Raw genomic sequence first — 137,285 nt, 5'->3', positions numbered from 1 at the left:
AGCTGGGACCTCCCCCAATAGCCAGGACTGCTGATAAATGATGGTTAGGGGCTTGGCCAGCTCCTCTGCCAGTTCTCTCAGTACCCTTGGGTGGATCCCATCCGGCCCCATCGACTTGTGCACATTCAAGTGCCGTACCAGGTCACCAACCAGTTCTTCGTGGATAGTGAGGGCCACATCCTGCTCCCCGTCCCCTTCCACCAGTTCTGGGTACTGGGTATCCAGAGAGCAACCGGTATTGCTGCTAAAGACTGAGGCAAAGAAGGCATTCAGCACCTCCGCCTTTTCCTCATCTCTTGTAACTAAGTTTCCCCCCGCATCCAGGAAAGGATGGAGATTCTCCCTAGTCCTCCTTTTTGTGTTGATGTATTTATAAAAGCGTTTTTTGTTATCTTTAACAGCAGTAGCCAGATTGAGCTCCAGATGAGCTTTGGCCTTCCTAATCTTGTCCCTGCACAGCCTCGCTACATCCTTATAGTCCTCCCTAGTGGCCTGCCCAGTTTTCCAAAGATTATAAACCCTCTTTTTTCTCCTAAGCTCAAGCCACAATTCTCTGTTGAGCCAGGCTGGTCTTCTTCCCCGCTGGCTCATCTTTGGGCGCATGGGAATAGACTGCTCCTGTGCCATTAGGATTTGCCTCTTAAAGAGCGCCCAGCCTTTCTGGACCCCTCTGCCCTTCAGAACCGCCTCCCATGGGACTCCACCAACTAGTGTCCTGAGCAGCCCAAAGTCAGCCCTCCGAAAGTCCAGTACAGTGGTTTTACTGGTTCCCTTCCTGGCCTCGCCAAGAATAGTGAACTCCACCATTTCGTGGTCACTCTGCCCAAGACTGCTCCCGACAATCACATCCTCCACCAGTCCTTCTCTGTTTGTGAAGAGAAGGTCTAGCAGGGCACCACCGCTGGTAGGTTCACTAATCAGCTGCGTCAGGAAGCTATCTTCCACACTCTCCAGAAACCTCCTAGACTGCTTTCTCTGGGCTGTGTTGTGCTTCCAGGATATGTCAGGGAAGTTGAAGTCCCTCACGAGTACAAGCGCTGACGATTTCGCAACTTCTGTCAGCTGCCTGTAGAACTCCTCATCCGTCTCCTCATCCTGGTTCGACGGTCTATAGCAGACCCCGACCAGGACACTAGCCTTGTTGTCCCTGCCGATCCTAACCCAAAGGGACTCGACCTTGTCATTCCTAGCCTCGAGTTCTACAACATCGAAAGACTCTCTAATATAGAGAGCCACACCGCCACCCCTTCTGTGCTGCCTGTCCCTTCTGAAGAGCCTATAGCCAGGCATCGCAGCACTCCAGTCATGAGACTGGTCCCACCACGTTTCCGTGATGGCAACCAAGTCGTAGCCTGCCTGCTGCACGATGGCTTCCAGCTCCTCCTATTTGTTACCCATGCTGCGTGCATTGGTGTAGATGCACTTCAGCTGGGCCTTTACCTTATCCTCCGGCCTTGCCATTGCTCCTCCTGGCACAGCCCCAACAGTCCTTGCTTCAGCCCCATCCCCCTTCTTACCTAGTCTAAAGCCCTATCATTGAGCCCTGCCAGCTCCTGGCCCAGGATCCTTTTTCCCCTAAAGGATAGGGACCCGTCTACAGCCATCAGACCAGGTGCTGAGTAAACTGCCCCATGGTCAAAAAAACCAAGATTTCTGCGTAGGCACCAGCCCCGGAGCCACGTGTTTAACAGGTGGGCTTTCCTTGTCCTCTCCGTACCCCTCCCTGTCAACGTAGGGATGGACGAAAACACTACCTGCACTCCTGCTCCGTCCACTAACCGTCCCAGCCCCCTAAAGTCTCTTTTGATAGCCTTCAGGCTTCTGTCATCAATGTCATCACTGCCCGCCTGGACTATCAGGAGAGGATAATAATCAGAGGGGCGTACCAGGTTGGGGAGCTTCCTGGCAACGTCCCTGACCCTGGCCCCAGGGAGGCAGCAGACTTCCCTACGGGTAGGGTCAGGCCGACAAATAGGGCCCTCTGTCCCCCTAAGGATAGAGTCTCCCATGACAATCACCCTTCTTTCTTTCTTGGTGGAGGCAGTCCTGATGCGTGGAGTCGACCTCCTCGCCCTAGGCATCCTCCTGGGAACACTTTCTATCTCTTCCTCAGTTGGTGGTCTCTCAATCTCCAGGGCCTCAAACCTGTTTCGTAAGGGCACCTGGGAAGGTGGGGCCGGAAGGGGAGGGCATTGCCTGCCCTGTCGCGCAGGGACCTGTCTCCACTCCTCCTCAACTCCCAGATCCCCTCCCTCTGCCCGACGGCGACAGGGCAGGGGGTCCACCCCCGTTTGGGGTGTCTCACCCCGGTACCTCTCCTTGAGGCCCTGCAGGGAGTTGCTCCAGAAGTCTATCTCCCGCTCACACTCCCTGATGGCCCTCAGCCTCTCCACCTCCTCCTTGAGCTCTGCCACCATTTCAAAGCTGTATGTTCCGCATCAGAGATCAGTTTGGGAGCAGGAGTTTCCTTAGCTTTTTGCCGAGCACAAGACAAACAGGCTCCTAACACAGCACAAATCACACCTTTACCCTTTCTTTGACCAGTCTTTTGTGAAGCCTGACACTGCTCAATGCGCTCTACCACTTTCTCCTCATCTTTCCAAAACTTTTGGGAAAACTCCTTGTAGTGGGTTTACGTGGCAAGGTTTTGGTAGCAGGGAGCCATAGGGGTGGTTTCTGTGAGAAAGATCTAGAAGCTGCCCCATGTTTGGGAAGGGCCCCATTGTTTTCCAGATCTGAGCCAATAAGCCATGTTGTTTTGCGCCTCTGTGAGAGCATATTTAAGACAGGGAAAAAAACGCTGTGCCACACAGCAGCCGGGAGAGTCAAGGGAGTGTGAAAACAGCCTTGCAGGCGCCAAGGTCAGTGAAGAAGGAGGGGGAGAGGTGCTCCAGGCGCCGGAGAAGAAGTCCCCTGCGGCCTGTGGTGAGGACCTTGGTGAAGCAGGATGTCCCCCTGCAGCCCATGGAGCACCACGGCGGAGCAGGGTTCCACGCTGCAGCGTGTGGAGGAGACCACGGTGGAGCAGGTGGCCCTGCACCGATGGAGGCTGCCGCCTGTGGAAGACCCCTGCCGGAGCAGATTCTGGGCCACACCTGTAGCCCATGGAGAGGAGACCACGCAGGAGCAGGTGACCTGGCAGGAGCTGCTGCCCGTGGGGGAGCCAGGTTGGAGCAGTCTGCTCCTGAGGGATGGACCCCGTGCTACGGACCCATATCTGGAGCAGTTCTGGAAGAGCTGCTGCCTGTGGGAAGCCCACGCCGGATCAGTTCATCAAGGACTGTATCCCGTAGGTGGGACCCCACAGCACAGGGGACGAGAGTGACCGAGAAAGAGTGGCAGAGAAGAAGTGCTGTAGACTGACCATAACCCCCATTCCCCCGTTCCCCTGCGCCGCTCGGGGGGAGGAGGTGGAAGAGGGTGGATAGGGGGGAAGGTGCTTTTGGTTTCTTTCCTTTGTTTCTCACTTCTCTAGCTTGTTAGTAATGAGCAATAAATCTTACTATCTGTCTTCTTATGCTGAGTCTGGTTTGCCCGTTACAATAATTATTGCGTGATTTTCTCGTCCTTATCTCAATCCTTGAGCCCTTTTCACATATTTTCTCCCCATTCCTCTTTGAGGAGGGGGAGTGAGAGAGCGGCTGTGGTGGAGCTCGGCTGCCCACTCGAGCGGAACCACGACAGTCCTTCCCTGCCTGGGAAGGGGCACATTTGTATTTTTGCAGTAGTTTATCCATAGCAATCCTGCTGACTACACCAATTTTACTGTCGCGTTAAGGGGTTTAGCTGATTAACCGTTACGGGCCCGATCGGATTCAGAGTACTGAACCAGTCGGACGTTCACCAAAAACACATTAACTGTCTGGGGGTCCAGTCAGACATTCACCAAAAACGCATTAACCGTCTGGGGGTCTGGTTAGATTCAGAACACTGAACTATCACGGATAACCACCCTCACCCTAGTTGCACTTAATGAGAGCTATCACAATGCAATCAAGTACGGTTTATTACAGCAACAGATAATCAGGTTCTTTTGGATTGCCGATGATAGTGACTATCTGCAAAAGCAAGCTAGTATGCATGAAATATACAGGTATTATAGGTGTTAGAGGTGTTACAGATGTTATAGATGTTACAGGTGTTACAGGTGTTACAGGTGCGCAGCCTAGAAATAAAACTCGTTAAAAAGATCAAAGACTCTATAGAGATTTATAAGCAAGTATTCAGATCTCACCCAAAGGCGTCCCAATTGGGGGGAAGAGAGGCCCAGCCCGTCGACTGATCCCAGGAGTCAGGAGGTCCTAAGGATGTTGTATGTCCTCGGGATGGTATCTCCCCTGACGGTGGTATCTTCCCTGCCATCCCCTCTCTCTTGGGCCAATTTATATTATTTTCTATCTTTTAGGTGGAGCTTGAGTGGCTCTAGTCAAGCATATCTTAGTTATGATTGGTGTAAAGTTTTCCCATCTCTGTTTAAAGTAATAGGCTCCGAGAAATTCAAAGCGCATGCTCAGTGAAGGGTGGTCGCACCTTGGAGGCAGGTAGCTTTTGGGATGGAGGTGTGTTTTGGTATTATAATGATATTATAATGAGCAAAAAGTACACTAGGGTACAGTATTTGTCAAAACATGACAGGTCTTTGGCTTAGGGTGGCAAAAAGTGCAGCTTTGTGCACAAGAACAATCGAGGCCCCACCTGATTACAGAGCCCAGCTGTGGTGTCTCCACTCCACTCTACGCTCCGTGCTGTTCCTTAGGGCTAGCACACCAAGTTTCCCCAGCGCGATAGCATCTAAGGTTGGGAGCCTAGGGAATAATGCAGTTATGCCCTACCCTGAATGCCTCTTCAATGCTGTACCTTTTCCTTAAAAATGTGAATGTTAGTTTTATTTTCCTAGTTACTTCAGGCAATTACACCACAACACGTCAGCCCCTGTAACAGATCCATAGCCTGTCCAAAGCCACTCCAAACACTGCAAAAGGCCCTGCAGGCACTCCAGCTCCTGAAGTGGGCCCAAAGTTAAACCAACCCCTGTGGCAGGCCCTGTCACTACTCCAAAACCTGCAATAGACCCTGCAGCCATTCCAACTAATCCCAAAATCCCTGCAGACAGAACAACTCCTGTGTTGGGCCCTGCAGACACTCCTGCCCCTGCAGCCACTCCTGCCCCTGCGATGAGCTCCATGGCTGGGCCAGAGAACCAACTTGTGCCAGTATCGGTTGCCTCTTCATGCAAGAGTAAACAATGGGTGTGAAAATCAGTTTTTCTTAAGAAAGGAAAGAAACTCCTACCCAGACAAGAAAGGGGGAAGAAGAAGATGAGGAAGATTTCCTCAAAGTTGTGCCATCATGGAAGCAGGAGGACAAAGAAGCAGAGGTCATATAAGCATCAGAAACCACCAATTCCTATCCTAGGATAAGCTACAAGATATGGGGACAGATTTCATCTATCATCTCGGTGAGCACATTGTCACTTGGCTGCACCAGTGCTCCAAGAAAGGGGTCAATAGCCTGGAATTAAAGGGCAGGGAAGCAAAGCTGCTGGGATCCCCGTCTAGGGAAAGACTGGCTGACAAAACAATTGGAAAAGGGGAAAAAAGAACTTACTCCTGTTAACATTAAGGAAAGGTCTCCCTTCAAGAAAAATCTTGTCAACCAGGCAAGTGGACCACCATGCAGAGGGGTATCCGGTACCTGAGGGAATTAGCCATGCTGAAGGTGATTAGTAGAAACCTAGACAATGAGCAGCTATCCAAAGATGCAGATGAAGTCATGTGCACATGACCCATGTGGCAGAAGTTTTTACAGAGCGCACCATCATCTTGTGCTAACTTGTTGGTAGTAATGAGCTGGAAAGACCAAGAGAAACCCATGGTGGATGAATTGGCTAGACAACTCTGGCATTACAAAGAAAGTCTCTGTTCTTCCCTATGGGCCTGCATCCTGTCTAGAGAGAAACTTTCCCAAGAGGTCCAAGAACTACAAGAGAATACATCTTCCTCCCCACCTGCACGAACCAATAGCTCAGCTATTAGGTGTAAGCATCCCTCTGCTCAATAAAGTTGATATAGTGGGTGCATACTACATGTCACCCTATGGTTTTGACTGTGTGACCATGAAGAGGCCATGAGAAAACGGGATGCAAAAATCTACCCTACCTCCACCCTAGAGGCATAGATGCATGAGGCACAAGGAAAAACATTGGCAAAAAGCGGTTCTTCCGAGAAAATTGCTGCTCCAGTTTCTAGTCAGCAGTCCTCCAAACTAGAGGTTGGACTTAGAGGTTGGACTCGATGATCTTGAGGTCTCTTCCAACCTAGAAATTCTGTGTGAAATAGAATAATGAATACCATGATCTAGAAAGGCCTGACCTCAAGCCAGAAGGAAGATGGGGGCAATTGGGTGTATTGGACTTTGAGCCTGGCACATCACACCCACAGAAGAATCAGGTTCTAGTGGACAGTGTACTGTAATGCCATCAAGCTACAAAGGGCCAGAACCCATTTGCATTTCTTGAATGACAGGGGGGTCCCAAGAGTTAACTGCATTAGAGGCTGAAGTGAGTCTAACTGTGTGGAAGAAGAGTGGCAAAATCACCCCACTGAGACTGGCCCAGATGCTCTGTGAATACTTGGCCTAGACTACTTCAGGAGCGGGTATTTCAAAGATACAAAAGTTTACTGGATGGACTCCGGACATAACTGCCTTGCAGACAGAGGATATCAAACATTTGTCCACCTTGCTCACTCTCTGTCCTGGTTTTAGCTAGGATAGAGTTGGTTTTCCTCCTAGTAGCTGGTAGGGTGCTATGTTCTGGATCTAGGAGAAGAATGTTGATAACACACTGATGCTTTGGTTGTTGCAGAGCAGTGCTTACACTGAGCCAAGGACTTTCCAGCTTCTCACTCTGTCCTGCTAGCAGGCAGGCTGGGAGTGCAGCAGGAGCTGGGAGGGGACAAACCCAGGACAGCTGATCCAAGCTGGCCAAAGTGGTATTCCGTCCCACCTGATGTCATGCTGAATAATATATAAGGGGTGGCTAGCCGGGGTGGTGGGGCTGGCTGCTCGGGGTTAGGCTGGGCATCTGTGAGTGGTGCGCAACTGCATTGTGCATCACTAGTTTCGTACACAGGATTAGTAGTAGTACTATTATCATCATTATTGTTGTTGTTGTTATTATTATTATTATTATTTTCCTGTCTTAATAAACTGTCTTTACTCACAGGCTTCAGTTTTCTCGTTTCTCTCCCCCATCCCAGAGAAGGAGGGAGGAGGGTGAGCAAACAGCTGTGTGGTGTTTAGCTGCCGGCTGGTTTAAACCACAACCCCCTATTTCATCGAAGTTTGCAGACACCCATCTCAGTACACCACCTTGCTCTTATCCCAGCATTTCCATCATTTCACCAATGTCTCATCAACCCTCACCAGCTGTTCCTTGAAACTCAAAACCAGGGTCTTATCACTTACTACAAATTGGGTGAGCTCTGGCAACACAGCAGTATACTCTGAGGGACAATTCTCACTCCTTGTGGCCAGAGACAACCTTCCAAGGTGCACTTTGTAGCAGTTTTTTTTTCTCTCCTGCTCTTTCCTACTATGAAAGAAAGCTCCATCAGGGTGGAAACCACTCCTAAAGCAGGCATCGCAACCCATCAGCCTTCTTGAGGCCTGTCAGCCAACCAGACAGAAGTCGCCTCACCAGCATCGTCCAAGCCATGGGCCTGCCGCTGGCCTTGCAGCTTCTTGGCTAGACACACACAAGCCTTGTGCCTGCTGCAGTCCAGTCATGGACTCAAGCAGAGGGGTCAGGACAATCCATATGTGGGCCTTCTTTCTGTCTGGGTCCTCCTGGGTATGGAGGCAGAGAGGATCCCACAGTCAGCATGCCAGCCAGGTGCCTTCTGCTGGCCTACCAGGGCTGCTGGCAGATGTCAGCCAAAAAGTACAGATCCCAGTTAGAAGTCAAGGGTGACCTGTCAACTACTTCGGACAGAAGTGACCTTAGAGTCCCTTTCGGTGACACGTTCCTGCTGCTGCCCTATCAACTGCAGAAACAGAAGTGACATCACAGTCATTTCCATAGTCACATTCCTTCTGCTGGTGCAGGAGAGCCTAAGGCAGAGCTGAGCTCCTCAGAGCATTCCTACCCGTCTCTTCTTTGTGGTCCACAATCTGATCAGATCCATGGCCCCTCACATTCATCTTTGAATGCCATGTGACTGCACAGCAATCTCAAATTTCTGCCCTGCCCCAAACGGCCAAAGCATAAGTTGAGGGTTAGGACATGGGTTGGAAGTGAGGAGGTTAAAGCACAGGAACAGGATCTTAGGATGTTAATTATTCATGTATGCGGTTGGGTCTCACCTTTCTGGGGTAGAGATTGAGCAAATGTTTAATGGTAGGATTTGTTGTTCTGCTTGGGGTGTCAGGTCTGTGGTTAGGTTATGTAAAAGCTCTTTGCTGTAGGGTTTTGTTTAGGGTATTTCTGCCAAGCACTGTAGGTTTTAACAGAGCATTTTAATGCTAGTGTTAAGGGCAGGGATCAGGGTGAGCAAGAGCGTAAAGGTAAGGGAAAGGGGCTATCGGCTGAGTTTTGTTTCAAGGGATAGTTTGAGGTCAGGATTACAGTTGTGGAGCCCTGTCAGGGACTGGAGTAGCATTTAGGTTTAGGGATAAAGATTACACATTAAAATAGGGGAAGGGCTTCACATGACTGTTTTAAGACTGTTTTACAGCAGGATCTACTTTACCTGAACCCTCTTACCTTTTCAAAATCATTAATTTTTGCTGGCCAAGCTCCTCTTCCCTACCCCAAATCTCATCTTTCTCATGGCCAGCCTTCTCCTGAACTCCCTGTATCAGTAATCCGTTTGGGAGCAGGATTCTCATGACATTCATAATCTCAGGGTATCTGTCTCACCTCTGTTGGCTACTCTGTTCTTGAGAAAGAAGCAGCTCCTAAGCCAGCATGGAGCACTCTGCACAGCGTGCCCAGCAGGTCTGCACCACTACAAACTTATGTGTCCTGCCTACAAGTTTTGGTTCAAGAATGGCTCCTATGTTTCCAGAGTAATTTTTCCCAAGTCCTCATGTATGCTCCGGTTTCCCCCGGGCATCTTGGAGGCAGCATCCCCCTCTGTGTAGAAAACTGAAAGCAGTCCTGAAGGATGACTTTAGGCAAAAGCTGACACCTCTGTCATTACAACCCCTGTCCAAGACCTCTTCCCCTATGGGTCCTACCCAATACTTAGGAGGAGTGGATTTCACAAACTGTGTGCAAAACAGGTGCCTTCTGCTGCCCTATCATGGACCCCGGCAGATGTGAGCCTAAAGGCACTGATCCCAGCCAGGAGTCAAGGGGTGACCTGTCACCTACTTCAGAAAGAGCTCAACACACAATCCACTTTAGAGACATTGACTTAGGAACAGATGAGGAATTTCTGAGGCAATACATACCTCATAATACCATACCTTCAAAACACACCCTTTTTGGGCCAGAATCTGATCAGGTAGATATGAGCTGGTTGTGACCCTTCAAGCCCGTGGCACTGCTGCTGGACTCCCAGACCCTCTGATGCCTGTGAGCCAGTTCCATGTCAGTCCTGGGAGGTGCTAGGGCAGGAGTGACCCTTCAGAAGGGGCTTTGGGCTTCCTCAATTGTCCTGGTGCTTATTAGCACCTTCCTGGCTCCTTCCAGAACTCAGAGGGAGCCTTCTTGTCCATCATGAGTCCCTGTACTGGTTCTGGCTTGGACAGAGTTACTCACAGAATCACAGAATCACAGAATTTCTACATTGGAAGAGACCTCAAGATCATCGAGTCCAACCTCTGACCTAACGCTAACAGTCCCCAATAAACCATATCCCTCAGCTCTACATCTAAACGTCTTTTAAAGACTTCCAGGGATGGTGACTCCACCACTTCCCTGGGCAGCCTGTTCCAATGTCTAACAACCCTTTCGGTAAAGAAGTTCTTCCTAAGATCCAACCTCAAACTCCCCTGGTACAACTTAAGCCCATTCCCCCTCGTCCTGTCACCAGGCACGTGGGAGAACAGACCAACCCCCACCTCGCTACAGCCTCCTTTAAGGTATCTGTAGAGAGCAATAAGGTCGCCCCTGAGCCTCCTTTTCTCCAGGCTGAACAAGCCCAGCTCCTTCAGCTGCTCCTCGTAGGACTTGTTCTCCAGGCCCCTCACCAGCTTTGTTGCCCTTCTCTGGACTCTCTCCAGCACCTCCATATCCTTCTTGTAGCGACGGGCCCAAATTGAACAGAGTACTTGAGGTGCGGACTCACCAGAGCCGAGTACAGGGGGACAATCACTTCCCTAGTGCTGCTGGCCACACTGTTTCTGATACAAGCCAGGATGCCGTTGGCCTTCTTGGCCACCTGAGCACACTGCTGCCTCATATTCAGCCGACTGTCCACCATCACTCCCAGGTCCTTCTCTGCCTGGCAGCTCTCCAACCACTCATCTCCCAGCCTGTAGCTCTGCTTGGGGTTATTGCGCCGCAGGTGCAGGACCCGGCACTTGGCCTTGTTGAACTTCATGCAGTTGACCTCAGCCCATCGGTGCAGCCTATCCAGATCCTCCTGCAGAGCCTTCCTACCCTCGAGCAGATCGACACACGCACCTAGCTTGGTGTCATCTGCAAACTTACTGAGGGTGCACTCAATGCCCTCGTCCAGATCATTGATGAAGATATTAAAGAGGACCGGCCCCAGCACCGAGCCCTGGGGGACGCCACTAGTGACTGGGCTCCAACTGGACTTGACTCCATTCACCACGACTCTTTGGGCCCGGCTATCCAGCCAGTTTCTAACCCAACGAAGCATGCGCCAGTCCAAGCCAAGAGCAGCCAGTTTCTTGAGGAGAATGCTGTGGGAGACGGTGTCAAAAGCCTTGCTGAAGTCAAGGTAGACCACATCCACAGCCTTTCCCTCATCCACCCAGCGCGTCACTTTGTCGTAGAAGGAGATCAGGTTCGTCAAGCAGGACCTGCCTTTCATAAACCCATGCTGACTGGGCCTGATCGCCTGTTTGCCCTGCAAGTGCTGCGTGATGACTCTCAAGAGAATCTGCTCCATGAGCTTCCCTGGTACTGAAGACAAACTGAGAGGCCTGTAGTTTCCCGGATCTGCCCTCCAGCCCTTCTTGTAGATGGGCGTCATGTTTGCTAGCCGCCAGTCAACTGGGACCTCCCCCAGTAGCCAGGACTGCTGATAAATGATGGTTAGGGGCTTGGCCAGCTCCTCTGCCAGTTCTCTCAGTACCCTTGGGTGGATCCCATCCGGCCCCATCGACTTGTGCACATCCAAGTGCCGTACCAGGTCACCAACCAGTTCTTCGTGGATAGTGAGGGCCACATCCTGCTCCCTATCCCCTTCCACCAGCTCAGGGTACTGGGTATCCAGAGAACAACCGGTTTTGCTGCTAAAGACTGAGGTGAAGAAGGCATTCAGCACCTCCGCCTTTTCCTCATCTCTTGTAACTAAGTTTCCCCCCGCATCCAGGAAAGGATGGAGATTCTCCTTAGTCCTCCTTTTTGTGTTGATGTATTTATAAAAACATTTTTTGTTATCTCTAACGGCAGTAGCCAGATTGAGCTCCAGATGAGCTTTGGCCTTTCTAATTTTGTCCCTGCACATCCTTGCAACATCCTTATAGTCCTCCCTAGTGGCCTGTCCACTTTTCCAAAGATTATAAACCCTCTTTTTTCTCCTAAGCTCAAGCCACAATTCTCTTTCTCCACAATACTCTCTGCAGAGCAGCCCCTTGTGGTGCTCTGTTTTTGATAACGTAACCAGAACAATGTTGATCACCCACAACTGTTGTCACTGTTTCTGAGCAGTGCTTGCACATCTTCAAGGCCTTCTGTGGTTTGCAATTTGTGAGTTTACTTACATTTGCTATTCTTTCCCCCAATTCTTCTAGAAGAAAAGAAGCAAGTTGCTAATAGGTGTTTATTTGCTGGATGTGTTGAGTAAGGAGGTGTCCATGGTGCAGAGAAATGGAGGTCCTTGCCTATGTAGGAGCCCTGGTCTCTTGCCTGGGAGATCCCCAGGACACAGTGCCTGTGCCCCACAGGGCCAGCCCTGCTCCCCAGGCCTGGCCAAGCCTTAGCGCAGCCTTCTCCGAGGTGTCTGCACAAAGAGCTTTCTTTTTCTCTTTTACCCACCAGTGCAGGCACAGAAATGCTGCCTTGCTCTTCCCCAGGTCATTCCCTGCTCCCAGAGAGCCTTACCCAGGACAATGTGTCTGTGCTGGCCTGGCCAGCCGTTATTTCTTCCTTGTCCATGTTCCCCACAGAGCCCCGAGCTGGCAGTGCTGCTCTGTAGAACCAGGGGACTGTGGTGCCCCCGGGGTCTCTGCCCTGTCTGTGCTGCTCAGGGTGGGCAGCAGACTGAACTCCATGGGGATCTCTGCTGCTGAGCCCCTTTCCATCTGCCCTGGTGGCTCAGCAGTACTGGGCAGTGCTTGGTAGGGCCATGGGGTGTCTCTAAGGGCACAAATGGCAGACAAGTGCTGCAACAGACCTGGCCCACGAGGCTCCAAAGAGCCTCAATTACTCTATAGTCTTATGGGCCTTTGTCTGCTGGCTCTTCACCACCTCTCTTGGCATACGAAAGCCCTCCTTAGCCCAAGAACTCCTCAAATTTGCCTTTTCCTTTACAAGGCATTTATTTGGATGGTCACTCATTTGATGTTGTTCCTGGAGATCCCCTTACATCTCCTGACAGCTCCGGATTCCTCTCCAGGCTGGCATTGGCCATCCAACCCTCTGCAGGGGGTGCAGTCCCATGGAAATCAGTTGAAGACCAGTTGTTGTCTGCTTGGGCAAGTGCCACTATAAAGGGAGCTCTTGGTTGAGTCCTTGGTCTCTCACAGACCCCCCTGAGAGATTCAGTGTGTGTCCTTCGCTCCATGAAGAAGCCCAGAAAACCTGAATCCCTGAGCAGCCCCTTTTGTTACTGCCGTGGTATCAGGGAGGCCAGCTGTGACCCACGGCTGCACATTGCCTGCTGCTGCCTGCAGCCATAGGGACGCCACTGCAGAAACAACAGTACAGGAGATCTACGGTCTTACCCAAATACAAGTGCACAAGAGAACAAAATGAAAGCCAAAAGAGAGCAGCAGTGAAAAGGCCACGTCCTGCTGCTGGCCATGGCCATGGCTCCAGGGAAGCAGCAGCCCTGACCTGAAGGCAGCAGACAGGCAGAGCCCAGCAGGCAGTGAGGGGCAGCCCTGAGGGCCACTGGGGCTTCTCCTCCATGTGGCAGCTGGGCTCATGGCCCTGAGCCCCTTCTGTGTGCTGGGGCTGCTCGCCCAGCTGCAGAGGAGATGGGAAGAGATGGCAGCTGAGACCAATGAATTTCTGCTGTATTAGTTATTGTCTTTATCTACACAAAAGAGACTGGTTCTATAGGTACATGAATTAATTAGATCAGAATAAATAAATAATTAACAGGCAGGAGTTTAAGAATAACACTCAGTCAAAACATCAAAGATATGGGAAATAATAAGAAAGAAAAATAATTACAACAAATTTTCCTTACAGTTTTTTCAGATGACTTGGGAGACCTATTATGATATGGGGCCCACTATTAATGCTGAAATGTAGGTACCAAAGAGTTTCCTCAAGGCATCCTTAATGTCCTTGTTCCTAATGCTGTAGATAAGAGGGTTCACTGCTGGAGGCACCACCGAGTACAGAAATGACAACACCAGGTCCAGGGATGGCAAAAATGTGGAGAGGGGCTTCAGGTAGGCAACTGTTGCAGTGCTGACAAACAGGGAGACAATGGCCATGTGAGGGAGGCATGTGGAAAAAGCTTTGTGCCGGCCATGCTCAGAGAGCATCCTCGGCACGGCTCTGAAGATCTCCACATAAGAAACCAGAATAAAAACAAAACAACCAAATAATAAAGAAATACTAAACACAAGTGCCCCAACTTCCCTGAGGTAGGCATCTGAGCAGGAGAGCTTGAGAATCTGGGGAACTTCACAGAAGAACTGTTCCACAGCATTGCCTTGGCAGAGGGGCAAGGAAAATGTATTGGCAGTGTGCAGGACAGCATCGAGAAAGCCACTGCCCCAGGCAGCTGCTGCCATCTGGGCACAAGCTCTGCTGCCCAGGAGGCTCCCGTAGTGCAGGGGCTTGCAGATGGCAACATAGCGGTCGTAGGCCATGACGGTGAGGAGGCAATACTCTGCTCCAAACAAGAAAGCTAAAAAGAGGACTTGTGCAGCACATCCTTCATAGGAAATGGTCCTGGTGTCCCAGAGGAAATTGGCCATGGCTTTGGGCAGAGTGGTGGAGATGCAGCCCAGGTCGAGGAGGGCGAGGTTGAGGAGGAAGAAGTACATGGGGGTGTGGAGGCGGTGGTCGCAGGCTATGGCGGTGAGGATGAGGCCGTTGCCCAGGAGGGCAACCAGGTAGATGCCCAGGAAGAGCGAGAAGTGGAGGAGCTGAAGCTCCCTCGTGTCTGTGAATGCCAGCAGGAGGAACTCACTCACAGAGCTGCTGTTGGGCATTTGCTGGGTCTGGGCATGGGGTCCTGCCCAAGGATGAAAAAGGCAGAAAGATAGTACAGAATTATGTCATAACTAATTCAATTTTGGCCTCTCCAGAAGACATTGCTCAGGTCCCTTTCATGCGTTATGACAGACGTATCCTGAGAGTGTCTCTGGAAGCAGGGAATTGTAGTGGTTGTGGTCAGCGTAGTAGTCAGTCCTCACCTATAACAATAAGAAAAGGGGAACATGGTAATCCCTGATTAATTTCACTTCTGATATCAGGTGATTATCTACATTGCTGTTCCAAATTCACCCAACTGCACAGTGGGGCTGTGCGAATTTCTTTTTTGTATATTTTCATTCGTGCTGCACTCCAAGTGAAACCTTGTGGATCCTCAGAGACAAAGTGACTGTCCCTTTAACACAGAGTGTCCTTCAGAGGGGACATCCAGTCTCTTCTGCTGGCATGTCTGTGAGTTGCAGGATAATTGTACTTACTTGTTCACCCGAGAAGAACCAGGACACTGCTGAATCCAGACTAAGTGCACATCCCCAGACCATTCACCCTGTCCCTGTACTCCCCTTTCTTCCAAGCACACCAAGGCCTCACTCCATGGGCATGTGAAACCCCCATCCCCAGCCAGCCTGGAAACAAGAACAGCAGCAGCATGGCCAGGTGGAGAAGCCAGCAGGAATGCCAGTGTGTTGCTGCCAGGGGAGGCAAGGCCAGGGAGGGACAGACAGACACTCAGCAGATCCTCCTGTGCTGCAGCTCTGCCTGCAGAGGAGGCAGCTCCTGCTTGGGACACTGGGGGCTTGAGGACAGAGGCTGTGCTGGTGGGAGAGGAGAGCAGGGGGTATCCCTGGGAAGGTGCCTGCCCTGCAGGGGATGGCAGGGAGGTGCCTGAGCCCTTCCTCGCACAGCAATTCTGGCAGCAGCTCCCTATCACCGCCTGTCCTGCCCATGTCCCTGCTGTCTGCCCATGTCCCTGCTGGCAGCTGGTTCTGTGTCCTCACATCTCCTCCCTGTCCTTGCTCACACACCCCATCCCAAAAGCTGTGTGCTCAGACTCACTCAGATTCCCCTCCACTGCAAGAATCTGAAAGCACAGAATCCAAAAAAGCTTTCCTCTTCAGGTAAACCAAGACCCAGTCTTCCTCTGGAAATTCCCTTTTATAAATGCCACTGTCTACAACTTCTTCTACTCCACATTAAATGTAGAGTAAAAGTCATCCTGACAGATGCTATCAGCCGTCGGATGTGCCAGCTGTAGAAGACCCCTTTGGCAACCCCACCTGCATTGCCCTGCTGCCAGAGACTCATGATGTAAAGAGTCTGCAGGTATGTCCTGCCACTCGCTGCCCTCTGTGGCTCTCCTCACTGCCTCCAGTGCCTCTCTCCTGCTCTCTACTCCCCGTGTCACCTGTGGTCAGAGCTCCCAGCCCTGCTGCACTGTGCAGAGGAGCTGCTCCTGGACAGAGCTCTCTCTGCAGCTCTGCCCGCTTGCCACGAGCAACCCCAGCTCCCAGGAGCCCGGCCCAGCTCAGCAGCACAGCACCCGACCATGACATTGCTTGCTCTGTGCCATTGTGCTCCCTCGAGGTGTCTCCCAAGGCCTCAGGGCTGACACCTCCTGAAGGCAGCAGGGTCTCTCCTGGGGTGTGGTGCTTGAAGCAGACCAAATTCGTCACTGACTGCCTTTCTCTGAACACAGGAGAGATGACTTTTACAAGTGTGATTTGTGTTATTAGAGTGTGGTTGTCAAACATATTCTGCTTTAACCTGGCGGGCAACTCAGCACCACACAGCTGTTGGCTCACACCAACCCCCCCAGATGCTTATGTGTTGAGATAAGGGCAGTTTAAAGGACTGAAAGGTAAAAGAAATAACTATAATAGTAATTATTATTATTATTTTTGTTATGTACAAAGCAAGTTATGCACAGTGCAATTGCTCATGATTGACTGATGTCCAGCCTGGGGACATGCTGGTAGAACACTGTGGTAACCATCTGCATCTGCTCTTCTTTGACCTTCAACAACTCTGGAAATGGAATTGTCCTCCCAGAGGCTGGGCAAGGTAGACAGCTCTTTAATATCCTGTCTCCACGGCAGCTACCCCAAAACCCCACCTGTGCCTTTTGGATCTTTGAAGTAGCCTCTCGTGGGGAAGTCTATGTCAAGGTTTCACAGATCAACATTCTTCTTCCTCCTTTCATTTCTGGGTAGTAGTTCTCTGCCATTCTAAGGAGCTGGATTTTCACATCCATTGTTTTCTCCTGCATATAGAGGCAACTGATACTGGCACAGGTTGTTGCTCTGGCCTAGCAAGACCAGACCTGTGGTGTCTGGTCTAGTCTGGGATTAGACCAGACCTGTGGGGTCTGGTCTAGTCCCAGACTAGACCTGTCACAGGAGCTGGAGTGGCTGCAGGATATGCCAGAGGTGTACTCCAACACCTGCAGGGCCTGTCAGCGCTTGGAGTGGCACTGACTGAGGCTCAGTAAGCACAGACCAAGTCCCAGCATATTGAAGCGATTTGCATCCCTTTGGAATTGCCAAGGTGAAAACATCTCCTTTTCAAGCATTTCTACAGTTTTAAGGATTCCGCACTTGTTCAGGAGTGAAGTTCCAAAGCAATGTAGGTGCCCTCTGCTCTAGGTGCCTGCCCATATCCTCCCACACTCCCTGCCATTTCTACCTCTTCTGCCTTGGGGCAGGTATCTGGAGGGCATTCTTAAATAGTTGTTTATCCTTAAACAAAAGCTGAAACACATGCAAGACACATAACAATAGGACCATCTCATGGGTACTGAGAGAACTGGCAGAGGAGCTGGCCAAGCCCCTAACCATCATTTATCAGCAGTCCTGGCTACTGGGGGAGGTCCCAGTTGACTGGCGGCTAGCAAACATGACGCCCATCTACAAGAAGGGCCGGAGGGCAGATCCGGGAAACTACAGGCCTCTCAGTTTGTCTTCAGTACCAGGGAAGCTCATGGAGCAGATTCTCTTGAGAGTCATCACGCAGCACTTGCAGGGCAAACAGGCGATCAGGCCCAGTCAGCATGGGTTTATGAAAGGCAGGTCCTGCTTGACGAACCTGATCTCCTTCTACGACAAAGTGACGCACTGGGTGGATGAGGGAAAGGCTGTGGATGTGGTCTACCTTGACTTCAGCAAGGCTTTTGACACCGTCTCCCACAGCATTCTCCTCAAGAAACTGGCTGCTCTTGGCTTGGACTGGCGCACGCTTCGTTGGGTTAGAAACTGGCTGGATAGCCGGGCCCAAAGAGTCGTGGTGAATGGAGTCAAGTCCAGTTGGAGCCCAGTCACTAGTGGCGTCCCCCAGGGCTCGGTGCTGGGGCCGGTCCTCTTTAATATCTTCATCAATGATCTGGACGAGGGCATTGAGTGCACCCTCAGTAAGTTTGCAGATGACACCAAGCTAGGTGCGTGTGTCGATCTGCTCGAGGGTAGGAAGGCTCTGCAGGAGGATCTGGATAGGCTGCACCGATGGGCTGAGGTCAACTGCATGAAGTTCAACAAGGCCAAGTGCCGGGTCCTGCACCTGGGGCGCAATAACCCCAAGCAGAGCTACAGGCTGGGAGATGAGTGGTTGGAGAGCTGCCAGGCAGAGAAGGACCTGGGAGTGATGGTGGACAGTCGGCTGAATATGAGGCAGCAGTGTGCTCAGGTGGCCAAGAAGGCCAACGGCATCCTGGCTTGTATCAGAAACAGTGTGGCCAGCAGCACTAGGGAAGTGATTGTCCCCCTGTACTCGGCTCTGGTGAGTCCGCACCTCAAGTACTCTGTTCAATTTGGGCCCGTCGCTACAAGAAGGATATGGAGGTGCTGGAGAGAGTCCAGAGAAGGGCAACAAAGCTGGTGAGGGGCCTGGAGAACAAGTCCTACGAGGAGCAGCTGAAGGAGCTGGGCTTGTTCAGCCTGGAGAAAAGGAGGCTCAGGGGCGACCTTATTGCTCTCTACAGATACCTTAAAGGAGGCTGTAGCGAGGTGGGGGTTGGTCTGTTCTCCCACGTGCCTGGTGACAGGACGAGGGGGAATGGGCTTAAGTTGTACCAGGGGAGTTTGAGGTTGGATCTTAGGAAGAACTTCTTTACCGAAAGGGTTGTTAGACATTGGAACAGGCTGCCCAGGGAAGTGGTGGAGTCACCATCCCTGGAAGTCTTTAAAAGACGTTTAGATGTAGAGCTGAGGGATATGGTTTAGTGGGGACTGTTAGCGTTAGGTCAGAGGTTGGACTCGATGATCTTGAGGTCTCTTCCAATGTAGAAATTCTGTGATTCTGTGATTCTGTGAGTAACTCTGTCCAAGCCAGAACCAGTACAGGGACTCATGATGGACAAGAAGGCTCCCTCTGAGTTCTGGAAGGAGCCAGGAAGGTGCTAATAAGCACCAGGACAATTGAGGAAGCCCAAAGCCCCTTCTGAAGGGTCACTCCTGCCCTAGCACCTCCCAGGACTGACATGGAACTGGCTCACAGGCATCAGAGGGTCTGGGAGTCCAGCAGCAGTGCCACGGGCTTGAAGGGTCACAACCAGCTCATATCTACCTGATCAGATTCTGGCCCAAAAAGGGTGTGTTTTGAAGGTATGGTATTATGAGGTATGTATTGCCTCAGAAATTCCTCATCTGTTCCTAAGTCAATGTCTCTAAAGTGGATTGTGTGTTGAGCTCTTTCTGAAGTAGGTGACAGGTCACCCCTTGACTCCTGGCTGGGATCAGTGCCTTTAGGCTCACATCTGCCGGGGTCCATGATAGGGCAGCAGAAGGCACCTGTTTTGCACACAGTTTGTGAAATCCACTCCTCCTAAGTATTGGGTAGGACCCATAGGGGAAGAGGTCTTGGACAGGGGTTGTAATGACAGAGGTGTCAGCTTTTGCCTAAAGTCATCCTTCAGGACTGCTTTCAGTTTTCTACACAGAGGGGGATGCTGCCTCCAAGATGCCCGGGGGAAACCGGAGCATACATGAGGACTTGGGAAAAATTACTCTGGAAACATAGGAGCCATTCTTGAACCAAAACTTGTAGGCAGGACACATAAGTTTGTAGTGGTGCAGACCTGCTGGGCACGCTGTGCAGAGTGCTCCATGCTGGCTTAGGAGCTGCTTCTTTCTCAAGAACAGAGTAGCCAACAGAGGTGAGACAGATACCCTGAGATTATGAATGTCATGAGAATCCTGCTCCCAAACAGATTACTGATACAGGGAGTTCAGGAGAAGGCTGGCCATGAGAAAGATGAGATTTGGGGTAGGGAAGAGGAGCTTGGCCAGCAAAAATTAATGATTTTGAAAAGGTAAGAGGGTTCAGGTAAAGTAGATCCTGCTGTAAAACAGTCTTAAAACAGTCATGTGAAGCCCTTCCCCTATTTTAATGTGTAATCTTTATCCCTAAACCTAAATGCTACTCCAGTCCCTGACAGGGCTCCACAACTGTAATCCTGACCTCAAACTATCCCTTGAAACAAAACTCAGCCGATAGCCCCTTTCCCTTACCTTTACGCTCTTGCTCACCCTGATCCCTGCCCTTAACACTAGCATTAAAATGCTCTGTTAAAACCTACAGTGCTTGGCAGAAATACCCTAAACAAAACCCTACAGCAAAGAGCTTTTACATAACCTAACCACAGACCTGACACCCCAAGCAGAACCCCAAGCAGAACAACAAATCCTACCATTAAACATTTGCTTAATCTCTACCCCAGAAAGGTGAGACCCAACCGCATACATGAATAATTAACATCCTAAGATCCTGTTCCTGTGCTTTAACCTCCTCACTTCCAACCCATGTCCTAACCCTCAACTTATGCTTTGGCCGTTTGGGGCAGGGCAGAAATTTGAGATTGCTGTGCAGTCACATGGCATTCAAAGATGAATGTGAGGGGCCATGGATCTGATCACATTGTGGACCACAAAGAAGAGACGGGTAGGAATGCTCTGAGGAGCTCAGCTCTGCCTTAGGCTCTCCTGCACCAGCAGAAGGAATGTGACTATGGAAATGACTGTGAGGTCACTTCTGTTTCTGCAGTTGATAGGGCAGCAGCAGGAACGTGTCACCGAAAGGGACTCTAAGGTCACTTCTGTCCGAAGTAGTTGACAGGTCACCCTTGACTTCTAACTGGGATCTGTACTTTTTGGCTGACATCTGCCAGCAGCCCTGGTAGGCCAGCAGAAGGCACCTGGCTGGCATGCTGACTGTGGGATCCTCTCTGCCTCCATACCCAGGAGGACCCAGACAGAAAGAAGGCCCACATATGGATTGTCCTGACCCCTCTGCTTGAGTCCATGACTGGACTGCAGCAGGCACAAGGCTTGTGTGTGTCTAGCCAAGAAGCTGCAAGGCCAGCGGCAGGCCCATGGCTTGGACGATGCTGGTGAGGCGACTTCTGTCTGGTTGGCTGACAGGCCTCAAGAAGGCTGATGGGTTGCGATGCCTGCTTTAGGAGTGGTTTCCACCCTGATGGAGCTTTCTTTCATAGTAGGAAAGAGCAGGAGAGAAAAAAAAACTGCTACAAAGTGCACCTTGGAAGGTTGTCTCTGGCCACAAGGAGTGAGAATTGTCCCTCAGAGTATACTGCTGTGTTGCCAGAGCTCACCCAATTTGTAGTAAGTGATAAGACCCTGGTTTTGAGTTTCAAGGAACAGCTGGTGAGGGTTGATGAGACATTGGTGAAATGATGGAAATGCTGGGATAAGAGCAAGGTGGTGTACTGAGATGGGTGTCTGCAAACTTCGATGAAATAGGGGGTTGTGGTTTAAACCAGCCGGCAGCTAAACACCACACAGCTGTTTGCTCACCCTCCTCCCTCCTTCTCTGGGATGGGGGAGAGAAACGAGAAAACTGAAGCCTGTGAGTAAAGACAGTTTATTAAGACAGGAAAATAATAATAATAATAATAACAACAACAACAATAATGATGATAATAGTACTACTACTAATCCTGTGTACGAAACTAGTGATGCACAATGCAGTTGCGCACCACTCACAGATGCCCAGCCTAACCCCGAGCAGCCAGCCCCACCACCCCGGCTAGCCACCCCTTATATATTATTCAGCATGACATCAGGTGGGACGGAATACCACTTTGGCCAGCTTGGATCAGCTGTCCTGGGTTTGTCCCCTCCCAGCTCCTGCTGCACTCCCAGCCTGCCTGCTAGCAGGACAGAGTGAGAAGCTGGAAAGTCCTTGGCTCAGTGTAAGCACTGCTCTGCAACAACCAAAGCATCAGTGTGTTATCAACATTCTTCTCCTAGATCCAGAACATAGCACCCTACCAGCTACTAGGAGGAAAACCAACTCTATCCTAGCTAAAACCAGGACAGAGAGTGAGCAAGGTGGACAAATGTTTGATATCCTCTGTCTGCAAGGCAGTTATGTCCGGAGTCCATCCAGTAAACTTTTGTATCTTTGAAATACCCGCTCCTGAAGTAGTCTAGGCCAAGTATTCACAGAGCATCTGGGCCAGTCTCAGTGGGGTGATTTTGCCACTCTTCTTCCACACAGTTAGACTCACTTCAGCCTCTAATGCAGTTAACTCTTGGGACCCCCCTGTCATTCAAGAAATGCAAATGGGTTCTGGCCCTTTGTAGCTTGATGGCATTACAGTACACTGTCCACTAGAACCTGATTCTTCTGTGGGTGTGATGTGCCAGGCTCAAAGTCCAATACACCCAATTGCCCCCATCTTCCTTCTGGCTTGAGGTCAGGCCTTTCTAGATCATGGTATTCATTATTCTATTTCACACAGAATTTCTAGGTTGGAAGAGACCTCAAGATCATCGAGTCCAACCTCTAAGTCCAACCTCTAGTTTGGAGGACTGCTGACTAGAAACTGGAGCAGCAATTTTCTCAGAAGAACCGCTTTTTGCCAATGTTTTTCCTTGTGCCTCATGCATCTATGCCTCTAGGGTGGAGGTAGGGTAGATTTTTGCATCCCGTTTTCTCATGGCCTCTTCATGGTCACACAGTCAAAACCATAGGGTGACATGTAGTATGCACCCACTATATCAACTTTATTGAGCAGAGGGATGCTTACACCTAATAGCTGAGCTATTGGTTCGTGCAGGTGGGGAGGAAGATGTATTCTCTTGTAGTTCTTGGACCTCTTGGGAAAGTTTCTCTCTAGACAGGATGCAGGCCCATAGGGAAGAACAGAGACTTTCTTTGTAATGCCAGAGTTGTCTAGCCAATTCATCCACCATGGGTTTCTCTTGGTCTTTCCAGCTCATTACTACCAACAAGTTAGCACAAGATGATGGTGCGCTCTGTAAAAACTTCTGCCACATGGGTCATGTGCACATGACTTCATCTGCATCTTTGGATAGCTGCTCATTGTCTAGGTTTCTACTAATCACCTTCAGCATGGCTAATTCCCTCAGGTACCGGATACCCCTCTGCATGGTGGTCCACTTGCCTGGTTGACAAGATTTTTCTTGAAGGGAGACCTTTCCTTAATGTTAACAGGAGTAAGTTCTTTTTTCCCCTTTTCCAATTGTTTTGTCAGCCAGTCTTTCCCTAGACGGGGATCCCAGCAGCTTTGCTTCCCTGCCCTTTAATTCCAGGCTATTGACCCCTTTCTTGGAGCACTGGTGCAGCCAAGTGACAATGTGCTCACCGAGATGATAGATGAAATCTGTCCCCATATCTTGTAGCTTATCCTAGGATAGGAATTGGTGGTTTCTGATGCTTATATGACCTCTGCTTCTTTGTCCTCCTGCTTCCATGATGGCACAACTTTGAGGAAATCTTCCTCATCTTCTTCTTCCCCCTTTCTTGTCTGGGTAGGAGTTTCTTTCCTTTCTTAAGAAAAACTGATTTTCACACCCATTGTTTACTCTTGCATGAAGAGGCAACCGATACTGGCACAAGTTGGTTCTCTGGCCCAGCCATGGAGCTCATCGCAGGGGCAGGAGTGGCTGCAGGGGCAGGAGTGTCTGCAGGGCCCAACACAGGAGTTGTTCTGTCTGCAGGGATTTTGGGATTAGTTGGAATGGCTGCAGGGTCTATTGCAGGTTTTGGAGTAGTGACAGGGCCTGCCACAGGGGTTGGTTTAACTTTGGGCCCACTTCAGGAGCTGGAGTGCCTGCAGGGCCTTTTGCAGTGTTTGGAGTGGCTTTGGACAGGCTATGGATCTGTTACAGGGGCTGACGTGTTGTGGTGTAATTGCCTGAAGTAACTAGGAAAATAAAACTAACATTCACATTTTTAAGGAAAAGGTACAGCATTGAAGAGGCATTCAGGGTAGGGCATAACTGCATTATTCCCTAGGCTCCCAACCTTAGATGCTATCGCGCTGGGGAAACTTGGTGTGCTAGCCCTAAGGAACAGCACGGAGCGTAGAGTGGAGTGGAGACACCACAGCTGGGCTCTGTAATCAGGTGGGGCCTCGATTGTTCTTGTGCACAAAGCTGCACTTTTTGCCACCCTAAGCCAAAGACCTGTCATGTTTTGACAAATGCTGTACCCTAGTGTACTTTTTGCTCATTATAATATCATTATAATACCAAAACACACCTCCATCCCAAAAGCTACCTGCCTCCAAGGTGCGACCACCCTTCACTGAGCATGCGCTTTGAATTTCTCGGAGCCTATTACTTTAAACAGAGATGGGAAAACTTTACACCAATCATAACTAAGATATGCTTGACTAGAGCCACTCAAGCTCCACCTAAAAGATAGAAAATAATATAAATTGGCCCAAGAGAGAGGGGATGGCAGGGAAGATACCACCGTCAGGGGAGATACCATCCCGAGGACATACAACATCCTTAGGACCTCCTGACTCCTGGGATCAGTCGACGGGCTGGGCCTCTCTTCCCCCCAATTGGGACGCCTTTGGGTGAGATCTGAATACTTGCTTATAAATCTCTATAGAGTCTTTGATCTTTTTAACGAGTTTTATTTCTAGGCTGCGCACCTGTAACACCTGTAACACCTGTAACATCTATAACATCTGTAACACCTCTAACACCTATAATACCTGTATATTTCATGCATACTAGCTTGCTTTTGCAGATAGTCACTATCATCGGCAATCCAAAAGAACCTGATTATCTGTTGCTGTAATAAACCGTACTTGATTGCATTGTGATAGCTCTCATTAAGTGCAACTAGGGTGAGGGTGGTTATCCGTGATAGTTCAGTGTTCTGAATCTAACCAGACCCCCAGACGGTTAATGCGTTTTTGGTGAATGTCTGACTGGACCCCCAGACAGTTAATGTGTTTTTGGTGAACGTCCGACTGGTTCAGTACTCTGAATCCGATCGGGCCCGTAACGGTTAATCAGCTAAACCCCTTAACGCGACAGTAAAATTGGTGTAGTCAGCAGGATTGCTATGGATAAACTACTGCAAAAATACAAATGTGCCCCTTCCCAGGCAGGGAAGGACTGTCGTGGTTCCGCTCGAGTGGGCAGCCGAGCTCCACCACAGCCGCTCTCTCACTCCCCCTCCTCAAAGAGGAATGGGGAGAAAATATGTGAAAAGGGCTCAAGGATTGAGATAAGGACGAGAAAATCACGCAATAATTATTGTAACGGGCAAACCAGACTCAGCATAAGAAGACAGATAGTAAGATTTATTGCTCATTACTAACAAGCTAGAGAAGTGAGAAACAAAGGAAAGAAACCAAAAGCACCTTCCCCCCTATCCACCCTCTTCCACCTCCTCCCCCCGAGCGGCGCAGGGGAACGGGGGAATGGGGGTTATGGTCAGTCTACAGCACTTCTTCTCTGCCACTCTTTCTCGGTCACTCTCGTCCCCTGTGCTGTGGGGTCCCACCTACGGGATACAGTCCTTGATGAACTGATCCGGCGTGGGCTTCCCACAGGCAGCAGCTCTTCCAGAACTGCTCCAGATATGGGTCCGTAGCACGGGGTCCATCCCTCAGGAGCAGACTGCTCCAACCTGGCTCCCCCACGGGCAGCAGCTCCTGCCAGGTCACCTGCTCCTGCGTGGTCTCCTCTCCATGGGCTACAGGTGTGGCCCAGAATCTGCTCCGGCAGGGGTCTTCCACAGGCGGCAGCCTCCATCGGTGCAGGGCCACCTGCTCCACCGTGGTCTCCTCCACACGCTGCAGCGTGGAACCCTGCTCCGCCGTGGTGCTCCATGGGCTGCAGGGGGACATCCTGCTTCACCAAGGTCCTCACCACAGGCCGCAGGGGACTTCTTCTCCGGCGCCTGGAGCACCTCTCCCCCTCCTTCTTCACTGACCTTGGCGCCTGCAAGGCTGTTTTCACACTCCCTTGACTCTCCCGGCTGCTGTGTGGCACAGCGTTTTTTTCCCTGTCTTAAATATGCTCTCACAGAGGCGCAAAACAACATGGCTTATTGGCTCAGATCTGGAAAACAATGGGGCCCTTCCCAAACATGGGGCAGCTTCTAGATCTTTCTCACAGAAACCACCCCTATGGCTCCCTGCTACCAAAACCTTGCCACGTAAACCCACTACAAGGAGTTTTCCCAAAAGTTTTGGAAAGATGAGGAGAAAGTGGTAGAGCGCATTGAGCAGTGTCAGGCTTCACAAAAGACTGGTCAAAGAAAGGGTAAAGGTGTGATTTGTGCTGTGTTAGGAGCCTGTTTGTCTTGTGCTCGGCAAAAAGCTAAGGAAACTCCTGCTCCCAAACTGATCTCTGATGCGGAACATACAGCTTTGAAATGGTGGCAGAGCTCAAGGAGGAGGTGGAGAGGCTGAGGGCCATCAGGGAGTGTGAGCGGGAGATAGACTTCTGGAGCAACTCCCTGCAGGGCCTCAAGGAGAGGTACCGGGGTGAGACACCCCAAACGGGGGTGGACCCCCTGCCCTGTCGCCGTCGGGCAGAGGGAGGGGATCTGGGAGTTGAGGAGGAGTGGAGACAGGTCCCTGCGCGACAGGGCAGGCAATGCCCTCCCCTTCCGGCCCCACCTTCCCAGGTGCCCTTACGAAACAGGTTTGAGGCCCTGGAGATTGAGAGACCACCAACTGAGGAAGAGATAGAAAGTGTTCCCAGGAGGATGCCTAGGGCGAGGAGGTCGACTCCACGCATCAGGACTGCCTCCACCAAGAAAGAAAGAAGGGTGATTGTCATGGGAGACTCTATCCTTAGGGGGACAGAGGGCCCTATTTGTCGGCCTGACCCTACCCGTAGGGAAGTCTGCTGCCTCCCTGGGGCCAGGGTCAGGGACGTTGCCAGGAAGCTCCCCAACCTGGTACGCCCCTCTGATTATTATCCTCTCCTGATAGTCCAGGCGGGCAGTGATGACATTGATGACAGAAGCCTGAAGGCTATCAAAAGAGACTTTAGGGGGCTGGGACGGTTAGTGGACGGAGCAGGAGTGCAGGTAGTGTTTTCGTCCATCCCTACGTTGACAGGGAGGGGTACGGAGAGGACAAGGAAAGCCCACCTGTTAAACACGTGGCTCCGGGGCTGGTGCCTACGCAGAAATCTTGGGTTTTTTGACCATGGGGCAGTTTACTCAGCACCTGGTCTGATGGCTGTAGACGGGTCCCTATCCTTTAGGGGAAAAAGGATCCTGGGCCAGGAGCTGGCAGGGCTCAATGATAGGGCTTTAGACTAGGTAAGAAGGGGGATGGGGCTGAAGCAAGGACTGTTGGGGCTGTGCCAGGAGGAGCAATGGCAAGGCCGGAGGATAAGGTAAAGGCCCAGCTGAAGTGCATCTACACCAATGCACGCAGCATGGGTAACAAATAGGAGGAGCTGGAAGCCATCGTGCAGCGGGCAGGCTACGACTTGGTTGCCATCACGGAAACGTGGTGGGACCAGTCTCATGACTGGAGTGCTGCGATGCCTGGCTATAGGCTCTTCAGAAGGGACAGGCAGCACAGAAGGGGTGGCGGTGTGGCTCTCTATATTAGAGAGTCTTTCCATGTTGTAGAACTCGAGGCTAGGAATGACAAGGTCGAGTCCCTTTGGGTTAGGATCGGCAGGGACAACAAGGCTAGTGTCCTGGTCGGGGTCTGCTATAGACCGTCGAACCAGGATGAGGAGACGGATGAGGAGTTCTACAGGCAGCTGACAGAAGTTGCGAAATCGTCAGCGCTTGTACTCGTGAGGGACTTCAACTTCCCTGACATATCCTGGAAGCACAACACAGCCCAGAGAAAGCAGTCTAGGAGGTTTCTGGAGAGTGTGGAAGATAGCTTCCTGACGCAGCTGATTAGTGAACCTACCAGCGGTGGTGCCCTGCTAGACCTTCTCTTCACAAACAGAGAAGGACTGGTGGAGGATGTGATTGTTGGGAGCAGTCTTGGGCAGAGTGACCACGAAATGGTGGAGTTCACTATTCTTGGCGAGGCCAGGAAGGGAACCAGTAAAACCACTGTACTGGACTTTCGGAGGGCTGACTTTGGGCTGCTCAGGACACTAGTTGGTGGAGTCCCATGGGAGGCGGTTCTGAAGGGCAGAGGGGTCCAGAAAGGCTGGGCGCTCTTTAAGAGGCAAATCCTAATGGCACAGGAGCAGTCTATTCCCATGCGCCCAAAGATGAGCCAGCGGGGAAGAAGACCAGCCTGGCTCAACAGAGAATTGTGGCTTGAGCTTAGGAGAAAAAAGAGGGTTTATAATCTTTGGAAAATTGGGCAGGCCACTAGGGAGGACTATAAGGATGTAGCGAGGCTGTGCAGGGACAAGATTAGGAAGGCCAAAGCTCATCTGGAGCTCAATCTGGCTACTGCTGTTAAAGATAACAAAAAACGCTTTTATAAATACATCAACACAAAAAGGAGGACTAGGGAGAATCTCCATCCTTTCCTGGATGCGGGGGGAAACTTAGTTACAAGAGATGAGGAAAAGGCGGAGGTGCTGAATGCCTTCTTTGCCTCAGTCTTTAGCAGCAATACCGGTTGCTCTCTGGATACCCAGTACCCAGAACTGGTGGAAGGGGACGGGGAGCAGGATGTGGCCCTCACTATCCACGAAGAACTGGTTGGTGACCTGGTACGGCACTTGGATGTGCACAAGTCGATGGGGCCGGATGGGATCCACCCAAGGGTACTGAGAGAACTGGCAGAGGAGCTGGCCAAGCCCCTAACCATCATTTATCAGCAGTCCTGGCTATCGGGGGAGGTCCCAGCTGACTGGCGGCTAGCAAACATGACGCCCATCTACAAGAAGGGCCGGAGGGCAGACAAAGTGACAAAGTGACGCGCTGGGTGGATGAGGGAAAGGCTGTGGATGTGGTCTACCTTGACTTCAGCAAGGCTTTTGACACCGTCTCCCACAGCATTCTCCTCAAGAAACTGGCTGCTCTTGGCTTGGACTGGCGCACGCTTCATTGGGTTAGAAACTGGGTGGATAGCCGGGCCCAAAGAGTTGTGGTAAATGGAGCCAAGTCCAGTTGGAGCCCAGTCACTAGTGGCGTCCCCCAGGGCTCGGTGCTGGGGCCGGTCCTCTTTAATATCTTCATCAATGATCTGGACGAGGGCATTGAGTGCACCCTCAGTAAGTTTGCAGATGACACCAAGCTAGGTGCGTGTGTCGATCTGCTCGAGGGTAGGAAGGCTCTGCAGGAGGATCTGGATAGGCTGCACCGATGGGCTGAGGTCAACTGCATGAAGTTCAACAAGGCCAAGTGCCAGGTCCTGCATCTGGGGCGCAATAACCCCAAGCAGAGCTACAGGCTGGGAGAGGAATGGTTGGAGAGCTGCCAGGCAGAGAAGGACCTGGGAGTGATGGTGGACAGTCGGCTGAATATGAGGCAGCAGTGTGCTCAGGTGGCCAAGAAGGCCAACGGCATCCTGGCTTGTATCAGAAACAGTGTGGCCAGCAGCACTAGGGAAGTGATTGTCCCCCTGTACTCGGCTCTGGTGAGGCCGCACCTCGAGTACTGTGTTCAGTTTTGGGCCCCTCGCTCCAAGAAGGACATCGAGGTGCTTGAGCGGGTCCAAAGAAGGGCGACGAAGCTGGTGAGGGGCCTGGAGAACAAGTCCTATGAGGAGCGGCTGAAGGAGCTGGGCTTGTTCAGCCTAGAGAAGAGGAGGCTCAGGGGTGACCTTATTGCTCTGTATAAGTACATTAAAGGAGGCTGTAGCGAGGTGGGGGTTGGCCTGTTCTCCCATGTGCCTGGTGACAGGACGAGGGGGAATGGGCTAAAGTTACGCCAGGGGAGTTTTAGGTTAGATGTTAGGAAGAATTTCTTTACTGAAAGGGTTGTTAGGCACTGGAACGGGATGCCCAGGGAGGTGGTGGAGTCACCATCCCTGGAAGTCTTCAAAAGACGTTTAGATGTAGAACTTAGGGGTATGGTTTAGTGGGGACTGTTAGTGTTAGGTTAGAGGTTGGACTCGATGATCTTGAGGTCTCTTCCAACCTAGAGATTCTGTGATTCGGTGTGATTCTGTGAAATCAGAGATTGAGGTGTTGAAGTCATCATTGGCCTTTGAAAGGGAGACGGGAAAAACATTAGGAATCAGAGTGGATAAACTTTTGGATGAAAATGACAAACTTGTGAGTGAAAATGATAAACTTGTGCATGAGGATAATCATCTTAAACAATTGCTGGAGAGGGTTAGTCATCTGTTAAACAAAGTACAGCCTTGCACTCCGGTCATACAGATTCGTGGAGGGCTGCATAGTGTAGAACCTGAAAGCTGGGACAGTGATTTCTGGTCTGACAGTGATGATGGTGTTGAAGAGATTTCTGATTCTGAACCCCAATCCATTTCCTTGAGACCTTTGGTTAAGACTGAGACTACTATTGATGATAATGATGAAATCCGCACTACTGTGCAAACAATTCCGTTGCCACCAGCAGAGTTGGTTAAAATACAGGAGAAGTTCTCAAGGCGGTCAGGGGAATCAGAAGTTGAGTATGTGTGTCGAGTTTCTCTTAAAGGAGGAGATCGAATGATGTTGTGTAAGGAAGAGGTAGGAGGCTTTTGGAGACCTGGAGTATTTTTAACCACCACACCAGGAGATGACCTGGCTGTAGCAGTACAGAAAGCAGCCTGTATTCAAGCGATATATGAAAGAGATGAATTTAGGAAATTCCCGATGTTAGCTCCTATTGATCCGGTTCGGTTAACCCCTCATCTGTGGACTCCCTGATTGTCTTAAGATGTTTGTAGCAAACACCCAAGATCACATACTAGCTGCTTGTAGGGATGATGATAGTGGTTGTAGGCGAAATCCTAACTCCCCTATTCCCACCTGGAGTGAATTGGTACAAGACATAGATAAGTACGGACACCGAATGGGCTGGATTAATTCATCCAGTATTAAATCCCAAGACCACTCTCGGCGAGTCCGCCAAATCCACACTAAAAATCCCAGATATCCCAAATTCAAAGAGAGGTTGAAACCTAATAGGGAACGAGGTGAGTTGTGTCGGCAAAAAACTCTTATCCCCGGGGAGGGCAATGAGCCACCCTGCTCAGCGGGCATTAGCAATTCAATGGCTCTCTAATGAACACTCTGACCCTATTATCGCTATTCCTGTTGAACCCCCAAAAATATTGGTAAATTTTCTTATTGATACCAGGACCCAAATGTCAGTAATTACACATGAGACAGCACAAACCCTGAGCATAACACCTGGTCAATGCAGGGTTAAATTCACGGGAATCAATGGTGTGGAAAAACAGTGCCCCACTGTAAAAATTTCACTCTGGTTGCCAGAGGAACAAAAATTAACCAGGGTAGAAGTATTAGTTGGTGCTGCATACACTAATATTTTAGGATTTGACAGACTGCATGGTTGTATGTGGAAACTCCCTGATGGAACTGTGTGGAGTTTCGCGACACATCAAAGGGATTCAGGCACCATGAGACTGAGCCTGTTACAAACATCCATACCCCTATCCCCTCTAAAATCATTAATGATCGGGCAGTATCTGTTGTCAGCAGCAGCACTTATGGGGATTGACGGGGTGATAACAGAATTGGAAAAAAGAGGCATTATTAAAAGGACCAATTCACCTTACAATTCACCAGTGTGGCCAGTAAAGAAACCAACCAGGCAATGGCATTTTACAGTGGATTACAGACAGTTAAATGCTAACACTACACCTTTGAATGCCACAGTTCCAAACATGGCAGAGATAGTGAAAGCCCTCTGTGTTTCTAACAGTAGCAATAGTGCTAACTACTCCCAAATATTTCTATGCATGGGAAATCAAAGATTGCTATTTCACCCTCTTTCTAACCCTGCCGGTTGAATACAACCGAGCATATTTTATTTTCTTTTGTGTTCACAGGAACCCTGAGCGAACTGTATAGGGACAGCTGGAAGATGACGAATCAACAGTTTGGATTAATGATGCTATGCTTTACCCTGACCTTGACGCAATTACAGACCTTAAAGGAAACTTAGCTACTGTGGCTGTGCTTGGAGCTGAGGTGTTTCACCATGGCATTTAACCATGTATTGTCACAGTATAGCAGTCACTGGAACATCTCAAAACAGAAAGGACCTAAATCTCTCTACTTTAGTTCTACATGGAAACAAAATATTTTCAAAAGATGAATGGAGTTGGAACAATTCTCTAAGAATGGCTGAACTTCAAGCCATGTCTGGATTCGTGGTCAAAGGATAAGAAGCCTCTGCCCCTGCAGATTATTGAAAACGAACCGACTCAGCTTCCCATTGGTCTAACTCCTTCCATCTTCAACACAGGTCCTTACATAATTAAAAATGTGGGACAACAACAAATTCTCTTTAACCCTAGTTGGTCCCTAAAAAGGGTAGAGCTAGCGCTGCACATTAGTATCTCTGAAATTAACTCACAATGTACCACCTTTCTGAGAACTGCCTACACCGGCTGGTTAGCATGGTTACATGGACGTTCTCCAAAACAATCTCAGCGCGTGCCATGGGATGCAACTGGGTTATTAGGGACAGGATTAGGTATCTTAAATAGCATTGATGCTGAGGTCTTAATGAGTAGAATAACTGCTACTACAGATGACCTAAGGAAACTGGAAAAACCAATAAAATAATCCTTATTGGCCTTAGGAGCAAATCAATGGCTTCTATCAGATGTTTTGCCCCATTGGAAACAAATTGAGGAAAATGATCATCAATTAATTGTAAATGCCCTTGGAAAAGCCCAAGGCAATACCTCCCTTGCCTTGAGTTGCATCCAAGCGCAGTTATGGATACAAGCTGTAGCAGCAGCTATTATTAGAGAGGGAGAAGGAGGAACTTTGCCCACTGAAATTTGAAAATTGATTTAGGATAATGCTTCAGAATTTGAAAAAGAATTTCAAGCTTGGTGGCAATTAGTCAACTTTACCCATTATGCAGAAAATGATAAAATTGTTGCCTTTATACTTACTATAAGTAATGCCACTGTATACAATGTATATCCAATCATTGCATTAGGACTCAATCATAATGGAACTATACTTTATCCTAAAGAGCGTAAAGTATGGGCCCATCAAAAGGGAGGAAAGTGGCAAACAATTGATGTAAATGCATGTATTGTGCATGAACAAAAAGGTTTCATCTGTGAAAGTAACACGCTGGAATCTCAAGACATTTCTCTTGACACTGAGCAAAATATTTGCCACTTTGAGATACATCCTAATGAAACCCTTGAAACTGTACTTGTATATATTGGGAAAGGTTGCGTTTGCATGAGAACTCATTGTGATTCTATAGTTGTAGATAATACAGTGGTAGATACCAGTAATCACTCTAATGTTTGTGTTTGCAATTTTACCAAAATTCTAGGATGTGATTTTAAATACTCAGTTCCTGTCTCTTCTTATCAACTTATTGCATCTAATTATATTCTGCTTCATGAACTGCTGCCTACTCCTATAGGAATGAACCTTACCTTGGTGAAGAAATTGCTGGTACATGAGGACCTGAAGCAGATGATGACACAAGTACGAGAAAATGGACACGACTGATTACTGTCCATCATGATACACAAGAAATACATCGAGTGATGGAAAGAGTAAAGAGAGATGAGAGACACCGTTGGTGGGACACTTTGTTTGGATGGTTGCCAGCTGCCAAGGGAATCTTCAACAAGATGCTTCACCCTGTTATTGTTCTGTTAATACTCACTGTATTATGTTTTATACTGACAATTAGTTTGTATGTTAAACTCTGGTTTATGATGAACTTTTAACGAGTTTTATTTCTAGGCTGCGCACCTGTAACACCTGTAACACCTGTAACATCTGTAACACCTGTAACACCTGTAACACCTGTAACATCTGTAACATCTATAACATCTGTAACACCTGTAACACCTATAACACCTGTGTATTTCATGCATACTAGCTTGCTTTTGCAGACTGTCACCATCACCGGCAATGCAAAAGAACCTGATTATCTGTTGCTGTAATAACCCACACTTGATTGCATTGTGATAGCTCTCATTAAGTGCAACTAGGGTGAGGGTGGTTATCTGTGATAGTTCAGTGTTCTGAATCTAACCAGACCCCCAGACGGTTAATGCGTTTTTGGTGAATGTCTGAATGGACCCCCAGACGGTTAATGCGTTTTTGGTGAATGTCTGAACGGACCCCCAGACAGTTAATGTGTTTTTGGTGAACGTCCGACTGGTTCAGTACTCTGAATCCGACCGGGCCGGATTAGAGAAAACTAATCTATAATCTAAGTTAGATGTTGTAGGAAGATGCTGTAGGATCAACGACAGGTCAACGTTGCAAGGAGCCGGGAAGTGCAACAAGGACTTGAGCTAAGCTGGTGCTCGTGTCCAGACATCCAACTCCACCTGCCTTGAGTGGCCACTTTGGCAGATGAAGACCTAATCATCAACAGTTCTTATGAACATTTTCCAAGAAAGACCTATGGAATGAGAAGATACACCTGCCTATTAATCCTGTCCTGTTAAATCCTTGTCCTGTTAAAGGACAAGGAATAATGATGAGAATGCTTGTATGCTAAAGTATGGGGATCTGAGTGTGACACAAATGTTATGGAATAAGGGGTGGCGGTTGTACTGGGTCTGGCTGGGATGGTAACTTTCCCGGCAGCAGCCCATACAGTGCCGTACTCTGCACTTGTAGCTGGAACAGCAGTGTTAACACACCAGTGTTGTGTCTACTGCTGAGCAGCAGTGGCACAGTATTGGGCCTTTCTCTAACCCTCCTAGGGGATGGGCGAAAAGTGAGGAGAGAAACATCACTAGGGCAGCTGACCTAAACCGATCAAAGGGATATTCCATACCATGGGATGTCACACTCAGCAATAAAAGGTGGAAACAGGAAGAAGAGGGGAGGGGTGGGCTCTCGTTGAGAAGACGTCGGTCCTCCTCTCGAACACCGGCTGCGTGCGTTGAGGCCTTGCTTCAAGGACGTGGTCAATCATCGCTCATTTGTGGGAAGTAGAGAATAATTTCTTTCCTCTGCACTTCCATATAGCCTTCATTTATTTTGTTTGTTTGTTTTCCTCCCTTCTTTTTATTTTCCCTTTTCCCCTCCCTTTTCCCCTTTCCCTTTTTATTTCCCCTTAGTTAAATTGTTTAGTTCATGGTAGTCTTTATTTAATTATTATAATTATTTCCCTTTAATTAAATTATCCTTATCTCAACCCGTGAGTTGTTCTTTGCTTTACTTCTCCCCCTCCTCATCTAAAGGAGGGGGAGTGAGAGAGCGTTTATGGGGTTTAGCTGCCCAGCACGGTAAAACCACCACACCCGGTCCTTGGGCGAAGACAATCCCACGAGTGGGTTTGCCTTTTCTCGAGGCAGGAGCAACCCACACTGCCTTCCCCATCCACCTTCCTACATGCACTACGGGAACTTTAGCTCCTTTCACAGTGTGTAGGGGTTTTGTTTCAGCAGGACCAGCACGGCTGTCAGACCCCCTATTGTTAACTAGCCAAGTGGCTTCTGGTAGATTTGTGTCCCATTGTTTCCACGTCCCAGCACCTAATGCTCGTAAGAGAATCACAGAATTTCACAGAATTTCTAGGTTGGAAGAGACCTCAAGATGATCGAGTCCAACCTCTGACCTAACACTAACAGTCCCCACTAAACCATCCCGAGCACAGCTGTCCTAAATCCATCCCAATAAAGAAATTTTAAGCGAGGGTGACAGAAAAGTCCCCTGCTTTTTCCCTTTCATATTCATTGATGTCATTGCCAGTCCAATACTAATCACAATCATTTTTTTTACATAGTTTTTAACAGTCCATGGTACCTCTCAACCTTCCCAGAAGCTTGCGTTTGATAAGGGATGTGCTACACCCACTCAACACCATGCCTCTTGGCCCAGAAGGTAAAAGGATTGTTTCAGAAATGACTCCCATTGTCAGACTCAATTCTCTCTGGTGTACCATGACGCCACAATACTTGTCTTTCCAGGCCCTAGACAGTGTTTCGGGCCGTGGTGTGGTTTACAGGGTACGTTTCCAGCCACCCAGTAGTTGCTTCTACCATGCTGAGTATGTACCGTTTGCCTTAGCGAGTTTTTGGGAGTGGTCCAATATAGTCAATCTGCCAGGCCTCACCATATTGAAACCCTAGCCATCTCCCCCTGTTCCAGGGAGATTTTACTTTCGTGGCTTTCTCGATTGCAGCACAGGTCTCACACTCATGGGTAACCTGTGTGATGGCCTCAATGGTCAAGTCCACCCCTCGATCACGAGCCCATCTGTAAGTGGCATCCCTCCCCAGATGTCCTAATGTTTCATGGGCCCATCGGGCTACAAACAGCTCACCCTCACGTTCCCAGTCCAGGTCCACCTGAGCCACTTTGATTTTCGAAGCTCGATCCACTTCTTCGTTGTTCTGATGTTCTTCAGTAGCGTGACTCTTGGGCACGTGGGCATCTGCATGACTGAATGACTAATGCCTGAAGATGCCCAGCTCCTTCCCAGTGCCCCCAGTAATGCCTGGAGACCCCTAATACCTTCCCAGTGCTCCCCAGTGCTGTCTTTAGCCCCCCCAGTTCTGTTCCAGTGCCACTCAGTAATGTCTGGAGATGCCTGGTTCCCTCCCAGTGCCCCCTAGTTCTGTCCTGAGTGCCCCCAGTTCTCTCCCAGTTCCCCCCAGTATTGCTCAGAGTCCCCAAGCACCCTCCCAGTGACCCCCAGTAATGCCTAGAGACCCCCCTGCTCCCTCCCAGTGTCCCCCAGTTCTGCCCAGAGGTCACCAGTACCCTCCCAGTAACCCCCAGTGCTGGCCCCCGTGCCCCAGTGTGCTCACAGTTCCTCCCAGTGCTCCCCAGAGTCCCCAGTGTACGCATCTAGTGCATCCCAGTACCCTCCCAGCATCCCCAAGTGATGCCCAGAGCGTACCAATTCCTTCCCAGTGCCTCCCAGCACTGCCTGGAGACCACCCAGTACCCTCCCAGTGCTCCCCTGAGCCACCAGTACCCACCTAGAAGTAGCTAGAGCCCCCAGTACTCTCCCAGTGCCCCCCAGTACTGCACAGAGCCCCTCAATAACACCCCAGTGCCCCACATTGCTGTCTAGAGCCCCTCAGTGTTCTCCCAGTGCCCACCAGTAATGCCTACAGGAGGTCTCTGGGCATTACTGAAGGGCACTGGGAGAGTGCTGGGAAGCTCTGAGCGACACTGGGGGGCGCTGGAAGAGAGCTGAAGATCCGCAGGCATTACTGGGGGGGGGCACTGGGAGGGTGCTGGTGGGCTCTAAGCAACACTGGGATGCATTGGGAGGGAACTGGGGACACTCAGGACAGCGCTAGGGTCACTGGGAGGGAATTGGGGGGGTCTCCAGGCATTACTGGGGCACACTGGAACAGAATTGAGGGGGCTGAAGACAGCACTGGGGGGCACTGGGAGGGTGCTGGGGGGCTCTGAGCAATACTGGGGGGGCACAGGGAGAGTACTGAAGGTCCATAGGCATTACTCGGGGGCACTGGGAGGGTGCTGGGGGGCTCTGGGCAATACTGGGGGGGCACTGAGAGAGTGCTGAAGGTCCATAGGCATTACTGGGGGGCACTGGGAGGGTGCTGGGGAGCTCTGGGCAACACTGGGGGGCACTGGGAGGGTGCTGGGGCCTCTAAGCAATATTTGGAGGCACTGGGTGGGTTAACCACTTGCTAGACACCTCTAGATACAGGCACAGCCAGGGATTCGGAAGCTTTTAGAGGGTTCCAGGGATTCAGAAATTCTTTGAAGGTTCCAGGATGGGTCAGGAGAAAAGGGACCCATAACAGGAACTTGGAAGATTGGGTCTACTCCTGGAGAGCTGAACGTTAGGCTTGTTACAAATGAAGTCTCAACTCGATCTGAATTTAGTCATACTTATAAAATGGGTAATATTTAAAGATTTATAGTAATATTTACAAAAGGGTTTTGGGGACTGCTGCGGGGCTAACAGCAGCACAGCAGTCGAGATAGCAGTTCTGACATTCTGTAACGCCTTGACGTCAGGATCTTGGTGGTTTGAACTGTCGTGTAACGGACCGTGGGATTCGGGTCGTTACATAAAGGCTGGAGGGCTGCAAAAGAAAGAAGAGCAGAGATGAAAACCCACTCCTTGCAGAGATCCCCAGGCATCCCCTGCAGACCATGCCAGCCCCACTCGACTCTTCCCCAGGCCAGGAAGAGGCAGTTTCATCTCCCTCTTCATCCAGGTTGCGTGCTCTACAACAGGCTCCCACCTTCTGTCAGCCTTACTGCCCTTTCCCCTGACTCTTCCTCAGGGACACTCAACCCTTTCAGCGGCACTGCCCAGCTCCAGGCTGGGAGGCCATTCCCTGACACCACGGGCTACCCCGTCTCCTCTCCCTCGTTCCTATGGCTGCATTGCTCCTCCGCCCCGAAGCATTTCCCTGGAGCAGGGCAAGGCACGGGGGCCTCTGCCGCTGTCCCCCCAGCCCTAGCACACCCCCCACTGCCCTCACTCACCGCTGAGGATTTCATTCAGCTTCTCCTCGCTCTGGTCCTCGCAGTAGCGCGCAGCAAGACCTAGGCACAGAGATCCCATCAGAGCCCCACTCCCCAGCACGCTCCCAGCAGCGCAGCCCCTGGCCTGGCCAGCCAGGCTGTGCCCCCTCCTGCACCCTGGAGCAAGGGCCCAGTCGGGGGGTCCTGGGGGCAACAGGGCTGTGCCTGGGGCTGCCAAAGGCTGCCCCAAGAGGGACCCAGGGGCTGGGCTCACCAATGAATCTGACGGCCTCAAGTCGCAAGTTGGTCTGAGTGGCCTGCAGGTAGGGCTGGCTCTGCTGCAGGTATTCTTCTACTCTGCCTCTGTCCTGCTGCAGCTGGAGAGAGAGAGAACGCAGGGTCACGGGGCTTGCACACCCTCTCCAGGGTCTCCTCCAGCATCCTGGGGGCAGGGAGGGCAGAGGGGCCTGCAGAACAGCCCCCTGGGGCTCTGTGCTGGCAGGAAGGGAGCGAGGATGCGGCTGCAGGCAGCAGGCTCTGGCCGGGCATGTTTGCCCAGCTGGGGCAAACCAAGATGGGTCCTTACCAAGCACTCCCCAATCCTCCACGTCTGTTCTGTCTGGGCCAAGCGCTTGAGCTCCTTGCGTCGCAGAAACTCTGCAGCCACGGCGAGAGCTTCCCCAGAGGCCTGCGGAGCAGCAGAGGTTGGGAGGTAGCAGCACAGCCTTGGGAAGGAGACCCTCTGTCCCCTCCTCTTGGCAGGGCTGCGAGCCTTTCCCAGCGTGTTATGGGAGGCTGTGGTGGGGGGCAGCGTGCACTGGGTTCAGTGGCCAAGGCAAGGCCACGGGACAGCCACCATCGGAGGCAGCTCATGCTGCCGGCCAGAGATCCCCCAGAGCAACCCTGTGGTGTCGGCACAGCCTTGCCCACGTAACTGCTCAGCTCTGAGATCTGTACCTTTGCTACGCTCTCACTCTGGTCTCTCATGTGAAAGTAGAGTGGGAGAAGGCTCCTGTGCACTGTCCTCTTCATTTTCTTCTTCCTTTGCCGCAGCACAGCCTCCACTACGGCTTGGAAGAGGCAGATGGAGTGCTCCTGCACCTGGCTGGATGCCTGGCAGGGAGGAGGGCAGGAGGAATTTCAGCATTAGCATGGCTGATGTGAAGGGAGCTCACAGCACTGTGAGATGCTTCAGCGCTGGATCCTTCCCAGAGGAGCTGCTCAGGGGCAGCTGCAAGGCCTGGTGCCCGTGAAGGGCAACGCAATCGGTTGCCATCGCAGGCTGCCCGCCAGCCACCCCACTTTCGCCACCAGCCGCACTAGCCATGCCCAAGCAGAGCTCCGCAGTGTTATAAGTTGCCCCCTTAATTAGTTTTCAGAGAGCATTGCATTAATAATAGGAAGGAAGTTATTGAGTAAGAAACAGCAAGCAAATCATCGCTGGGCGGCCGTGGAGTCTCGGCTCCACCAACGGCGCGCACCTCACCCCCGCCAGGGTCCCTTTTTATATCTTGGCAGTTCCGGGATTACGCAGCACATCCTGGTATATTTTGCGACTGCGCACACTGTTGCTAGGGGGTCGTCTCTGTCCCTCTGGTGGTTGTGAAGATGAAGGCCATAGTCTTCCTCGGCGTTGTGGTTCAACTTCTTTTTTTTTTTTTTTTTTTAATTTGGTCATGTTGGGCCAGCGTGAGACAGGAAGGCAGGATGTTGATACACTAGTTGAGCAACTTATCAGGAGATGGTTACATGAGCTTTGCAGCAGGGTCTTTGAACAAAAGAGGCAACTGAGATGCAGAAGGAGAGAAGGGGAGGGGGTTCTCTTTTTTGTTACATTAAGCAAAAGAACTTTCATAGTGTCTAGCCAAGCATTATACAGCTCCTTACTTCAGCAGGGAGTTTTCGCAACTCCCGCTCCTCAAACGGAACTCCTTGTTTTTATAATACAAAAGACAATGAACAGACATTTATTGTGTATTACAGTTGTGTTTTTTTATTCCCTGCTTCTTGTGAACATTTGAAGGAAAAGAGGCTGGGTAACTCTTTTCTCACACACACACACAGAGAGCAGAGCTGCAGGTAGCACGGCCTCTGCGCGCTCAGTGCTAGGCCTCGCAGTTTGTAACACACCTGGGCACTTTAAACCCCTTCTCCTCAGGCTAGAGCCTCAAGGTTTTTTAGTATTTGTGAATTCAGTTTGTCTTTATTTGAGAAAGAAACCCTGAAAATGCAAATTTCCCTTGCTTGAGCCTTCAGGAAAGCCCAAGGCCTTGCTGGCCCCAGCGGGCAGCAGGGCAGTGCCTCTGCTACAATACAGGATGGGACACCGTTTATCTCATGCTCCTCATCCCCCTCGTTTGAAATGTTTTGCCTGAGCCAAATGTCCCTGTGCATGCTGTCAGCCTGCCAGAAAGCCCTGTCCCCGAGGCATAGCGGCGAGGCCTTGCCCTGCCACCAGCCTGCCCTGCCCGACTGGTGGCAGCAGGGTTAGCGCCATTCCTGTCCTTCATTTTACAGTGATCCTCTTCTTATTTTGAAGGCAGATGTGGCTGAAGTGTGCAAATCCCTGAAGCAGTACTGTAGCTAATTTTATGGCTTCTTTAGTGCCATCCAAAACAAAAACAGCAAAACCGAACACCAAACAAGCAACTCCCCCTGATGGAGCAGTCTAAAGAAAGGATGTTAAGCAACACAGCATTAGCCTGTGCTTTTGTCAGTGTTTCCACTGCCAGGTCGTCTTCCTAAAGGAACCAAACTTTGGCATGGAAAAAAAAATAATCTTGAAACGTTTCCAAAGGGCTATGTGATGGGGTGACAATGAGAGTTAAAATGACTAACAGCGCTGCAAATTTTGGCCCAAAATCCCGTAAATGTTGCCAGGCAGCAGCAGCCAAGGTGTGAGCATTTCTCAGGAGGTGCCAACTGCCCATGGGAGCGATAAGGGCACATGCACACACATTACGTGCAAATAATTAATAGATGACCTTTAGATGCTGGGCGCTGCAGCATGAGTAATGGAGGTCAGTAATTTCTTGTCAGCAGCAGCTTTTCTTGAACGAAAGGTTTTAAGACGTGGCTCATACTGTGGTGGGGAAGAAATCTTCCTGCATTAATCACGAACTTGTCTTTTTCACGAATGTATTCTGCTGGAGGTAAGTACACCCTGCCAGACTGTCTAAAGCAACCAGAAACAGCATTTGATTTCCAGAGAAGGTGGAAATCTGAACAGAAAAGGACACAGGTTTTCTGAGGGCCTTCATTTTAGTCCCTCTCCATGAGCACGTGTAAACCCTCAAAGTCTCTTGGAGCAGGACACTGGTGGAGGAAGGCAGTCCCAGCCCATTTCTCCCAGCTGCCATGCCAAGCAGTGCAGAGGCAACAGAGAAAGGCATGAATGAGGGATTAAGCATCTAATTCCTCCCAGTAAAACACCACTGGTTCATATGGCAGGTAGGGCACTGTAACCCCCTCCAGGTCCCCTCTTCCCACCCTGCTGCTGGGACCAACGTGGGGGGAACATGGTGCTGCTACCCCTGGTCTAGAGCCAGGCTGGAGGCACTTGGCCTTCCTCTTCTCTTCTTCCTCTGCACCTCAGGACTGAGCTGCTCGGGCTCCGTTTACTGCATAGCAGCTCCCTGGAACAAGGCGTTTGAAAACATCTTCTGGCTAGACACATACCTTAGCATATTAGAAGGTATTTTTAGTACCTCTGGCAGAACGGATCAAACTCGGCTTTCAGCTCTACTAATAGAACCCTGTGGACTGTGCTGGCATCGCCTCGTATTCGTACCGAGGTAGCAGCTGAGTAAAGTTTACTAAATAGTTGTGTTTACTTCACATGAGACAAAAAAAAAACAAGTAGAGAAAAACACCAGAGGGGTTCCTGACGTACAGCAGGCTGGGGTTTTTGTGCTAGGAGCGTGGCTCGGGCTGGTAGACGCTCCGTTTGCTGAAGAAACAGCAGCACACAGCAAGGGCAAAACACGCCGAACGTTGCCGCCCGAGTTTGTGATGACTGTTTTTGCACGGGGATAAATATAACCACGACCATTTCATACAGCAAAACACTCTGTGATGAGTGCATGAGTACAGTATAAGTGGCCTTACTGATTACAGGAGCTATAAGCACGGGCTGGAAACCCTTGTTCCCCTCTGCAAGTCGGAAGCCATGGCAGCGGAGGGAGGTTTTACAGCTAAATTATTAAAAGCCGTGGCAGAGTGGTTTTTCTGGAGGGCTCCGAGTGTGAAGCTGGTGCTCTGCCACCCGACCAGCCATGCCAAGGCGGTGGGAAGCGTGCCACCACAATTACACACTCGGAAGAGGGGAAGGCTGAGCTAACTACCATATTCTTACCGTGTAGGCTGGTTAAAAAAAAAAAAAAAAATGTAACATGTAATGATTCCTGCCTTATTGCAGTGTTTGGCTTCCAGATATAGCCCTGCATGGGAAGGCAGGTATGACGTTGGAGGGAGCCAAATGAGCATTTCCTGCTTGTAAGTCATGTAATGTCAGGAATCTGGCCTGCTGGAAACACCCTGCTCATCACACCCAGCAATGCCACCTCCCTCGGGCCTGGCGAGCACCGGTCCACAGCTCAGGTCCTTTGTGTGCTGATTTTCGGCGGCACGAACCCGAGCTCTGTGTGCCTCCCGCATGGGAAGCGGCTTAGCTCCCCCAGAAACTCAGGGACTTGCCAGAGGCCTTAGATAAGTAGGCAAGATTTGTTTTAGCCGCCCTCAGCATCCAAGGTATTTCCTACTGTAAGAATAAGGAAACATTGAGGATGCTTCAGCTGCCATATTTGTTTATCTTAGGTCAAACCGGGGAGATTTTCCAGAACCGCTGCTGCAGCTGTGCTTTGAGAGGCTGCCCTTCCAGCAAGTGCTCCTCTGCTGACACCATGATGACAAAAAAGCTTCGCTCAGATCTTCGCCGAGCTCCAGGGGCAAGGGCGCAGGCAGCTGCTGAGCAAAGCTGCGCGGATGCCTCCGGACACTCCCCGGGTATGCCTCATTCACCTTGACCTCGGCTGGGCCAGCACGGGGGAAGCCAGGAGGGAGAAGAAAATCACCGGCGCTTGCTCCCTCCAATTTCTGAGCAGGAAATTACCGCAGGCGGACGTGGAGATGGGTTTCACGTTGAGATTCCCCGAGCCTGCGAATCCTAAGTGCCCTAAGAGGGCAACCCCACAAAAGGTGGAGGCAGGTGCTCAGCTGCTGGGGGCTACGGCAATGACCCGGCGGGGTTTTCACACCTCCTGCCTGCTCCTTGCAGTGTCCTTCAACCCACCACCCGCGTTTGCTGGAAAGGCAAGGGGAAAAGGAGAAAACAACCTCACGGCACCGTAAAACGGGGAAATTCGGCCCAATTCATCCTAACAAGGGAAAAGCAGACCCTAGAGCTGACCGTTTTCACAGCAGATGGTTTCACAGCACGCATGAGGTCCTGGCTGGATGACGCCGAGCGGGCGAGCAGGGAAGGGCCCCACAGGCCAAAATGTTCCGACCCGGGCTCTGATCCTGGAATCTGATTCATACGAGTGCAGCCCGGTGCCTCCCAGCTGCTCTACTTAATGGTGCAGATCGGATTGCAGCCTCCCGGGTGCCTAAATTTAGCCCCCAAAACCCATATATCGATTAGTTTGACATCCTCAAGTGCCACGCACCCATTTCAGTAGGAATTACAAACGCTGGTTCGATCCAAAGGCTTGGTTTGAAGGCCTTGGCACGCTCCTCGATGCCCTCAGGGGCTCAGGCTGACAAGGGCAACACGAAACCCGGTGCCCCAACCCTGTGAGACACAGATCACCTCTGCGCCGCTGTGGGATGATTTGTTTTGAGCTGTAACAGCTCCTGGCACACCGTGCCAGCAGGGAGCTGGCCGCACGCTTGCTGCGTGCTGACTGCTCTCTCTGCTGGCCAACTGAAAAATTTTATTTCCACGAGACGGGCCTGCAGAAATGCACCAACCGAGAAAATGTGTGTCAGAAAAATAGAGCTTTTTTTTTTCCCCTAAGGTCCCAAACAGGCACGTAAAAGAGGTTGAATTGAATAAATGATATTCTTAACAAAAAGGAAGCAGCAGAGGAGAAAGAGGCAGGACAGACATGGGTCTTCTGTCCCATCCCAGCTCACTGCATCCATAGTTTGGTGGAAGTGAGAGGACCGACCCGTGGGACAGGGTGACCCCAGCGTGGATGTCAGGCTGTCAGGGCCTTGCCCTAACATTTTCAGTAGCAAACGTTGTAGTGTTGGGTTACTGGAGAATTTCCAGTGACCACCAGCACAGAGAAGCCAGGAGAGAGTGGGACTGTGAGGAACTTTTTTCTGTTTGTTCAATGCCTAATTCAGGGGTGACCGAGTCCAAAAAGCCACCGCACGGGGACTCTCAGCACATAAATACTGTAATAGGAATGGACTACAGAAAGTCAGGACTTCTCTGTGGGAAAGGACAAGCTAAAGAGTGAGTAAAGAGAAAAAGGAACGTTTCTTCATGCTGATTTTTAACTTCTACATTCTGAATAATGGTTGTCTCTGTTCTCCTTAACAGCCTTGATCCTGAAATTAGACCAAACGTGGCAAATTCTCTTATCTGAGTCTCACTAAAGGGAGCGTGCCATGGATTTCAGCCACCAGGAACCAGCTCAGGATGGTAGCTCAGTAGTTTAATCAAGGAGCAAACTCATGTCTGGAGGGATGACAACCTGATGTTCTACAGCTCAATGGCTCTGCTGAGTGACACCCAGGTGCTGGGTTTATGTGGCGAGGTTTTGGTAGTGGGGGGAGCTGCAAGGGTGGCCTCTGTTTACAACAGAGCAACACGTTTATGGTGGGATGTCAACCTCTGATCTGATTTATTAAAAAAAAAGAAGTTGACTCTTTTGTAATAAAAATAAAAGACTTTATTCAGTTCAGTGTACCCTGGGTACTGTATTTGCCCAAACGCTTATTCCATATAAAGAAATGTAAACCATTCATAAATACAATGTAAGAGCAGCAAAACAAATCAAACCACCTGCAACCTGCAGCAGAAAGAGCTTCTTTACTTCACTGTGCTTTCACGGAGCAGCTGAGATGAGTCTGTCTGCCAAACTGGCGCACAAAGTCCGATAAGGGCAGCACTGAGCCCCAGCCCACTTTGGGATTCATACTGATGAAATCATCCAAGTTCATCTTGGAATCTAAAACAAGAGCAGAGAAGTGAAATGTCAGAGTTCCCGATTCAGCTTCTGTAGCACATACAGCTACCATGAAAATCCCAAGAAAAACCGTTTGAAAGTATAACTCAGAGCAGCTCACAGCACGCTTGCTGAGCAGCAGTCCAACAGCTCTGCAGACCATACAGAGCCACCAGAACCAAATTCCATAGAAATGGAATTTGCTCCAGCTGCAAAAAGCCTGTGTAATTAGGCTCACCATTACAGATAGTGTAAGCGAGGAAGGGAAGACAACGTTTGGGAATCCCATACCCAGCAGTCCCAGCCAACACGCAGCCCCTGCAGCCCTCTTGTTTGCACCATATCTACACCGCAGCACAGCTTTGGGATTTTCTGAGCCCCAGCTCTCAGCACCTGCAAGGTCTGGCCCCTAACTTGACCTTTTCCTTGTCAGCCCCTTTGGGTACTGAACATCAAAAACTCTCTCAACCACAGTCCCACTGCTGCCACAAGTGCCAGCACAAGGCCACTTTCTACTCGACTACGTGGGGATTTAAAATAGCACAAGCCCAGCAATTTTCTGTTGGAACTCCAGAACAACCAGCAGAGGATAACAGTTCCAGCATGCAGGTAGCCTGGTAAGCTTGTTTTCCAGTCCCCAGCTTGTCTTTTCCTCTCAGATGCTTTTATTTTACAATTAATGTGATTACTCGTGTAGTTTAAGATCTGAAAGATAAACAAGTCCCTGCTTTATGTGCACTGAGCATAGCAGAAGAATAATTTAATTAAAATGTTCTGCGAATGGTGAAGAAGCCCAAGGGGGATTGTTCCAGCAGAGTCACAACCAAAGCAGCTGCTGTTAGCAACTTGGGAGCTGCTGTCACACTGTCTGTAGGAAGGGAAACAGTCTCTGACAGTCAGGAGGGTGGTGGCAGGGCATAACACAGTGCATCAGGAGTTTAATGAGAGCAAAACCTGTTGTAACAGGCAAGCAAGAAGAAGAAACAAGCTTCACCGTCCCGCGAAGAGCAGATGGTCTAAAGACCAGTCAGTAGGTGGCACTAAAGCAGTATGAGAGCCATGTAACTGCCTGTAGTGCTCTCCCATCTCCTTTGGTTCAGGAGACAGAAGTCCCCCTTTGTCATCCTTGTTATTCACGTGTCACATCTAAAGGCTGTGCACTTATGTGAGACCTTACAGCTTTAGCCAACAGCTCCGCAAAAACAGACCACCACAAAAGCCTTTTTCTGAAGCAGATAAAAAGTGGCAAAAAATAATAATGAAAAATCTCCTGTTTATTTTTAAGATTTACAACACGCTCACAGTCCTCCTCTGATGCTGTAGGTGTTACACTAGTCTGCATTTGGGCACGCACAGAGCTAAGGCTTCCTCTTTGCCCAAACTCACTTTGTTTACAGTCCGTGAGACCCACCTGGTGCATTCCGAGATCCGTGCACGTTTTCATTTCTTTTTTGATCAAGTCTGACACTTTTGCCCTGAGCAGGGACAAAACAAAAACGCCATCTGATAGTGCACAGCCTAACAGCCACGATACCTGTGGCATCTGCCAACAGGAGTTTTTGGAGTAATTCCAACCTCCAAAGAGGGTGTTGCTGTAACAATATGTGGATGATCTGTTATTGTTAGGACAGGAGAAAGCAGCTGTGAAGGAAGGCACTAACAAGCTATTTGAATTTCTGGGAAAACAGGGCTTGAAAGGATTGGAAAATAAATTAAAATTCATAGAAAAAGAGAAGCCAAATATTTAGGGCATCTAGTGGCTGAGGGGGAATGAAGAATAAATCCAGAGAGGATTCAGTGAGGAAACAGGGGAGGTGATCAGGCATCGGGTAATAGGGAATAAAAGGTTATGGTTTGTTTACTGAAATGCGCTCCTGATTGACAGGCCGCATGCCATTGCACTCGCAAATAAAATAACTTCACAGAAGATCCTGTCTGAAGAAAATTATTTGAGGTGTTTCTCACAACAGTTTTATTTTCAAATGGGAATCAGGTTATAGCACGCATGAGCTGCTTAGATCTGTATCAGTCCTTCTTTCCTTCCGCTAGGATCCTGCCATTACCTTGTGGAGAAGGTACAGAAGGGAACTGCAGCCACCTGCCTGCCCTGTCTAGCAGCTGCCCCTTTACAGAAACACATCACACACGGCACCCACACAGTTCCTCAGCTGCCCTATCTGCATTCTTCAGAAATAAACCCCCAGAATTCATGGCTTCTAGGGATTTCAGTAGTAATAAAAAGAACAAAAAGCCTTTACACATCCATTCTGCCTGTGTGCTGCCAAACACCTGGGGAGAACTGAAAATCAAAGCGAGGCTTTTCAGCGTTAGGAGCTGGTGCTACCAGTTGTATCGAAGCAGTAAGACCTGAGTAACTGCAGGGTGCAAGCTGGATTTTACACAGGCTTGCAGCAAGGAGGGCTGATCTCATCGGGACTTAAACCATGCAGAATCAAACCTCATTCATTTGTAGGAGGAAGACTTCAAAGAAAACCCCAGGCTGGGCTAGCCAGCTCCAGAATGGTGAATCCACACCTCAAAACAGATCTTGTTTAGTTTTATTTAAAAAAGCAGGATGAGCACCCGCAGCAGAGGAACAGAGGCCAGAGCACTGCCAACACAAGACTTATTCCAACACAAGAATTATTCCTTTTGAGTTAGTATTAGGAAAAAAAAATGCTTCACTGGTTCCTGATAGTTTATTGGTTGAATTCCAACAGGAATTTCACAGTCCTTTAACACTTCCTGGTAAACTTCATAAAAAGGCATCACTGGTCCCAGTGCCTTGTCCCAGCACCACAGTGGGTATTTACATTACCCTATTTGGCCTACATTTGACTTAAATGCTACAGAATTTCCTTGCCCAAAGTGCTCTATTTGGGCTCAGCAGCTGCTCTGCCCTGAAGAGGCAATATTTCAGTATCAAGAACAAAACCTCCCATCTTTTTAAGTTTACTAAAAGCTTTAAAACCCCACTGGATAAGAGAAGCAGGGTGTGTTGAGTGTAACTAACATCCTTTAAGACGCAGCAGCACCAGAGCGCTGATTTTCTTTAAATACCCTAAGTTCACAAGCTCATTTCTTTTTAACAGTACAATGCTCATATACATTAAAAAAAATATGTATTTATGCTATTTTTTTCAGTCTTCAAGCATTTGTTTAGCATCAAAGACAGACCAAATAGATGTAATATGAGTCCTTGTAACTGATAAGCTTTTGTAGTCATCTTCTCAAGAGCTTATGACTCTGGCTTCTCTAAATGACAGCAATATAACCTCAAGGAGTAATGTAATGCTCTGATCTCACAAATAAATTGGCACTAAAGCCATATACGTGATCAATTCCGCCACCTGTTAAATTACAGTCACCTCTAACACCAGCAGCGAGCAATTTAATCTTCCACAAACACAAATTAGCATGGAAAAGAGAGTACTCTAAGTGGGGAGGAAGCAATTATCCATAAAGGCATTTGGCGTGGATGAACATCAATGTCCCAGGCTGTTTTACACTAACCAAAGGTCAGCCACCTGGCTTCCTATCAAGTTTGAAATCAGGTGCTTTATGCCTGATAAGACTGTGCATACATTGAAGCACACACCATTACGAGGTGCCTCAGGTGAGGAAAGGAAAAACAAAACCAAAGCCTGAGAAACTTGCACTGAGCAAAAGGCAGTGTGAACGAGATGTCCTAGACCTGACAGAGTCTCCTCCTGTTCTGACCCCAATCCCAGAGCTACCCAGCCAGCGATCCTCCACCTTGGGTGGGCGCAGGGTAAGCAGTCACTGTCCCCTGCAACACCCAGGTGACTGCCCAGACAAGAGCACATCACCACAGGTGCACTCAGAGCCTTCCAGGTGGCTGGCAACAGGACAAGAAGCAAAGCACTCGAGTGGGAACACAGGAAACTCTGGTTGCATACTGGAATTGTATTGAATTCATGCCTGGGATCAAATATTGGAACACTGTGCCCAGAGAGGTGGTGCAATGGCCGTCCCTGGAGTTGTTCCAGGCTAGACCAGACAGAGTCTTAAAGCCCCTCAGTCTAATTGCACCGGCTTTGAGCAGGGTCTGGACTGGATGACCTGGGGATGCTCCTCCCAGCCTGGCAAGGTACAGGCTAAGGAATGAAGTACGGCAGCAATCAAAGTCTCTGCATCTTTAGCTACCTACCAACATCCCAAGGATGACCTGGAGGCTGGCTGAGACAGGTGTTTCATAGCCTGGAATTTCTAAAAATGCTTCACAAGGCTGTACCTGTGCTCCCGCCCCCACTCGTAACTCATTTATACCCAAGTGAAACGCCAAACTTTCTTAGAAAGCAACACAAAAACTGTGAATTAACTTGCCTGTAGCTTAAAACCACAATAAACTCGGCTCTAGACACAAGACATGTTCCTTTGACCCCACCTTCTCTAACAGAAATATATGGTAGCATTGTATTATTAAAAAAGCAGCAAAACCAAACGTGCACAGCATCAACAAACTCCACCAAAACAAAACTTCACCACACTTCTCTCCATCTGGGAAGAAAAGGAGAGAATAAGCACATGGCAAACATTAGCCAGCTTGGCAAACACGTGGTTCGAGTAAGCTGAAATGCCGTGTGATAAAAAAAAGTGGGGTAATCACCGTGTTAAAAATTCCCTTTCCAACCCTAGGCAGGTTGCTTGGCCTCTGTTTCAACTCCCCACTGCAACATTTCATACCTCTTACTCTCTGCTCAGTTTCTGAAGACCAGCAGTTCGTGTTTGATAACAGCAGTGGCAGCTGCCAGGAAGCACGCTACACTTTACATGTTCGGAAAAGGCAAGCACTGCAGAGCCCCATTTTGTCCCCATACACTGTGCTGGCTGGATACGCTTCCAAAGCACATGTCCAAAAGCACATTTTTTTATTGCACCCACCTCTGACTGAATCATTCAACTCTGTTAAAAGGAAAAAGGAGTCCTGCCAGCTCACCTGCTGTTTCAATGCAGGGGTACGAGGGAGGAGGTTTCTGCCATTTCCCATCTGCATCTTTCATGTGAGATCTGTCCGAAGCAAACGTCTCCAGGTACAGATCTGCTCGTATCATCCGGATTTTCCTAAACAACAATGCACAATTGTATCAAGAGATATATGTACATAACGCTGCATTAGCCACTCTGGAGAAGAGCCCTTTCTTCCTCCCAGGGAGCCTTAGCTTAGTTAAATACTCCACTCAGAAACACTGGGCTAAGCTGCTGGGCTGTTAAGAATAAACATCAGCAAGGAAGGGCTTTTGATGATTAAACAACAGCAATTAAAGAGCTTTAGAAAAATAATGCAGTGCATTGAGTTTCTTGGAGTATAACAGAAGACTTCTATCAGTATATATCCACAGAGACAACTTCAACTTGGACTTCATGAAATAAAATTCATGCTCTTCATCTTTTTTTTTTTGTCCTCACCTGTGAAATTCAGGATGAAGGCTGTCATCCAGCCTGAAGGCCTCCGTGCTGTACACGTCAAAAGGACAGGGGAATGGCAGCACTGTGTCAAGATCATAAATGAAGTTCTGCTCCCCACTGGAAACATGAAGTAGGATAACGTGGTAGTCCTGGGAAGAACGGTAATTGTCAGGAGTTAAACAGTTGTTAACCAGAAACCGGCACAGGGAGTAGAAAAAAAGCCTCCTGGAAGCTGAGGCTACAGCTTCTCTTCTTTAGAGACTGCTTTCTGATGCTCGGGTATCACGCCTGTGATGTTCCAGCACCAGGAGAGAGGTTTCCTAATGCCTGCCTCAGCCCTCGTGCCTTTTGGTAAGCCTTGCTATTCTCCCCGTTACTTGTAGCCTTCTTTGATATCAGCCTGGGCAGCTAACCTGAAGAGTACGCTAGTCCTCATACCACATCTTTGATTCCTTAACATGTAGGAAACACGGGTATGGCAGGGGGCTGGAGAAACTCCAGTTACTATTTTCAGTGTTAGTTACTTACATTCATTGCAGTTTTCCAAAAAGTAAATTGAAGATACTTGTTGTTAACTCCTATTCCTTCTCAGATCATCCCGATAACACTTGGACCTCTTTTTAAGCCAAGCCTTTTGTACAATATAAACACACTGATAATTTTCCAGAAAATGATTCTGTAAGGACAGAATTTCAGAAATTCACAGATTTTTTTTTTTAAAAAACAGAATTTCTGAAACAAATTGCCACGCAAAATTGATTTTTTCCCTCCCATACAGTATAACCATAACTACACATCTTTAAAAGGAATTCTGTAGTGGCAACTACTGAACTACATTACATTAAACGACACGCCAAAAACTCTGGAAGAGCTTACATACAAGCTGGCACCTGAAGACATGTATTGCTCACGTTTTTCCATCCCATGTCAGACCTATATGGATATTTTCACCCGTCAGCTTGTTACAAGACATCTATTTAACATCCTACAAAGCTGGCGGGCCCCAACAAAACCAGACAGTAATTTTCACAGAACTGTTGTGCACTCTTACCGATGCTAACTAAGCTTTGTCACCTGGTGGTTTTATGGGCCATCTCACTGCTATTTCCCTGTGAACAATAAAAGGGTTGCATTTAGGCTGCTGTAGAAGAATAATAAATACTAATACAGAACTACAGGACGGCTGAGGTCGGAAGGGACCTCTGGCACATACAGAGTGCTTCCTGATGCTCAGGGGGGACATAAACCTAAATTCATTCCAGCAGAGGTATCTAACACTACCCACATCTGATCCTGCAGACCTCAGCTGCAGAGGCACGCACTTAAATACTGACAAAGAAAGAACAGAGGGCCTTACCCAGACAACAGGCTCATCTCCATGCCCTGACTTCTGTTTCCAGAGCGGGACCTGAAAGTTAAGCAATTTGGCATAAACCACTCCTGACTTACAGAGATTAGTTTCGGCTTGGGTAAGTTCTTTGCTAAACTCTGCATTTCATCAGCTTGTGTCAGTGCTGCTGTCAGAAAGCTTGCTCCAGTTTTTATCTTTCAGAAACATTAAACTGGACGCTATTCTGGACCATATAATGTAATATTCCCCCTAACTTGATGGATGACAGGGAAAAATCATCCCACAGCCCTTAGGGGCACCGTGATTCCTTCTTCCCACAATCCAAGCGTGTCAGGTAAGGACATTCATAGAAACATTCAGGTTGGAAGAGACCTTTAAGATCATCTAGCCCAACCTTTAACCTTTAATTAAGATTCATCTGTTGTTTTAGGGCAACTTCTTTTAAGCTTGGAAAGAATGCCATGAACCTTTTGTTCCCCTGAGGGTATCCTTATCCTTGGGGCTTCCAGAGGAGAGAGCAGGGCTCTCTTCTGGTGCAGCAGGTCGAGCTGTTTCCTTTTACTGTTTCTCAGGTTCTGGTGTTGCCTTGATGTCTTGAGCAAATACTGCGTGGGGTCTGGAGGCCAGAAACAAATGAAATTCTTCATGCTCCCAGGTGCTGCTGCCTGCGTGCCTCTCAGCTGCTGCAGGGGGGCCTGGGGCCAAGACTCACCTACCGCAGGCTGTACTTAAAAGGCCTGGGGTAGTTAAAGCGCCTCCCACCTCCCCCCGCCTGTGGTTTACCACCCCCACGGAGCGCACAACTCACCCACTCACCATCCTCCTCTCGTTGGAGATGAAAACCGCGTAGAACTCCTCCACAGGGCGCTCCCCCCGACTCCTGATGTAGTCGCACAGCTTCCACACGTTTTCCTCACTGCAAAACACAACCGTCGACGGCACCGTTTTCTTTTCAATCCCCTTTTCACCTTCACTTCCAGCAACCCAAACCGGGCCGGGAAGGTTTCCCTGCGGGGTTTTTAGCTCCGTTTTCAACTCCCCCCCTCAGCGTGCCGCCAGCCTCCAGTCAGGCGCCGGCCGCCATTTTCAGGCGCCTCCCTTACCAGTAGCAGCCGGTGTAGGCGCAGGCGGCTCGGGGAGGCACCGCCGGCCGGTACCGGTCCTCATCCAGCTCCGCCATGCTCCGGGGGCAGACTTCCCGTGCTGGGGAACGGGGCCGGGCTCCTGAGGGAGCCGCCTGAGGGCGGGCGCGGAGCCCGTGAGGAGGCGGCGCCCGCCTGAGGGGGCGGCACGCGCCGCTTCCCGCCCGCCAAAAGGCTCAAACGGTGCTGCGCCTGCCGCCTGTAACCCTCCGCCGGCAAAGATTTAAAAAATACTTCCAAAAAAAAAAAAAAAAATTTAAAAGAGCGGGCGAGGGCCGGCCCTCAGTGAGGGCCGGAAGAGGGAGCCGCGCCGAGGAGGGAAGAAAGGGGGGAGGAGGGGGATAGAGGGCTCCGTGTGAGGCGGAGGGATCCGCAGCGGGCCGCGGGGCCGCCTCAGTGGGCGCCGCGCCTCCGGGAGTCCCTGCGGCGCCGCCATGGTGGTGCTGAGGCGCAGCGCCGGCAGCCGCCGGCGGTCCCTGGCTGCCATGGACTCGAGCTCCGAGTTCCTCTCGCTGCAGCCCGGCGGCAGGAGGACGAGCAGGCAGAGAGCAGCCCCGGCCGTGAGTTCCCGCGGGGTTCCCTCCGAGCGAGCCCGGGCGGGGAGCTTTGGGGGGGGGTTCGTTCACCAGCCCCCCACCCCCTCAGGCGGCCCCGCGGGCAGGTGCACGCGGGGGGTGCTGAGGGGGCTCGGAGAGCAAGGCTAAAAATCAGAGTTAATTAGTGCTGAAGTAAAAAAACCGTTAGTTAGGGGGTGTAATGTGGTTACGACTTCCCTTAAGGGGTTGATGGTGTTAGGGAAAGCCCGAATTTGCTCTTAGGGACGATTCGTGTGTCTGGTATTTCATCCACACCATTTCCAGCTCCGTCTTGCTGCTCCCATCCCCGCTCAGCATCACCTGAAGGAATTGGCTGCTGTACACACAGCTAGCTAGAGCTCAAGCTCTGCTCTTCCCAAAGGCAGAGCAGAACCACCTCAAAGCACCTCCCAGCTCTCAGGGCGAGCCCCGCCTCCGAGCGATGCTTTCAGCTCTCCGTGCCGCCGAGCTCAGCGTTCTCGGCTGTTTGGGTTCAGGCTGGGGTTTTGTTTTGCTCTTTCTCTTCCCCCTTCTCATTTCAAGTCTACTGAACTAAGCAGGAAGCAGCCCTTGGGGTGTCGTCTCTTTGCAAGCAGGCGCTGGAGGCTGCTTCAGTATCTCCACTTTGCCGTTGCAGTGTGCATGAGAAGCGGTTGTCAAAGCCTGCAAGGACTTGAGCTGCCCGTGGCACGTGAGGGAAGGCTGTGCAAAGTCAGGCAGGGCAAACAGCTGGCCCGCTTTCCTTGTGGGAGCAGGAATGAGGAAGTTAAATGTAAAGTTTTCACTGAAGCGAAAGCAGAATCCTTCTCATGAAACAGGTTGTAAGGTGTGTTTGGTTTGGTTTCTTTCTTTGTGTTTTTTCACCTCTTTGCAGAACTTTCCCATGCTTCGAGGCACAGAGTCACTCCTGTTTCGTTTGTAGGACCGCCAGCCTTTGCTGGAGCACTCATATAGCAGAGACATGTAGAAGTGCCCTAGATGACAGAGATGGCGATCCTGCTCCTAGCTGCTTGTTCACATCCTAATGTCTCTTTCCTGACTTTCTGGTGCGCAAAGACTCGGCAATAGCAGCTTTTGCAGTTTTCCCGATACCAGCAAGCCATTTACCTTCAGTTATTCGGCGTATTTCATCCATCTAGATTAAGGAGCATGCAGCAGAAAGTCTCAGGTAAACCGGAGTCTGATGGCTTCGTCTTCTCCCAAGTTTCCAGTCCCAAGGAGTCCTGTGGCAGACCGTAAGCGGCGGCTGTCCCTCTGGAGGCTGTTTGTCTGCAGCTTTACAACCCCGCTGTGATTCCTCAGGCCGAACAAGGTCGTTTTGTTGTGACCTGTACTTGACACCCGTGTGCTCCAGAGTTCCCTTTTTGTTTGGGGAAAGTGGGAAGTGGCCCTTTTCTCTGCTGAGCCTTCCTGAGTCATCTGCGTAGGGACTTGACGCCAGAGCTCCTAGCCTAAACACACTTATCTGTTTGGCTGGCACTGGAGCATCTGCTTGCTTCCTTAGAGACACCCAACAGCTAACTTCTTAGAAGCAATTGTTGATCACTTCCCATAGTAGGAGGAAAATAACTTTCAAACTACTACAAAATTCCTTCCTGCAGTTTCCTTGCTCTGGTTTAGCCACTTGCTTCTGCTGAATTTCACTTCTTGAGTGCGTTTTTTCAGCCTTGTATGACTGATACGAGCCAGTTCTGCCCTGCTGGCAGCCTGCTGCAGGTAACGTAGTGCTTCTCAGTGTCTGCTGTCTCACTGACTTGGGATGCTTTTGTAGGAGCCAGAGGATGGTCAGGGTTCCTGGTCCATTGTTCCCGGCTGTGCCCTTGTTTGAGACAAGGTGAAGATAAAAGAAGAGCTGATAAAGAATAACACGAGTACACGGCACTGTGCTTGTTGCAGAGAAGTCATCAAATAAATGCATAACTATGTGTACAGAGGTCTCCTGAGTTATTCCACTCTTTCCTTTCTTAAGCCTCCCGGAGGAAAAACATTAAACATCACTGTGGCAGACCAGGCTGGTCTCATCAAGCTTTAGGTCTTGTTTCATCTCTGCTGGGTCTGGGGAATAAAAAACGTCTTCAAGAGTTGTTTCATGATGCATGATTCAAACTTGTGCTAGGGCAAGCATCTCGTGAGGCCCCTTTCTCTCTGCACGGAGAAACAGGAGGAAGAAAAGCATTCTCCCACGTGCCCTTACCAGTGCCCTCCTTAATTCTTCATGCCTTTGCTGTTACCTTGAGCAAACGCTAGCTAAGCTCTTAGTAAAGTTAGTGCCAGGAAGCAGAAGAATCTTGTCTATTTTCTGACTTTCGAGTGAAAATTTCATTTGATGTACTCTTGCTGGAACTTCATTTTGTAAACAGAACGACCCCCCACTCAAGGATATCACAATGTTCCCCCCGTACTAAAAATGTAGTACTCACCCTTGTAGGAGAGCAATGTGAAGAGGTCAAGGGCAGTAAGAAGGGTTCAAAGCTTTGATATAACAAGGCCTTCCAATTTTTTTGACAGAGCTCCTAATAAGCATCTTTAGCAAGGTCTGGAGATGGGAGAAAAACTCGAACTAGATTTTAATTCTAGGATGTATAATGTCAAGTTGACTGTTCCTCTGAACAGTCATTGAATTTTTTTATATTATTTTTTAAATTTAATTAGTTTATTTTTATTTTGAAAAACTTGTAGATTGAAAAGCAAGAGAGAAAGCATGTGCAGTGAGTGTGGCCTGAAACCTCCGGCTAAATCAGCAAAGCTATGAGCATGCTGATGGCTGTACCAGCACCTTAAAGCTAGTCTCTTCTCAGTGGAAAGTCTTTTCTACAAACATATGTTTTTTTCCAACCCTTGAGGTGGTGTTGTGGTTTACGCGGCCGGCAGCTTAAACACCACACAGCCCTTCTCCAACCCTCTCACCTCCCTCTCTGGGATGGGGGAGAGAAAGGGAAAGTGAAGCCTGCGAGTTGAGATAAAGACAGTTTATTAAGACAGGAAAATAATAATGATAATGATGATGATAATAGTACTGCTAATAGTAATATGTACAAAACAAGTGATGTACAATGCGGTTGCTCGCTACCCGCTGACCAGTGCCCAGCGTAACCCCTAGCATCCCGGCTGCCCCGCCCTATCCATGGTGCAGCATGTTGCCATAAGGCAGAGCTACAGGCTGGGAGATGAGTGGTTGGAGAGCTGCCAGGCAGAGAAGGACCTGGGAGTGATGGTGGACAGTCGGCTGAATATGAGGCAGCAGTGTGCTCAGGTGGCCAAGAAGGCCAACGGCATCCTGGCTTGTATCAGAAACAGTGTGGCCAGCAGGGCTAGGGAGGTGATCGTCCCCCTGTACTCGGCTCTGGTGAGGCCGCACCTCGAGTACTGTGTTCAGTTTTGGGCCCCTCGCTCCAAGAAGGACATCGAGGTGCTTGAGCAGGTCCAGAGAAGGGCGACGAAGCTGGTGAGGGGCCTGGAGAACAAGTCCTACGAGGAGCGGCTGAGGGAGCTGGGCTTGTTCAGCCTGGAGAAGAGGAGGCTCAGGGGCGACCTTATTGCTCTTTACGGACACCTTAAAGGAGGCTGTAGCGAGGTGGGGGTTGGCCTGTTCTCCCACGTGCCGGGTGACAGGATGAGGAGGAATGGGCTTAAGTTGCGACAGGGGAGTTTGAGGTTGGATCTTAGGAAGAACTTCTTTACCGAAAGGGTTGTTAGACACTGGAACAGGCTGCCCAGGGAAGTGGTGGAGTCACCATCCCTGGAAGTCTTTAAAAGACGTTTAGATGTAGAGCTGAGGGATATGGTTTAGTGGGGACTGTTAGCGTTAGGTCAGAGGTTGGACTCGATGATCTTGAGGTCTCTTCCAACCTAGAAATTGTGTGTGTGATTTCTGTGTGCATAGAATTCTTTGGCCAGTTGGGGTCGGCCATCCTGAATCTGTCCCCTCGCAGCTGTTGCTGTGTGCCAATTCTGATTGCTAGTAGGACAGTGAGACACCAAAAGGTCCTTGGCTTGTTGTAAGTACTGCTCTGCAGCAATTGAAACATTGGGGTGGTATCAGCACTCTTCTAAACATCCTTTCACACATCCTAAGCCAAAACATAGCAACCTACCCGCTACTAGGAGAACTAACTGTCCTAACTGAAACCAGGACATGTATCTTTTCCACTTGGGTGCTATTGCTCATAATTTTGAGAATTCAACATGAGCAAGCTAGGAAATGTGGGTACATACAGAACCGCATGTATCTGGTACACAACAGACTTGGGATCTGGATCCTCCGTGAGGCCTACAGGCTTCTCTTTGTATACCATGGAGCACTGGCTTGTAAACGTGGTGAAATTTCCCATCCTTGATGGGTCTAATACAAAAAGTCTCTTCTCCCTTCTCTCCCCTGTCCTCTTTCTTAATGTAGGCAGTCGAGAAAGCCGAAATTGGAACAAAAAAAAGAATACAACACAGGTAAGTGGCTGTAACTCCCCGGGATACCGATTTATGCTGGTTACTGAAGAGGATGGCACTTGGTCACTCCATCGCTTTCATTTGGCCCCAAAGCCTTCTGTAGTCAGCTGAATTCACTCATCAGTGACTTTTCTGTGAAGAGAGGTAGGTGCAAATAGGAGATTTTATGAATTCCTTGGGGAGGGAGCAGTGTGAATTGCAGCTTCGTAGGCACAAAGCAAACTGTTCTAATTGTGCAAAGTAAATTGATACTTGGTAAGTTTAAACTTAGTTTTATAGTTGGCAACCACAAAACTAAACCTTAGCTGTGATCCTACCACCACAGTGGTGTAGCTCTTCCCTTCCCCTTGTCCTCTTGGCTCTTTTAATGACAGTGCAAGCAACAAACCTGTGCCAAAGGGTGCTGTACGGTAAACAATGGGCAGGCTTTTTTCTAAAAAGCACGAGTTTGAGTTATCTGGTGTTTGGGTGTTTCTCTTGAAACGATTCTTACCTCCTTGAGCTGTCCATAATGCAGGAAATGAAAGTGCTGCATGCATAAACGGAGTAATAAAACATACACCTCTTAGGAAGAGGCTTGCAATGTAATAGTGTTTTTTTTTGAGCACTGTTAGATACAGTTTGACATGAATGGAGTGAAAACACCTTAGAGAAAGGTGTAGATTGTTCTCACTTTTCCAAGACAGAAATAACTGGAGTAAATTTCCCTCCTGCATGGAACAAAAGTTGCACGTTTGTTTTTGTCTGGCTAGCTTTCAGTCTCTTTAAAAATTTCTCTACAGGTCACAGTTTTAAGTAGACAGTTTAAACGTGCAGAGCGATAAATAAGTGGAATGCAGTGGTTGTGTCAACAACTTCTGATCTGAAATTTAAAGAAAAATCAATCCACTTCAGGGTGCCTTTTTTGTTTGTCTGTTTACATTTTACAAGAGCAACGGTGAAATAAGGAGAATCCCATCTTGACTGTTTCAAAATACTTTTTCTGCGTTTCAGTCACCAGAACATTGAGGAGTAGAGCTGGTGCAAAAACTGTGAGACGAGTCCATGGAGAAAACAGGGACTTGGAGCTGCGCCGCAGCTGTAGAGTCCGACGCAGTCGGTACTCTACTACTAACTCGTCCGTTCTATTTGACAAACTTATAACAAAGTAAGTCATCTTTTCTTGCAGACCTCTTAAAATGATCTTTCTTAGCAAGCCTTTGCACTATGGCATGATGTTGGCCTTGACTTGCTCTTTTTTTTGACAGCAAAGAGGTATGGCTGCTCCTGGCATTGAGAGTTCAATTCGTTGAGTTTTCCCCATTTGGCAGTTTTCTTAGCATCAGAAGTGCCGTCATTTTTAATGAACTTTTTGTTCCATACTCACAAAAGTGAATGTAATGCTTGGTTAAGAAACTGAGGACGGTTTGATACAGTCAAAGCAAAGTAGTCCTAGCGATTCTGCATTTCTGTCCATGGTTGATTTCTGTTTCTGAAGCCAAAATTGTTTTCTGCTTCAGAATTTGCTTTCCTTTCATTTCATCATTTTCTACAACACAAAACTTAGATTCCCATGTAGAGAAGAACAAACAGCCTTTCCTTGGTTAACAAAAAATGGCTTAATGCTACTGTGCAGAGCAACTTAAGTAGGATTAAAAGTTGACATAATTTTTTTATAACATCTTACTAGGATGTCAGAATTCTTATTTTCCTCCTGCATTTAAATATATATATATTTTAAATGTGCTCAGTAAGAGAGGAGAATAAACCTGAAAACAGCGTATGTTTGCAAATCCTCAAAAGCTTGTTCTTAAATCTCTATCAAAACTAAAGATTTGACCTAATGTTTTGGTAATGTCTAAAATCTTGGCTAAGTGTCAATGACTTTTGCTTTGTGCGTACTACATTAAAATCTCTTATTGATTGTGTGTGCTGTTTTATTTTTTCATACATGCCTAACTTTGCTCTTACATGTCAACTTTGTATCTTAGTACTGCGGAAGTTGTGCTACAAAAAATGGATGAAATGGAGCAGATGCGTAGATGCCAAAGATGTTGGGAAGATGTTGAGGTACAAATGACAGAGCAAATACTCCGTCAGTTTGCCATTTTTGTAGAGTATTTCACGTAGGGAAGTAACTTAGTTGTAATTTTAATTGAACTGAAATAACTTCCTTCCAAAGAATAGTGTGGTCTAAACTACCATTTGGTCTTGCTCTCTGGTTATATCTTCATGTCTTACTGATACGGTTGTGCTCCAGATGTCTTTTAAGAGTGGAGGAAGCATCTTCTGCAGAAGATGTGGGATAACGGGGAGATGCTGAAATGCATGTCTTCCACTCCAGTTTCTGAATTGCCTTCTGCTTTTTGAATGGACGCTGTTTACAAACAGCTGTTTCGGACTTGGGTTTTTACTCCAAATGTTACTAAAAGCTCTGCCTGGGGGACTGAATATGCAAAAAGACTGGTGCTTTCCATCAGCTTGGCAGTTTAAGCTGTTCAGCTTTTTATCCTTAACTCCTAAATCATATCTCTCGTCATGCTCAGGAACGCACTTACTTGGAAAGCTTAACAAAAGGCAGTGCATAGCTTCCTGTGTTGGTCACTCACTCGAATTTTGATTCCTGTTAACATTTTTTTTTCCTGAGAGCTCACAAAGAATCTCCAGTATCATGTAGCTTTAGTCATCTGTTACAGGCAAATGGAGCTGTTTTCTTTAATTGACCTAACTTGCATTTTAGAATTCTTCCTTGGCTGCAAACTGCTCCCAGAGTTTTCAGGAACTTGAAGCCTTTCAAATTTCCAGCTGAATGAACTGATGGCTACTTTATGTATATTTGTTTGTGTGCTGGCCTTCCCTGAGAGCTTAAATAAACCCCTGTCTCTAGAGGAACCCCTGTTAAAGTTGTATGCAGCAATCATACTTCCTCTGTCTTGGTTTTGCTCTATTAAATTCAACTATTTTATTAAATTACTGTTCTTTTGAATGATAGGCACATCATTTTAAAACTTCCCGATAACCTACTTTCACAGCTTTTAGTTTAGCTCTGAATTCCCTTTTTTTTCTCTCAAATCACAGAATGGTTGAGGTTAGAAGGGGCCTCTGGAGGTCACTTGGTCCAACCCTCCCCTGCTCAAGCAGGGACACCTAGAGCTGGTTGCCCAGGGCTGTGAAATGAATCCAGAATTGTCCACAGTACTTTTTATTAGCATCTCTCACACGCCTGTATGATTTCTTTTGGTATGTCTGCTAGAAAGGTAGTTCTTTTTCCCTGGTTCTGTCACGCTGTAGGTTATTAACCTCTGATTAACTAATGCACTCAGTTGTGTATCTGGGCAAGTATTTAACCACTGCATGTACTGAGCCCTGGTTTAGAGCAGAAATTCTTGTTACTGATTGTGGGTGCACGCAATCATATTCCCATTCTCTCCTCTTGTGCAATAATTTATTTTTTGTGTGTATACGGGGTGCCTCGATAATGTTACTGTGTAAGCATCAACAGACAGACGTGTCTGTCAGTGGATGTACGTGTATGCACGTCTGTTTTTCTGCACGTTTGTGACCGATCTTTCTTGCTGCTTGGAATTAGGAGAACCTTGATATCTTCACCTGTGTGAAGTCAGACTTTGAAAGAACTGGACCTGGCAGTCCAGATGAGGTTGGTGAGTTCTGGTTTTAAGTTTTCTTTACTCTGTTCTAACCAAAAGCCTTAAACAATTGAAAGAAGCTAATCTACTGGGTGTTTGTCTTCTGTAAAAATTCTGTGTTGCTATTGACTTCACAAGCCTTAGTATGAGCTCTAGGGCTGTACTGTAGTGAGCTCAGAACAGGTGAAAAAAAACCACCAAAAACAACAGCGCTTTTCCAAACTGCTTACCAGATAAAAGGCAACAGATGGTTGTAGACAGGTGGGAATGGAAAGAAATGGACAGCATTACTATTACTCAGCATGCGAAACGGTGATACCGCTACAGCAGGAGCGTGACAGTTTTCATGGTTTTGAGCAGCACAGCAAGAATTTTCAGGAAGCAAGGTAGATAGGCTGCCAGATGTTTATGAAAAGCTCCTCCCAAGCGTGAAGCTCAGCAGGAGGGAGGATAGCGTTGTGCATTTCTGTGTTTAGGAGGCAGTCACCGTAAGCTGCTGTCAGGGCCTGTAATTAGGAGCTGTCATCTGGGTACTCAGTGACTTGTGGAATGAGGTTAAGCCACGAAAGGCCGTATTAACTTGGAAGTGATGGGAAAACTTACAGTTTTTAAGAAGAACGTTAGTTGTGATTAAGGCAGTAAATTAGATCATCCTCGTAGGAGCTTTCTAAACAGATCAGAACAGGGCAAGACTGTACTTAAGGACCAAAAAGGGTGTTGCAGTAGATGAGCTGACAAGTTAGATTATGTGATAGAGCTCACCTGCACACCTGCAAAGGAGCTCAGAGAGACAGTGACAGGAGGCTGAGCCCCAGAAAATACTTTGCTCCTCCCTTCAGAGGCCCAGAGGAGCAGAGAGATGCACAGTGGCAGGTGGGAACCCGAGGGAAGTTCTTCGGAGGAAGAATGGCTGGGCCATGGACTAGTAAGGGAGAAGCAGAGTTGACTCCTTTGGAGGTTTAGTTAGGAAAACATTAGCTCAAAGTCTGAATAAGAGTAGCTTGAATACAAGGCGGGGGCCAGTCTAGAGGGAGAAGCTTGGTTAAAGTGTGTGGGTTTCAGGGAGCTGTGCAGTAGAGACTTGTAGAGAGGAATTTTAAATAGCACGTTGAATGGGAAATGAGCCCGGAGCAATTAATTGATGATCAAAATGCAAACTACAATTTTAAATCAGGAAAGAGCTAGAATATACTTTTATAATGAAAAATACGCCAGAGAAGAGTGAGGAAAGTGTCAGTGTTGTTACAAAGGAAGTTATTGGAACAAAGGAAAGGATTAGTGGAGCAATAAAGCAGAGAAATTCATGCTTTTGTGATAGAAGTGTTGGAACACCAAGGACTGGAGATGGTAGTGATCGCAAACTCATTTACTGATCGCTCAGTTTTCCGTGTGCTGTCTGTATACCCCATGGCACCTACCTTGCATTCAGAAAGCAATGCAACCTTTGGGGTTAAAAAATAAAAACCAAAGAGGGCGGTGCTTTCCAAGAAAAAAAGATAAGTCCTTTTGGCAAACAGGTAGGTGAACGGAGTATGTACGTTCCTTCCTCGGTGTCCTGCTGTTAACGTGAGAGGATATTCACCAGAACCCAGTAGATAATTGCACTCTGTTTTTTGTGTTTTTTACCATCTTTCATGAAACAACTTCAGGTTACTTGACAGAAGCTAAGGGCCTAAGCTTATGTGCATTTGGCATTGTTTTCTCATTGGTGAGCTTCAAGCCTGTGTCTGGCCCATTATTGCTCACAGAATTTGTGGCAGAGCTAGACTTGGACTTAGATTACTATGCTTAGTCTTAGCACTACAGATTATTAAAACCCTTTCCATTAAACACTTTCTCAAACTAAGAAGTGACTTTCTGAAATAGCTGTTTTCAGAAGATCTGCATCTTAGCTAAGCAATATGACAGAATTTTGCCTGTTGTTAAACACTGAGGCTGACGACAAGTCCATCAGCAGTTTCAGAGAGGACAGAACAACGTCTAGATGCATGCTCATCTGCTAGGATTTGTGATTTCTGAAACGTGACTTGCATAAATTCATCTTAAGGTTTTGCAGGATCCACTGTGTCATTAAAATAATGATAATAATAAAACTTACAGGCATCTGTGTAATGCATTTTGGATTTCATATAATTTGCAAAAGTACTTAACGATTCGGTGTCATTTTGTGGTACAGTACAAACATCAAGAGGAAGTGAGAACAAAGAAAATGACGGTGAAGATGTTCCAAGGCGTTACAACCTTCGATGGAGGAAACCTGTTGACCGCTACCAAGCTCCTATGGAAAGTAGGTTGAACGCACAGTTTCTCTTAAAACCTTATTTCTTGCACATAAGTGAGATAAAATTTTTGAATGCAAATACATGTGTTTGCGCACACAGTTCTGTTTCAGTTCTGTACCTTCATTCTGCACATGAACTTCGCTGTTTTTATCAGACACGTGTGTCCTGTGCCCGTTGTATTTCTTTGCTGTTTGGCGTACTTAGTGCTATGCATCCTTGATATAACAGTAATTAATCACACTTAATAGTCTTGCTCTTGTGATTTTCAGTTCACCTTTAAAAAGGGCGTAGTTTTCCGCTTGTACCATGCACTGATGAAAAGCAAAAACAGTTAAAAATTCTTCTGGAATTAGGGATGAGTGAAACACGTGGCATTTTCTTTATCTTTTGATATCCTCCTCTCTTAAATGTATCTGTATCATTATTCTAAATTCTTTCCTTTCAGTAAGACAAAGAGATCGAGAGAGGACTAACTCGGGCCAGCCCTGTTCTGTCAGACAGAAAGAGTCACTTGAAAATGCTGGGTCACAAAAATATAGAAGACGTGCCAGGTTGGTGTATGGCTAGTGATAGCTCTAACTTATCCGTAGAGCTGTCAGTCTCCTTACTGCATAATGCTTCAAAGGGTTTTCAGTTTAGTGGTAATTACAGAGTAAGTTTATGATCGGTACTTTGGTAGTCTGAGGATAGAGAGGAAAAACATTTGGAGGGGAGGAGGTGGGTACTTTTAAGTTGGTTTCTTTTTTAAATCCAATATTTGTGGGTCGCTGATAAGATGATTATGGAGGTAGTGTCTGAGTTTCTGTAACTGAAATTCTTTGGTTCTGGAACTGAAGCCAGAATCCCCCCTTAAAAATCTTAGTCAGACTATTTAATCTTGAAGGATACAAATTATTTTCTTAAAACCAAAAATAATTTTATTCGATTTAGAGGGAGAGGCTTTATGGAAGTTTTGTTGGATTAAAAAAAAAAAAAAAGTTATCACTCAAATACTGACTCTAGTTTCTGTTTGGAATCAACTAATGTTTCTGTATGAAGTTAACCTTAAACAATAAAAGATCTAAATGAAGTCATAAATTGCCTTAGTAATGATAAAGGCTTTTTGGATTCTGTAAGCAGTTAGTGCGTAGAGAATGCTGTTGATTGCCAGATATTTTGTTGAGCATTCTTGAAAGCAGACAGTTGTCACGAGGAAAATCATGTCATGGCCTTTGAAATCAGATTGCTAAGGAGTACAATGGACTGGAAAATAGATCTCAGAGTAAATTTTGAGATAGAATTCCCTTAACTTTTGGTGTTACTTAGTATCTGCTCTATTTTCTTTTTAACTTTCTGGTTTATATGCTGGCTTGCAGACGGAGACATGCAGATGACATCAGTGATTCTACACCCTCTTGCTCATCTCCCTTGCTTAGCACATGTGATACGGAGGAGAGTGGTGAGAGCAGTGAGGACAGCGAGAGCACATCTCCAAGAAGGTTGCTGTCATTAGAGAACAGGGGAGGGATGAATCTCCTTCAAATGGATATTTAGCCATGTTTAAGTTTATCTAAATTTAACTGTGTGAGTTTATGTCAATTAATTAGGTCTTCTATATATTAATTAATGTTTTCTACATTTGCTTGGCATTCTTATGAAAAACAAAAATCTTCGAGTTGCATCTTAAAGAAAAAGAAGCCCTATAACTTCTCCTTAATTCAAATCAGGACTTTTCGAGTGAAACTTCAGAAACAGGACCTAAAGAGAGTTCAGAGGGATCAAAAGAAAGTTGGAGGAAGTCAGGGAGATGCAATGCAAATAGATAGTGCGGTAAGTCTTAAACTAATCATCGTGTCAGCGAGTGTTTCCAGGGATTATGAAAGATCTCAGTGTGCCATCTACAACTACCTTTGTTGATGGTTTTCTCTAAAGCAACTTCAAAAATTGCCCAGAATGTTTCCGTTGTGGTGAGATAATTTCTGATGAAACCTTGATCTAGGTTGCTGCTTTCTTTAACATACAGACTCTGTTGTGTTGAATTTCTCTTTAGATTGGATTTGAGAACGTGGGTGGTCTTTCCGAACACATCGCAGCTTTGAAAGAGATGGTGATTTTTCCCCTCCTGTATCCAGAAGTTTTTCAGCGGTTCAATATTCAGTCCCCAAGGTAACTCATTAAAGTGATAAATCGTAAGTCAGCTGTTTTCAGGAGAAAGTTCAGTTAAGGTATCAATATGCTTCCATGCTTCAACATTTTGGCAGCGGTGAACGTTTGTTTTAGTAGTAGCAAAAAGTGGTTTCTTAAAAATGGATAGAATCCAGAATATTTGTAGGTTAAAAATATAAGCAACGTCTTAAAATTTTAAGTTTTACCGTCTGGTGTCTTTAAAAAGTTGGGTTAGTTGGGTTGGAGTGGTTTTGTTCTCAGTTTTATGTACAAGTCAGCTTGATTAGTTTGTAAGCAAGAAGGGATTATCTAGTGGAAGTCAATTGTAATATGTTGCCTGGAAGCCCAATTGTTTTTCCTGCCTACTTTTGTTTTCTTTTTTTTTTCCCTCTGAGTGCTAAGGCATCGCTTTTCCTTCCGGCTTTAGGCTTCCTCACGTGCCATCAGCAATAGATGGTCTGAGAGACCAAACCCAGTAACTTAATGCTTTTGAGAGGAGCATTAAATGCTTTACTATCAGATTCTGCATATTGTGAAAGCAAGAATATGCAGTTTATCACTGAAGAATGAAGTGGTGATTCACCATTCAGCCCATTCTCAGATTCTGTGCTGAAGTTTGCCTGTTTGGCTCCGGTTTGCTGTAATCAAACTGTTTGTCAGCAGTTTTGGAAGTGTCCTTCTGGGACAGTATGCTCTCTTTTGAAGGTTTTATACACTTGAGTTACCCCCTTATTCATTTCTTTGGGTGAAAAAAATGAATTTTCTTGTGAAACGTTGTAAAAATGCAGAACTTCTATCTGTTCTGACTCTACCCACACTTCAGCTATTACTGCTGTCCTGTACGTGATGTGTTTTGGTTAGGAAAGACGCTTGTTCTAGAGATGATGGTTGTAGGAGGTACTCATCATGATGTTTTTTTTTCCTATCTGGATCTTTTTTTATTGCAGAGGCTGTCTATTTTATGGCCCCCCAGGAACAGGGAAAACACTAGTTGCTCGTGCACTTGCCAATGAATATAGCCGAAGTGACAGAAAAATACCATTTTTTATGAGAAGTGCTTCGGACTGCATGAGAAAATACGTGGGGGAATCAGAACGCCAACTTCGTGTGTTATTTGAACAGGTAAGGTTGAAATGCACAGTGTGTTCTGTCAGAGTTGAAACCATTATTTTCTGTGGTCAACGTTTTTAAGTAGAACTTGCTTTTTTTGTATTTTGTTATTTTTTTTTCCCACTGAAATGGAAATGCCAGTGTTTCTGCTGTGAATGTCAGCTGTAGGAACTACTGGAACGATTTGCTTCCTGTCACCCGGATACAGTGGGTTGACACAGACTGCTGTCTTCTGTTAGACATGCCAGATACTCCAGTAGCTCTATCGGTAGATGTCCCAGAGGCTGAAGTGAAAAATCTAGTTTAGATGACATTCCAACCATGATGTTTCTGTGCATTTTTCCTTTAAATAATGGTGTTTTACTCTGTGTTTTTGTGCTAGGCCTATCAGATGCGACCTTCAATTATTTTCTTTGACGAGATAGATGGTCTCGCTCCTGTGCGCTCCAGTAAACAAGACCACATTCATAGGTATTACAGTTTTGCACCTACATAAAATCTGCTTGATCTCTGGGGAATGAAAAAAAAAAAAAGGATGATGACCTGTTTAATTTACTGTGAACACGTTAATTTATCCTGAAAACTTGTAACTCAATGCCAAAACAGGTGCTTCTAAACGATAGTTGAAACCAATTTACTAAGCCTGATATCAGCATGTGGTCTGTGTTAACTTACCTATTGTTTATGTCTTAAAATGAGTCTTGTCCTTAAAGCTTGTCCTTTTTGACTACTCATGGAAGAAAGTCATGTGGAATGTGACAAAATTTACTGAACCAGTAAGTAAAAATTATATTTTTCTATTAGTTCCATTGTTTCAACTCTTCTGACGCTTCTGGACGGCATAGTTAACAGAGGGGAGATCGTGGTAATTGGAGCTACCAACAGACTGGATTCTATAGATCCTGCTTTACGAAGACCAGGACGCTTTGACAGAGAGTTCCTCTTCAACTTGCCAAATAAAGAGGTGAGAACTGAAATTCAACATTAGTGCTACCATGGCAAAGTCCAACTTTATAGGAAAAAAAAATTGACAACTTGAACAAGAGAGTGATATGTGGAGACACTGCGTTGTTCCATGGAGGGCAAATCTGGTACTGAATATATATGGTCAAGATGATACCACCAAGTAGTTAGTTCTATAATCAAACCTTTCATTCCCAAAGTTGTACCTGTTTGCTTAATTATTTAGTCCACTTGGGCGCTTTCATCATGAAGTTGTGTTTTTGGTCTCAGTCCTTCACTTCTGAATGAATAGGGGACGTGTGTGCATTTGATTGTGCCCCGGATCAGTGGTAGTAGTTTGAGTCATAATTATTTTCTTCTTTATAGTAATTGTAGCAATTTGAAACATTGTGCCAGCAGTGCTTTCTGTGAATTTACTGCCTGAAAAGCAAATGTGATGAAGTAATGAGACTGTCACAATGAAAGCTTGTTAAATTTTAGAGAAGTTTTTTGGACAACAAAGAAAAGTTTCTGGATAAATTTTTCATTGCAGTATTTTCCTCTGGGTCCTTAGGTCTCATAGTTTGGAAACTTGTTATTGAAGCTATAAATGCCTTTTCTTTCACTGTAGGTTCCTAGAAAAAAGTCCAGTGTAACAAATAAGAAATATTCAATTTCCTGGTTGACAATGCAGAGTGTATATTAAATAACTGTAAAATACTTGAAAGTTGAGCAAGTAAGAAAAGCGTATTAATAGGTGAGGGGTTTTGAGGGAGGACTGTTTTGGGTTTTTTTGTTTGTTTGTTTGTTTCTTGTTGGTATTTTTAAGGAAAACTTGAGACAAGCTAAAATGCAATGATTTTGCTTCCAGGCTAGAAAAGAAATTTTCAAGATTCATACTCGTGACTGGACCCCTAAGCCACCGGACATGTTGCTTGATGAACTAGCTGAGAAATGCCTTGTTAAGACTGAAACCAAAATGGATTCTTGCTTGTGAGCAAGTTGTAAAGAACCTTAGCTTGTACCAGGCAGTACCCAAGCTCTTGTGCCTTGCTGCACAACTAGTCAACGAGGCAGCTGGCACGCCTTCATAGCGATCAGAGTTAGATGCTTTCATCTATTTACTCTTTGTTGTCGTTCCTCTTGTTGTCTGAGAACGTTAAATGGTTCTGGGGCATCTTCCTCAAGAGTATAGTTTTTGATGAGGAGTCTGCTTCAGCTGCATAAGCGCAGGATATCAGGCAGTGAGCAACATGAAACTTCCCTGCAGAGCGGTAGCACTTTGAATTCCCTGTTAACCTGTTTGGTTTTGGCATTACAAATTCTTTAAATGTTGCATGTTGTAAACCTGGGCCTTGACTGATGTAACGTTTGATTTTTGTTTGTAAGGATACTGTGGTGCAGATATCAAATCCTTATGTACTGAAGCTGCTCTGTGCTCTCTGCGCCGATGCTATCCTCAGATTTGTGCAAGTAGGGAGAAATTGCAACTAGACGTTAATTCTATTAAAATAAAAGCAAAGGACTTTTTCATGGCTCTGAAGAAGGTTGTTCCGGCATCAAACAGGATCGAGGCTTCACCCGGACAAGTACTATCACCCATTTTCAAGCCACTTTTTAAAAGATCAGTAGCGAATATTTTACAAGTTGTGCAGAAGATCTTCCCGCATGCACAGCTAGTGCTAAAGGAGGACCGACAGCAAGGTATAACCACAGCATCCACTTCTTTATAATTCTGCTAAAGATTGTTCGTAAGCTCCTTTATTCTAAGGGGGAGAAAAAAATCACCAAGAGTAGCGTACCTTATACGTACACATCAGTGGGACTTGGTACAGCTTTGTAGGGCCTTGTGCCATCTCCTTAGATCTGTGGTGGGATGAACTCTAGGAAATAGCTTTCAGTGTGTGCTCTCAAATGAAGAAAGGGTTTTGGCACTGATTTAGAAGCTGTATTAATGTAAGAGAAAGAGACAAAGGCTATTCAGGGAAGTTAACAAACCTCTTTTGCCTTTCAGACCATTTAAATCCTATTTTACAAGATGATATGTTCGACAGTGATGACGATGCATCCTTGGTTTCTGGAGATGAATTCAAAGATGGAATGCCTGACGGACCAGAGAAAAAACTCCTCTGTTTCAGCAGGTAAAGAAAGACAGATCCCTGTTATGTTTAAATTCTCAGGTCTGATGAGCCTTTGTAAACAGTTCCAGCTGTTAAAAGTGTGAGGGGTGGTAGACGAAGGGGTAACATCAAGTTAGTGTGTAGAAGGGGTGCTTGGTATTCACAAGAAGAAAGGGTGAAGGGACTAAAGTTGTAATGAAGTTGCTCTGAATGACCCAATTGAAAAGCCCAGGCTTCTCTTCCTAAGCCAAAGTGATCCGTAGACTACCAGAACACGTTGACTTAATCCATGGCATTCTTTGAAAGACTCAAGACCACATACATGTCCTGTCTGTCCTTTTAGCTAAAAGTACCCCAACTTTATGGGTTTGTGTTGCCACCTTTTGCCCTTCTGTTTTCCAGGATTGTTAAACCAGTAGTGAATTTTGTAGTAGAAAGAACACCGAGAAATGGATTGTTAAAACACCTTGAGAAAAATTTGAATGGTGTCTTTATTTGTTAAGCCACCAAGTTGTGTTAATCTTGTGGTATTTTAGTATGGAAGTCATGCAAGCCCATGGTTGTTAAGTTAGATCATGTTGTCGCAGCTGGATCAGTTATTTTTGTCAGTTTCTATTGCTGTGTTGTCCAGAAGATTTTCTGTCCTCTAGAGCAAGGCTAAGTCTCTAGCATCTTTGATTTAAGCCAGCAAAGGTACAGCCTGATTGTAGTGGGGAAACAAATGCTCATTGCAAATTTATTTCCTAGTAGTAAAGCAAGATTGCAGGGATATTAATTTGCAGTCTTGGTTTAGTAAAGAATAGGAAACACAAGGGAAGAAGATGAAACAATTGGAATGACTGAACATGTATTTAATGTGCCATTTGGATTATTTGGGGAGGGAAAAGAAAATCTATAGGAAAAGTATTTGGAACATCTGTGTGTCTATTCAGCACCTCATTTATAAGCTTGTTTTCTTAACTCTTGTTCTAGGAGTGCTTTCTGCGAACCAACATCATGCTGGCCCCGTCTGCTAATAGTAGGAAAAGAAGGGAACGGCCAGGTTTCTTACGTGGCACCCGCGGTGTTGCACGCTTTGGAGAAGTTTCCCGTTCACACCCTGGACCTTTCTGTTCTGCTTACAAACGTTGCACCGCCAGAAGAAATCTGCAGACAGGTACCTTTTTTCTTTTTATTCTCATCGGATTCACTGACTGTACGTAGAGGATCAATCGAGTTGCAAGTAAGGTGAGCAAAATTCATTGGTAATGGAGGTGGCCTTGTTTTAATGTGCTGGGATGTTTGCTTCTGTCTGAAAATCCCCTTTTCTTTTAGACAGCACCGCAAACAATCTGGATGTTGTACATGTCCACATTTTCCATACCCAATTTCACAGTGAGGATGTTGCTAGCAGCTCAGGAAGCTGGGCGGTGTTGCTAATGAACATCTCTTTGTGGAAAGAAATGTTGCTCATCTCCCTGGGATCCAGAAAGTAGTTCTCATTGCCTCCTAAGACTGTGTGCTCCCAGTAGATGGCTCTGTACCAGACTGCATGTCGGCTACTTTTTGTAGCCTTCTTTTAAATTATATTAGTAAGGCAACCAAGGTTTGGGGCTTCTGTTTATTTTGTTTTCACACGGACATACACAACTTGTGCTGTTGCAGTGTGTGCAATAAAAGCATTAACACGCTGATGTGGTTTTAACTAGAAAAAATGAACAGATTTGGTGTTTTTACTTTTAGGCAGGAAATCCATTTTATTGTTTGGCATCACTACCTTAAAATATTTTTACCTTTAGTGGAAACATTTGAGAGCTATACAAGTAAGGACAGACATGTTACACTACTGAATACTGATGTGTCCCATAAGAGGGACATTTCCTTTCTTTGTTATGCGATGATTGTGGCCGTGGCCATATAGCTACGGTGTCTAGCCACTGCCTGAATATATCCTTCCCATCTTCTGACTAGAGTTCTCCGAATACTGATAATCTGAAAGGGTGCCCAGAGAAATTCCTTATGTGAAAGGATGCTTGCCACTCTGTTCACATAGTTTCCTTTCATGGGGCAGTCAGATGGCTATGTAGCTATGTATTAACAGGTTATTCTCCGTGTTTTAGTTTTCTTACCCAAGCTTTCCTTTTCACTAGCTGATCCGAAATGCTCAGAAGACAGCACCGAGCATAATTTATGTCCCAGATATCCATTTATGGTGGGACAACGCTGGACCTGCCTTGAAACTTACTTTTCTAACTCTACTACGTAACATTCCAGCATTTTCGCCAGTTTTGCTGCTTGCTACGTCTGATGTACGTCACTCAGAGCTCCCAGAAGAGGTATTTTTCAATACTTTTCTTACTATTTCTTCAGTTTCTTGTAATTTATGAATGCTTTCAGCATCAAAATGCTGTGCTGTTAAATGCCTGCTGTTATTACTCAGGCACCCTAACAAATCACTTAAAATTTGCTTAGAGAAAAAGAATACTGTGAAAGCATCTGCTTAAAGTTTTTTCTGAGTCAAGCAAGTGACTTTCACCCCCTTCTCACGCATGCAAATAATAAATTAATACAATAATTCCGGTGGCTACAAAGTGGTTCAGTCAAGAATATGCAGTGCTTGAAATGACAAGAGGATGTCTTTACTGAAGAGATTTCTTCTGACAGTCTGCCATTCCATGCTATGTTGGGTAAACTGCTAATAATGCAATTTAGTAGAGAATTGAAACACTTTGATTAAAAAAAAAAAATCAGTTTGTTTCTTCATATAGGCCAAAGCTTTCCAAGCTGGAAAGCTGAGTTCCAATTTCTGCTCAAGTAACTTTGGAATGGAATTCTAGTTGTATTCCTAAATAAACTGTAGTAAAAGTACATGCAGAACTTCATTGACTTCTGAGAGTTTACATTAAGGGAAGGTGCCCAAAACAGGAACACGCTGTTCTCGTTCTGATTATTTTGTCTCAGTTATTGGGGGAAGAGAACGGGTCTTACCTAGACGTGTTTATTATCAACTGCTTTGAAAGTGCTTGAGTTCCCACAGAGGTTTTGTACAGGTTCTAAATTCCTTCTAAAATAAGTAGTGAAATTCCTTACCTACCTTTTAATACTAGAAATGGAAAATGGAAGAAGACGTAGAGGTACTAGCTACTTCAGACACCTTTTGGTAGAGAAATAAAAACTCAGCAAAAAGCCCTCACTTGTCTGCTGAAGCCTTTCTCTTCCCTCTATAGCCATAAAGGTTCTAACTAAGGGATGAAGCAAGGCAAGTAAATACAAAGGAAGCGATGTTGGATGTGGTGAAAGCCATTACTTTATCAGTGTAGCGTACAATCCCTTCAGCGAGCTTTAATTCTATAGGTGATTCTTAAAGGTGATATTTGAATTTGCCGTGCCAGCCTGTGAAAATGTAGTCTTTTAAGGCCAGGAAGATAACTTTTTTCAGTTTGTGTTCTTCAGGTTATTATTAATTTTAAAAGGTACTCGTCTTTTTGGAATAGAAGATGAGTTTTTGTGGCCTTAAATCTGAAATGTCTTTCCTCCTTCTGCTTTAGATCCAAAAATTATTTAATAAGGAATTTGGAGAAGCGTGCAATATTGAGTTGCCTGGAAGGGCAGAGAGAGCAGCTTTTTTTGAGGACCTAATTCTAAATCAAGTGGCTAAGCCTCCTGTAAAGAAAACAGGTGAGGAGGATATAAGGAGTACATCTAAAACTTTCCTATCGAAGTTACTAGCTCTTTGGGATTTGCTTTGGTGGTCATTTTCTGTCAGTAATTTGTCATATGCTTCAATTTGAGTACTGTAAATTGGCTAATTTTTCCTGATTAATTGAAGTTGATCAGACATTGGAAGTCCTGCCTGTAGCACCACCAGCTGAGCCTCAGAAGCCACAAGAGGAAGAAGTAGGGATGCTGGAGGAGAAAGAGGAGGATACCTTGCGTGAACTTAGAATTTTCTTGAGGGACGTTACTCACAGACTTGCCACTGACAGACGTTTCAGGGAATTTGCAAAGCCCGTTGACCCACAGAAGGTAACCTAGTGCTGATCTGTGTGTGTCTGTAACTTCTCAGTGTTCGTATTTCTCAGCGTTTTGGGGAAGGTTCAACTTTGTTTTTAGGGCTGCACTATTAGGATTTTGCAAGAAGCAGAGGCAGTGCTTTTACTTCTGCTGACTCTCAAATGTCTCTTATTGGATTATTCGCTGAAAGCCCTGGTTTCATTCTAAAAAGCCAGTCCAAATGCCAACACAGTTTGCTCGTGAAAAGGCTTTGATATGTAGGCATGTCACAGCACTGAAAAGCACAGAGATCTTTCCTTATAATTACAAACAGTATTTACAGGACTACTTTAATGAAGTCTAAAGCCCTTTATTGGACTGTCAGTACCTGTGGGAACAGGAATAGGAGCAGCCGTTTGTAAAAGTAAGTTTTGAGATCCTGTTCTCTGTTTCATCTGGAACTCCTCAATAGGAATCAACCATAAGTGCAGTGTGTTTTCTTTTTCCTCCAATTGGCTGCTTAGATCCCTTTTTCTCCATAATTGATTAGATAAGCCTAAACTAGGGGCGTATGTTTCAAAGGCAGATATAACTTGAATATACCTGCGGATCAGCAAAGTCCTCTTCATGTGGGCGTCCACTGGCTTTTCTTCCCCTTTTCTCCTAGGTTCTTGAGCTGTGAAAAATCTAGACAGATACGTATGTCCTCATCTGAACTAGTCATGAGGCTCCTCTTACTGTCTGAGGGAAGAACTCAGCACCTCTGGGCCCAGTTATCTCATTCTAAAGTAGATGCCTGCAATAGGTACTTCACAGGTGCAATTCATGCACCTTTTCCTCAATGTCGACAACAAAGAGAATGTCGGATGGCTTACTCAGCTTTCACTGTTGTGATTTTCTGAAGCAAAGTGAAATGAATCTCCCACCCTCAGTGTTTCTTCTCTACCATGCACGTGCTTCTGACCGCCCTACTTCTTGTTGTCCTCTCCTAGCAGCTCTAATGCCAGTTGAAAGAGCCCTTCCATTTTTGAGAAGCAAACTGGTTAATTTCAGCATCTTCTGATGCATCGCAAATGTTCAGAGTTTTTAGGAAGTCGTTTATTTAAAGTTTTCAGAATAATTTGGTAGACAGTGTGCAAGGTTAAGAAAACCTCTGAATGCTTGTATTTGATCTGCAGGTACCTGACTGTGCCACAAGGATTAAAGAGCCGATGGATCTTTCAACAGTTCTGACTCAAATTGACTCACGCCAGTACCTCACTGCAGGAGACTATCTGAAGGACATCGATCTAATCTGTAACAATGCCTTAGAGTACTACCCGGATCAGAGATCTACAGGTGAGGATGTGCTTTTTAGCCCTAGTTTAAAAAATCGGTCAAACGTATAGATGGATAAATGCTGTGTTCAGACAGTAGACTTCAGATGGATTAGATGATTTTGGACATCCACAGAGAACATCTCTTACCACATTGTAAATATTTTACCATTTTGCTACTTGGGTATGGAATTGTGATATAAGTGTTCCCAAGGAACTAGTGCTTTTGTTTTAATTAACTTCTATGTTGTTATGCTGAAAATATTCACTGAGATAAACTTTCGGAACCAACCTATGAAGAAAGCAATTTTTTTCTGTGATCAAAACAGTTTCATTGGTTGGTAGACAACATTCAGTTAAAGTCTGTAAAAATTTCAGATCGTCACAGAGCCTATGTTTTGCAAGACACTGCATATTCAATGGTGAGGAACGAAATAGATACAGAGTTTGGACGACTTTGTGAACAAATTAAAGAATCTCATGAGAAAAGAGGTACGTGCTTTAACGCTAAGGATTTTAAGACTTGTCTCTGCATTTGTAACTGAAAATGCACGACAAAGATCTTTGTTATCTATTCTTTATTGCAAGGTCGCACCTCTCCAGTGTGTGCTCCATGGGACGACTCCAAGTCACCACAGCAGAACCCTGCTACTGAAGACGACAAACCAGATGAAGAGAGTAATGAAAATGAGGAGATGACAGCGGCACCTGTAGATGCCAGTACACCCATTTCTAATGGTAAGTTGCATTTTATTCTTGTCATTCATACCTTCTCTGTTCTTGAGGCGCAACAGTTGTCTCTGATGCCTGGCTCTTTATGCCAGAGGTATTTTGTTTTCAAATTTACTTCAAAATGTGAGAGAGAAATCCAGAGGTCATTCATTCAATATAGTGATGAATTAAAGTTCAAAGAAAGTTGGTTTACAATATAAAAAACAAACAAACAAACAAACAAAAACAACTTTGATGGCCCAATTGACATTTAGCCGCCCCTAAATTGCTAATTCTTGAGGTAAAAAATGTTGTGGATGGCAGTTTCTGAATACTTAACTAGTTTTTAATTATGCAAAATGGCATTTTTACCCCCGCTCCACCCCTCCCTTCCCCAAATGCTAAAATCTTAGCTACCTCATACTGTGATTCCCATTTGAAGGAGGGAAGTCTAACTAGTGAGAGTGGGAATTTTGCCATGGACTCCACCCATATCCTTTTGCAATACTATATGAATACTACGAATGTTGGGCAAAACCACAAAGTTTGTTTTTTCACAAAAGGTTTACCAAATCAGGAAGCGTACGAGGTATAAGTCTTCACGTTTTTTCTCCTTTGAATATTCCCTTAAAATTGTCTCATTAATTAATCTCTTCCAAACACGTATTCAGCTTTTGAAGTCTTCAGCTTGATACCAGACTCGAAGGAGAGCTTATTTCCAGAGGCTTTTATGATCATAGAATCATAGAATATCCTGAGTTGGAAGGGACCCTTAAGGATCATCAAGTCCAACTCTTGACACCGCACAGGTCTACCCAAGTTCAGACCATGTGACTAAGTGCACAGTCCAATCTCTTCTTAAATTCAGACAGGCTCGGTGCAGTGACCACTTCACTGGGGAGCCTGTTCCAGTGTGCAACCACTCTCTCTGTGAAGAACCCCTTCCTGATGTCCAGCCTAAACTTCCCCTGCCTCAGCTTAACTCCGTTCCCGCGGGTCCTGTCGCTGGTGTTAATGGAGAAAAGGTCTCCTGCCTCTCGACACCCCCTTACGAGGGAGTTGTAGACTGCGATGAGGTCTCCCCTCAGCCTCCTCTTCTCCAGGCTGAACAGGCCCAGTGCCCTCAGCCGTTCCTCGTACGTCTTCCCCTCCAGGCCTTTCACCATCTTCGTAGCCCTCCTCTGGACACTCTCTAACAGTTTCATGTCCTTTTTATACTGTGGTGCCCAGAACTGCACACAGTACTCGAGGTGAGGCCGCACCAGCGCAGAGTAGAGCGGGACAATCACCTCCCTCGACCTACTAGCGATGCCGTGCTTGATGCACCCCAGGACACGGTTGGCCCTCCTGGCTGCCAGGGCACACTGCCGGCTCATATTCAACTTGTTGTCTACCACGACCCCCAGATCCCTCTCTTCTAGGCTGCTCTCCAGCGTCTCATCGCCCAGTCTGTACGTGCAGCCAGGGTTTCCCCGTCCCAGGTGCAGGACCCGGCACTTGCTCTTATTGAACTTCATGAGGTTGGCAATCGCCCAGCTCTCCAACCTATCCAGATCCCTCTGCAAGGCCTTTCCACCCTCATTCGAGTCCACAACTCCTCCAAGTTTGGTGTCATCAGCAAACTTGCTCAAAATGCCTTCTATTCCTACATCCAGATCGTTTATAAAAATATTGAAAAGTACCGGCCCTAAAATGGAGCCTTGAGGGACCCCACTGGTGACCGCCTGCCAGCCTGACGCAACCCCATTTACCATAACTCTTTGGGCCCTGCCCGTTAGCCAATTGCTCACCCATCGTATGATGTTTTTATTTAGCTGTATGGTGGACATTTTATCCAGTAGGATCCTATGGGAAACTGTGTCAAAAGCCTTGCTGAAGTCCAAAAAAATCACATCAGCTGGTTTCCCTTGGTCCACCATACGGGTGATCTTATCATAAAAGGAAATCAGGTTAGTTAGGCAGGACCTACCCTTCACAAACCCATGCTGGCTGGGACCAATGACTGCATTGTCCCCCAGGTGCGCCTCAATACGTTCGAGAACCATCTTCTCCATGATTTTACCAGGCACTGATGTGAGACTGACAGGCCTGTAATTGCTAGGGTCTTCTTTCTGACCCTTCTTGAAAATTGGCACAACATTTGCCAGCTTCCAGTCTACCGGGACCTCTCCAGACTCCCAGGATCGTTGAAAAATAATTGAGAGAGGTTCCGCGATGACGTCCGCCAGCTCCTTCAGCACCCGGGGATGAATCCCATCCGGACCCATGGACTTGTAGGGATCCAGGTGGAGTAGCAACAGATGATGTTCATCTGTATTAGTTCATGTAGTAAGACGGTGACTTTATCAAATAACCTCACGTTGTATTAATGCTGCCCATCCAAAGTAAGAATCCTCAGCATGTAAAATCCTGAAAGTGACTGTTTAGTGAATGAAATTCCGTAGCTGTGTGTGTGGTTTGTTTGCTTGTTTTTAATCTTAATAGCAAACTGACCCCGTTAACTTTCAACTCTTTTCTCAGCATATGTAGGGATATAGGCAGTGGTAGCTCAGTTCCTTTGTTTTCCTTGTCAGTTGAGTAAGATGAAGATAATGGATTTTGAAGAAAGAATTCTTTTGGTTATGTTTTGGATTATTTTTTATGCTGTCTCTTTGTAGGTGCGTCAGAAAGAAAGCGCAGAAGGAACAACTGTGCGCGTGCTGCAGCAAAGAGGAGTTCTCAATTCGATAAAGAGAACAGAGTACCAACAGATGACCAAAACGATAGTGATGAAGAAGAGTTTGTGGACAAACATGTTTCTGACATATGTCAAGTTAAACTTAACACTGAAAAGGAAAGTGCTAAGCTTTGTGGATATTCAACACCAAGATGGGGAACTATAACTAATGGAAATCCAAGTTCAAATGGTAAGGGAGAAGTCCATCAGATCCTTTAGCACCCTATTCTTGCTGAGGAGGATTGCACTATTTATTAGCTTTAGCCTTCAATTTCACTCTATTTTTTCTGTTACAGCTCTCAAAAATCATCACACAGTTTATTCCGTAATGATGTTGCTCCTCTAATTGTGCAAGCCAAGCCCACATGTTTCTGTAGGTGCTGGATTTTTGATTCTGAAGTCTGTTTTTTTCTAATGGTACCTAACTGAAAGCCAGCAGTCACTGACACTCTTTTATTGTACGAGGTGCTTTCCAATAACGAGCAGCTTAGGTGAAAAAGCAGCACTTCAAGATGCGTGGATCCAGAGTAACATGTGGAATAGGAGACTTAAGCCCTAATGTTGTACTCTAAGATGTGTTCCCTAACCTGAATTGGCAACATGACTATTTTTTTCCACTATTAAGCTTTTCATTAGTGCTTTTTGTTTGTGGGTATTTTTGTTTGCTTTTTTATGTCTTAGTTTCTAATTTTTATGGAGCAGTGACTTTAGCTGGAAAGAAGGGAGAAGCCAAGTATTTCTCAGTGAAGACGATAACAATTCTGTCTCTGTATTTATAGAAAGAGACTGTTTTGCAGGTACAGGATACTTCACTGAGACTGTATTCTAGATAAACAGGAAACCTGACTGAAGAAATTTGTGTCCTTCCAGATTCCTGGGCATTTCAAGCAGTGACTCCTGAACGTTCTTGGGAAGAAGACCAGCAACAGATAAGTGATGAGAACCCTGTACAAGTTCCTACAGAGACAGACTACATAGTTATCGTGGATCGCTATGAGCTCAAAGTATGTCTAATTTCAGCTTTTTTTTTGATGCTCAAATAGGACATATTCCTGCGACATGTAAAATTGCAAATTAAGCCCATTGTTAACCAATGCCAATTAAAACAATTAATTGGAAGGACATATAGATAGTGAAATAATTCAGCCTGTAATGCACTGTGACTGTTTAGTTTCCATCCCTCGTGTAGATTTCTGTAGGCTACCATTTGCTTCTGGTCATCTGTAGTTTAGGAGACAGATTCTTTGCCTAATTTTTAAGATAAAAGGCCTTGCTGAATTTTAAAATACCACATTGACAACCTGCTAGTACTATTATGGATATCATTTAATGATTTGTAATTTTAATGATGGGTTTGAGGGCTTTCATTTGGGGATTTTTTTTTTCATGCTTTGATGTATTAAGAACCTGAAAAGGATCTTTATTTCTTGCAGTGATGATTTTAAACCTGAAGTTAGCAGGTTGACGTAAACTAGCTAGCCATGGAGAAGTGACTACTTTTCTGAAATTCCTTGAAAGTGCAGTATTAGAAGTTCTTATATTGTGTGTGTGTGTATATATATATACATGAGGGAGGCAGAGTTTGCTGATAAGATGATAAGCAGCATTATTTCCAGGGGACAGTAGTATTTCCATTTGGTATGGCTGCTCCCTAAAGCTACGTACTCGCAGGCTCACACAGCTAATGGACAGCTGTGGCAGTGGAAGAAGGTGCTGCCACTAGCTTGTCACAGTTGCTGTGCCAGAGATTATCATCTCTGCATCTTTGGTAATAGAAATGACTGTGTGAGAGAGAGGTGATTGCTACAAGCAGTCACTTTGCTATTTACCTACCCATGAATTTAAAGGTAGGACTGAGCAAACTAATCCACCTTTGCTCTGGGCGTTTGAGCAACCTGTTCTGCCAGCAGAGTTGTAGGCATGGCACACGTGGGTAAAGGTAATCACCTAAGGGTGCTTCCTTTTCCAGCTGGCACAGCTGTATCTACAAGATCTGCAGCCTTTTTACAGTGCCCCGCGCTGCTGCAACGCTTCTCTAATGAAATGCAACAGTGGCTTTGCTGTGGCAGCAGCTGTCCTACAAAGAGGATCGTGTCATTCCCTGCTGCTTTGGGAGCAGTCGACTTGCAATTACAACCGTTGATGTGATTCACAGAATTTCTAGGTTGGAAGAGACCTCAAGATCATCGAGTCCAACCTCTGACCTAACGCTAACAGTTCCCACTAAACCATATCCCTAAGCTCTACATCTAAACGTCTTTTGAAGACTTCCAGGGATGGTGACTCCACCACCTCCCTGGGCAGCCTGTTCCAATGCCTCACAACCCTTTCAGTAAAGAAGGTCTTCCTAACATCTAACCTAAAACTCCCCTGGTGCAACTTTAGCCCATTCCCCCTCGTCCTGTCACCAGGCACGTGGGAGAACAGGCCAACCCCCACCTCTCTACAGCCTCCTTTAAGGTATCTGTAAAGAGCGATAAGGTCGCCCCTGAGCCTCCTCTTCTCCAGGCTGAACAAGCCCAGCTCCCTCAGCCGCTCCTCGTAGGACTTGTTCTCCAAGCCCCTCACCAGCTTCGTCGCCCTTCTCTGGACCCGCTCAAGCACCTCGATGTCCTTCTTGTAGCGAGGGGCCCAAAACTGAACACAGTACTCGAGGTGCGGCCTCACCAGAGCCGAGTACAGGGGGACAATCACCTCCCTAGCCCTGCTGGTCACGCTGTTTCTGATACAAGCCAGGATGCCGTTGGCCTTCTTGGCCACCTGAGCACACAGCTGCCTCATATTCAGCCGACTGTCCACCATCACTCCCAGGTCCTTCTCTGCCTGGCAGCTCTCCAACCACTCATCTCCCAGCCTGTAGCTCTGCTTGGGGTTATTGCGCCCCAGGTGCAGGACCCGGCACTTGGCCTTGTTGAACTTCATGCAGTTGACCTCAGCCCATCGGTGCAGCCTATCCAGATCCTCCTGCAGAGCCTTCCTACCCTCGAGCAGATCGACACACGCACCTAACTTGGTGTCATCTGCAAACTTACTGAGGGTGCACTCAATGCCCTCGTCCAGATCATTGATGAAGATGTTAAAGAGGACCGGCCCCAGCACCGAGCCCTGGGGGACGCCACTAGTGACTGGCCTCCAACTGGACTTGACTCCATTTACCACAACTCTTTGGGCCCGGCTATCCAGCCAGTTTCTAACCCAACGAAGCGTGCGCCAGTCCAAGCCAAGAGCAGCCAGTTTCTTGAGGAGAATGCTGTGGGAGACGGTGTCAAAAGCCTTGCTGAAGTCAAGGTAGACCACATCCACAGCCTTTCCCTCGTCCACCCAGTGCGTCACTTTGTCATAGAAGGAGATCAGGTTTGTCAAGCAGGAAATTGATTAGTAGTAAAAGATTGTCCAAAATTTCAGCCTTTCCTTTCTCTGAAATATGAAAAATTAACTCATATTTTCCCTGCTGAAATCTCATGGGATGTTTAATCTGTTCTCTGAAGTGTCACATTTTATTTAATAGCGTAAGAAAAAGTAGGCTGTCACTTGTATTGTTACTGTTCAACCTCTGAAAAGATATAGAGCGTATTCAAAGGATCTTATACTATTCTAAAGTTGTTGTTTTGCTCCATTGTTGTCTTCAGAAACTGTTATGCTTTGTCACTGAGATAACGAAGGGATTTGACGTTTATCACCTGGAAAAAGTATATGGCGTCATTAATCAGTGTATTTACAACCAGAGAGAAGACTATGACAAAACCGATTTGGTGAAGGTAATTTTTGTTTTGAATTCTAGCACTTTCTGTCACTGTTACGCAGTATTTGTGTGTTCTGGGATATCGTGGTTGTTTAGCATTGCTCTTTACTGCTTAGGTGTCTGTGCACAGACAACAATAACAGTACGACTTCTCCCTTTCAGTCTGGAAGACGTTTATCCATCTTGCAAAACCATTGTTATATTTGGCATAATTGTTGGCAGTTTCTGCAGGAAAAAGCTTGAACTTGAAGACAACGGGTCCACCCACACAGCCCTTTCAAAGCAGTTAACTTTAATCTGTCAGTAGTTTTCCTTGAGAACCATTTTGGGAGTGGGAGGACTACGAAGGGAAGGTGCTTTTCTAAGTCTTTCACTCTCTCTCTCTCCCTCTACAGCCAGTCATGCACGGTGATAGCAGTTGTTCATCCCTGGAGAGAAATTTAAGTATATAACAAGAGTTTGAGACTTCTCTCTAGTCACACTCTAATCTCTTTTTAACTAATGCGCTTGAGCATCTGTAACTGGGGAGATTTCTGCCTGTGCCAGTTTTACACTGAGTCAAATTCTCTGGTCTCTTCCTGTAAAAGATGATTTCGGAGTTGTCCGAACTCCTCCGAAATCTGCGTGAGGCGTCCATGGTCCAAGTCAGGTGTTACCAGTATACGCTGGATATTCACTCTTCACATTGAAGATCCTTGAACCCATTTATCTTAGAGTTGCTTGTGCTTGAGAACAGATAAAATGTGTTGTGCTGATCAGTCTGCCTTAAAAAGAGAGTGCCTCTTTTTTTTAGGCACTGGTCATCTCGATCTCTTTTTCCACATCCGATAAAGAGTTAGAACGGACACTCTGTTCTGCCTGTGAGAGGAGTATTTAGATTCAGGGAGGCCGCTCCTGAAAAAAAAAATGAGATCTTTTAGCTTGAGAAGGGATTTATTTCTAATCTCATGGCCTGTGAACTTTTGTAACTTAACATTTAATTTAAGTATTAAAAGTCAAGTAGCTTTCTTGGTTTTCTATTTCTTCCTTTAGCATAGGCAAACAAATCTCTCCTATTCAGAGTGCACTGTACAAGTTAGTCAGGAGCGTGCTCTACTGTATGGAGAGAGAGAGAGAACTTAAGGAGTAATTATTCAAAGTCCAGAAATTAACTTGAGCTTGTTGTGGCTTCTCAGCAACTGTTTCTTCTTTCTAATTGTTGTGAAACCACTGCTGAGAGAGATCCATATAGTTGATATCCTCCTCTCTATTTTGGATGTATAAGGATGTCTCTGAAGCTAGAAGGGGTAATAGGCCGTTGTGATGGTGGTAGCACACTGTTTGCTAAATATTACTAACCATGTATTACAAGTTATTTATTTTTATAGTAATAGAAAGTGTTCTTAAGCTTTCATTTGTGCTGACTGCTATTTTGTCTTTTTTTTTCTTACTAGGAAATTAAGAAAGAAATCTCAGCCTTCTGGTCCGACAAGTAGTCTTCAACATACTTAATTTTTACTCTCCAGAGGCTTTTGTTGCACACTGTTCTGTTATTTGTAAACAACTTAGTAAATAGTATCTCATATAGGTATATAAAATTTCATATATAGGTATTTTAAGATATTTTAAATAAATTTGTTTATTTGATCTTTCTTAAACATATTTAAGTACTTTTATTTCATATTTTTGTTCTATATATGTAGCTCTCTATTTATTATCCTATATATTTATATATAGGATAATAGAGAAGTGAGAAACAAAGGAAAGAAGCCAAAAGCACCTTCTCCCCCGTCTACCCTCTTCCACCTCCTCCCCCCGAGCAGTGCAGGGGAACGAAGGAACGGGGGTTATGGTCAGTCTACAGCACTTCTTCTCTGCCGCTCCTTCTCGGTCACTCTCGCCCCCTGTGCTGTGGGATCCCACCCACGGGATGCAGTCCTTGCTGAACTGATCCGGCGTGGGCTTCCCACAGGCAGCAGCTCTTCCAGCACTGCTCCAGATATGGGTCCGTAGCACGGGGTCCCTCCCTCAGGAGCAAACTGCTCCAACCTGGGTCCCCCACAGGCAGCAGCTCCTGCCAGGTCACCTGCTCCTGCGTGGGCTCCTCTCCACGGGCTACAGGTGTGGCCCGGAATCTGCTCCGGCAGGGGTCTTCCACAGGCCGCAGCCTCCATCGGTGCAGGGCCACCTGCTCCACCGTGGTCTCCTCCACGCGCTGCAGCGTGGAACCCTGCTCCACCGTGGTGCTCCATGAGGCTGCAGGGAGACAACCTGCTTCACCAGGGTCCTCACCACAGGCCGCAGGGGACTTGTGCTCCGGCGCCTGGAGCACCTCTCCCCCTCCTTCTTCACTGACCTTGGCGCCTGCAAGGCCGTTCCTCACTCCTCTCACTCTCCCAGCTGCTGTGTGGCACAGCGTTTTTTTTCCCTGTCTTAAATATGCTTTCACAGAGGCGCAAAACAACATCGCTTATTGGCTCAGCTCTGGTCAGCAGAGGGGCCCTTAGCAAACATGGGGCAGCTTCCAGATCCTTCTCACAAAAGCCACCCCTGTGGCCCCCGTGCTACCAAAACCTTGCCACATAAATCCACTACAGACACCAAGCTGGGAGACAGTGTCAACCTGCCTGAGGGTAGGGCGGCCCTTCAGAGGGCCCTGGATAGGCCGGACTGCTGGGCTGAGTTGAATGGGGTGAGGTTTACCAAGGCCAAGTGCCGGGTCCTGCACTTTGGCCACAAGAAGCCCATGCAATGCCATAGGCTTGGGGCACAGTGGCTAGAAAATTATGAAGAGGAAGGGGACCTTGGAGTGTTGATCGATGCTCGGCTGAACACAAGCCAGCTGTGTGCCCAGGTGGCCAAGAAGGCCAATGGCATCCTGGCCTGCATTAGAAATAGTGCAGCCAGCAGGAGCAGGGAGGTGATCGTTCCCCTGTACTCTGCTCTGGTGAGGCCGCCCCGCAAGCGCTGTGCTCAGCTTTGGTCCCCTCAGTACCAGAAGGACATCGAGGCCCTGGAGTGTGCCCAGAGCAGGGCTACAAAGCTGGCGTTACAACAACATACTTTTAGGAACTATTCCCACTGTTTGGGGAAAAACACCTCTCTCTTGGGAACAATTCCCACTTTTTCATAACGATTCCCCTTTTGGGGAACAATTCCCCAGTTCTGATAACAATTCCCCCTTTTTGGGGAACATTTTCCTCATTTTTGGGAACTACTCCCCCACTTTCGGAAAGAGTCCCATTTTGGAGGAACAATTCTCCAGTTTTGTTACAATTCCCCTGTTTGGGGGATAAATTTCCCCGTTTTGGGGAACAACTGCCCCTTTTTTCAAAAACAGTCCCATTTTGGGGGAACAATTCTCCATTTTTGTTAACAATTACCCTGTTTGGGGGAACAATTTCCCCATTTCTGGGAACATCTCCCCCTTTTTTTCAGAAAGAGTCCCATTTTGAGGGATCAGTTCTCCATTTTTGTTAAAAATTCCCCCTTTTAGGGGAACAATTCCCCCTCTTCAGGGAAAAAATCCCTCTTTTTGGGAACAATTTCCCCTTTTTAGGCAAGAATGCCCACCTTTGGGGGAAAATTCCCCTTTTTTTGTGAAGAATACCCCATTGTTTGGAAACAGTTCCCCCTGTTTTGAGGACTACTCCCCTCTTTTGGGAACAATTCCCCGTCTTTTGGGGAAAACTCCCCATTTTGGAGGAACACTTCCCCTTTATAAGGAAAAATCCCCCCTTTTTGGGTACAACTCCCCACTTTTTGTTAACGTTTCTCCCTTATTTGGGACCAATTCCCCCTTTTGGGAAACAACTCCCCATTTGGGGAAAATATTCCCTTGTTTGGGGAAATTTCCCCCTTTTTTGGGAAAATTCCCCTGTTTGGGGGAAAAACTCCCTCTTTCTGGGTAACAACAACATACTTTTAGGAACAATTCCCCCTTTTTGGGGAAATTTTTTCCCCAAAAAGGGGGAGTTTTTCTCCAAAATTGAGAATTTTTCTCCAAAGGGGGGAGTTTTTCCCACAAAGGGAGCAATTGTTGCCAAAAAATGGGGAATTATTACCAAAAGGGGGGAGTTGTTCCCCAAAAAGGGGGAATTTTCCCCAAAAAGGTGGCATTGTTACCTAAATAAGGGGAGTCATTCCCAAAAAGTGGGAGTTGTTTACAAAAAGTGGGAAGTTTTGCCAAGAGAGGTGGAATTGTACCCAAAAGGGGATGTCTTTGAGGTCTTGTGTGGGGTCTCCTGTGAGACAGGAGGGGTCTGGACCCCTCGTTTTTGGGGTCTCCACCAGCACTGGGGTGGGCCTGAGGGCTTGGCTGCTGGTTTGGCTCTGGGGTAACTGGGACAGGGTCCGGATCGGCCCCCTGAGGGGTTCAGGGGCTGCTCTGCTCCCTCTGCGCCTGCCCTAGAGCACCTCGACCCCCCCAGCAGCCCCTAGCTTTCCTGGGACCACCCCCCCCCCGGTGCTGTTTTGTGTGGGGTGGGGGCGAGAAATGGGGGCTGGAGGCGCTCAGCTCTGCTCTTAGCTCTGCTCTTCCCCTTGTTATACATGAGGTCTCAACTCAATCTGAACTTTGTAATATTTATAAAACAAATATTTCTAAAAGGTATAAAAGCTATAAAAGGTATAAAAGGCAAGTAAACAGCGCTGGGTGTGGGGGGAGTCTACGCTCCACCAGCACGCACACACGAACATCAAACATTCTAAATATACAGAACATCGCTTTACATACTAAACCCAAGTATGCCTATACATACGTACAATCAGGAAAGGTAACAAACAATCCTCCAAGTTCCACGACTCAACTGTCTCCATTTTCCACTCCTTTTCTTGATTACTAACAAGTCTCCGTTTTCCATTCCTTTTGAACAATATGTCTTGCTTTATGTTGTCAAGCAACTCGGTCCTCAGGCCCTATGGATCCCGTTCTTCCCAAATCGAAGACAAGCATATCCAGCTCCTTCTCAAGGCCATAGGGCCTGGGCCAAAAGGCACGTCCAGGTCACCATGGGCGTAACAGCAAAAGCCTTCGATGGCTGTAGCAGCAGAGGGGCCGATGGCGTGGCAGAAGGAGCAGTAAAGGAGCCCGCGGCTCCCTCACAGTCTGGCAAACCACACGTTTCTGACTGTGGTCCCACAGGGCTCTTTAAGGCCTCAGAGATTGCTCGCCAGGTGCCAAGCAATCCCACTGCAACCTTGTCGTTTCTCGTTGCAGAGTCCCACACCTTGACCTCAGTTTGGTCCCATGTTTCAGGATCATAAACTGTCCGATTGTTAATAAGGAGAATAAGCTGTGAGGTGACCAGGACAGTCTTTGTTCCTAAGGACGTATGATTCCCCATAATGCGCAGCTGCTTAGCAGCGAGGGGCAGTTGTGTGCTGGCTCCACTTCTCTCAGCTCGAGCTTCTCTCCAGCTCTGGCGCGCCTGTTTCCAGTACGAGCTTCTCTGAGCAGTTTGCTGAGTTTGGCCGAACCTATCTTCATGAGGCAATCAAAATGCCTGTTCCCGTCCTGGTCTCCATTCTGCCAGCCTGTTCCTCTTCACTTCTTTTTCCTGCTTCTTTATTGATGTAACTTCATCGTGTTGCCTTTTTTTCTTCTTCTTTCTTGAAGGCAGGCTCCCCTCTTATCCCCTTCTCTCCACAGCAGTTCTTTTCAAAACAACTTTTAATTGGTCAAACAACTTTGAATGTAACAACAACAGCAAACGCCCAGAAACATCCATGCCTTAATGGCTGGAGAACAAGAAACCCGAGCCTGCATGAAGTCTCCTGAATCACCCTTCTTGGTTCCCTCTAAACTCTTTTACATTCCTGATGGCCTCCTTGTTAAGAGTCTAATTTTATCTCAACCACAGGGCTTTCCAAGCCCCATGGCCACACTCCCAAACCTCCCCCTTCTTTATTAATATCAACCATTTTCTCCACACAAATTACCACTCCATATATCACAATCATAGAATCATAGAATCATAGAATATCCTGAGTTGGAAGGGACCCTTAAGGATCATCAAGTCCAACTCTTGACACCGCACAGGTCTACCCAAGTTCAGACCATGTGACTAAGTGCACAGTCCAATCTCTTCTTAAATTCAGTCAGGCTCGGTGCAGTGACCACTTCCCTGGGGAGCCTGTTCCAGTGTGCAACCACTCTCTCTGTGAAGAACCCCTTCCTGATGTCCAGCCTAAACTTCCCCTGCCTCAGCTTAACTCCGTTCCCGCGGGTCCTGTCGCTGGTGTTAATGGAGAAAAGGTCTCCTGCCTCTCGACACCCCCTTACGAGGAAGTTGTAGACTGCGATGAGGTCTCCCCTCAGCCTCCTCTTCTCCAGGCTGAACAGGCCCAGTGCCCTCAGCCGTTCCTCGTACGTCTTCCCCTCCAGGCCTTTCACCATCTTCGTAGCCCTCCCTCATCTTCTTTTGAGTATCATTAATCCGTGTCTTGTTTTCAGATTTGGCCAAGGCCAATTGAACCAGAAGAGAATGCTTTCACAATATTCTCTGCAAGATTTATAAACAAGTTTTTAGCAATTATTGGACTCCCATATCTAGAATATTTCACCCAACTCATTGTTCCACACAATGTATACTAATCATCCCCAGCAGCATCACATACATCAAATTTGATTGATCAAAGTAGATAACCAATCCTCTAGGTATAGAGGATTATATATACTTGCAGCGCCGCCTCTTCTGCAAGTGGGGGCTGCACGCCAGTGAGGGGGGCACAGGGTGATAACGGGTGACAACATCGACATCCACTACGCCACCAAGGGCCTGCAAGGTGCGTCCCCAGAGTGTCCCCAAGGTGTCCCCAAGGTGTCTGCAAAGTGTCCCCAAATACCCGCTAAGGTGTCCCCAAAGTGTCCCCAACCTGTCCCCAACTGTCCCCAATGCCCCCTCCCTTTTGTCGCCCCCCCCAGGCTGACCCAAGCTGCACCTCGAGGTGTGGCACCAGGGCTCCCTGGGGCATAGCGAGCTGATGGGCTTCGGCTCCTGCCAGATCCCCAGCACCCCGGGGTGCCACGCGCTGACCTGCATCACCTGGCGGCCCCAGGGGACCTGGTGGGAGCGCCTGAGCCAATTTTGGCTGGGGGGGGGGGCCCCCAACCGCTTACCCCCAACCCCGGTTACGGCGACCGCATTCGGCTGTGCACCGGGGCCGCTGGCACCGTGCGCCTGGAGCTCGGCGTCATCCTGGGCCTACGGCCAGCACCAAGGTGTCACCTGCGCGAAGGGGGACACAGAGGGGACGGCACTGCCACCGGGCCCCGAAAAACCCCGGGGACAGAACAATAATGGATGATGCTCAGAGGGCCTTACGGGGCGAGTGAGCTTTCTAGAAACATCTTTTACCCTGATCTCCTGGGAGGCAGCAGACTTCTCCATGGGTTGGGTCAGGCCGGCATATGCGGCCCTCTGTTCTGCTCAGAAGGGAGTCACTTATGACAGTAACCCTTCTCTTCTTCTTGATGGAGGTGGTCGTGATACTGGGGAAGGCTGACTTGCCCTAGAAAACCCCTCCAACCTGGATGGACCTTCATGCACATCATCGTTTGTGTGTCCATTACTTCCAGAGTCTGTTGTTTCAGGGCACCTGAAAGGAAGGTGAGGTAGGCAAGGAGGGGTTCGCCTGCTGCCCCGAGCAGATCTAAACTTCCATCCCTTCGTCACTGAGATGCACTCCTTCTGCCTGATGGCCAGAGGGTAGGGGATCCTCCATTTCCTCTGCTGTGTCTGCCTGACGCATCTGTCCCAGGGCTGGCAGAGTACAGTTCAACCTTCTCCGACTCCCTGGTGCTCCTCAGCCTGCCCACCTCCTCCCGAAGCTCTGCCAGGAGGCTGAGCAGTTCTTCTACCTGGGCGCACCTACCACAGGTGGACTCACAGGATGGGATGTCAGGGAGAATTTCTTCATGCAAAGGGTGGAACCGGCTGCCCAGGGCACTGCTGGAGTCCCAGGCCTGGAGCTATTAAAGAAATGCGTGGACTTGGCGCTAAGGGCCGTGGTTTTGTGGTGGGCCTGGTGGTGTTAGCTGAAACTTGGACTTGAGCTGAAGGCCCTTTTCCAAGCACAAGGGTTCTGTGACTCTTTCACTGGTTGAGTAGGCGCCATGCAGTCACCGGGCCCAGGGAAAAGACGTCCTTGGTGGCCTCCAAGTTAGCTCAGCGTCATGGCACCGAGTCACTGTGAAGGAGCTGCTGGAATAACGAGACAACAACCTAGTTCTATTAAAATATATATTGCTCTTTTGAGGACTGCTGCGGGGCTAGCAGCAGCAGCAACACAGCAGTGGAAATCTCCGTCCTGACATTGCGTTATGCCTTGACGTCAGGATCAGGGTGGTTTGAACTGCCAAGGAACGGACCATGGGTTCCGGGTCGTTCTCTGAAGGCTGGAGGACTGCAAAAGAAAGAAGAGCAGAGATGAAAACCCACTCCTTGCAGAGATCCCCAGGCATCCCCTGCAGACCATGCCAGCCCCACTCGACTCTTCCCCAGGCCAGGAGGAGCAGGAGGGACAAAGGAATCCATTGAAAGCTGCTGCTCAGCAATGTCCCAAATGCAGCCACCAGGCCTTCCCCACCTGCGCACCACAGGTCAAGTGGGGCACCTTCACAAGCTGGTTCCCTCACCACCTGCCTCCATCCCTTGGGAGGATTCACACACTCCAGGAATCTCCTGGACTCTTTCCTCTCGCTATTGTGCTTCCCCATGAGAGCAAGGGCTAGCAATCGTGACCCTGCTCCTAGCTGCTTGTAGGCTGTCTCATCTCCCTCTTCGTCCTGGTTGCGTGCTCTACAACAGGCTCCCACCTTCTGTCAGCCTTACTGCCCTTTCCCCTGACTCTCCCTCAGGGACACTCAACCCTTTCAGCGGCACTGCCCAGCTCCAGGCTGGGAGGCCATTCCCTGACACCACAGGCTACCCCGTCTCCTCTCCCTCGTTCCTATGGCTGCATTGCTCCTCCGCCCCGAAGCATTTCCCTGGAGCAGGGCAAGGCACGGGGGCCTCTGCCGCTGTCCCCCCAGCCCTAGCACACCCCCCACTGCCCTCACTCACCGCTGAGGATTTCATTCAGCTTCTCCTCGCTCTGGTCCTCGCAGTAGCGCGCAGCAAGACCTAGACACAGAGATCCCATCAGAGCCCCGCTCCCCAGCACGCTCCCAGCAGCACAGCCCCTGGCCTGGCCAGCCAGGCTGTGCCCCCTCCTGCACCCTGGAGCAAGGGCCCAGTCGGGGGGCTCTGGGGGCAACAGGGCTGTGCCTCACTGCCAGGGCAGTGCCTGGGGCTGCCAAAGGCTGCCCCAAGAGGGACCCAGGGGCTGGGCTCACCAATGAATCTGACGGCCTCAAGTCGCAAGTTGGTCTGAGTGGCCTTCAGGTAGGGCTGGCTCTGCTGCAGGTATTCTTCTACTCTGCCTCTGTCCTGCTGCAGCTGGAGAGAGAGAGAACGCAGGGTCACGGGGCTTGCACACCCTCTCCAGGGTCTCCTCCAGCATCCTGGGGGCAGGGAGGGCAGAGGGGCCTGCAGAAGAGCCCCCTGGGGCTCTGTGCTGGCAGGAAGGGAGCGAGGATGCGGCTGCAGGCAGCGGGCTCTGGCCGGGCGCGTTTGCCCAGCTGGGGCAAACCAAGTTGGGTCCTTACCAAGCACTCCCCAATCCTCCACGTCTGTTCTGTCTGGACGAAGCGCTTCAGCTCCTTGCGTCGCAGAAACTCTGCAGCCACGGCGAGAGCTTTCCCAGAGGCCTGCGGAGCAGCAGAGGTTGGGAGGTAGCAGCACAGCCTTGGGAAGGAGACCCTCTGTCCCCTCCTCTTGGCAGGGCTGCGAGCCTTTCCCAGTGCGTTAGGGGAGGCTGTGGTGGGGGGCAGCGTGCACTGGGTTCAGTGGCCAAGGCAAGGCCACGGGACAGCCACCATCGGAGGCAGCTCATGCTGACGGCCAGAGATCCCCCAGAGCAACCCTGTGGCATCAGCACACCCTTGCCCACATAACTGCTCAGCTCTGAGATCTGTACCTTTGCTACGCTCTCACTCTGGTCTCTCATGTGAAAGTAGAGTGGGAGAAAGCTCCTGTGCACTCTCCTCTTCATTTCCTTCTTCCTTTGCTGCAGCACAGCCTCCACCACGGCTTGGAAGAGGCAGATGGAGTGCTCCCGCACCTGGCTGGACGCCTGGCAGGGAGCAGGACAGGAGGAATTTCAGCATTAGCGTGGCTGATGTGAAGGGAGCTCCCAGCACTGTGAGATGCTTCAGCGCTGGATCCTTCCCAGAGGAGCTGCTCAGGGGCAGCTGCAAGGCCTGGTGCCCGTGAAGGGCAACGCAATCGGTTGCCATCGCAGGCTGCCCGCCAGCCACCCCACTTTCGCCACCAGCCGCACCAGCCATGCCCAAGCAGAGCTCCCCAGCGCCTGGGCTGACGAGGAGACTGGGAAGGCCCTGCCTGAGTGCTGCCCACAGGGCCGGGCTGAAGGGCAGCCCTCATTACAGGGGGCCCAGCTGAGGGCTCGGGCTCCCGCAGCACACTTACGTGGTCAAAGAGTGGCAGGAGCTTCTCAGCCAGCTGCAGAGCCAGGCCACTGGCCTTCCACCTCTCCACATGAGCCATCACGTTTTTCAGCACAAGCAGGGCCTTCAGCACCACATCTGTGTTGGTGTCCTGCAGGGCCTCCAGGATGTCTGGCAGCAGGACCTGAATTTTCCTTGCCTGTAGGAAAGACACCATTTCCCTTCCGTGAGGCAGTGAGAGACCACCCTGGGCAAAGGGCTCTGGTTCCTGAGCACCAGCCTCCTGCCTTGCTTCGTGGCAGCGGGGAGGGACGGGAGGGCAGAAGAGCAAAGCCCCAGGCTGCCAACATGGCTTTGCTTGACGATGGCCCGCTCACCTTCTCAGGGCTCTCTGACACGGTGCAGAGCCCGTTCAGAACCAAAAAGCGCATCATTGGTCTTGGGTGCCTCAGGTAGCTCTGGAGGTGCACTGGGTTAACAAAGTCCTCCTCAGAAATGTGATTCTGGGCCAGCATCTGCAAGAAAGAGCAGTGAGAGCCTGGCAGGGCCTGCAGGGCTCCCTGCAGCCTCTTCTTCTCCCACCTTTGGGCAGGGATGGGGCAGCGCCAGCTGGCACCAAAGAGGCACCAGGCGCGGGGAGCTACAGGGGCTTGCCGGCCCCAGGGACCATGTGTCCGTACGTCCTGCGGGAGCTGGCAGTTTGGGGGTAGATGGGCACAGGGCTGTGCCTGTGTGCCTGAAGGGGCACACGTAGCCCTGCTGGGAGCAAGGTTTCATCTGGGAACTCACAGCCAAGCGACGGATGCAGGTGTCTTCGGTGACTGCGGTGCACCAGTTGCGCAGCGGCAAGTCTTCCATGATGATGTTTAAAATCTTCTCCAAGGTCTTTGGCATGGCCAGGATCACCTCCCACATGGCCAGGTCAGTGCTGCAAGCCCAGAATACTCTGTCAGTGAGGCTGCCTCAGCCGCAGGGCCACAAACTGGGCCAGCCCCAGAGGACCCAGGCTGTCCTGCAGCCCCTGTGACTTGGGGAGCACTGAGGGCCCAGCCTGGGCAGGCAGGAGGGGGCTGAGCTGGTGTTCCCTGGGGGCTGGGGGACTCTGGGCTGTCTTGGACAGCTGGGCTGCTGCAGCCCTGGCTGGCCCAGTAGGGCTGGAACACATTGGTGGGAAGGAGGGCTGTGCTCCTTGGGGATGTCCTGCTCTTTGCCATTGGTGTGGCAAGCAGAGAGTCTCCAGGTGCATCTCCCGACGCGGAACAAGCCCTCAAGGATGTTAAGGCCAGGACCTGTCACGTGGCAGAGAGAACTGCAGCAAGTTCTTGGCTTCTTCCCTGGACATCATGTTGGTCAGCTCGAGAAGCAGGGAGTCCAGGCACTGCCGCGCCGATGCCGTGTGGATGCTGCCCAGGTTTCTCCTGATGCACTCCATGGTCTTTGGCACCTTGGGGGACAAAGTGGGAATGGTGTTGCCAGCAGACCGCAGCCATTGCCACAGCTGCCACTCAAACTTTGGCCCCTTCCATTGCTCTCTGCTGGCTTCAGGTGGCTTCTGGAGCCCAAGAGACCCCGATGTGCGAGGGAGGCAGGGAGGGAGGCAGGGACGGAGAGAGGAACCACGCCTGGAAGAGCTCAAGGGCAGGGCCATGGCCACAGGCCACTTACATCTGTCAGCCAGTAGTCAGGGTCCTCCAAGGCTGCGTCCAGCACGCTGCAGGCCCCCTGCTTGTCATGGATGCTGGAGTCTTGTAAAGCTTCAAGGGCTGTGAGGATGATGTCCAGCCTCTCATCAGGGAAGAGATGTCCTCCAAACCCCTGTGGGAAGAAGGAGGAGCGAAGACATGCCTCACTGAGTGTCCCAAGGGTGCTGCCTAGCTGAGCAGCAAGGGCAGCTCTGGAGAGAGGGCCCTCGGGGGAAGGGGTGAGGATGGGGCATATGGGGCCAGAGTGCTGGCCCTGCAGGTAACCAGGGCTTGCTGGTGGCCAGGAGGGCTGGAGCTGCTGCCGGGACACAGGGGAGCAGCCTTCGCATAGCCCCAGCCTGGGGACAAGAGGAACCCTCTCAGCAGGGCGAGTGAGGCCGTGCCAGCCCCACCGGTTCTGGACCCCTTTGCTCACACGAGATGCCTGCTGATGCTGCGGACAAGATCCCCAGCAAGGCCAGAGCTCATTACCTTGGCAATTTCACACGGAGTTGATGTTATAGAAAATGGAAGTTTTGCATACTCCAATTTCTTGTGTCTCACTGCATAATATAGCATGTCCTCTCTCAATATGCATTCTAAACAGGGAGAAACACCAAAGAGTCAGTAAGGAAGAGCATCTTTGCCAACAAGCTTGCCAAATGGTGAAAAGCACTTTCACTAGGAATGTCTGAGGAGGGAGGCTCAGACCCACGGCGAGGAGAATGGTGGGCAGGGATGTAAAGCACAAGGTGAGGAGTGCTGGGAGCAAGAGGGACCTCAGGGATGATGCAGAAGGAGGAGAAGCAATGGCGTTGGGTGCCGTGGGGGTAGCAGCGTGTCACAGACCCCCTTCTGCTCGGGGTCAGGATGTGCAGGAAGCCCCCTGACACCTGCCTTTAAGACGGCAGGGAGCAAACAGTCAGGGAGCATTCTGGAGGGCGTCACCATCCCTGGTGATGCACGGCTGGCTCTGCTGTTCACTCCTCGGGGAAGATGCCATTTGGGAAGTGCTCATCGATCGATGGCTTAGACTGGGGGACACCACAAAACAGCGTGGTAGGTGATCTGGGGAGGGTTGGGAAGGACAGCAGCAGAGAACTGCTCCTGGACGGCAGGTGAGCGTCTAGCTTCTGTGGAAAACGATAGCCAGAATGCTGCGGGAAGCTGCTGTGAGGAGCAGAGGAGGCCAGGGAACCTGGCAGAATTCCGTGGGCAGCCTCCACCAAGCACAAAAACGATCCTTCACAATACTCAGGGAGAACAAGTAGGCAAATCAGTAGATGTTTGTGTGCAGACGGACGCTGCCCACCACACCTTCTTACCTCTTCCTTCTGTGAGGAATGCGTAGAAGTGATAAAGAGCATCCAAAGCTCTGATTCTGGTGGTATCTTTGCCACCGCTGAAAATGAAGAGGTGGCCCAGCAGCTGTCCCAGGATGGGGATGTGGACCTCTTTGTGGGTGCCAGGGCTGCCCTTGCATTTTCTAGCAGTGAACAAGGTCTGGGCGAGGGAGGGAGGAGAGAAGGGTTAAGTGGAGGCAGAGAGCAGGACCTGGGGAAGGAAGAGCAAGGGCAAAGGAGGGACAAAGACCCTTTCTTCAGGGCAGAGCTCTGCTGAGGCCCCCACCTGTGCCCGGTCTTGCTGCACAGGCACCCCCAAGCTGCAGGATGCTCTGGAATGTAGGGAAGGGGAGACAGGCTGGCTGAAGGGTTCCTGGCATCTTACCTTCCCCAAATATGTGACCAGGAAATCACTCATCCTCTCAATCTTCTGCAGGGCAATCTTGCGCACAGCTGTGTTATGGGAGTTGGCATAGTGCAGCAGCGCCTGTGAGCAGAGAAGCTGCTGGTCTGCCCTTGGAGCTGATGCCTTCTCCAGCAGAAGCAGCACTGCTGAACCCCTGGCTGTGCTCACGCCGTCCATCAAAGCTTCCCCCAAGGTGGAGCAAAGCCCTCAGCAGGGCTCCTGCCCCTGCGTTCCTGCCCTTGCAGGCTTGCCACAGATCCACCAGCCAACTTTGTGGTCAAGCAGACAGGCAGATGCCACCTGCCAGCGCAGCCTCAGCTCCTTCCTGCGCCCTCCCCCAGAACGCGGCCCTCTGTCCCCCCTCCATGAAGGCTGGCTTCTGTGGCTTGAACCAGGGGTCCGCAATGGGGCAGGGATACAGCCACTGGGCAGCCAGGAGATCAGGGCATCAGGGCCACGCTCCCGTGCAGGATGGGCATGTCCCTGGGGATCTCTGCCCCATTCACACCTGGCAAGAGAAGACTGGAGGGACTGGGGGAACGGAGGAGAGCAGCTCCAGCTGCCGCCACTGTGGTGCCCAAGGAGTGGGCTAAAATTCTCCCACTGCTTTGGCACACGGTGATCTCTTGGGGTCTGCAGGGGCTGGCCCAGAAGTGCCATGGGCAAGGTTTTGCTGTGACATGAGAGGATTCTTCAGAGGGGAAAGGGTCTTTGACCACAGCCAGGGGATGCCAGGCTCCCAGAAGAACTTGGTGGGCTTCCCCAAAGGAGGTGGGCGCCTGCCTGCAGTATGCTCAGTCCTAGCACTAGGGGTGGGCCATCCACTGCAGCATGGACATTCGTTACCCCCCCAGCTGTGGAACCACTCCTGGGAAACCGACTCTTTGCAAATGCCAGACCTGCAAAATATTCTGCAACTCCTTGCCGACACTGGAGATTGGACAGTTGCGTACAAAGGCCTGCAGCATGATTTCCATGGCGTTCATGGTCTGCAAGGAGGACAGAGGATCAGAGAAGCATTTCTGAGCTCCTTCTCACCCCCAGGAGCTGACTGAACCTCCAGCAGCAAGGGAGGACACATGCACCACCTCACAGAGCCCGGGGGTGACTTTGGGGCTAAACAACTTCTGTGTGGAGACCTCCTGGATCAGGCCAGAGAAGGGGAAGGGGAAGAAGAGATTAGGCTGGGAAAGCAAATCTGGGCCCCGGCCCTGCATTCGTTGTCCAGTTGCCTCAGCACGTGGGAGCATGGCAGCAGCCCAGCGGGACTGGGGGTGTCGCTACCTCACCCAGCACATACCTTGGTGTAGAGATCTTTTTCTGCCGCTGACATGTCCAAATAGGGAGGCAGAAAGAAGACGCTCTTGAAGCAGGCATGCAGGAGACTCTCCTTTTTGCCATCCAGTGCTGACTCCACTGTGGCGCTAAGAAGGGAGATAGGAGCTTGTTGGACGCTGGTGCTGGAGTGGTGCCTCAAGGCTTAGGGAAGGAGGACAGGCATCCATGGGAGGACAGGCATGTCCCTGGGAGGACATGTCTTCCCATGGACAGGCATCCCTGCGAGGGATGGGAAACCTTCCTGTCAGCTTCAGGGCCACCAGGACATTGCCCAGGGATGTGCTGGCCAAAGTAGGGGCTTAGCAGGTACCTGAGCGTAGCAATAGTTAGCATGGCTTTCATTCGAAACGCTGTGTGCAAACTGTCTGTGGGCTCCTCTTCCAGCAAAACCTGCAAAGCACAACCAGGATGGGACGTGGCAGACACCAGCCCCCCGTGCCTGCTGCTGAAGGCCCAGCAGCACACCCAGTCCTGCCTTGGGCAGCTTGGTGTCTGTGCATGGTTTGTCTCCACCTCCCCCTGCCCCAGCCTCACAGGGGGCTGGCGCTCAAGGGGCCTTGCCCCTTCCCCAACCCGCCATGCGTCCCCTCACCTTGATGTTCTCTGCCAGCTCCATTTCGCGGCAGAAGGCATCCATGTCCTCCAACAAGGAACAGTCTCTGCACATGGTGCAGATGCTCTCCAGGAACTTCATTTTCTTTTCCTCATCCTGGCAGCCACAAAGAGAACCACGGGGAGCGTGAGGGGGGAGAACCAGAGCCCACAGCACCGGAGTGCTGCGACGTGCAGTGCTGTCTGAGACACACAGAGGGCAGCAGCTCTGCCCAGCCAGCAGCGCTCCTGCTGCCTGGCAGCAGGGCCAGGGCCCTGTCAGGACACACCAGCACAGCCACGACAGAAGTGGCTGCCCTTACCTTCTTTGTGCTGACAAAAATCTGGATGAAGTTCTTGGCTTCCTCTTTGCCAAAATCCCATAACCAGGCATCTAGCAATGGAGAAGAGCGAGGAGTGCTGCAGTGAGGGGCTGAAGGCAGGAGCGAGGAGAGGAAGGGCCCCCAGCATGAGAGACACACGGACCTGCTGGAGCAGGTCCAGAGGAGGCCCTGATGCTGATCAGAGGCCTGCAGCACCTCCCCTAGGACAGGCTGAGAGAGCTGGGCTTCTTCAGCCTGGAGAAGAGGAGGCTCCAGGGGGCCCTTAGAGCGGCCTTCCTGTACCTGGAGGAGGGCCTGGCCGACAGGATAGCTGGGGAGGGACTCTTTATCAGGAGTGCTGTGACAGGACAAGGCCTAACAGATTTAACCTCACGGAGGGTAGATTTCAATTAGGTATTCAATTAGCAACAAATTCTATACTCTGAGGGTGCTGAGGCAGCAGGATCTAGGCCCCCTCTAAGCTCCCTCCCAACCCGGGGCGAGGCCATGCTGGGTTGGGCTCCCAGCACCCCCAGCATCCAGGTGCCATTCTGCCCCCCACCCACAGGATCCCGCTGCTGCCGTGCCAGGAAAGACATCCTGGCTTCAAGCAGGGATGCTTGCCTGGCCCCAACCTTCCCAACCCCACGGGATGCTCACTCACTGGGATTCGGTGGCAGGAAATCCAAGGAGTGCAGCGGAAATCTGCTCTCCTCAGGAGACCAGGTCTCCTGCCAGTTCGTCCTGGAGCAGGACTGGATTCTCCTTACCGCCCTGCGGCATGGAGGAATGAAGCGATGGTTGCAAGGATACCTCCCCAGGACAACACGGTGTCTTCTCCAGTGGCGGCAGCGTCGGAACCGCATTTTGGGACGTGGGCTGTGCACTTAGACTCCTTAAAGGCTCTGTGCTCCTGCCCTGTCCCGTCACTGTCCTGCACGGACACTGAGGGTCTGGGTCACAGCTGCATATTTGGTAGCAGATGGGGGCGTCATCAAGGGAGGTCACAAAGGGTTCCACTGTGACACGCTTCTGGGCTGGGCAGGTGAGCAGCTCAGCACTGCATAGCCACTTGCCCACCCTGTCCCAGCAGGATGGCGATGGGAATCAGAAGGGCAACGATGAGAAAGCTTATGGATCGAGATAAATATAACATTCTAGGAAAAGCCAAAGATGCACATGCAAGCAAAGCAAAAGAAGGACTCCATTCACTACTTCCCATTGGCAAGCAGGTGCTCAGCCACTTCCAGGAAAGTAGGGCTGCTCAAACCTTGGGGTTTCTTGGGAAGACAAATGCCATCCCTCTGAACTTCTGTCCGTCCTCCTTTTTTCTCCCAGTCTTATGGCTAAGCATATTCTCCAATATTCTCCAAGGGACAGTACCAAAGTACAGGGAAGATAGCAAATTCAAGGCCCAAATGCAATATTAGGCTCAAGCACAGTGATCTGAAAAAACACACACAGCCTTAGCAAACTCTCAGATCTCATACATAGTAAAAGGAAGTACATGTTATGGACCATAAAAAACAGGATCACAGAAAAATATTAAGTGCAAAGCAGACAAAATTGTGACTACTGTTAACTAAGTATGATAACTGTAAATTCCCTCTGAAGTGCTCTGGTCAAATCTACTGTTATCTCAACCCTTTGAGCACCATGTTGGGCACCTAAAAGGACTGTGGTGGTTTTACCTTGCTGTGCAGCTAAACTCCACCACAACCACTCTCACTTCCTCTCCTCAAAAGAAGAGGGGCAGAACAATGTATGATGGAAAGAAAAAAGCTCACAGGTTGATATAAGGATAATTTAATTAAAGGGAAAAGTAAGAGAAAGAAACATATTCTCTACTTCCCATCAACAAGCAATGTTTGGCCATGTCTTGAGAAGCAGGGCTCCGATGTATGTAACAGTTGTCTGGGAGGACAGATTCCTCCAGATTCCTCCCAGCCCCAATCCACCCCTTCTCCTTACCATTTCCCACCCTTTATTGCTGAGTGCAACATCATATGGAATGGAATATCCCTTTGGTTGGTTTGGCTGCCCTGGTGATGTCCCCTCTCCGCTTCCCGACCACCCTCAGCCTACTGGCTTTGGGGGATTTTGGAGAGTTTTAATGCTGTGCCAGCACTGCTCTGAAATAGACAAAACACTGGTGTGGTATCTGTGATAGCAGGGCTGTTTTAGCTACAAGTGCAGAGCACAGCACTGTATGGGCTGCTGCAGGGAAAAGCTGACTCCATCCCAGCCAGATCCAGCACACCCCCCCCCTTCATCCCAATTTTGTTGACCCTGTGATCCCTCCCCATCACATCACCCCAGCCCTGTGCATTGTTCCTTCACACAGCTACTGGTTGCCCTCTCTCTCCTCTATTTTTCATAGTTTAAAGTCTTCCTTAAGAGGTCTTAAAAGTCTTCCCTTGCCATCCATTCTATTGGCAAAAATGTCTTTGCCCTGCTTAGAAAAGATGCACCCCATCTCTCCATGGCAGACACCGGTCCTCAAACTGGATCCAGTTGTCATCAATACCAGTTCAGCAGCCAATTGTTGAGCTGTCCTACCAGTGCCGTCCTTTTCACACCTTTCCCCTCACCGTCAAGATTGAGGGGAATACCACCTGGGTCCCTGTGCACTTGACTACTGCCCTCAGAGCTCTGTAGTCCATTTTGATACTGCCCAGGTTTCCCCTAGCAGTATCATGTGTGCCCATTTTTGGCAATGAACAGATGGTTCTCCTGATCTCCATGAGCTTTCCAAGATGGTACAGAATGGTCTGTGTGTCATTGATCTGTTCTTATATCACCCTTGGATGCAGCCCTTCCAGACCATGGTCTCCTCATGGCTGAGTGCTCAAGTAGCCCCTGAATTGATCCTCATCCACTGCATTTTTCTCTTCCTTGAGTCTTCTGTGTAAGAACAAAAGCCTAAAGGACCTGGCTGGTAAAGACTGACCTATCTGCATCTACCCCTGCTACATTCTGCATCCCATCTAGCAGTGCACCCACATTTTCTTTGTTTCCTCTTTTACTGTAAAAGAAACACTAGCAGCTCATATGCACACCATGGATGTCCTTTGCAAGTGCCAGCTCTAGGAGAGCTTTGGCTTTCCAAATTCTGTGCTCAAACAGTGGTTCTCAGTTCCTCTTTTTCAGCTGTTCCCTGCATCCACCTCCTATAGATTGCCCTTTTGCACTGGAGCTCAGTCATGAGTTTCCTGTTTAGCCAAAAGCTGTCTCTGGAGATGAAGGCTGTCAGTATCTTAACAATTGCACCAGAGTGCTTATTAAAACACACACACACACAAAAAAAAAAAAAAAAAAAAAAAAAAAAAAAGTCCTAATTAGCTACGACTCTGCCCATAATTGCCTTCAAGTCCTGTGTGGCCAATTGGAGAAATATCAGGAGAGTAGCTAAAAAGGGAAGATATCAATGCATATACAAACCAAAACCAAAACAAGCAAACAAATAAACAAAAACACTTCTCTGTCTTTGTTAAATATCTTTATTTTACAACTTAAAGAATAAGCAATACCAGCTTTCTATAATTGTTATTGATTCATAGTATCTCCTGCTGAATTCTGAATGTGGAGGAAAAGGAGGACCCTCGCCACTGGACAATGTATGGGCACTCTTTAGCCACCCCTTCACCCCACTTTTATCATCCACCTGCAACTCAGAGAACTCTCTCACATCTGTGCATTTTCTACTGCAGTCCATAGCTGAGAGTTACAGCTCTATATGCCTGTTCTTACCTTACTTAGAGAACTACCTGCACACAGAAGGATTTCTCTTGGCTGTGAATGAACAAGGAGAAAACATGGTATAGCTGAATAAAATGTAAGGTGCATTCCTCAATGGTACATGAGGTACAAATTGTCTCCATGGAAGGCCACTTTCCATGGGGAATAACAGTACTGGAAATGTTTTAGAGGTGGGAAGAGGAGAGGAGAGGCAAGATGAGGCGAGGTGACGAGAGGAGAGAGACCTCATTGCATCCTTTTAGTAATCAAAGGTAGTTTGTAAAAAAGATGGAAAGTGATTTTTCACATGGGCAGATAGTGACAGACACCCAGCCTCCTGGTGCCTCCTTGCAGCCCAAAGCAAATGCCTCTAAAGCTCTGCCCGAGCAGGACGAGTTGTAGGTACAAATGTGTCCATGTGCAGGGCTGGGGCGAGGAAGATGCAGGAAGAGTCTAAGGTAAAGAAACAGAGACCTTTTCACTGCTGTATTTCATTATGCGGAATCCAGATTAGAGAAGTGTTAGTGAAGACTGGAACAGCCCTGACATGGATAAGAGGCAGGATAACGCACAGAAGCAGGTCCTCTGGTACATCCCTCTAAATATGGAGGGTAGCTCCCCTTCTGCAGTGCCCTTCCTACTTCCACAGCAGCACCTGGAGGACAGCGAGTCCTTGACATGCTCCTGTGTGGGACAGAAGTTGGCTTTTGAGGCTGTGGTCTTGGGTGAGAAGTCCTTTCCACCCAAGAAGGTATGTTAGTCGCTCAATAAGATTTGAGCATGGGACATAAAAGACGTGGGTGGAAGAAGTCTAAAGGTTTTATCTGATGTTTTGCTCTGCCTCTTCATGCTGGACAGTCTCTCCTTCCTCCCCGAGAATACTGAGATGCCCATGCAAATGGCTGTAAATAACACAGGGGAATCTGCTGCCACATCAGAGACCACCTACCCCACTGGATCTTGCAAGTGTTAAAAGGAGGCAGCTTCCTCATCTGTTTTCACAGAATGACAGAGCCACAGAATGGTTGAGGTTGGAAGGGACCTCTGGAGGTCATCTGGTCCAACCCTGCTGCTCTAGCACCAGCACCTAGAGCAGGTTTCCCCGGACCATGTCCGCACGGCTTTTGAAGATCTCCCAGGAGGAGACTCCAGCACCTCTCTGGGTAACCTGTTGCAGTACTCCACTACCCACACAGCACAGAAACACTTCCTGACATATACACAGAACCTCTTTTGTTGCAGTTTGTGCCCAGTGCCTCTTCTCCAGGCACTGGGCACCAATGAAAAGAGCCTGGAATCTGTGTTCTCTGCACTCTCTTCAGGTATTTAAGGACATTGATAGGAGCCTCCTTTTCTCCAGTCTGAGCAGCCCCCACTCCCTCAGCCTCTCCTCCTCATAGGAGAGGTGCTCCAGTCCCTCAATCACCTTGGTGGCCCTACATGGGGCTTGTTCCAGTATAGCCACATTTCTCTTTTGAATTTGATAGGGGAACAGTGTGAAAGGTCTTTCTGAAGTCCAGGCTTTTCTTTGGTGAAAGAATTTCAGAAAACAATCATAGAATGCCTTGTGATTGGCATATCACCATGCAAAGACCAGGAAAATTTCCATTTTCAGGAAGCTGTAAATAGGCATCCATAAGCAAGAAAATGGTTGTAGGTGGCCAGAGAAACAGAAGGCCAAATGCTAAGGTATGTCCAGAACAGCACCTTCCACAATAATTATAGTGAATTAAAGCAAATCTCAAAATTAGGATGAAACTTTACTTGATGAAGTAGGAAATGGACTATGAGATGGATATGAAATTCGATGTTACAGGAAAAGGACAGTACCAGAAACAAGGACAGCATCTTGGTCCCTGCTTCGAGGGCAGATCTCTCCCAGGGCCAAGCTGTAGCTGTTTGGTCCCAAGGGTAAATGAGATGTGTGTCTGAGTGCCCACCACTGCCATCAGTGTCTGCCCTTTGCAGCAATGCCAGTGTTAAGAAGGGAGGATGTGAGTTTTATAGTCCTAAAGTCCATATAAAATGCAATACAAAGACAGTCGGTGCCTGTTTAGAGCTAGATTGACCAACCTGTGCCTTGCACTGGATTTCTGTGCAGGCAGAAACCAAAGTAGAAAGCTGTTTAAAAAACAAATAACAAAGAAATAAAAAATCAAACTACAACAAAAACTACCAACATGTGCTATGCCACGTTTATTTCTATGGATGTAAAGGATAAATATTTCCGTCTGAATCACCTTTCATCTCTGCTAGGAAGCACAGGCACAAGCAGCACAGGGGCACTGGTGGCTGCTCCAGCAGAGGCCTGGTGCAATGGGAACTCTAGCTGGTAATGTCTGTTTCTCAGGGGGTTCTTCAGGTGGTTCTGCTGAGCTTGACGTTTTAAAGCCAGCTATAAGCAGTGACATGGCCAAGCTCTGGCATGCAATCAGCCAGGCACAAAGTAGAACGTGCCAACATGGCCAGAGCCCTACTCCTACCTCCCCATGCTCCAGCCCCTGTCCACCTGTCCAAAAGGCCAAGGGCAGACCTATCCTTCAGATCTGAGCTCAGCAGGCTCTTGGACTTTCTTTTTAAACAGAGTCCTGTCAGATTTGCACAAAGCAGGCTGAATTTTCCAGGGCAGCACTGGCACACCCCTGTCCAAAGCTCCTCTTCTCCTGACTATGCTCACTGCCTGTCGGTATCAGGCTACTTTGATGGGTTTTTCTCTCTTTCTTATCCTTCCCTTCTGAGATCTGTCTCACCAAGGGTTCCTGTGCACTGATGGGATGAAATGGGGAGACAACAACCCCACACAACCTTCCTGACATCTTTCTGTGCATTTCTTTTTGTACATCATTGTCTTGGTCCCTATGAAATCAGTGTAGTGTTTCATATCCTGGATGTTAGACCCTGGAAGTCTGCCTGTTCCTCAAGCTGTGGCTGGGCCAACAAATATATCTACTGGTCTGTGCAAAGTACAATGACTTTTACCCAGTATTTGTTTGTTTGTTTGTTTGTTTGTTTTCCTTAGTTCTGTTGAAAGCACATTCAAGTGGTGTCCTCTCACTTGCAGTAACAATCATGCACAAATGTGCTACTACTGAGTAACACTTCCTTCATTTTTCACTCTGAGTACAGAAGAGCACTGGTAGGTTAATTACTTATTACAAAGCTATTAATTAAAGCAAGTGGATTCAGAGATCTCCCTGTCTTGTGTCTGTAGCCCTGGGAGAGAACACAGTCCTGCTGAAGTTACACGTATGTCATGGGGGGAGAAATTATGCCTGAAAATCAGTGTTCAGAAAAAACGAGGTATTTTATGATTTTGCACCTATCCAGATGTAGGAAAACTGTTTAAATGCTTGATTGTTTTTGCATAAACAGGAGTGCAAATACCTGGAGAAATAAATAAATATATAAATATTTTTATCTCAAACAAAATCCTTATACTCTAAAACTACCTTTTTAAATCCACATCTAAATTCCTTAGAGAAGTGAGTTTTTCAAAACAGCAGAATAGTAAAACGTGTTTGTCTTCAAGCAAGCACTTTTGAGTTTGCAAATTGTCAAAAGCTGAACAAGACAAAAGGGAATCAGTCCAAAGCCTTCTCAGGCCAGCTTCACAGTCAGCACCAGAAGAGACAAAGTCATACTTAGAGGATCAGTCAGAGTGCCTATGGTGGGGACAAGAGCCTACTGCACCAGGTCTCAGACAGTCACCTGCTGCTCCTCAAGAAGTGGCTCGTGTCTCCTCTGGGAGTGTTGAGAGCTTTGTCCACTCTTGCTTCTGCATGACGCTGAATTTTCAGCATTAAAAGTTACACCTAGGTGCTCCAGCCAAGCCTTGCAGTGCAGCCTGTGATGCCCAGTGAGTGCAAAAGGTGTCACGTCTGCAGGAATGAATCATTTGCCTGGAAAAAAAAGTATGGCTATTCTTTCAAAAGCAGCAAGGAACTACCAAAGGAAAAATAAATAAATAAAAATTAGCAATAATCACTCCTGTAACTGAAACTAGATCCTGGACAAATACTTTCTTCAGAGATTTCCAAAAGGCATTTTTTATATCTTTGTTTCGCAGACTAAAAATGATGGGGCTCAGGAAGGGGGTGAAGACAGTGTAAGACACATCAATCAGAACACTAGCTCCTGCAGCACGGGGTGACTGGTGTTTCAAATAGATGACAGAGGCACAGCCATAGTGCACCACCACTACGGTGATGTGGGAGGCACAGGCGGAGAAAGCTTTGTGCCTCCCCTTGGCTGATGGCATCTGCAGGATCCAGCCAAGGATAAAGGCGTAGGAGAGAAGGATGAACAGAAAGCATCCCAACAAGGCAGTAATGCAAAAGATGCCAACTACAGTGCCAACCACCTCGCCACCAGCACAAGCCAGCTGGAGTATGGGGGGCACATGGCAGAAGAAGTGGTCAATGCGGTGGGACTGGCAGAACGGTAACTGGAACACAGCGCTGGTCACCAGCAGCCCCAGGAGACCACCCCCTGCCCATGAGGCAGCCACCAGCTGGGTACAGGCTCGGGAGGTCATCACGGTGCTGTAATGCAAGGGCTGACAGATCGCCACGTACCGGTCATATCCCATCACCGTCAGGAGGAAAGAGTGCGTGAATCCAAACATGAAGGAGAAATGCATCTGTGCAGCGCAGCCCAGGAAAGAAATGGTTCTAGTTCCCAGCACTAATCCGGACAGCATCTTTGGGATGATGGAGAAGGTATAACAGATTTCTGAGAAGGACAGAGCACTTAGGAAAAAATACATGGGCACGTGCAGCTGCTGATTCAGCCTGATAACAAACATTATCATAATATTTCCAACTAGGGTCACCACGTGCATGAGGAGAAACAGCACAAACAGCACAGCCTGGAGTTTAGGAAAGTAGGAAAACCCAATAAAAGCAAACCCTGTTGGAACGGTTTGATTCTCCCTTCTCATTTGTGCTTTGTCTGAGAAGAGCACAAGAAGAGCAATATTTTAACAGCAGCAGCTGTATCTTGGTGTGAGGACGGCAGTGGTGAAGATTTTGAGCATTCCCCTTTTAAGGCTGAATTTCTCTCTGCACTCTCAGTCCTATGCCGAGCACAGCATGCCTTTTTGTTCTCCACTGCTGCTTGCCTTCAAGGGTTGTGCTGCATTAGCTAAAGGAGTACACTGGCCTATCGGTGTGCAGCAGCACTGATTGCAGCTGGAAAAGAAAGAAGAGAACAGAAGTGGCATTAGTTCCTCAGCAGGCTTAGGGCACACTGCACACAAGGGAGAAGTGAGGATTTCTTACTGGCATTCATCCAGGGAGGAGCAGAATTGAACCCTGGCCACCATGGGCTGCAGCTCCAAGGGCTTTGCATGGACTGAGAGGGATGAACCTACCTGCAGACACCTCAGGCAGACAGCTCACCCTCCCTCCCGCTCTCTCCCGAGATGTTTTGACCTTGTTCTCTCCTAGGATCTGCACCCACTTGTAGCTAACCATGGGTCTTGATGGAGAGGACAAGGGTAGTCGCCTGATTTATCCTGAGCTGTAATGAAAGCGTCTTTCATCTCATTAGCAGATCTGGGCATGGTTAAGGGAAGAGCAGCACGTTCAGCACTCCCACAGGACTCTAGGAGAGTCAACCGAGCTGTATCTTAAGGGGAAACTTGTCTCACCTGCCTCTGGATGTCCACCATTCACGTATGTGTCTTTTTCTCCTAGATGGGGACAGACATTTCTTGCAATGTCTGATCACATCAGTCTTTTACCTTCAGAGGGTGTGACCCGTACTGCTCCAGGGGTGCTCGTGCTCCAGGAGGTGCAGCTCCGGGGATGCCTAGAGACATTGGTGGTGCTGGAAATTGGGGGAGATGCCATTTGATGTGATGGCCTTGGAACTGTAGGGATACCTTCCTAGAGCTGTGTTGTTTCAAGGTGCCCCCCTAACAGGGATGGCATGTGTGGGGTGGTCTTGATCTCAGTGAGAACAGTGGGATATTACCCTGGCTTCTTCAAACAAGGTCTGACCCAGGCTTTAACACAGGACCGCTCCTGCACTGTCAGCTCCCAGCTCTGTCCCGTTCGCTGGACATTTTGCACTGCTTGAGTTTTTAATGAGTCGTTAACCACAAGTCAGTGCAATCCTGGATCAGACAAGACGCAGCAAGAAAGGGTGAGGAAAATACCTTTAAAACTTCCTCCAAGTCAATGTCTCCTCCTGCTGCTTTTGACCCGCCGGCTGCAGGAGGAAGAGGTGTTCACTGACCTTCAGCAGGACTCTGCCGCCTGCCCAGGCAAGCATCTCCCTTGCACACCGATGAGGAGGTGATGAGCACTCACTCTCCCAGGAAGGACGGATGCACTGCACCACACTGCAGCCTGTCAGCCCTGTGATGACCCCGTGTGCCCCTTCTCTCTGTGCTCAGCCACAATCATGGCTTTACAGAGGGTCTTAGCTTGTGGGCACCCCCGGTGGATTGAGCACCGTTATCCAGGGCAGGATTCTGCTTGGCTCTTACCTGCAGGCAGCGCAAGTGCCAGGCTGGCAGCGGGGGCTGCAGATCTCCTTCTCTCTTGGTGCAGGAATGGAGGGAGGAGTAGGAGCTCAGCCCCTGTCCCTCTTCCCCACTGCAAGCCTGGCACTGGGGCTTGAAGAAACAGGCTGGGGAGGTGGAGACTCGGCTCCCTCCTTCGTGCCTCCTGAGGGGAAGCATCCCACAGGAGGCCACGTTGTCAGGAATCCCAACACGTAGCCAAACAGAGGTCAGTGCTGTGCAGCCCTGGATTTTTAAGCAGCAGTTAAACATCTGCATGGGAAGAGGGTCTGGAGCTCTCCTCAGAAAGAAGCACAGGACTGTGCTCAAATAGCCCAGCTCGGAGGTGCCGTCCCCCATCTCTTGCCGTCTCCCCAACCCCTCATCACACAGAGCACCAGGCACTCTGCCTGCAAGGCCCGGGTCTCTCTGGGGTGGCACAGGGCCACTCCTTGTGTCTGAGGTCATTTAATACTTCATTTTAGGACTACTTCTGAAAAACGCAACAAGAGACCCAAATCACAAGGGGGGGTTCTCACAGCTGTTTGTCTGGGAGACTCAGTACTACAGTGGAAATCCATGGATGGGCAGGCGAATCAGGCCTCTTCGGTTTCCCTCTCCTGCCATAAGGTTAGGATTCAGCGAACCTAACTCCAGAAGTCTTGCCTGGAAGTATCTCCACCTGGGCTAGATCCCCAGGTCCTCAGACAGGTGGGAAGGCCTCGGCAGGGGACCATGGGCACACCTCCCTTCGTTCCACAGCAGGGTAGGATGCGGAGGACCTCATGTCCCTGTGCTGACTGTGTAGGGCGTGTGAGCGACCAGCTCATAAACAGACCATGTGCACAGAACAAGCCTCTGGACAGGGAGAATGCCATGGCAATCAGCATGTTACCCAGGGAGGAATATTAGCCAGATTTGTAGAGCTTAGGGATATTGATATGGTTTAGTGGGGACTGTTAGCGTTAGGTCAGAGGTTGGACTCAACAATCTTGAGGTCTCTTCCAACCTAGAAATTCTGTGATTCTGTGATTCTGTGATCACAAATACCTCCAGTATCGGCGAGAATATCTACTCAAGCTCTCTGGGACTGGGTTTAGTTATCCAGTGCCCTGCTAGGAATAGGACATCCTGACAACTTCTCCAAGGTTGTCACAGAATCGTAGAATCGTAGAAACATAGGGTTGGAAAGGACAACCTTTCAAGATCAAGATCACCTAGTCCAACCGTCTTCCTATCACCAATACTACCCACTAAGCTACTAAATCCTATCTCGTTAAGACCAGCTCCATTCCAGCGAGTGGTCCTTGGAAGGTGCATTCATCACTACGCCACCTTTACTGTAGACTTCATGGACAAATGACAGCATTGCTCTGTGAACCCCCCCCCCACTGCCCAAACCTGCAGGACAGAGCTGAGAGGGAGCTGTAGGAGCTGGGCTGAGCTCCAGTCCTTCCCCTGGAACCACAAGAAATGGATTCCCCAAAGAAGGGACAGCAGCGTAGAACAAGATCTGGGCCACTGCTCATGGACAGTCCCTCTGCAAATATCTTCCTCTGACAAAAATATATAATGGGAACAAGCATGCCGAATGCACATGTGGGGTGCCAGTCTTTTTTAGGGGTGATACAAAGAGCTGGGGAAATATTTATCATCGCAGCATGCAGGGAGCAAGCGGTTCTTCCTGAGCAGCCTCCGGCTGGGTCAGCAAGAGCAACACTGTACTGTGACGCTGTTGGTTAGCCCCGGTAGGCAGCTAAGCACCACACAACCACATCCCGTGGCACTGAGGAGAGAAGGAAAGCAACCAAAGTTGTGCGTTGAGATAAAAATTATTAAGCAAAGGAAAAGTGGAAGAAGGACACACAGCACCATAGAAGCCGCTGTGAAGACAAAGAAGTCCTTCCCAGACAGGCTCAGTACAGAAGCATTGCAAGATTTTGTCACATTTACAAATGGGTAACGCTTAAATCTTGATTCGGGAATGATTTGCTCTATAAAAGATTTTATTGATTCATTTATTTGCTTAGGACTGTTTGCTTATTCCCCTGGTAAGAAGTTAGTCTGGTAGATGGCACTGGACCAGGTTGCCAGAGAAGCTGTGGATGCCCCATCCCTGGAGGTGTTCAAGGCCAGGCTGGGTGGGACTTTGGGCAGCCTGATCGAATGGGAGATGTCCCTGTCTGTGGCAGGGGGGTTGGAGTTAAATTATCTTTAGGGTCCTTTAGGATTCTGCAATTCTGTGGATGAAATGGCATTAAATACCTTGCTGAGAAGCAGCATCCAACAGCTGAGTCTCTGGACCAGAGAACTGACATTCCCATTAGCTGTCTGCAGCTGGGGGTGTCTGCCTCTCACCTTACTTTATGGTTAGAAACCACGTGCCCCTGCATTTGGAGTCAAAACTTTGTCCCCCATAGCCCCTTGCCTTTCATACTTGGTGTTTGTTTTCTCTCAGTTTCAGTGACAGAAGGAAATTACGATTAGAAATCCTACAGCCCATGGAACCACCAGGGATAAAAGTCGGCTCCATACCAGTGGGGTTCTCTGGGTCAGGGCTTTGTTTTGTCCTCTGCTGCTCAGTGGAGGGAAGGATCACGACAGCTTACGGGATCCCCCATGGCCTCAGGGCTGCCTACGGCTGCAAATGGGACCCCAGAAGGGACTGGCCAAGGCAGCACCTTCCTGACCACCTTCTTGGTGGCTGAGATGCCTCTGATGGCCTTCCTCAAGGCCCGTGGTGGAAGGTGCCGTAATGCTGGTGCCAGCCAGGGACAGCAAGAAATCTGTGTCGCAGCCAGCATGAAGCAGCACCCACGTGCCAAGGACCAGGAGGGGTCCCTGAGCAGCCCCTGCAGATGCAAAATTATCTGAGGAGCCATTCTGCAACCGCATTATGGAAACCCTTAACTAGGACTTGGTGCAGGAAGACATTAAACAAGGGAAGCACTTGGCTGGTTTGATTTTGATGAACAGAAAGGAGAAGTTTTTCCTTCTGCAAGCTGTTGGGTTCTTGCTGTGTGGGTGAAATGCTGTTCCTTCACCACCTATAGCTTGAATCATTTTTGCAGGTGCGTCTTCCTTATGCAATCCTTTCTTTTTTTTTTTTCTGCCCGAACATGGACTCAAGTTGCTGGTGCTGGTGCCTGATTTTCACAGTGCCCTTTGTAAAGCACCCCACCAAAGGCCACCCGAAGTTCCCAGGTACCTGCCGGGGTTGTGGCACCCTGCCTGCCATTCTCCACTCCACCTCCTATTTGCTGCATGTTCTGATTCTAGACCCACAAAAAAAAATGAAGGTCTAATGGCTTAAAAGAAAAACACTGAAGCAACAGGATTACATACAAGAATATCCTCTGTGGGGGGGGAATGCTGGCACAAAAAGGGCTCTCTATGACAAGCAGCTGCAGTTTTGCCAGGTTAAATCCAGACAATGCAAGACTTCACAACCTCGCTGGGCAACCTGTGAGGAATGTTTGGAATGGAAAGCTGAGTATTTCCCTTGGGGGAAACGTTGACCCCAAAAAGGCTCTTTGCTCTGTGGCGACGCAATTCTGGGAGGTTAAAACAAGAAAAGTCGCAACGTGACACGCAAAGCTTTGGAGGAAGCCTGCCCGTTACACGGTGACCAACCCTAGAAATAAAAAGTCCTCAAGATCTCTGCTTGGGAGGTCACTGGTAGCTCACGGCTGGGCTGCTGAGGCACATCTTGGGCAATCTCATGGATGGAGAGAGGGGAACACTTGACTGTATGTGACAGCAACTATAGGAGACGGAGCACGGTTTTATAACCCAGCCACGAAGTCTTTACCTCCTGAAAAAACTTCCTTTCCTGGGTTTTCTAACCCCACTTTTTCAGCTGGCTCCGTTGATCCAGAGAAGAGGCCGTCGTTTTGGAGGAAAATCCTGCTCTTCCAGAGATCTTGGTCATTTATTTTTCTAGGAGAGCTCTTCCTGGAGGTCCCCTTCAAAGGACATCTTTGTTCTCCCTGGGGTTGCTGGACGCATTTTGCAAGTGTCTGAGGGCTGACGTTCGGGGTCAGCTTCACACAGGCCAGAAAATGCAGCAGCTGAGATTTGGTTCCTGACCGTGTGAGTGAAGTCAGCCCATAGCAAAGGGCTTCCAAATTTGGGTTTCCAAATTTAATAATAATAATAATGATAATGATAATGATAATAATAATGATAATAAATAAATAAAAAATAATAAAAATAAATAATAATTATTATTATTAAATAATGATAATGATAATGATAATGATAATGATAATGATAATGATAATGATAATAATAATAATAATAATAATAATAAAGATTTCATTGAATTTTGTATTTCCAATCTCAATGGGACCGGAATTTGTTGATTTTCTCTGTGTCGTGGGTTTAATTGGCAAGGTTTTGGTGGCAGGGGGCCATAGGGGTGGTTTCTGTGAGAAAGATCTAGAAGCTGCCCCATGTTTGGGAAGCCCCCTCCCCCCCTCAGTGCCCCCCCCCCAAATTGAGGCGGCTCCTCCCCCGCTTTACAATAATAACTTTATTTATTTTAACATCTTTAATTACAGACAGTAAAACCGCCCGGCCTGGGGCGGGGGGGGGGGGACACACACAGCCGGGGGACACGGCCCCCCCCCCCCATTGCTTATCAGGGGGAGCAGCCCCCCTCCGGGGGGGGAGGGAGGAGATCCCAGCAGCCCCCCCCCCCCAAGTGCCACCCCCCCCTCCCCAGCGCAGCCCCCAAACTGGGAGCACTGGGAGGAGGTGGGGGGGGGGAGGGGAGGAATAAATACAATCTTCCAATATATTAAAAACGCCCTGGGGGGGGGAGGAGGAGGTGCGGTGGGGGCGGGGGGGGTGAGGGGGGGCACCCCTGGGTGCCGCGGGGGGGTCACATCATGCCCAGCTGCAGCAGGGTGTTGGCGTACATCATGGGCTTGACATTGGGGTGAGGCTGGGGGGGGGGGAAAAGGAGAAAAAATGGGGTTGGGGGGCCCAGGGGGGGCACCCCTGAAACTGCCCCCCCCTTCCCCAAATCCCACCCCTCCTTTGCACCCCCCAAAGTCACCCCCAAGCCCCCGACTTCCCCCAAAGCCCCCCCCATAGCCTCCCACTCCCCCCAAACCCCCCCCATAGATCCCCATTCCCCCCGACCCCCCCCCCATAGCTCCCTCTAGACCCCCCCACAGCCCCTCAAAGCCCCCCCCATGCCCACAAACCCTTCTGTGCCCCCATCGCCCCCCCCGCCTGCTTACGACCCCCATGAGCATCCCCCCCCCCCCCCCCCAAAAAAAAAAAATCACCCCAAGCTGGGAAAAGGAGGGAGAGGGGGGCTGGAAATTTTGGAGGGGGTCGGGGGGATTTTGGGGGAATTTTGGTTACCGGGGGGGGTCTCAGATTTGGGGCCCCCCCCCAAAACTCACCACTGCTGTGAACTGGTGGAAGTCAGGGCGCAGGTCGCCGCCTCGCAGGTGGATGTAGGAGCCCATATTGCCCATCTGGTCACTGCGGGGGGGGGACACAGAAATTGGGGGACACCGAGAGGACCCCGCAGAGGGGGGGCAGCGAGGCCGAGAGGTGCTGGGGGGGGGGGGGGGGGCACGAAACCCAACCAAACCCCCAAAAAATAGGGACACGAGGACACGGGATGGGGACTCCGCCACCCCCCTGGGCAGCCCATCCCAATCCTAATATCCGTAATCCAGGGGTCCTGATATCCATAATCCAGGGGTCCTGATATCCATAATCCAGGGGTCCTAATATCCAAAATCCGGGGGTTCATAACATTCATAATCTGCGGTCCTAATATCCATAATCTGGAGGTCCTAAAATCCATAATATGGGGTCCCAACATCCATAATCCGGGGGTCCTAATACCCATAACTGGGGGTCCTAATACCCAATATCCGGGGGTCCTAAAATCCATAATATGGGGTCCTAACATCCATAATCCGGGGGTCCTAACATCCGTAATCTGGGGGTCCTAACATCTGTAATCTGGGGGTCCCAACATCCGTAATCTGGGGTCCCAACATCCGTAATCCGGTTTTTAACCCAATTAAGAAGTCCCAGCCGAGAACAGCCCCTTTTTTTGAGGACAAAACTGCGGGAAACGGTGCCAAAACCCTTCCCAAAACCAAGGACTCCACGCCCGCAGCCTTTCCCTCAGCCACCCAGCCCCTCGCTATCCCGGGAGGAGCTCGGGGGTCTCCGCGGGTCCCCCCGGAGCTGGAGGGGGGGGTGGCACAGCCCCCCCAGTGCCACTCACCAGTAGTTGGGCGCGGAGAAGACGGTGACACACTTGCCATCGTGGGCCACCTCGTAGCCCTCGGGCTTGACCTCGTGGCTCCGGATGATGTAGTCAAGGCGGTTGCGCTCCAAAAAACTTTTGGTGACGTCTGGCCCGAATTGGCAGCTCACCCCCCTCTTGCTGACCGAGCGCCCGTTCTGGAAAAAGGGGGGGGGGGGGCGTCACCGTCACAGCCCCCCTTCCCCCTCCCAACCAAGGGTTATTTTGGGGGGACCGAGCCCCGAGGTTGTAGGGTGGGGATCGACTCACCTGCGGCTGCGGGTCCGACCACAGCAGGTCGCACATGGGACCTGCAGGGGGGGTGTAGGGTTAGGGACCCCCCCCCCCCAAAAACCCCACAGCGGCTGGGGGGGGGGGGATACAGGGGACACCCCCCCCTAAGCCCCGAGTCCCACCTGAGTCTGGGGGCTGCCGGTTCCTCTCGAGGGTGACGCCGTCCTCGCTGAAGAGGCCGCCGTGCATGATCTGGGGGGGGGCAGGCAGGTGGGCACAGGGACACCCCCAGACCCAAATGGGGACAGCCCCCCCCCCCGAACCCACACAGGGACACCCCCAGCCCACACGGGGACAGCCCCCTGGATCCAAACGGGGATGACCCGAATGGGGACAGCGCCCAGACCCAAATTGGGATGCCCCCACCCCACACAGGGACAGCCCCCCAGGACCCACATGGGGACACCCCCAACCCAAACAGGGACAACCCAAATATGGACACCCCCCAGGACCCTGACCCCTACAGGGACATCCCCCAGACCCACACGGGAACAGCCCCCCAGATCCAAACTGGGACACACCAGACCAACACAGGGGAGGCCCCCAACCCACACAGGGACAGCCCCCCCAGACCCTAACCCAAACAGGGACGCCCCCAGGACCTACACGGGGACAGCCCCCCCAGACCCCGACCCGAACAGGGACAACCCCAGACCCACACAGGAACAGCCCCCCCAGCCCCAAATGGGGACAGCCCCCCCAGGACCCTACACAGGGACACCCAATGCCCCCCCACCCACATGGGAACAGCCCACCTGGCCCCAAATGGGGACAGCCCCCCCAGGACCCAACATGGGGACACCCAATGCCCCCCCACCCACACAGGAACAGCCCCCAGCACCCCAAATGGGGACAGGCCCCCCAGGACCCCACACGGGGACACCCAATGCCCCCCCACCCACACGGGAACAGCCCCCCAGACCCAAATGGGGATGACCCCTGGGCCCCAAATGGGGACAGCCCCCCCAGACCCCGACCCCAACAGGGACAACCCCAGACCCACATAGAAACAGCCCCCCCAGCCCCAAATGTGGACAGCCCCCCCAGGACCCCACACGGGGACACCCAATGCCCCCCGCCCACCTGGGGACAGCCCCCCCGGCCCCCCCGGGGTGACCCACCAGCACTTTGCCGTTGATGCACTGGGCCAGGGGCAGCCACTCGAAGACCTCGCTGAAGAGGGCGAACATCTGCGCCGTGTACTTGGCCTTCACCTCCCCTTCGAAGCCGTAAATCTGGTTCATGTTGTCCGTCTCGTGGTTCCCTGGGGGGACACGAAGCGGGGGGGCCCCCAAAATCAGCCCCGAGGATTAGGGACACGCCGGGCAGCCGGGACAGGGGGCGAGGCGCTGAGGATGTGGGATGGGGCACAGCCAGGGGGAGCGGGGCCTCTCGGTGGAGGACGGGGACGTGGGGCAAGGACGAGGCACCAGTGACATCGGCTCAGGGAATCCTGGGGATGGGGCAGCCCCAGGATGTCCCCCAAAAGGGACACGGGGCATGGCGCTGCGGCAGGGGACATGTGGCAGCCCTACAACCAAGGACAGGGGACGAGGCCCCAAAACCTGGCCCCAAAACCCAGGACAAGGGGCAAGTCCCCAAAATCCAGCCCCACAACCAAGGACAGGGAACGAGTCCCCAGAACCCAGGACAGGGGACAAGTCCCCAAAACCCAGCCCCACAACCAAGGACAGGGAATGAGTCCCCAAAACCCAGGACAGGCGACGAGTCCCCAAAACCCATCGCTGCAGCCAAGAGCGGGGCACACAGCCTTGTGGCCCCAGGCATGGGACCCAATCCCAGGATGTGGGGACAAAACCCCACAGCCAGGGCTGCTCAACGTAACCCCACAACCTGCCCCATCACACCCAGCACCCGTGGTGGCCCCGTTACCTCGCAGCAAGTGGAAGTGATCGGGGTAGAGCAGCTTGAAGCCGAAGAGCGTGAGGATGACCTCGACCGAGAAGGAGCCGCGGTCCACGAAGTCCCCGTTGAATATCTGCGGCTGGTTCAGGAAAAAAAAACAAAAAACTTTTCCCCCTTTTTTTTTTTTTTCCCCCCTTTTCCCCACCCCACCCCGCCACGTCCCCTCGGCCGGGGGGGGATACGTAGGGGTTGGACTCAGAGGGAGAAACCCCTGCGGGGGGACATGGACCCCCCCTCTGGGGTGGGGTGACACCGTGTGTGTGTGGCCCCATGTCCCCCCCCCCGTGTCCCCGCAGGGCATGGCGGAGCTGCACGTCATCAGGCAGCTGGTGGGGGCCAGCAGCTTCCTCCAGCGCAGCCTCTTTTGCAAGTGGGGGCTGCACGCCGGTGAGGGGGGGGCACAGGGTGACAACAGGTGACAACATCGACGTCCACTACGTCACCAAGGGCCTGCAAGGTGCGTCCCCAGAGTGTCCCCATATTGTCCCCAGGGTGTCCCCAAATAGCTCCCAAGGTGTGTCCCCAAATAGCCCCCAAGGTGTCCCCAATGTGCCTCCAGATTGTCCCCAAATTATCCCCAGAGTGTCCCCAAAGTGTCACAAAATAGCCCCCAAGGAGGGGGCTCCCCTCTGGAGCTCTCCTCAGGCCCTCCCCCCGGTACTCCCCGTCGGGAGCCCCCTGAGCACCCCCAGAGCCTTCTGAGCACCCCCAGAGCCCTCCTTAGGGCTCTCCCCTGCACTCCCGCATCCCTTGGGAGCTCTTTGACCACCCCTGAAGCCCTCTGAGCACCCCCAGACCCCTCTGAGCATTCCCAGAGTCCCCAAAGCCCTCCTCAGGGCTCCCCCCATTACACCCCCTGCCCCTCAGGAGCCCCCTGAGCACCCTCAGAGCCCTCCTCAGGACTCCCCCCTGCACCCCCACATCCCTCGGGAGCCCTTTGACCACCCCCGGAGCTCTCTGAGCACCCCCAGAGCCCCCTGAACACCCCCGAAGACCCTCTCAGGGTTCCCCCCATTACCCCCCCACCCCTCAGGATCCCCCTGAGCACCCCCAAACCCCTCCGAGCATCCCCAGAGCCCCCTAAGCCCCCCCGTAGCCCTCCTCAGGGCTCCCCCTGTTACCTTCCTGTCCCCTCAGGAGACTGCTGAGCATCCCCAAACCCCTCCGAGCACCCCCGGAGCCCTCTGAGCACCTCAGGAGCCCCATAAACCCCTATAGCCCCCCCTCAGGGCTCCCCCCGTTTCCCCCCCGTTCCTCAGGAGCCCTGTGAGCACCCCCAGACCCCTCAGAGCACTCCCGGACCCCACCCCCTCGGCCCCCCCCACGCCCCTCGGAGCCTGGCCCCGACCCCATCTCCCTCCCGAGCCCCCCCCCCCCCCAGGCGGCCCCCACCTGGCAGCCACAACTTGGGGCGCAGCAGCACCTCCAGCGTCGCCCTCTCGGGGCTCTCCTTTGAGCCCCGCACCTCCGCGGGGCCGTACAGCCCGGCCAGCACCAAGGTGTCACCTGCGCGAAGGGGGACACAGAGGGGACGGCACTGCCACCGGGCCCCGAAAAACCCCGGGGACAGAACAATAATGGATGATGCTCAGAGGGCCTTACGGGGCGAGTGAGCTTTCCAGAAACACCTTTTACCCTGATCTCCTGGGAGGCAGCAGAATTCTCCATGGGTTGGGTCAGGCCGGCATATGCGGCCCTCTGTTCTGCTCAGAAGGGAGTCACTTATGACAGTAACCCTTCTCTTCTTCTTGATGGAGGTGGTCGTGATACTGGGGAAGGCTGACTTGCCCTAGAAAACCCCTCCAACCTGGATGGACCTTCATGCACATCATCGTTTGTGTGTCCATTACTTCCAGAGTCTGTTGTTTCAGGGCACCTGAAAGGAAGGTGAGGTAGGCAAGGAGGGGTTCGCCTGCTGCCCCGAGCAGATCTAAACTTCCATCCCTTCATCACTGAGATGCACTCCTTCTGCCTGATGGCCAGAGGGTAGGGGATCCTCCATTTCCTCTGCTGTGTCTGCCTGACGCATCTGTCCCAGGGCTGGCAGAGTACAGTTCAACCTTCTCCGACTCCCTGGTGCTCCTCAGCCTGCCCACCTCCTCCCGAAGCTCTGCCAGGAGGCTGAGCAGTTCTTCTACCTGGGCGCACCTACCACAGGTGGACTCACAGGATGGGATGTCAGGGAGAATTTCTTCATGCAAAGGGTGGAACCGGCTGCCCAGGGCACTGCTGGAGTCCCAGGCCTGGAGCTATTAAAGAAATGCGTGGACTTGGCGCTAAGGGCCGTGGTTTTGTGGTGGGCCTGGTGGTGTTAGCTGAAACTTGGACTTGAGCTGAAGGCCCTTTTCCAAGCGCAAGGGTTCTGTGACTCTTTCACTGGTTGAGTAGGCGCCATGCAGTCACCGGGCCCAGGGAAAAGACGTCCTTGGTGGCCTCCAAGTTAGCTCAGCGTCATGGCACCGAGTCACTGTGAAGGAGCTGCTGGAATAACGAGACAACAACCTAGTTCTATTAAAATATATATTGCTCTTTTGAGGACTGCTGCGGGGCTAGCGGCAGCAGCACCACGGCAGTGGAAATCTCCGTCCTGACACTGCGTTATGCATTGACGCCAGGATCACGGTGGTTTCAACTGCCAGGGAATGGACCATGGGTTCCGGGTCTTTCTCTAAAGGCTGGAGGACTGCAAAAAAAAGAAGAGCAGAGATGAAAACCCACTCCTTGCAGAGATCCCCAGGCATCCCCTGCAGACCATGCCAGCCCCACTCGACTCTTCCCCAGGCCAGGAGGAGCAGGAGGGACAAAGGAATCCATTGAAAGCTGCTGCTCAGCAGTGTCCCAAATGCAGCCACCAGGCCTTCCCCACCTGCGCACCACAGGTCAAGTGGGGCACCTTCACAAGCTGGTTCCCTCACCACCTGCCTCCATCCCTTGGGAGGATTCACACACTCCAGGAATCTCCTGGACTCTTTCCTCTCGCTATTGTGCTTCCCCATGAGAGCAAGGGCTAGCAATCGTGACCCTGCTCCTAGCTGCTTGTAGGCTGTCTCATCTCCCTCTTCGTCCTGGTTGCGTGCTCTACAACAGGCTCCCACCTTCTGTCAGCCTTACTGCCCTTTCCCTTGACTCTTCCTCAGGGACACTCAACCCTTTCAGCGGCACTGCCCAGCTCCAGGCTGGGAGGCCATTCCCTGACACCGCAGGCTACCCCGTCTCCTCTCCCTCGTTCCTATGGCTGCATTGCTCCTCCGCCCCGAAGCATTTCCCTGGAGCAGGGCAAGGCACGGGGGCCTCTGCCGCTGTCCCCCCAGCCCTAGCACACCCCCCACTGCCCTCACTCACCGCTGAGGATTTCATTCAGCTTCTCCTCGCTCTGGTCCTCGCAGTAGCGCGCAGCAAGACCTAGACACAGAGATCCCATCAGAGCCCCGCTCCCCAGCACGCTCCCAGCAGCACAGCCCCTGGCCTGGCCAGCCAGGCTGTGCCCCCTCCTGCACCCTGGAGCAAGGGCCCAGTCGGGGGGCTCTGGGGGCAACAGGGCTGTGCCTCACTGCCAGGGCAGTGCCTGGGGCTGCCAAAGGCTGCCCCAAGAGGGACCCAGGGGCTGGGCTCACCAATGAATCTGACGGCCTCAAGTCGCAAGTTGGTCTGAGTGGCCTTCAGGTAGGGCTGGCTCTGCTGCAGGTATTCTTCTACTCTGCCTCTGTCCTGCTGCAGCTGGAGAGAGAGAGAACGCAGGGTCACGGGGCTTGCACACCCTCTCCAGGGTCTCCTCCAGCATCCTGGGGGCAGGGAGGGCAGAGGGGCCTGCAGAAGAGCCCCCTGGGGCTCTGTGCTGGCAGGAAGGGAGCGAGGATGCGGCTGCAGGCAGCGGGCTCTGGCCGGGCGCGTTTGCCCAGCTGGGGCAAACCAAGTTGGGTCCTTACCAAGCACTCCCCAATCCTCCACGTCTGTTCTGTCTGGGCCAAGCGCTTCAGCTCCTTGCGTCGCAGAAACTCTGCAGCCACGGCAAGAGCTTCCCCAGAGGCCTGCGGAGCAGCAGAGGTTGGGAGGTAGCAGCACAGCCTTGGGAAGGAGACCCTCTGTCCCCTCCTCTTGGCAGGGCTGCGAGCCTTTCCCAGTGCGTTAGGGGAGGCTGTGGTGGGGGGCAGCGTGCACTGGGTTCAGTGGCCAAGGCAAGGCCACGGGACAGCCACCATCGGAGGCAGCTCATGCTGCCGGCCAGAGAACCCCAGAGCAACCCTGTGGCATCAGCACACCCTTGCCCACATAACTGCTCAGCTCTGAGATCTGTACCTTTGCTACGCTCTCACTCTGGTCTCTCGTATGAAAGTAGAGTGGGAGAAGTCTCCTGTGCACTGTTCTCTCCATGTTCTTCGTCCTTTGCCACAGCACACCCTCCACCACGGCTTGGAAGAGGCAGATGGAGTGCTCCCGCACCTGGCTGGACGCCTGGCAGGGAGGAGGACAGGAGGAATTTCAGCATTAGCGTGGCCGATGTGAAGGGAGCTCCCAGCACTGTGAGATGCTTCAGCGCTGGATCCTTCCCAGAGGAGCTGCTCACGGGCAGCTGCAAGGCCTGGTGCCCGTGAAGGGCAACGCAATCGGTTGCCATCGCAGGCTGCCCGCCAGCCACCCCACTTTCGCCACCAGCCGCACCAGCCATGCCCCAGCAGAGCTCCCCAGCGCCTGGGCTGACGAGGAGACTGGGAAGGCCCTGCCTGAGTGCTGCCCACAGGGCCGGGCTGAAGGGCAGCCCTCGTTACAGGGGGCCCAGCTGAGAGCTCGGGCTCCCGCAGCACACTTACGTGGTCAAAGAGTGGCAGGAGCTTCTCAGCCAGCTGCAGAGCCAGGCCACCGTACTTCCACCTCTCCACATGAGCCACCACGTTTCTCAGCACAAGCAGGGCCTCCAGCACCATGTCTGGGTTGGTGTCCTGCAGGGCCTCCAGGATGTCTGGCAGCAAGACCTGAATTTCCCTTGCCTGTAGGAAAGACACCATTTCCCTTCCGTGAGGCAGTGAGAGATCACCCTGGGCAAAGGGCTCTGGTTCCTGAGCACCAGCCTCCTGCCTTGCTTCGTGGCAGCGGGGAGGGACGGGAGGGCAGAAGAGCAAAGCCCCAGGCTGCCAACATGGCTTTGCTTGACGATGGCCCGCTCACCTTCTTAGGGCTCTCTGACACGGTGCAGAGCCCTTTCAGAACCATCAAGCGCATCTCTGGGCTTGGGTGCCTCAGGTAGCTCTGGAGGTGCACTGGGTTACCAAAGTCCTCCAAAAAAATGTGATTCTGGGCCAGTATCTGCAAGAAAGAGCAGTGAGAGCCTGGCAGGGCCCCCTGCAGCCTCTTCTTCTCCCACCTTTGGGCAGGGATGGGGCAGCGCCAGCTGGCACCAAAGAGGCACCAGGCGCGGGGAGCTACGGGGGCTTGCCGGCCCCAGGGACCATGTGTCCGTACGTCCTGCGGGAGCTGGCAGTTTGGGGGTAGATGGGCACAGGGCTGTGCCTGTGTGCCTGAAGGGGCACACGTAGCCCTGCTGGGAACAAGGTTTCATCTGGGAACTCACAGCCAAGCGACGGATGCAGGTGTCTTCGGTGACTGCGGTGCACCAGTTGCGCAGCGGCAAGTCTTCCATGATGATGTTTAAAATCTTCTCCAAGGTCCTTGGCATGGCCAGGATCACCTCCCACATGGCCAGGTCAGTGCTGCAAGCCCAGAATCCTCTGTCAGTGAGGCTGCCTCAGCCGCAGGGCCACTTCGGTGACTGCGGTGCACCAGTTGCGCAGCGGCAAGTCTTCCATGATGATGTTTAAAATCTTCTCCAAGGTCCTTGGCATGGCCAGGATCACCTCCCACATGGCCAGGTCAGTGCTGCAAGCCCAGAATCCTCTGTCAGTGAGGCTGCCTCAGCCGCAGGGCCACAAACTGGGCCAGCCCCAGAGGACCCAGGCTGTCCTGCAGCCCCTGTGACCTGGGGAGCACTGAGGGCCCAGCCTGGGCAGGCAGGAGGGGGCTGAGCTGGTGTTCCCTGGGGGCAGGGGGACTCTGGGCTGCCTTGGACAGCTGGCTGGAACACATTGGTGGGAAGGAGGGCTGTGCTCCTTGGGGATGTCCTGCTCTTTGCCATTGGTGTGGCAAGCAGAGAGTCTCCAGGTGCATCTCCCGACGCGGAACAAGCCCTCAAGGATGTTAAGGCCAGGACCTGTCACGTGGCAGAGAGAACTGCAGCAAGTTCTTGGCTTCTTCCCTGGACATCATGTTGGTCAGCTCGAGAAGCAGGGAGTCCAGGCACTGCCGCGCCGATGCCGTGTGGATGCTGCCCAGGTTTCTCCTGATGCACTCCATGATTGTTGGCACCTTGGGGGACAAAGTGGGAATGGTGTTGCCAGCAGACCGCAGCCATTGCCACAGCTGCCACTCAAACTTTGGCCCCTTCCATTGGTGTCTGCTGGCTTCAGGTGGCTTCTGGAGCCCAAGAGACCCCGATGTGCGAGGGAGGCAGGGAGGGAGGCAGGGAAGGAGAGAGGAACCATGCCTGGAAGAGCTCAAGGGCAGGGCCATGGCCACAGGCCACTTACATCTGTCAGCCAGTAGAAAGGGTCCTCCAAGGCTGCGTCCAGCACGCTGCAGGCCCCCTGCTTGTCATGGATGCTGGAGTCTTGTAAAGCTTCAAGGGCTGTGAGGACAATGTCCAGCCTCTCAGCAGGGAAGAGATGTCCTCCAAACCCCTGTGGGAAGAAGGAGGAGCGAAGACATGCCTCACTGAGTGTCCCAAGGGTGCTGCTTAGCTGAGCAGCAAGGGCAGCTCTGGAGAGAGGACCCTCGGGGGAAGGGGTGAGGATGAGGCATATGGGGCCAGAGTGCTGGCCCTGCAGGTAACCAGGGCTTGCTGGTGGCCAGGAGGGCTGGAGCTGCTGCCGGGACACAGGGGAGCAGCCTTCGCATAGCCCCAGCCTGGAGACAAGAGGAACCCTCTCAGCAGGGCGAGTGAGGCCGTGCCAGCCCCACCGGTTCTGGACCCCTTTGCTCACACGAGATGCCTGCTGATGCTGCGGACAAGATCCCCAGCAAGGCCAGAGCTCATTACCTTGGCAATTTCACACGGAGTTGATGTTATAGAAAATGGAAGTTTTGCATACTCCAATTTCTTGTGTCTCACTGCATAATATAGCATGTCCTCTCTCAATATGCATTCTAAACAGGGAGAAACACCAAAGAGTCAGTAAGGAAGAGCATCTTTGCCAACAAGCTTGCCAAATGGTGAAAAGCACTTTCACTAGGAATGTCTGAGGAGGGAGGCTCAGACCCACGGCGAGGAGAATGGTGGGCAGGGATGTAAAGCACAAGGTGAGGAGTGCTGGGAGCAAGAGGGACCTCAGGGATGATGCAGAAGGAGGAGAAGCAATGGCGTTGGGTGCCGTGGGGGTAGCAGCGTGTCACAGACCCCCTTCTGCTCGGGGTCAGGATGTGCAGGAAGCCCCCTGACACCTGCCTTTAAGACGGCAGGGAGCAAACAGTCAGGGAGCATTCTGGAGGGCGTCACCATCCCTGGTGATGCACGGCTGGCTCTGCTGTTCACTCCTCGGGGAAGATGCGGTTTGGGAAGTGCTCATCGATCGATGGCTTAGACTGGGGGACACCACAAAACAGCGTGGTAGGTGATCTGGGGAGGGTTGGGAAGGACAGCAGCAGAGAACTGCTCCTGGACGGCAGGTGAGCGTCTAGCTTCTGTGGAAAACGATAGCCAGAATGCTGCGGGAAGCTGCTGTGAGGAGCAGAGGAGGCCAGGGAACCTGGCAGAATTCCGTGGGCAGCCTCCACCAAGCACAAAAACAATCCTTCACAATACTCAGGGAGAACAGGCAGACAAACCAGCAGATGTCTGTGTGCAGATGGACATTACCCACCACACCTTCTTACCTCTTCCTTCTCTGACGACTGTGTACATGCGATGAAGACTTTCCAAAGCTGAGTGTCTCATGGAATCATCGCCACTGCTGAAAAGCAAGAGGTGGCCCAGCAGCTTGCCCAGGATGGGGATGCGCAGGTTGAAATCTGTGGGCTCATCGTTGCCATAGTTTTCAAAGTTCCCTAAGATCTGTTTGAGGAAGGGAGGAGAGACAAAGGGCTTAGTGGAGGCAGAGCCAGCCCCTGAGAGAGCACGGCCTGGGGAGGGAAGAGCAGGGGCAAAGGAGGGACAAAGACCCTCAATTCACAGTGCTGAGGCACTCACGTGCGTTGAGGGTTGCCTCGCAGGCACCCTTGCATGGCAAGATGCTCTGGGATGCAGGAAAGGGTGGAAAATTCCTTGTGCCTTACCTTGATCACCAAATACCAGTGGATGAAAGTAATCAGCCTCTCAATCACCTTCACAGCGCTCTCACGCACATCTGAGTTTTTGGAGACAGCAAAGTCCAGCATCACCTGCGAGGAGAGAAGTTGCTGGGGGTTGACAGCGGTCTGCAAATGTGACCTGAGAGGATTCTTTGGAAATTCTTTGCAAATGCCAAACCTAGAATTAGGGTTCGGTTTAGGGTTAGGGTAAGGGTTAGGGTTAGGGTTAGGGTTGGATTAGGGTTAGGGTTTGGGTTAGGGTTGGGTTAGGTTTGGGGTTAGGGTTAGGGTTAGTGTTAGGATTGGGTTAGGGTTGTGGTTAGGTTTAGGTTTAGGGTTACGGTTAGTGTTACGGTTAGGTTAGGGTTAGGGTTAGGGTTAGGGTTACGCTTAGCGTTAGGGTTAGGGTTAGGGTTAGGTTTAGGGTTAGGGTTAGGATAAGGTTTAAGGTTAGGGTTAGGGTTAGGGTTAGGGTTAGGGTTAGGGTTAGGGTTAGGTTTAGGGTAAGTTTTAGGGTTAGGGTTAGGGTTAGGGTTAGGGTAAGTTTTAGGGTTAGGGTTAGTTTTAGGGTTAGTTTTAGGGTTAGTTTTAGGGTTAGTTTTAGGGTTAGGGTTAGTTTTAGGGTTAGTTTTAGGGTTAGTTTTAGGGTTAGTTTTGGGTTAGGGTTAGGGTTAGGGTTAGGGTTAGGGTTAGGGTTAGGGTTAGGCTTAGGGTTCATTAGGGTTAGGGTTAGGGCTTAGGGTTATGGTTAGGGGGTTAGGGTTCGGGTTCGGGGTTAGGGTTAGGTTTAGGGTTAGGGTTAGGGTTAGGGGTAGGGTTAGGGTTAGGGTCAGGGTCAGAGTCAGAGTCAGGGTAAGCGTAGTGAGATCCTCTCCTGAGCCTATGTTATTTTCCAAAGATTGATTCACGCTTTTAAGGTTTCAGGGGTAGAGCACTAGGGTTGGGTTTCAGGGTAAGTATTCTCAGGGTTTATGTTTAGGATTTTCAGTTGTTTAGGTTTGGATTTTTAAGGGTTAGTATTTTAGGGATTTGGGGGTTAAGGTTTTAAGTTTTTCAGGGTTAGTGTGTTAGGGTTTTAGAGTTTATGGGTTGTAGTGTTGAAAGGTTTTTTAGGGTTAGGGTCTTAGGGTTTTCTTTTTGGTCAATTATTTAGGGATAGGGTTTTAAAATTTTATTTTTATTTATTTATTTATTTATTTATTTATTTATTTTTTCGGGTTAGGGTTAGGGTTAGGGTTAGGGTTAGGGTTAGGGTTAGGGTTAGGGTTAGGCGGGTTAGGGTTAGGGTTAGGGTTAGGGTTCGGGTTAGGGCTCGGTTTAGGTTTAGGGTTTTGGGTTAGGGTTAGGGTTTGTTAGGGTTAGGGCTAGGGTTATGGTTAGGGGTTTAGGGTTAGGGTTAGGGGGTTAGGTTTATGGTTAGGGGTTAGGGTTAGGGGTAGGGTTAGGGTTAGGGTTAGGTTTTGGGTTAGTGTTAGGATTAGGGTTAGAGGGTTAGGCTTAGGGTTTGGGGTAGGGGTAGGGTTAGGGTCAGGGTCAGAGTCAGAGTCAGGGTAAGCGTAGTGAGATCCTCTCCTGAGCCTATGTTATTTTCCAAAGATTGATTCACTGTTTTAAGGTTTCAGGGGTAGGGCACTAGGGTTGGGTTTCAGGGTAAGTATTCTCAGGGTTTATGTTTAGGATTTTAAGTTGTTTAGGTTTGGATTTTTAAGGGTTAGTATTTTAGGGATTTGGGGGTTAAGGTTTTAAGTTTTTCAGGGTTAGTGTGTTAGGGTTTTAGAGTTTATGGGTTGTAGTGTTGAAAGGTTTTTTAGGGTTAGGGTCTTAGGGTTTTCTTTTTGGTCAATTATTTAGGGTTAGGGTTTTAAAATTTTATTTTTATTTATTTATTTATTTATTTATTTTTTCAGGTTAGGTTCTCCAGGGTTAGGGTTTTGAGTGTCCTAATTTTTTGGGTTAGGGTTTGGAGCATCTTAATTTTTTGCGTTAGGGTTTTGAGCGTCTTAATATTTTGTGTTAGTGCTTTGAGCGTCTTATTTTTTTGGATTAGTGTTTGGAGCGTTTTTGGGTTTAGGTTTTTGGGTTTTTAGGTTTTAGTTTTTGGGTTTAGGTTTTGAGAGTCCTATTTTTTGGGCTTGGGATTTGAACGTCTTAATTTTGTGGGCTTGGGATTTGAACGTCTTAATTTATTGGGTTAGGAGTTTTAGGCATAGGTCTTCAGGTGTTTAGTGTGGTAAATATTTTGGGTTATGTCTGTAGGGGTTTCGAGGATTTTTAGGGTTAGGGCTTGAGGCGTTTTTGTAAAGGTGGTAAGGGCTAGGGTTACAGTGCGTGCTGGTAAATGTAATTCTCGAAAACTCGGCCCGTGATTGGCTGTGCCGGCTGTCCAAGGAATGCTGGTAAATATAGTTTTCCGGCACCAGGCTTCCGGGAGGCCATGTTGGGTGCCCAGAGCATGCCTGGAAATGCAGGGTTAGGGTTAGGGTTAGGGTTAGGGCACATTTTAGCGTGACGCCGCCCGGACACATTTTAGGGTGGCGCCGCCCGGACACATTGTACTTGTGGGGCTGGGAGGTTGTGGGGAACATCTGGAGAAGGTGCCTGTAGGGTTTGGGGGAGCACCTACAGGGTTTGGGGTGGGATCTGTGGGGCTGGGGGTGTCTCTATGGGGCCGGGGGGGTTTTGGGGGGGATGTGACCCTATGGGGTGCCCCCCCCAGAGCCCCAACCCGCGGCTGACCTAGCATTTTAGCGTGGCCGCCGTCCACCGGCAGCTTCATGCCCGTCTTCCGCTCCCAGTGGCCCGCGGGGCGCCCGGTGGCCCTACCGGCGTCACCAGCGGCCACCTTGGGGTCAACAGCGGCGATTTTGGGGTCAACGGCAGCGGTTTTGGGGTTTCGGTCTGGGGGGTGCTGACATGCCCCCCCCCGCACCCCCGCAGGCATCCTGGCCCTGCAGCTGCCCCCGGGGGGGCTCGACGCCGAGTCCTACAGGTGAGAACCAGTCCCCTCCGCCCCCTAAATGCGCCCCCAGCCCCCCAAATGCCCCCAGAACCCCCCAAATTGACCCCCCCCAATTTATTCCCCCCCCCCCAGCGCCTGCCTCCACCTGGCCGAGATGCAGCGTCGGGTGCGGGAGGCGCTGGCGGAGCGCGAGCGGCTGCTGCGGGCACGGGTAGGACGGCGGGGGGTACAAAATTGGGGGGGGGCACCAAGGGGGGGGGGTCCATGGGGCTTGGGGGGTCCCCAAGGGTAGGGGGGAAACAAATTGAAAGGAAAACCAAGTGTGTGGGGTGCGGTTGCCGGGGGGACGCATTTGCGGGGTGCACCGGGGGGGGGAACCAAAATGAGGGGGGAACCAAGTGTGCGGAGTACGGTTGCAGGGGGGACGTATTTGTGGGGCGCACCGGGGGGGAACCAAAATGAAGGGGGAACCAAGTGTGCGGGGTGAAGTTGCCGGGGGGACGCATTTGCGGAGCACACCGGGGGGGGGACCAAAATGAGTGGGGAACCAAGTGTGCGGGGTGCGCTTGCCGGGTGGACTCATTTGCGGGGCGCACCAGGGGAGGAACCAAAATGAGTGGGGAACCAAGTGTGCGGGGTGCGGTTGCCGGGGGGACGCATTTGCGGGGCGCACCGGGGGGGGTCCATGGGGCTTGGGTTAGGGTTAGGGTTAGGGTTAGGGTTAGGGTTAGGGTTAGGGTTAGGGTTAGGGTTAGGGTTAGGGTTAGGGTTAGGGTTAGGGTTAGGGTTAAGGTTAGGGTTAGGCGGGTTAGGGTTAGGGTTAGGGTTAGGGTTCGGGTTAGGGCTCGGTTTAGGTTTAGGGTTTTGGGTTAGGGTTAGGGTTTGTTAGGGTTAGGGCTAGGGTTATGGTTAGGGGGTTAGGGTTAGGGTTAGGGGGTTAGGTTTATGGTTAGGGGTTAGGGTTAGGGGTAGGGTTAGGGTTAGGGTTAGGTTTTGGGTTAGTGTTAGGGTTAGGGTTAGAGGGTTAGGCTTAGGGTTTGGGGTAGGGTTAGGGTTAGGGTCAGGGTCAGAGTCAGAGTCAGGGTAAGCGTAGTGAGATCCTCTCCTGAGCCTATGTTATTTTCCAAAGATTGATTCACTGTTTTAAGGTTTCAGGGGTAGGGCACTAGGGTTGGGTTTCAGGGTAAGTATTCTCAGGGTTTATGTTTAGGATTTTAAGTTGTTTAGGTTTGGATTTTTAAGGGTTAGTATTTTAGGGATTTGGGGGTTAAGGTTTTAAGTTTTTCAGGGTTAGTGTGTTAGGGTTTTAGAGTTTATGGGTTGTAGTGTTGAAAGGTTTTTTAGGGTTAGGGTCTTAGGGTTTTCTTTTTGGTCAATTATTTAGGGTTAGGGTTTTAAAATTTTATTTTTATTTATTTATTTATTTATTTATTTTTTCAGGTTAGGTTCTCCAGGGTTAGGGTTTTGAGTGTCCTAATTTTTTGGGTTAGGGTTTGGAGCATCTTAATTTTTTGCGTTAGGGTTTTGAGCGTCTTAATATTTTGTGTTAGTGCTTTGAGCGTCTTATTTTTTTGGATTAGTGTTTGGAGCGTTTTTGGGTTTAGGTTTTTGGGTTTTTAGGTTTTAGTTTTTGGGTTTAGGTTTTGAGAGTCCTATTTTTTGGGCTTGGGATTTGAACGTCTTAATTTTGTGGGCTTGGGATTTGAACGTCTTAATTTATTGGGTTAGGAGTTTTAGGCATAGGTCTTCAGGTGTTTAGTGTGGTAAATATTTTGGGTTATGTCTGTAGGGGTTTCGAGGATTTTTAGGGTTAGGGCTTGAGGCGTTTTTGTAAAGGTGGTAAGGGCTAGGGTTACAGTGCGTGCTGGTAAATGTAATTCTCGAAAACTCGGCCCGTGATTGGCTGTGCCGGCTGTCCAAGGAATGCTGGTAAATATAGTTTTCCGGCACCAGGCTTCCGGGAGGCCATGTTGGGTGCCCAGAGCATGCCTGGAAATGCAGGGTTAGGGTTAGGGTTAGGGTTAGGGCACATTTTAGCGTGACGCCGCCCGGACACATTTTAGGGTGGCGCCGCCCGGACACATTGTACTTGTGGGGCTGGGAGGTTGTGGGGAACATCTGGAGAAGGTGCCTGTAGGGTTTGGGGGAGCACCTACAGGGTTTGGGGTGGGATCTGTGGGGCTGGGGGTGTCTCTATGGGGCCGGGGGGGTTTTGGGGGGGATGTGACCCTATGGGGTGCCCCCCCCAGAGCCCCAACCCGCGGCTGACCTAGCATTTTAGCGTGGCCGCCGTCCACCGGCAGCTTCATGCCCGTCTTCCGCTCCCAGTGGCCCGCGGGGCGCCCGGTGGCCCTACCGGCGTCACCAGCGGCCACCTTGGGGTCAACAGCGGCGATTTTGGGGTCAACGGCAGCGGTTTTGGGGTTTCGGTCTGGGGGGTGCTGACATGCCCCCCCCCGCACCCCCGCAGGCATCCTGGCCCTGCAGCTGCCCCCGGGGGGGCTCGACGCCGAGTCCTACAGGTGAGAACCAGTCCCCTCCGCCCCCTAAATGCGCCCCCAGCCCCCCAAATGCCCCCAGAACCCCCCAAATTGACCCCCCCCAATTTATTCCCCCCCCCCCAGCGCCTGCCTCCACCTGGCCGAGATGCAGCGTCGGGTGCGGGAGGCGCTGGCGGAGCGCGAGCGGCTGCTGCGGGCACGGGTAGGACGGCGGGGGGTACAAAATTGGGGGGGGGCACCAAGGGGGGGGGGTCCATGGGGCTTGGGGGGTCCCCAAGGGTAGGGGGGAAACAAATTGAAAGGAAAACCAAGTGTGTGGGGTGCGGTTGCCGGGGGGACGCATTTGCGGGGTGCACCGGGGGGGGGAACCAAAATGAGGGGGGAACCAAGTGTGCGGAGTACGGTTGCAGGGGGGACGTATTTGTGGGGCGCACCGGGGGGGAACCAAAATGAAGGGGGAACCAAGTGTGCGGGGTGAAGTTGCCGGGGGGACGCATTTGCGGAGCACACCGGGGGGGGGACCAAAATGAGTGGGGAACCAAGTGTGCGGGGTGCGCTTGCCGGGTGGACTCATTTGCGGGGCGCACCAGGGGAGGAACCAAAATGAGTGGGGAACCAAGTGTGCGGGGTGCGGTTGCCGGGGGGACGCATTTGCGGGGCGCACCGGGGGGGGTCCATGGGGCTTGGGTTAGGGTTAGGGTTAGGGTTAGGGTTAGGGTTAGGGTTAGGGTTAGGGTTAGGGTTAGGGTTAGGGTTAGGGTTAGGCGGGTTAGGGTTAGGGTTAGGGTTAGGGTTCGGGTTAGGGCTCGGTTTAGGTTTAGGGTTTTGGGTTAGGGTTAGGGTTTGTTAGGGTTAGGGCTAGGGTTATGGTTAGGGGGTTAGGGTTAGGGTTAGGGGGTTAGGTTTATGGTTAGGGGTTAGGGTTAGGGGTAGGGTTAGGGTTAGGGTTAGGTTTTGGGTTAGTGTTAGGGTTAGGGTTAGAGGGTTAGGCTTAGGGTTTGGGGTAGGGTTAGGGTTAGGGTCAGGGTCAGAGTCAGAGTCAGGGTAAGCGTAGTGAGATCCTCTCCTGAGCCTATGTTATTTTCCAAAGATTGATTCACTGTTTTAAGGTTTCAGGGGTAGGGCACTAGGGTTGGGTTTCAGGGTAAGTATTCTCAGGGTTTATGTTTAGGATTTTAAGTTGTTTAGGTTTGGATTTTTAAGGGTTAGTATTTTAGGGATTTGGGGGTTAAGGTTTTAAGTTTTTCAGGGTTAGTGTGTTAGGGTTTTAGAGTTTATGGGTTGTAGTGTTGAAAGGTTTTTTAGGGTTAGGGTCTTAGGGTTTTCTTTTTGGTCAATTATTTAGGGTTAGGGTTTTAAAATTTTATTTTTATTTATTTATTTATTTATTTATTTTTTCAGGTTAGGTTCTCCAGGGTTAGGGTTTTGAGTGTCCTAATTTTTTGGGTTAGGGTTTGGAGCATCTTAATTTTTTGCGTTAGGGTTTTGAGCGTCTTAATATTTTGTGTTAGTGCTTTGAGCGTCTTATTTTTTTGGATTAGTGTTTGGAGCGTTTTTGGGTTTAGGTTTTTGGGTTTTTAGGTTTTAGTTTTTGGGTTTAGGTTTTGAGAGTCCTATTTTTTGGGCTTGGGATTTGAACGTCTTAATTTTGTGGGCTTGGGATTTGAACGTCTTAATTTATTGGGTTAGGAGTTTTAGGCATAGGTCTTCAGGTGTTTAGTGTGGTAAATATTTTGGGTTATGTCTGTAGGGGTTTCGAGGATTTTTAGGGTTAGGGCTTGAGGCGTTTTTGTAAAGGTGGTAAGGGCTAGGGTTACAGTGCGTGCTGGTAAATGTAATTCTCGAAAACTCGGCCCGTGATTGGCTGTGCCGGCTGTCCAAGGAATGCTGGTAAATATAGTTTTCCGGCACCAGGCTTCCGGGAGGCCATGTTGGGTGCCCAGAGCATGCCTGGAAATGCAGGGTTAGGGTTAGGGTTAGGGTTAGGGCACATTTTAGCGTGACGCCGCCCGGACACATTTTAGGGTGGCGCCGCCCGGACACATTGTACTTGTGGGGCTGGGAGGTTGTGGGGAACATCTGGAGAAGGTGCCTGTAGGGTTTGGGGGAGCACCTACAGGGTTTGGGGTGGGATCTGTGGGGCTGGGGGTGTCTCTATGGGGCCGGGGGGGTTTTGGGGGGGATGTGACCCTATGGGGTGTCCCCCCCAGAGCCCCAACCCGCGGCTGACCTAGCATTTTAGCGTGGCCGCCGTCCACCGGCAGCTTCATGCCCGTCTTCCGCTCCCAGTGGCCCGCGGGGCGCCCGGTGGCCCTACCGGCGTCACCAGCGGCCACCTTGGGGTCAACAGCGGCGATTTTGGGGTCAACGGCAGCGGTTTTGGGGTTTCGGTCTGGGGGGTGCTGACATGCCCCCCCCCGCACCCCCGCAGGCATCCTGGCCCTGCAGCTGCCCCCGGGGGGGCTCGACGCCGAGTCCTACAGGTGAGAACCAGTCCCCTCCGCCCCCTAAATGCGCCCCCAGCCCCCCAAATGCCCCCAGAACCCCCCAAATTGACCCCCCCCAATTTATTCCCCCCCCCCCAGCGCCTGCCTCCACCTGGCCGAGATGCAGCGTCGGGTGCGGGAGGCGCTGGCGGAGCGCGAGCGGCTGCTGCGGGCACGGGTAGGACGGCGGGGGGTACAAAATTGGGGGGGGGCACCAAGGGGGGGGGGTCCATGGGGCTTGGGGGGTCCCCAAGGGTAGGGGGGAAACAAATTGAAAGGAAAACCAAGTGTGTGGGGTGCGGTTGCCGGGGGGACGCATTTGCGGGGTGCACCGGGGGGGGGAACCAAAATGAGGGGGGAACCAAGTGTGCGGAGTACGGTTGCAGGGGGGACGTATTTGTGGGGCGCACCGGGGGGGAACCAAAATGAAGGGGGAACCAAGTGTGCGGGGTGAAGTTGCCGGGGGGACGCATTTGCGGAGCACACCGGGGGGGGGACCAAAATGAGTGGGGAACCAAGTGTGCGGGGTGCGCTTGCCGGGTGGACTCATTTGCGGGGCGCACCAGGGGAGGAACCAAAATGAGTGGGGAACCAAGTGTGCGGGGTGCGGTTGCCGGGGGGACGCATTTGCGGGGCGCACCGGGGGGGGTCCATGGGGCTTGGGTTAGGGTTAGGGTTAGGGTTAGGGTTAGGGTTAGGGTTAGGGTTAGGGTTAGGGTTAGGGTTAGGGTTAGGGTTAGGGTTAGGGTTAGGGTTAGGGTTAAGGTTAGGGTTAGGCGGGTTAGGGTTAGGGTTAGGGTTAGGGTTCGGGTTAGGGCTCGGTTTAGGTTTAGGGTTTTGGGTTAGGGTTAGGGTTTGTTAGGGTTAGGGCTAGGGTTATGGTTAGGGGGTTAGGGTTAGGGTTAGGGGGTTAGGTTTATGGTTAGGGGTTAGGGTTAGGGGTAGGGTTAGGGTTAGGGTTAGGTTTTGGGTTAGTGTTAGGGTTAGGGTTAGAGGGTTAGGCTTAGGGTTTGGGGTAGGGTTAGGGTTAGGGTCAGGGTCAGAGTCAGAGTCAGGGTAAGCGTAGTGAGATCCTCTCCTGAGCCTATGTTATTTTCCAAAGATTGATTCACTGTTTTAAGGTTTCAGGGGTAGGGCACTAGGGTTGGGTTTCAGGGTAAGTATTCTCAGGGTTTATGTTTAGGATTTTAAGTTGTTTAGGTTTGGATTTTTAAGGGTTAGTATTTTAGGGATTTGGGGGTTAAGGTTTTAAGTTTTTCAGGGTTAGTGTGTTAGGGTTTTAGAGTTTATGGGTTGTAGTGTTGAAAGGTTTTTTAGGGTTAGGGTCTTAGGGTTTTCTTTTTGGTCAATTATTTAGGGTTAGGGTTTTAAAATTTTATTTTTATTTATTTATTTATTTATTTATTTTTTCAGGTTAGGTTCTCCAGGGTTAGGGTTTTGAGTGTCCTAATTTTTTGGGTTAGGGTTTGGAGCATCTTAATTTTTTGCGTTAGGGTTTTGAGCGTCTTAATATTTTGTGTTAGTGCTTTGAGCGTCTTATTTTTTTGGATTAGTGTTTGGAGCGTTTTTGGGTTTAGGTTTTTGGGTTTTTAGGTTTTAGTTTTTGGGTTTAGGTTTTGAGAGTCCTATTTTTTGGGCTTGGGATTTGAACGTCTTAATTTTGTGGGCTTGGGATTTGAACGTCTTAATTTATTGGGTTAGGAGTTTTAGGCATAGGTCTTCAGGTGTTTAGTGTGGTAAATATTTTGGGTTATGTCTGTAGGGGTTTCGAGGATTTTTAGGGTTAGGGCTTGAGGCGTTTTTGTAAAGGTGGTAAGGGCTAGGGTTACAGTGCGTGCTGGTAAATGTAATTCTCGAAAACTCGGCCCGTGATTGGCTGTGCCGGCTGTCCAAGGAATGCTGGTAAATATAGTTTTCCGGCACCAGGCTTCCGGGAGGCCATGTTGGGTGCCCAGAGCATGCCTGGAAATGCAGGGTTAGGGTTAGGGTTAGGGTTAGGGCACATTTTAGCGTGACGCCGCCCGGACACATTTTAGGGTGGCGCCGCCCGGACACATTGTACTTGTGGGGCTGGGAGGTTGTGGGGAACATCTGGAGAAGGTGCCTGTAGGGTTTGGGGGAGCACCTACAGGGTTTGGGGTGGGATCTGTGGGGCTGGGGGTGTCTCTATGGGGCCGGGGGGGTTTTGGGGGGGATGTGACCCTATGGGGTGCCCCCCCCAGAGCCCCAACCCGCGGCTGACCTAGCATTTTAGCGTGGCCGCCGTCCACCGGCAGCTTCATGCCCGTCTTCCGCTCCCAGTGGCCCGCGGGGCGCCCGGTGGCCCTACCGGCGTCACCAGCGGCCACCTTGGGGTCAACAGCGGCGATTTTGGGGTCAACGGCAGCGGTTTTGGGGTTTCGGTCTGGGGGGTGCTGACATGCCCCCCCCCGCACCCCCGCAGGCATCCTGGCCCTGCAGCTGCCCCCGGGGGGGCTCGACGCCGAGTCCTACAGGTGAGAACCAGTCCCCTCCGCCCCCTAAATGCGCCCCCAGCCCCCCAAATGCCCCCAGAACCCCCCAAATTGACCCCCCCCAATTTATTCCCCCCCCCCCAGCGCCTGCCTCCACCTGGCCGAGATGCAGCGTCGGGTGCGGGAGGCGCTGGCGGAGCGCGAGCGGCTGCTGCGGGCACGGGTAGGACGGCGGGGGGTACAAAATTGGGGGGGGGCACCAAGGGGGGGGGGTCCATGGGGCTTGGGGGGTCCCCAAGGGTAGGGGGGAAACAAATTGAAAGGAAAACCAAGTGTGTGGGGTGCGGTTGCCGGGGGGACGCATTTGCGGGGTGCACCGGGGGGGGGAACCAAAATGAGGGGGGAACCAAGTGTGCGGAGTACGGTTGCAGGGGGGACGTATTTGTGGGGCGCACCGGGGGGGAACCAAAATGAAGGGGGAACCAAGTGTGCGGGGTGAAGTTGCCGGGGGGACGCATTT

The 137,285-nt window shown here is 49.9% G+C and overlaps 7 protein-coding genes and 2 long non-coding RNA genes across 22 annotated transcripts in view; 3 read left to right on the top strand and 6 right to left on the bottom strand.

Annotated features, from left to right (window-relative positions):
- The window catches only part of LOC140000313 (uncharacterized), an 8,779-nt gene extending 4,240 nt beyond the window's left edge, over positions 1–4,539 (bottom strand). The window contains exon 1 of the long non-coding RNA XR_011805481.1: positions 4,235–4,539. This is a non-coding gene — a long non-coding RNA (uncharacterized lncRNA). The remainder of the gene's footprint in view (positions 1–4,234) is intronic.
- Positions 4,540–13,584: 9,045 nt separating this feature from the next.
- LOC140000172 (olfactory receptor 14C36-like) lies at positions 13,585–14,535 on the bottom strand. The gene is made up of 3 exons (XM_072029953.1): positions 14,257–14,535; positions 13,957–14,013; positions 13,585–13,758 (listed from the first exon to the last, which is right to left on the bottom strand). The coding sequence occupies exons 1-3, from the start codon at positions 14,533–14,535 to the stop codon at positions 13,585–13,587; spliced, it is 510 nt and encodes a 169-aa protein (XP_071886054.1).
- Positions 14,536–21,492: 6,957 nt separating this feature from the next.
- On the top strand, positions 21,493–32,851 carry LOC140000306 (uncharacterized). The gene is made up of 2 exons (XR_011805475.1): positions 21,493–24,377; positions 31,731–32,851. It is a non-coding gene; the product is annotated as an uncharacterized lncRNA (long non-coding RNA).
- A 9,285-nt stretch (positions 32,852–42,136) lies between these two features.
- LOC140000236 (protein N-terminal glutamine amidohydrolase-like) lies at positions 42,137–53,594 on the bottom strand. 4 transcript variants are annotated; one of them, XM_072030048.1, is made up of 6 exons: positions 53,373–53,594; positions 53,086–53,185; positions 52,276–52,326; positions 50,919–51,067; positions 50,449–50,573; positions 42,137–43,612 (listed from the first exon to the last, which is right to left on the bottom strand). In XM_072030048.1, exons 1-6 carry the CDS (start codon positions 53,447–53,449, stop codon positions 43,560–43,562), a joined length of 555 nt encoding a protein of 184 aa, XP_071886149.1. In that variant the 5' UTR covers positions 53,450–53,594; the 3' UTR covers positions 42,137–43,559. The 4 variants fall into 4 exon arrangements, with proteins under 4 accessions (XP_071886149.1, XP_071886147.1, XP_071886148.1 ...); XM_072030046.1 differs by lacking the exon at positions 42,137–43,612 and adding an exon at positions 45,190–45,491; XM_072030049.1 differs by lacking the exon at positions 42,137–43,612 and adding an exon at positions 45,498–46,963.
- Positions 53,595–57,930: 4,336 nt separating this feature from the next.
- Positions 57,931–70,052, top strand: LOC140000235 (ATPase family AAA domain-containing protein 2-like). 5 transcript variants are annotated; one of them, XM_072030041.1, is made up of 13 exons: positions 57,939–58,429; positions 59,423–59,576; positions 60,400–60,478; positions 61,998–62,070; positions 64,232–64,342; positions 64,783–64,888; positions 65,693–65,815; positions 66,044–66,146; positions 66,367–66,482; positions 67,430–67,604; positions 67,975–68,063; positions 68,397–68,556; positions 69,406–69,542. In XM_072030041.1, exons 3-13 carry the CDS (start codon positions 60,425–60,427, stop codon positions 69,529–69,531), a joined length of 1,236 nt encoding a protein of 411 aa, XP_071886142.1. In that variant the 5' UTR covers positions 57,939–58,429; positions 59,423–59,576; positions 60,400–60,424; the 3' UTR covers positions 69,532–69,542. The 5 variants fall into 5 exon arrangements, with proteins under 5 accessions (XP_071886145.1, XP_071886144.1, XP_071886142.1 ...); XM_072030042.1 differs by having other exon boundaries at positions 57,939–58,573; XM_072030043.1 differs by lacking the exon at positions 69,406–69,542 and adding an exon at positions 69,924–70,052 and having other exon boundaries at positions 57,938–59,576.
- A 14-nt stretch (positions 70,053–70,066) lies between these two features.
- Positions 70,067–84,752, top strand: LOC140000234 (ATPase family AAA domain-containing protein 2-like). Of its 3 annotated transcripts, none has more exons than XM_072030040.1 (13): positions 70,067–70,238; positions 70,549–70,675; positions 71,627–71,810; positions 72,784–72,969; positions 74,182–74,311; positions 74,463–74,659; positions 75,805–75,964; positions 76,321–76,434; positions 76,531–76,680; positions 79,311–79,559; positions 80,240–80,373; positions 82,999–83,127; positions 84,545–84,752. In XM_072030040.1, exons 1-13 carry the CDS (start codon positions 70,067–70,069, stop codon positions 84,584–84,586), a joined length of 1,974 nt encoding a protein of 657 aa, XP_071886141.1. In that variant the 3' UTR covers positions 84,587–84,752. The 3 variants fall into 3 exon arrangements, with proteins under 3 accessions (XP_071886141.1, XP_071886140.1, XP_071886139.1); XM_072030039.1 differs by having other exon boundaries at positions 83,274–84,752; XM_072030038.1 differs by having other exon boundaries at positions 82,999–84,752.
- A 7,801-nt stretch (positions 84,753–92,553) lies between these two features.
- On the bottom strand, positions 92,554–100,241 carry LOC140000171 (uncharacterized). The gene is made up of 15 exons (XM_072029952.1): positions 99,948–100,241; positions 99,284–99,354; positions 98,962–99,078; positions 98,680–98,759; positions 98,332–98,455; positions 97,931–98,020; positions 97,011–97,112; positions 96,608–96,785; positions 95,775–95,881; positions 94,890–95,152; positions 94,390–94,528; positions 93,978–94,115; positions 93,623–93,799; positions 93,111–93,266; positions 92,554–92,841 (listed from the first exon to the last, which is right to left on the bottom strand). Exons 1-15 carry the CDS (start codon positions 100,147–100,149, stop codon positions 92,554–92,556), a joined length of 2,232 nt encoding a protein of 743 aa, XP_071886053.1. The 5' UTR covers positions 100,150–100,241.
- A 4,961-nt stretch (positions 100,242–105,202) lies between these two features.
- On the bottom strand, positions 105,203–109,515 carry LOC140000294 (olfactory receptor 10H1-like). 5 transcript variants are annotated; one of them, XM_072030141.1, is made up of 3 exons: positions 109,182–109,513; positions 108,998–109,097; positions 105,203–108,850 (listed from the first exon to the last, which is right to left on the bottom strand). In XM_072030141.1, exon 3 carries the CDS (start codon positions 107,958–107,960, stop codon positions 106,947–106,949), a length of 1,014 nt encoding a protein of 337 aa, XP_071886242.1. In that variant the 5' UTR covers positions 107,961–108,850; positions 108,998–109,097; positions 109,182–109,513; the 3' UTR covers positions 105,203–106,946. The 5 variants fall into 5 exon arrangements, with proteins under 5 accessions (XP_071886242.1, XP_071886243.1, XP_071886241.1 ...); XM_072030142.1 differs by having other exon boundaries at positions 108,998–109,094; XM_072030140.1 differs by having other exon boundaries at positions 105,203–108,210; positions 108,672–109,515.
- Positions 109,516–114,181: 4,666 nt separating this feature from the next.
- Positions 114,182–118,591, bottom strand: LOC140000285 (serine/threonine-protein phosphatase 5-like). The gene is made up of 8 exons (XM_072030129.1): positions 118,215–118,591; positions 118,000–118,105; positions 117,228–117,370; positions 116,229–116,298; positions 116,083–116,123; positions 115,792–115,970; positions 114,947–115,028; positions 114,182–114,477 (listed from the first exon to the last, which is right to left on the bottom strand). Exons 1-8 carry the CDS (start codon positions 118,455–118,457, stop codon positions 114,415–114,417), a joined length of 927 nt encoding a protein of 308 aa, XP_071886230.1. The 5' UTR covers positions 118,458–118,591; the 3' UTR covers positions 114,182–114,414.
- Between the last annotated feature and the right edge of the window lie 18,694 nt (positions 118,592–137,285).

The sequence above is a fragment of the Anas platyrhynchos genome, chromosome 33 (genome assembly GCF_047663525.1).
Source record: "Anas platyrhynchos isolate ZD024472 breed Pekin duck chromosome 33, IASCAAS_PekinDuck_T2T, whole genome shotgun sequence".
In the NCBI taxonomy this organism is placed as follows: Eukaryota; Metazoa; Chordata; class Aves; order Anseriformes; family Anatidae; genus Anas; species Anas platyrhynchos.
This window is presented reverse-complemented; position numbering and strand designations above follow the sequence as displayed.

Coding starts and splice junctions, on each gene's coding strand:
- LOC140000172 (XM_072029953.1), bottom strand. CDS start 14,535: ATGCCCAACAGCAGCTCTGTGAGTGAGTTCCTCCTGCTGGCATTCACA. Junction 14,014..14,256: donor CCAGGACCATTTCCTATGAA/GGATGTGCTGCA, acceptor GCTGTGGAACAG/TTCTTCTGTGAAGTTCCCCA. Junction 13,759..13,956: donor GCTCAGATGCCTACCTCAGG/GAAGTTGGGGCA, acceptor GCCTACCTGAAG/CCCCTCTCCACATTTTTGCC.
- LOC140000236 (XM_072030046.1), bottom strand. CDS start 53,449: ATGGCGGAGCTGGATGAGGACCGGTACCGGCCGGCGGTGCCTCCCCGA. Junction 51,068..52,275: donor GAGATGAGCCTGTTGTCTGG/GTAAGGCCCTCT, acceptor CGTTCTTCCCAG/GACTACCACGTTATCCTACT. Junction 50,574..50,918: donor CTTCATCCTGAATTTCACAG/GTGAGGACAAAA, acceptor ATTGTTGTTTAG/GAAAATCCGGATGATACGAG.
- LOC140000235 (XM_072030041.1), top strand. CDS start 60,425: ATGGATGAAATGGAGCAGATGCGTAGATGCCAAAGATGTTGGGAAGAT. Junction 60,479..61,997: donor GATGTTGGGAAGATGTTGAG/GTACAAATGACA, acceptor GCTTGGAATTAG/GAGAACCTTGATATCTTCAC. Junction 64,889..65,692: donor AAATATAGAAGACGTGCCAG/GTTGGTGTATGG, acceptor GCTGGCTTGCAG/ACGGAGACATGCAGATGACA.
- LOC140000234 (XM_072030038.1), top strand. CDS start 70,067: ATGGCTCTGAAGAAGGTTGTTCCGGCATCAAACAGGATCGAGGCTTCA. Junction 76,681..79,310: donor CAGTACACCCATTTCTAATG/GTAAGTTGCATT, acceptor GTCTCTTTGTAG/GTGCGTCAGAAAGAAAGCGC. Junction 80,374..82,998: donor TGGATCGCTATGAGCTCAAA/GTATGTCTAATT, acceptor TGTTGTCTTCAG/AAACTGTTATGCTTTGTCAC.
- LOC140000171 (XM_072029952.1), bottom strand. CDS start 100,149: ATGCGGTTCCGACGCTGCCGCCACTGGAGAAGACACCGTGTTGTCCTG. Junction 99,355..99,947: donor TTTCCTGCCACCGAATCCCA/GTGAGTGAGCAT, acceptor CTCCATTGCTAG/ATGCCTGGTTATGGGATTTT. Junction 95,882..96,607: donor ATTCCTCACAGAAGGAAGAG/GTAAGAAGGTGT, acceptor CTCCCTGTTTAG/AATGCATATTGAGAGAGGAC.
- LOC140000294 (XM_072030140.1), bottom strand. CDS start 107,960: ATGAGAAGGGAGAATCAAACCGTTCCAACAGGGTTTGCTTTTATTGGG.
- LOC140000285 (XM_072030129.1), bottom strand. CDS start 118,457: ATGTTGTCACCTGTTGTCACCCTGTGCCCCCCCCTCACCGGCGTGCAG. Junction 115,029..115,791: donor TTCTCCGCGCCCAACTACTG/GTGAGTGGCACT, acceptor CCCCCCCCGCAG/TGACCAGATGGGCAATATGG. Junction 114,478..114,946: donor TCCACCAGTTCACAGCAGTG/GTGAGTTTTGGG, acceptor CCCCCCCCCCAG/CCTCACCCCAATGTCAAGCC.